This window comes from Elephas maximus, chromosome 7 (assembly GCF_024166365.1).
Source record: "Elephas maximus indicus isolate mEleMax1 chromosome 7, mEleMax1 primary haplotype, whole genome shotgun sequence".
Taxonomy (NCBI): domain Eukaryota; kingdom Metazoa; phylum Chordata; class Mammalia; order Proboscidea; family Elephantidae; genus Elephas; species Elephas maximus.
The window spans coordinates 136,634,450-136,765,813 of NC_064825.1; the positions used below are offsets into that span (position 1 = coordinate 136,634,450).

General features: G+C 55.4%; 2 protein-coding genes across 2 annotated transcripts; one reads left to right on the top strand and one right to left on the bottom strand.

Moving 5' to 3' along the window:
- The first annotated feature begins 5,091 nt into the window (after positions 1-5,091).
- TOLLIP (toll interacting protein) lies at positions 5,092-31,124 on the top strand. Its single transcript, XM_049892915.1, has 6 exons — positions 5,092-5,262; positions 20,594-20,743; positions 22,931-23,113; positions 25,028-25,180; positions 25,870-25,960; positions 28,015-31,124. Exons 1-6 carry the CDS (start codon positions 5,230-5,232, stop codon positions 28,227-28,229), a joined length of 825 nt encoding a protein of 274 aa, XP_049748872.1. The 5' UTR covers positions 5,092-5,229; the 3' UTR covers positions 28,230-31,124.
- A 26,348-nt stretch (positions 31,125-57,472) lies between these two features.
- Positions 57,473-119,149, bottom strand: MUC5B (mucin 5B, oligomeric mucus/gel-forming). Its single transcript, XM_049891885.1, has 66 exons — positions 119,055-119,149; positions 116,506-116,577; positions 115,417-115,488; positions 114,805-115,066; positions 114,557-114,671; positions 114,292-114,382; positions 113,920-114,029; positions 113,091-113,292; positions 112,575-112,700; positions 111,892-112,009; positions 111,638-111,776; positions 111,240-111,350; positions 110,825-110,894; positions 110,188-110,325; positions 109,668-109,832; positions 109,191-109,285; positions 108,329-108,455; positions 107,533-107,788; positions 106,500-106,555; positions 106,127-106,227; positions 105,677-105,828; positions 105,031-105,169; positions 104,829-104,942; positions 102,845-103,024; positions 102,010-102,249; positions 99,719-99,875; positions 99,125-99,253; positions 98,669-98,813; positions 98,387-98,430; positions 98,070-98,303; positions 93,349-97,081; positions 93,077-93,280; positions 90,727-92,388; positions 90,455-90,658; positions 88,105-89,766; positions 87,716-88,036; positions 87,064-87,390; positions 86,792-86,995; positions 84,442-86,103; positions 84,170-84,373; positions 81,820-83,481; positions 81,548-81,751; positions 79,198-80,859; positions 78,809-79,129; positions 78,157-78,483; positions 77,885-78,088; positions 75,023-77,196; positions 72,146-72,354; positions 71,633-71,804; positions 70,050-70,306; positions 68,668-68,857; positions 68,172-68,359; positions 63,733-63,785; positions 63,459-63,637; positions 63,313-63,382; positions 62,546-62,646; positions 61,957-61,988; positions 61,462-61,642; positions 61,126-61,230; positions 60,980-61,017; positions 60,335-60,451; positions 59,727-59,813; positions 59,497-59,619; positions 59,057-59,102; positions 58,685-58,793; positions 57,473-58,087 (listed from the first exon to the last, which is right to left on the bottom strand). Exons 1-66 carry the CDS (start codon positions 119,122-119,124, stop codon positions 57,883-57,885), a joined length of 23,229 nt encoding a protein of 7,742 aa, XP_049747842.1. The 5' UTR covers positions 119,125-119,149; the 3' UTR covers positions 57,473-57,882.
- Positions 119,150-131,364: the final 12,215 nt, after the last annotated feature.

Sequence of the window (131,364 nt, forward strand, 5' to 3'; positions counted from 1 at the left end):
TCTCAGATTGTTTGCTCAGCATACAGATTGTATGGTGAAAGGACACAACCCTGATGCACACCTTTCCTGACTTTAAACCAATCCGTATCCCCTTGTTCTGTCCAAACAACTGCCTCTTGATCTATGTAAAGGTTCCTCATGAGCACAATTAAGTGTTCTGAAATTCCCATTCTTCACAATGATATCCATAATTTGTTATGATCCACACAGTCGAATGCCTTTGCATAGTCAATAAAACACAGGTAAACATCCTTCTGGTATTCTCTGCTTTCAGCCAGGATCCATCTGACATCAGCAATGATATCCCTGGTTCCACGTCCTCTTCTGAAAGCGGCCTGAATTTCTGGCAGTTTCCTGTCCGTATACTGCTGCAGCCGTTTTTGAATGATCTTCAGCAAAACTTTGCTTGTGTGTAATATTAATGATATTGTTCTATAATTTCCTCATTCGGTTGGATCACCTTTTTTGGGAATGGGCATAAATATGGATCTCTTCCAGTCAGTTGGTCAGGAAGCTGTCTTCCATATTTCTTGGCATAGACGAGTGAGCACCTCCAGCGCTGCATCTGTTTGTTGAGACATCTCAATTGATATTCCATCAGTTCCTGGAGCCTTGTTTTTCGCCAATGCCTTCAGAGCAGTTTGGACTTCTTCCTTCAGTACTATCGGTTCCCGATCATATGCTATCTCTTGAAATGGTTGAACATTGACTAATTCTTTTTGGTACAATGACTCTGTGTGTTCCTCCCATCTTCTTTTGATGCTTCCTGGGTCGTTTAATATTTTCCCCATAGAATCCTTCACTATTGCAACTTTAGGCTTGAATTTTTTCTTCAGTTCTTTCAGCCTGTGAATTCCAGGTGTGTTCTTCCCTTTTGGTTTTCCATTTCCAGCTCTTCGCACATGTCATTATAATACTTTACTTTGTCTTCTCGAGCTGCCCTTTGAAATCTTCAGTTCTTTTACTTCATCAATTCTTCCTTTTGCTGTTTTCCTTGCTGCCAGCATTTTTATAGTTGAGATTTTGTCAAATTTGCTGGTGTTTTAGCTATAATATTGTGGTAATTTTAGTATTTGTGAGCCTGTATCAATAACTTTTTTGACAATGAAGTACTAATTTAAAAAAAAAAGGAGTGATACATGGTCTTATGGATTGAATTGTGCTCACCCCAAATGTGTATCAATTTGGCTAGGCGGTGATTCCCAGTATTGTTCGATTGTCCACCATTTTGTCATCTGATGTGATTTTCCTGTGTGTTATAAATCCTACCTCTGTTATGTTACCCAGTGCCGTCGAGTCAGTTATGAGGTAGAATTAGTGGCAGTTATGTTAATGAGGCAGAACTCAGTCTACAAGATGAGGCTGTGTCTTAAACCAATCTCTTTAGAGATATAAAAGAGAGAAGGGAGCAGAGAGACATGGGGACCTCATACCACCAAGAAACAAGAGCCAGGAGAATAGCGTGTCCTCTCAACCCGGCGTCTCTGCACTGAGAAGCTCCTTGACTGGGGAAGATTCATGACAAGGACCTTCCCCCAGAGCCAACAGAGAGAGAAAGCCTTCCCCTGGCACCCTGATTTTGAACTTCTAACCTCCTAAACTGTGAGAATAAATTTCTCTTTGTTAAAGCCATCCACTTGTGGTATTTCTGTTATAGCTGCACCAGATAACAAAGACGTAGGGGAATTACAATTTACAAGTAACATTAGTATAAAAAACATTACCAAGGATTCTGTATGGTCTGGTCCATGTGGGGGGTGGGGTGATATCAACCCTAGTGACACCACTGCTCTATGTGGACCTTAAAGGAATTCCTTATGTCCAGTAGCTTCAGGATCGATACGGCTGAGGTGTTTGGCAGAGAATAAGGGGAACGTGAAATGAATGGTAGCAGAAGGAAGCTTTGGTTATCATCTTGGACCTCATTAACAGGTACAGCAATAGAGAATGTTGCAGCTATATTTTCTGTTTATAATTTTCAATAACAAAACACTCTTGATAACTAATGCTTCAATTTTTACTCCAAGTAGTAATGTGACTTAATTGACATCATCCACAAAAATGTGGTAAAGGATGAGACTGCATTTTTGCTGTGTTGGGAACACCAGATTTTTTCACCAGAAAAAAAAAAAAAAGTGGATGTCCAGGTGCAAAAGAGGTGGACTGTTTTTTTTCCAGTTGCCCCTCCAAATACATTCTCCTGCATGGTATATTGCAAAATTGTATCAATCTTCCCCTCCTATAGAGAGTGAGATGTGCTTTCCCACCCAAGGCCCCAGCTCTCCTCAGGTGGCTCATCACTCTCACTAGACTGATTGTACTAACAACTTCCTTACATCAGCTCTTCAGCCCAAGGGATGGTGCTGTCCACTAGCTGGTTCCTCTGTCTTTTTGTGGCTTGACAGAGCATTTCTTTTTATTGCTGAATTTGTTCCCCTGTTTTTTTATGGATGTATCACAGTTTGTTTATCCATTCACCTACTAAAGGACATCTTGGTTGCTTCCAATTTTTGGCAATTATGAATAAAGCCGCTACAACATTCATGTTCAGGTTTTAATATGGACATACGTTTTCATCTCACTTGGGTAAATACCTAGGAGTGTGATTACTGAATTGAATGGTAAGCCTATGTTTAGCTTTATAAGATACTACCAGACTGTCTTCCAAAGTGGCTGTACCATTTTACATTCCCACTAGCAATGAGATACCTTGTTGGTTGCTTTACCACTATCTGTACTTTTGTACGGAGCCCTGGTGGTGCAGTGGTTAAGAGTTTGGCTGCTAACCAAAAGGTCAGCAGTTCGAATCCACCAGCCGCTCCTTGAAAACCCTATGGGCAGTTCCACTCTGTCCTATAGGGTCCCTATGAGTTGGAATCGACTCAATAGCAATGAGTTTAGTACGTTTGTAAAAAATCTTCATTATTGTGTGCTGTCAATTGAAGCCTTTGAATTATGGCGTTGGCAAAGAATATTGACTATACCATGGAATGCCAGAAGAACGAACAAACCTGGAGTGGGAGAAGTACAACTAGAGTGCTCATTAGAAGCAAGGATGGTGAGACTTTGTCTCATATCCTTTGGACATGTTATCAGGAGGCACCACTCCCTGAGAAGGACATCATGCTTGGTAAAATAGAGGGTCAGTGCAAAAGTGGAAGACCTTCAACGAGATGGGCTGACACAGTTATTGCAACAATGGACTCAAACATAGCGATGACTGAGAGGATGCTGCAGGACCGGGCACTGTTTTCTGTAGTACATAGCGTTGTTATGAATCGGAATCAACTCGATGGCACCTACCAACAACAATCTTTATGGGAGCAGATCATCATGCCTTTTCTCCCATGGAGTGGCTGGTGGGTTAGAACCAAGGACCTTTCAGTTAGCAGCCAAGCACTTAAGCTTCGTGCCACCACGGCTCCAAAATAATCATTAAATGCCTCTAATTATCCTTTTAAGTGTGACATTTGATAGCCTAACCCAGTGTTAATGTGCTGCTGGGCAGCCATTTATACCAGGAGGGCATAGAAAGCATTTCTAGGAGGAAGTGACTGTGTCAATTCTGCTGTAGCTCAAGAAAGATGAGTACTGGCAATTGACCACTAACAACATGGAGATCACTGAACACCTTGACAAGGGTCAAGGGGCTGGGGGCAAAAGCCTGGCTGGAATGGGCTTCAGAGAGAATGTAGGAAGAGAAATTGGAGTCAGAGTATATATATATATATATTTTTTTTTTTTTTTTTCAGAGTATATTTTGAGCCATTTAGCTGTGAAGTGATGGAGAGAAATAGAAGAGCAGTCTCAGGCTCCTTCTCTTGGGAACACCTTCTATCTTGTCCATTTATTTAAGTGGCCCACCCACTTTCCAAAGCCGGCTGAAGTATGTCAGCCCCCATTCCTCTCTCCTTTAGCTTGGCTCCTACAGCTCTTTTTTTTGGGGGGGGGGGTTAAATATTAATACTCCTCCACCCAGACACAGCAGCCTCAAAGTAAATGGAGTGCTTGAGATGATGTCTTTCTGAATCGCCATCTGTTTTGTTCTCAGCCCACTAAGCACCACAGTTCTCCCTTCTCCAAGAAGGATCACACGCCTGCTGGTGGTGGTTCTAGCCACATGTGAGGACCCTCCGCTGCTGTCTTTCGCTTTGGGCTCCTGCCCAAGTGGGAGAATTTTCCCCGTAATGACTGGCACTTCTGACCACCTCCGGCTGGCTTGCTGTTCCTGCGACTCAGCGATTCCTCAATGGGAGCAGTCCCCTCTGGAGGCCTTTGGGCCCCTCAGCCCTGCAGTCCTGCTGACCCCCACCGCCCCTGCCGCCAGGTTCCCGGCTGACAGGACTCCCCGTGTGGGCCACCCCTCGTCACTCCATCGTGTTTCCTGTCCGCCCTCCAGGTCAGGGCCGGTTCGCCCTCAGGGCCGGGCCACCCTCAGGACCGGTTCACCCTCCGGGTCAGGGCCGGTTCGCCCTCCGGGTCAGGGCCGGTTCGCCCTCAGGGCCGGGCCACCCTCAGGAAGGGTTCACTCTCCGGGTCAGGGCCGGTTCGCCCTCAGGGCCGGGCCACCCTCAGGACCGGTTCACCCTCCGGGTCAGGGCCGGTTCGCCCTCAGGGCCGGGCCACCCTCAGGACCGATTCACCCTCCGGGTCAGGGCCGGTTCGCCCTCAGGGCCGGTCCACAGGGGTCGCCTCGAGGGGTACGCTGCCGCTCGGCGGCTCTTGGCGCCTGCAGGGCCACGCGGGACGACGGCAGGCCCCTCGGCTGTTCAGTCCTGTCAGCAGACGGGAGAGGCCCCGCCCGGGTAGGGTCAGGCGGAGCGGGTCCTTTGCCCGCCGCGGGAGAGCCTGTGAGACGCCACTGGCGCGGGTGGCGCGCCCAGGCTTGGGCATGCGCGCACGGCCGCGACGGGAGCCATTTCGCGGAGCCGGCCGGCCGGAGGAGACGGCGACTGCGCAGGCGCCCGCCGAGGCCCGGCCCACGCGGAGCTGGGAGCGCGGGTCGGACAGGCGGCCGGAAGGGGCGAGGCGGGCGCGGCGCCTGCGCAGTGGGGGCGCGGCCGGGCGCGTGCGCGGTGCGGCGGCGGCGGCGGGGGCGGGCCGCCGTCAGCTGACTGGGGCTGCGGTCTCGCGGTGACAACCGTCGGCTTCGCAGGCTCCGGCGGGGGCGGCAGGGTCGCCGGCGGGTCCGCTCTGGGGTCGGCGAGGCGCGGAGCCGCCCGCAGCGCCATGGCGACCACCGTCAGCACGCAGCGCGGCCCGGTGAGGTCTCCCGGCGGGGGCGGCGGGGCGCGGGCCCCTCTCCTCAGCGGCGACGGGCGCTCCTCAGGCGCCCCTTCCCCCGCGCAGAGCGGCGGCCTCCGGTTGGCGGCCCCCCCCAAGAGCTCCGTTTCCTCCGTTGCAGATGGGAGGGTGGGAACCGAGCGCCGCGAAGGGGCGCCCTGCTCCTGAGGGGGGGCGTCTTCCCCGCCGCGGTGTTGGTGACGTCGCTGGAGGGCTGGCGCCGACCGACCGACCGACCGACCGACCGGGACGCCCTGGGGGTGAATGGCCGGCGGCGGCCGCCTCCCGCCGGGTTAGGCCGGTCCTCTGAGGCCCGGGTTGTGACGGCCACGCTGGCGAGCGCTGACGAGACAGCGGAGCAGAACTGCCGTGGGGGTCGCGTTTGGTCCTTGTAGGTCGTGGTTGTGCCGCTTCACTCGGAAGGTCCAGGGCTGGGCGGGGGCCGAGGAGCTTCGCGGGAGCCGGGGTTGTCCGGGCGCCCACCCTTGAAGCTGGACATTGGTTAAAGAACCCTTTTCGTGTAGCGTTTTTTCCCAGTTGGGAAGGAAGACGCAGGCGTGTTAGAAGCCCGTCTTGGGGCACAGGGCCTTTTTAAAGTGGGAAAGTAAGCTGCCTGGCGGACATCGTACCGAACCGGGCGTGGGGCGGTTCCAGAGGCAGCAGGGGCATCTGTGGCTTGCTTCTGATTGTCAGTGTTGCCATCTCTTTGTCTTCAGCCAGGACAGGGAATTCCAGGGGGATGGCCGGTTGCAGTTTTCTCATTTTTCGTAACTGCCTGGTAGAGAAGCAAGGGAACCATGACTTTTAAATTAAGGCTCCCATCTTTGTGTCCTCGAGAGCTGTGTGTGTAATGGTTGAGCAGGGCTTCTGGGGCTGCTCGGCCAGTTCCTTGCCCTGTCACTTTCTTGCTTGTCTCATACACCTGGGACGTGTTCTCAGCCTCCCGGGGACTCATTTCCCTTGTCTGGAGCAGTAGGACCTACCTCACGTGGTGGGGTGAGGGCTGACTCATTGTACCTGTTTACACTCCCGGGAACTTATCTCCCTTGTTTGGAACCTTACTGACCTCAGTCCCAAGGCCCCTTGCCACCGTCACCAGCCCGTCTTCCACCCAGGTTCTCGGGCTGACAGCACTTCTGGTCAGTCCTTAGAGCTCCTCTCATGGGTGTGGAGCTGGCCCCCTTCCCGCTGGGCTGAGCTTAAACAGGCACAATGCCTAGCTCAGTGCCTGGCATAAATTGAGCTGTTCCTGTCGCCGAGGTGATTGGAAACAGTCATTAAGCTCTGTGACTACATGAAACTGAGATAAGCTACGTTCTGTAATGAGTAATTGGGGGCTTCAGAGAAGATTCAGGTATGTAGGACATGTGACATCAAGGTAGTGACGCTTTTGTCTGATGTCTTTCCACAGTGCTTCTGGGGCTAGTGTCTGTGTGTAACACGGTTGTGTAGATTGATGTCCGTACACTGGTGCACAGGCTGGTGTCTTTGTGTGGCACAGTCCTGTAGATTGATGTCTGTACGTTGGTGCACAGGCTGGTGTCTGTGTGTGACAGTCGTGTAGATTGATGTCTGTACGTTGGTGCACAGGCTGGCGTCTGTGTGTGACACAGTCGTGTAGATTGATGTCCGTGTGTTGGTGCACAGGCTGGCGTCTGTGTGTGACACAGTCCTGTAGATTGATGTCCGTGCGTTGGCTCACAGGCTGGTGTCTGTGTGTGACACAGTCATGTAGATTGATGTCTGTGTGTTGGTGCACAGGCTGGTGTCTGTGTGTGACACAGTCATGTAGATTGATGTCTGTACGTTGGTGCACAGGCTGGTGTCTGTGTGTGATGCAGTCATGTAGATTGATGTCCGTGTGCTGGTGCACAGGCTGGTGTCTGTGTGTGACGCAGTCATGTAGATTGATGTCCGTGTGCTGGCGCACAGGCTGGTGTCTGCGTGTGACACAGTCCTGTAGATTGATGTCCGTGAGTTGGCGCACAGGCTGGTGTCTGTGTGTGACACAGTCCTGTAGATTGATGTCCGTGCGTTGGCGCACAGCCTGGTGTCTGTGTGTGACGCAGTCATGTAGATTGATATCTGTGTGTTGGTGCACAGGCTGGTGTCTGTGTGTGACACAGTCCTGTAGATTGATGTCCGTGTGCTGGTGCACAGGCTGGTGTCTGTGTGTGACGCAGTCATGTAGACTGATGTCTGTGTGTTGGTGCACAGGCTGGTGTCTGTGTTTGACGCAGTCATGTAGACTGATGTCCGTGCGTTGGCGCACAGGCTGGTTTCTGTGTGTGACGCAGTCATGTAGATTGATGTCCGTGTGTTGGTGCACAGGCTGGTGTCTGTGTGTGATGCAGTCATGTAGATTGATGTCCATGTGTTGGTGCACAGGCTGGTGTCTGTGTGATGCAGTCATATAGATTGATGTTGGTACACAGGCTGGTGTCTGTGTGTGACACAGTCCTGTAGATTGATGTCCATGTGTTGGCGCACAGGCTGTTGTCTTTGTGTGACACAGTCATGTAGATTGATGTCTGTACGTTGGTGCACAGGCTGGTGTCTGTGTGACGCAGTCATGTAGATTGATGTCTGTACGTTGGCGCACAGGCTGGTGTCTGTGTGACGCAGTCATGTAGATTGATGTCTGTACGTTGGTGCACAGGCTGGTGTCTGTGTATGGCACAGTTCTGTAGATTGATGTCCGTGAGTTGGCGCACAGGCTGGTGTCTGCGTGTGACACAGTCCTGTAGATTGATGTCCGTGTGTTGGTGCACAGGCTGGTGTCTGTGTGTGACACAGTTGCGTGGGTTGATGGTCATCCGTTGGTGCACAGCGCATGTAGATGTCCAGCTATCGTAGAAGAGCCCTCCTTGACCTGTGAACAGACGGTAATGTTAGGTCTGTGTTAGGGCCATTGTAGGGCCGTGTAAGGCATCCTCAAAACGAGTCTTGTAGCACCACTGGAAAAGGTATCCCTTACTCATTCAGCCAGTGTTGTTGATCGCGATGTTCAGGGCACTGGGCCCTCAGCTAGGCAGCTAGGATGCAGTGAACAAACAACCAAACATAGTTTCCTGCCGTTGGGGTCTTCCCTTGTAGCACAGGGACCAGTCGGCAGACCTGAAGGTCAGGGGGCAGCCGCCCAGTTACAGTTGCAATCGAGTCGGTGGGTCTTAACTCCAAGCCCAGAGTGAGAATGTGTAACCGAGCCTAACCTGGGCTGAGAATTGGGAAGAGGTCGTTCTTTTGAGGCAGTAACCTCTAACCTGTGACTTGAAGGAGGAACAGGAGTTACAGGGTGGATGGGAGAGGGGAGAGCCCCCTAACTAAGAGATGACTGCTCCTCCTCATGGGTCTGGGAGACCAAGAGGAATAAAGGAGGCCAGCAGGGAGGGAGCAGCAGACGGCTGGATGGGAGGGTGGGTGTGGTGGGCAGCAGGAAGCCTAGGAAGGGTCTGCATTGGTGTGGGTGCCTGTGCCTCTGCATGAGACAGACAGACAGGTGAGGCCAGCACAGACCATGGACAGCATGCCTGTTATAGATGGGAGGGACCTTTGGAGCTGCCAAACAGTGGAAGAGCTGGATTTGGCCCCTGGCAGTGGGTTTTACCTGGTCACCATAGTGTACTTTTTTTGTTGTTTTTTGACGATTTTGCGTGGCACAGCCCTTCCCAGTTTCTTACCCTTTCTACCTGGCCCTCTTCCCTTGGAGTTATCTGCCTGTGATCCCTATGGATGAACTGATACTTGTAAAGACCTCTTGGCCAGTTGTTCAGTCTAGTGGAAGAACGCTTACTTTTGGAAGGATTTATTGATCTGGTATTTATGTCCAATGCTGTTTGCTGCAGGCAGTGGGAAATAAACAGGGTCCTTGGCTGTCACACAGAAGGGGTCATAAGTAACAAGTTCGTGGGCACTGTAATAGGAGCTAGTACTAGGGAAAGGTAGCATTTGGAAAGTGGCTACACAGTGCTCAGTAAAAGGTAGCCCTGTGCGGTAGGTATTTGCAGTCCCTGCATGTACCTGAGGGAGCCACCTTTATAGGGGTTAAGCTGCCAGGGAGGGTTCAAGCCACTGCCCAGGGTCCCTCAGCCAGGGAGCCTGGAGTGTGATTCCAGTGTCTAACCATTGCCTCCCACTAGCGTACACCCAAAGTCCCATGGCAATGTAAGGAGGAAAGGAGAATTCTGATGAGGGATATGGGGAGCTTTCTTTTTTCCTCCAGCCAGTGAAGACTAAGAGCATTAGGGGAGGTAGGCCTGGTGAGGGTGATGGGTTATGAACTACGCCCCTGACTTTACTCTGGAAGAATCAGCCTGTGTTTCCTTCTGCGGGGCAGCTGCAGTTCTCGCTTTGCCTCAGCTGCAGGAGGTGCGGTGCTTCCGTCATCATTGTAGTTTGTTTCCCTGAGTAGCCACAGTCCCACGCTGGATTCGCCTCTTTAAAAACACTCATGGTTTTATGATTACAACCCTTTCTGTCCTCACTGTTTTGTCCAGTCCACAGATTATGCAGAAGCCCCGGTGAGTAACTGCGTGATCATCTGAAAGGGACCAAAGGTCTTTTACAGCATAACATTGCACGCTTCTCCGAGGACCTGCTTTTTGAATAATCAACAGACTCTTCCCCCAGGAGTGGGCACATCAGCCTGAGCGATGGGGTTTGGCAGGGGCACTTCTCTGGAACAAGTCACCCAGCCACAGGAGTGTTTTCAGACAACAGGCCGCCGCCCATGAGTGGGTTGTGAACTCTAGTGTGTTGTGATCCTATTTTTTTTTTTTCTTTGGCAGTTGCATCATTTGGCTCTTTTGAGCCCCAATTCTTTCTTTTTTTTTGGCCAATTATTTTTTAAATGAGATGGACTGGACTAGAAAATATCAGAGTGCTGCCTCGTATTTAGTGAAGATACCCGTTCACATTCTACGTATGGCATGCTTTTATACCTGTGTCTGTGTCTGGATTGCACTATCAAATGTATTTCTCATCTAGGTTGAAACATAACATTTTGAAGTCCTGTGGGGCAGGGCAGAGCTAGGTTTCGCATCCAAGGCCCGAGATCCCATGTCGCCCACACAACCATTTTTCCAGCTCTTTGGCACACCCAGCTCGTAGGAGTCCACTCGAGCATGTGGGGGGTGGCAGGGGAGGGGCCCTTTCTGAACCACAGCACTGCCTGTGACCTGGAAGGGAGAGCGATGGAGGCTTCATCAGGTTCAGGTTCAACATTTCTGGCAAGCCCCCTTCACAGATGTGTGGGTGCATCACACGGAACCTGGGCGATTGGGCCCAAAGGCCAGTGACGACTAGTTGTCGTACTTTTGGAGATGTTGGTTGATCAGCGAGTTCAGGTGGTGTCAGCAGGACCCCTCCTTTTCTTAACCCCACCTCCCCAGCCCCAGAGTAGCGGGTTCTCCGTTGGGTGGTCTTTGGGTGGTCCATGACCATCCAGGCCTCATCACCTGTGCATCGTTGATTATTGTTGCTCGGTCAGGGACTTCACTAGAACAGCAGAGGGCGATTTTTACCTGTGTTGATGGTTGTACACTTATTAGGATTATTCATAAAGAAGAGCTTTCCCCATCAACTGAGATAGTCTGGTTTCCCTGAGATATAATTTGTACAGGAAAGGTACGATCCATGCTTAATTCTTTCCCTTTAATTTCCCGTTTTCAGAGGCAGGAGTTTTAGGTTCATGATTGGCTTTCTCTTTTTCGAGCATCATCACGCACCTGTGGATTTTCATAGATTCCGTGTGGTCGAGTCAGTGACACCCGTTACTCTTTTTCTTGCTCAAGTGGACTGATCTTCGCCCTGTGGCAGCCGCTCAAGTGGGCCTTGGGGACCGAGGGAGGAGTGAACCTCCCACTGTGGGGGAAAGTCCTGTTTGTCTGGGTTTCTGTGAATGTTTGCCCTGGATTCTTGGAGGCTGTTATGTGGTGCATAGAGTTTAGAATTGCTGTCTCTCTCTGAAAGTCAGAGCTTCTGAGACTCGAAGGAGGAATAGGACTTACGGGGTGAACGGGAAAGGGGAGAGCCCGCCAAGCCAGGAGACGCCTGGGCAACCTGTTGGTCTCTAGGAAAGCCTTTGGCCTTTACTTGTTTTGTCTGATACTAGTGTCGGTACTCAAGGTTTCTTCTCGAGTGTTTGCCTGATGGAATTTTTCCATCCTTGACTTCCCAACATTCTGAACATTTATGTTTAAGATAGGCCTGTCATCAACAGCATATGCCTGGAATTAAAAAAAAATCAAATCACTGTCTTTTAGCTGGAGCATGTTAAATTTATCATAGTCATATATATGCATGTGTATGCACCCTGGTGGCGCAATGATTAAGTGCTACGGCTGCTAAACAGAAAGTTGGCAGTTCAGATCTACTAGGTGCTCCTTGGAAACTCTATGGGGCAGTTCTACTCTGTCCTTTGGGGTCGCCATGAGTCGGAATTGACTCCAGGGCATTGGGTTTTTTGTTACGTATATACACACATATTTAACATTTTGGTCTTCATTTTTGTCTTTTTATTGCTTCTTGTCTTTCCTTTTAGGTTAAAGGATTTTTTTTTTTTTTTAATTCAATTTTTTGTTCTCTACTGGTTTGGAAAATACATACTATATTTCTGTTCTTAGTGGGTGTCCTGGACGTTTCCCAGGGAGGCTTATCGGGGTCTTAAGTTAATGATTGTGTTTAGGCACCCTGCCCCTGGTCTGTACTGAGACTTGGCACGCCATCTCAGGTAGCCTCTTCTCAACTCAGAGGCTATTTTTGTCATGGATTGTAGTTCCTGCTTTTTATTTGTGGCCCTACAAGTCGTTATGATTATTTTTCATATGGCCGACACTTGCTAAGATTTGCTCATTCATTTGCTACTTTCTTGTTCCTTCTTGTATCTCAAATTACTTTGCTTTTGCTTCAGGCTCCTCCTTTGGAATTTCCTTTGGTGGCAAAGTCTCTCAGTTTTTGTTTATAAATGGCTTTTCTCTCGTTCCTGAAAGGTATGTTGCTGCCCGTGGAATTCTAGATGGATGGTTATTTTTTCGCAGTAGACAGATTGTATCCTGCCCTCTCTCTTTGGGCTTCCGCTGTTGAGGGTTAGTTCATCTGTGCTCCTCCTCTGTCTCTCACGTGCTCCTCCTCTGTCTCTCACGTGCTCCTCCTCTGTCTCTCACGTGCTCCTCCTCTGTCTCTCACGTGCTCCTCCTCTGTCTCTCACGTGCTCCTCCTCTGCCTCTCACGTGCTCCTCCTCTGCCTCTCACGTGCTTCTCCTCTCTCACGTGCTCCTCCTGTGTCTCTCACGTGCTCCTCCTCTGTCTCTCACGTGCTCCTCCTCTGCCTCTCACGTGCTCCTCCTCGGTCTCTCACCGTCCTCCTCCTCGGTCTCTCACCGTGCTCCTCCTCTGTCTCTCATGTGCTCCTCTCTCACGTGCTCCTCCTCTGTCTCTCATGTGCTCCTCTCTCACGTGCTCCTCCTCTGTCTCTTACGTGCTCCTCCTCTGTCTCTCACTTGCTCCTCCTCTGCCTCTCACGTGCTCCTCCTCTGTCTCTCACGTGCTCCTCCTCTGTCTCTCACGTGCTCCTCCTCTGTCTCCCACGTGCTCCTTCTCTGTCTCTCACGTGCTCCTGCTCTGTCTCTCACGTGCTCCTGCTCTGTCTCTCACGTGCTCCTGCTCTGCCTCTCACGTGCTCCTCCTCTGCCTCTCACGTGCTTCTCCTCTCTCACGTGCTCCTCCTGTGTCTCTCACGTGCTCCTCCTGTGTCTCTCACGTGCTCCTCCTCTGTCTCTCACGTGCTCCTCCTCTGTCTCCCACGTGCTCCTCCTCTGTCTCTCACGTGCTCCTGCTCTGCCTCTCACATGCTCCTCCTCTGCCTCTCACGTGCTCCTCCTCTGCCTCTCACGTGCTCCTCCTCTGCCTCTCACGTGCTCCTCCTGTGTCTCTCACGTGCTCCTCCTGTGTCTCTCACGTGCTCCTCCTCTGTCTCTCACGTGCTCCTCCTCTGTCTCTCACGTGCTCCTCCTCTGTCTCCCACGTGCTCCTCCTCTGTCTCTCACGTGCTCCTGCTCTGCCTCTCACGTGCTCCTCCTCTGCCTCTCACGTGCTCCTCCTCTGCCTCTCACGTGCTCCTCCTCTGTCTCTCACGTGCTCCTCCTCTGCCTCTCACGTGCTCCTCCTCGGTCTCTCACCGTCCTCCTCCTCGGTCTCTCACCGTGCTCCTCCTCTGTCTCTCATGTGCTCCTCTCTCACGTGCTCCTCCTCTGTCTCTCACTTGCTCCTCCTCTGCCTCTCACATGCTCCTCCTCTGTCTCTCACGTGCTCCTCCTCTGTCACGTGCTCCTCCTCTGTCTCCCACGTGCTCCTCCTCTGTCTCTCACCGTGCTCCTCCTCTGTCTCTCACGTGCTCCTCTTTCACGTGCTCCTCCTCTGTCTCTCATGTGCTCCTCCTCTCTCACGTGCTTCTCCTCTGTCTCTCATGCGCTCCTTCTCTCTCTCAGGTTTTTCTTCTCTGTCTCTAGCTGCATTCTGGACACTCTTTTCTGATCTGTCTTCCAATTTACTATGTCTCTCTGTTACTTTTAAATTCATCCATTGAGTTTTTAGTGTAAATTATTTGAGACTTTAATTTTAATGACAGCTCTCTAACCTTGGACCAGTTGCTCAGCCTCTGTGCCTCCACATCCTCATTTGTAAAATGGAGATGATACCTTTCTCCTGGGGTTGGTGCTCATACCTGGGCGTGGCGTACAGAAGTACTGTGAACATGCAAGCTGCTAGCGCCTTACGAGTTATTTTTCGTTTCTCTCAAAACAAAACTTTGCTATTATTCCTCATGGCCATTTATCATTTTTGAATACCTATCTTTTTTTTTAATTTTTTTCCCTTCCACACCAGCTGAGTGATGGAAGCTGTGGGAGGGCTGATTGTGCCCTCAGCCCGAGGGTGAGGCTGGCCCCTGGGCGGGACAGCAGGAGGCTGTAGTTATGCAGATGGGCAGGAAGGGTGCTCCAGGCCTAGGGCGGAGGCAGGGCAGCTGCTAGTTTGACATGTTCAGGAGCTCGCCACAGTGAGTCCTGGGCCCTCTGAGAACCCTGACCATCCCGCAGTGGACTGAGTGGCCCCACCCTGCTGCTCGGAGCCTCTGCCTCCATGTGACTTTTGGACACTGCACCCCAGTCACACCCTTTCTGCTCATGGACCCTGCCTCCATGTGACTTCTGGGATCCTGTGCCCCGGCCATGCCTCTCTGTCTCCTGGGCTGGTTTCTCCTCTTCTCTGTCATCACTCCCTTTCCTGGGACCCCTGCCAGGTCCTGGCTTTAAACGCCCCAGGGACAATGGGCGGTGGCTCTGGAATCTGCTCCAGCTTCTCTCCTGAGCTCCAGTTCATTCGTCAGCTGCTACCTGCCATCTCCCCTGGAACGTACCAGACATCTCAGACATAGCAATACAGAATGGCCCCCAGTCCTTCCCCCACACCTGGCTCCCCTTGTCTAGAGTTGGAGTTTTCTCATCTCATGTGATGGCAGCGCCATCCTCTGTGCTGCTCAGACCGCAGCCTGGGGTGACCTTGTCTCTCCTATCACACCCAGCACTTGGTCTGCCAGGAAATCCTCTTGACTAAAACAGGTCAAAGCCTGAGTGTTTCTCAACCTCTGCAGCGCCCAGACTGCTACACACTTGCCTGGTAGGTCCTCCTGCTGTGCTGAACGAGGGGCCACGTGTGAGTCAGACCACCGCCCACGCCAGCCCCTTGCCAACCCCGGCTGCTCACCAACCCCGGCTCTGCATTTCTCTAAGAGCCAAAGCCAGATGCCCTCCAGTAGCTCTCGAAGCCCCCACTTCTGGCTGCCGCCTCACCTCTCTGGCCTCTCTCCTGCTCCCCTGACTCACTTTGTTCTAGCCACGCTGCCTCCCCCCTGCCCCTGGACCTGCCAGGTAGCTCCTAGTTAGGCTCTTGACACAGGTGTTCCCTCCTCCCAACAAGCTCTTCCTTCTCCTAGGTTCTGTGCCTCACACCTACATGTCCTTCAGGTCTCTGCTTCTTAGTGAGGCCCACCTCACTGAAAATGGCAGCTGTCCACATGCCTCCCTCTGCCTTACTTTTCTGCTTTTCACATACCTTGTAATTTACTGATATTCATTACTTGTCTCCTTTTGTTAAAATCTGCACACCACGAGAACAAGGGTTTCCCACACACAGCTGAGTGGAGAGGTGTTCCAGAACAGCCCATGCACCCCCGGGACTGCACATCAGCACTCTCCGGTACCTGCTTTACCTCATGTCTCCGTCTCCCCACCCCTCTGTCCATCAGGGACCCACTGTTGGCTTGGGTTTTGTTCTGTTTTCACAGGGGCACGGATTTTTGTGTCTCTGCCCCAGGAGTGAGTGGCTAAGGGGCCATGTGCCATGAAGTCCTGGGAGACCCAGCAGAGTCGTCATTCCTCTGTCACGTCTTAGGTTCTGCCATTTGCTTGGGAACAGTGGTTATTGTCATTTTGACTCATTTTCCTCTCCTTCAGGTCTCCTCTGCATACAGGCAACTAGGTTTAATACTGTAACCTGTCAGCTTCCCTTATTCAGGATTCCCACGTCACCTATGCGCCTCAGTAGCCTTGGGGCATCCACACATTTCGGCCTTAGGTGCCTGTCCTGTTGTGAATAATTAGAGGAAGAGCGCAGGGTGGGCTGTGCCAACAGGGAAGATGGCTGACAGTCAGAGAAAGAGCCTCGATTCTTGCAGTGAGGCCTTGGAAGAGGTTAGGAAAAGGGGAGGAGCGGCAAAGCGGGTCCTCTGGTGAGCAGGCCTGGGCCCCTGAGTCACAGAAGCGGGGGTGGCAGACTTGGGTGAAGGGCCAGAGAGAAGGCGTTCCTCTTGGGCTCACCCCATCACAGACAGAGCGTTTGAGGCCACCAGCCCTCATGGATGATGGTAGCTGCTCAGGGCGATGGGTGAATAGTGTGGATGCTGTCGCTGACTTTTTAGATGCAGGAGACACCGCTTATTTATTCAGCGAATATCATTGAACAGGGCCAGGTGCCGGAGGCCAGCCAGGGTGGTGAGGGCTAGGGGGATGGCAGGAGGGCGGCGGCAGTCAGGGCTGCATCCAGCCTTCAGTGTCTTTGCTGTCAAGGGAGGGAGATAGGCCACTGAGTCCTATCCCATGGCAGTGTGGGACCAGAGGAGCTTGGTTTTTGGTTTTCGTTTTGCTTCTGAGTGCAAGATCTCCCTCAGAGAGAGGAAGTGACAACGCAGAGAGAGAGGTAAGGGGCATGAGGCGCTTGCCCCAGTTGGCAGCACAGCCCTGCTGGTGGTGGTGGGCAGAGAGAAGCCCGGCTGGGAGCCTGGCTGTGCCCGTAGTTGAGGGAGGAGAGAAGGCGGCTGGCTGGGAGCTCAGCTGGTGCCTGTGGTTGTGGGAGGGAGAGCAAGTGGCCAGCAGCCCAAGCTCAGTGGGTGGCCAGGCGTGCTGGGCCTTCTTCCTAGCTGCTTCTGGGTTCTTTGTTTTTTTGCTTTTTCCCATTGCAAGAAACAAGGTCATCACTGAGAGTGTGAAGGGGGTGCGAGGTATGGTGATGTGAGGAAAGAGCATGTGGGAGGAGAGACTGGTTTGATCTCTGGGCTCCCTAGGGGCCACGTGGAGCTCCTGGCCATTGGAAGAGGGATCACTCACTCACGAGTCAGGCTCCATGGTGTCTCCAGCCACTCAGGTGTGAGTACAGGCCAGGTTAAGTGGCGCAATGACTTTTCCTCCCCCTTTATTTTGAAAGATGGAGCCCTGGTGGTGCAGTGGTTAACCATCTGGCTGCGAGCCACGTGACTTATTCCTGGTGATGTTGACCTTGATCACCTGCCAGGGTAGCGTTTGCCAGGTTTCCTCAAAGTGTTACCCCCTTTCCATATTCAATTTGCGCTGTTTAATTTGCTTAAAAATCCATGCTTCATATTAATAATTTTATATTTAAACTCTTGTTGAAAAAATTAGATCATTTGATCTTTTGATGTAATTTTCCCCGTTAAAAAGCAGTTGCAGTCTCTTGAATGAAAATCTACCAGTACCAGTTGCTGTCGCGTTGACTCAATCCTGGTAACCCCATGTGTGTCACAGTAGAACTGTACTCTGTAGGGCTTTCAGCGGCTGATTTTTTAGAAGTAGATTGCCAGGCCTTTTGGACAGTTACTTCCCAGAATAACTAAATTAGGATCTGGGCCATGCACGTTAATCCCCATGAACTTGGCTAACGTGGTCTGTTCTACAAGATATAACCCACTCCTGGTGGCTGAGCAACAAAATCAGTGACAGGCCCGACGCCTGGGCTGTGTCTAGACCAGGAGGATGCATGAGGCAGCACGTCCCATGGGTGTGGGCGGCACATGGCCTGGCGTCCCTGGGAGGAGAGTCCTATGGTGGGAACCTGTTCAGCGGGTGGGTGGGCCAGCAGCTTCTCCACACCGGCCGGCCCAGCATCTGCATTAGCGCCGGGGAAGTTCCGACTCTCAGAGGGTGGCAGCCTGCAGTGCTGGGCCAAGGCCCTGTTTTGTTTTTCTTATAAACAGGTGGAGAACGTTCATGTTGCCATAAAGCCAATTTTATGGTAAATCCTCACCCAAGTAATACATATAATTAATTAAATTTTTGTTTTCAAGAATTTTATTGTGGGAAGATACAAATCACAGAATAATGGTCGTTTCAACCATTTTTATGTGTATACTTGAGGGACTTTAGTTACGGTCGTCCTGTTGTGCAGCCGTCAGTACTGTTTGATGTTGTCTTTTTCATCACCCTTCCCAGGAACTCAGTACCTCTTCAGCCACGGTGCCCATCCGCCTCCCACCCACCCCTGGTAACCACAGATGTGTTGGTCTCGGTGCAGGTGCCTGTTCTAGATATTTCATGTGAGTGGGGTCCTGTGGTATTTGTTCCTTCGTGTCTGATGTTTTCAAGGTCCACCCATATCGTAGCGTGTCAGGATGTCATCGTTCTTTGTGGCTGAGTGGTATTCCGTTGTATGGGCGGACCACATTGTGTGTTGCTGTGCACTTGGGCTCTCTCCACCTTTGGGCTCTTGTGAGTAGAGCTGCAGTGGACGGTGGTGTGCACACACCAGTCTCAGTCCCTGCTCTCAGGTCTTCTGGGTGTGGCCCAGGAGTGGAGTTGCTGAGTCAGGTGGCGACTCCATGTTGAGCTGCGTCAGGAACTGGAGCCCTGTTTTCAAGGCCTTTCCTGGGCCCCGTGGTACCCTGTGGAACATGCCCCGGCAGATGCCACCCCAAGACAAAGCCGTCCTGCAAGGCCTCTCAAGAGGGAGCCGCAGCACTCCTCCTGGCAACCTCGGGCCTCGCGGGCAGCCTGCACCTCCAGCAGAAGCTACGCTGCTGGCCAGCCTGCTGGTGGGTAGACACACGTACCAGGACGCCTGGCTCTCCTGTGCTGCATCTGCACGGGCCCGGATGGCGTCAGGTGGCCTCCACTCGGGGCTTCCCACCCAGTGGGGCAGAGATCATGCACAGACATGGCAATGTGGGGTGCCTGGCGGATGTGCACCAGCCTGCCAGGAAACTCTGTCCCAGTGTCCCAGCTGGGACCACACAGACCAGCTCTGAGAGCCCGTGGGTTCCTCTTTGACTGTCTCCAGCTAGCTCTCAGTGGTTTGGGTGTTTTCCAGGCCGAGATGGGGAGACAGGCAGGAAACAACCTTTCCAAAGGATGTTTGAAGGGCAGGCCAGGGAGTTCTCACGGGAGGATGCTTGTAGACACAAACGGGTTTGCTGACAGGGTGGTTGGAACTAGAGTTTAAAGAATCTACACAGCACCTCTGGTGCTGGCCTGGCGTATCGTCATGCAGGAGCCCATGACACGGGCTGTTGTCGGGGTGGTCTGCACAGACAGAGGCCAGCACACTGGATATTCCACCCTCTCCCCACCAGCCCAGGGCATCAGACTTGCCCTCGCTGGTGACGGTGCTCGGAAGTTGCAATTTGCCAAAACGCACACTGGTCACACACACAGTCCACACTGAAAACCCTCAGTCCTTCACGCCTGGGCAGAGCAGGGTCTGACAGACGTCCTCTCACCGTCTGGGAGCTCTGCTGCCACCATGGTATGCGTTTCTCCAGCTCCAGGGCACCCTTTCCCTTTCTCGTTCCTGCAGCTCTTCACCTTCACATGCTTCCCTAGCCCAGAGGGTAGACAGCACCTCTTAGCAGTGATGGGCCTGCACTGAGGTGTCCAGGCAGAGCAGAGTCAGCGTGACATCGACTGGCTTCAGTTCACCTGCAAGCGGCCCTTGTGGCTGGCGTGTGGTTTCACTGCCAGGGCGGCCTTGCCTGCACTCTCTGGGCCTGCCCGGCTTGGACTCCAGGGCTGTGGGCTGGTTGGGGTTGGCACTGCCTTGCTGCAAGGCTGCTTGGCACCCTGGCTCTGGAAGTGCTCCCGGTGTCCCCCTAGATGTATCCCTGGATGGCCGCCTTCGCTCATTGCCAAGCGGAACCTGCTCTAGGGGCTACGCCCAGGAGTCCCTGCGAGCTCTTCCTGGTCCTTCCAGTTCTGTGAGGACTGTCCCTGTCAAGCACACACGGCCTCGGCTTTCTGGTCCACCCCGGCACCAGGCATGCCTCCAGGCTCTGAGGGTCCTTCTCTTCTTGTTTTCAAGGCAGCAGTGTAGTAACAGAGGGTCAGATGAGAAGCAGAATGGCGTTTTTGTCTTGAATCTGTTTACTTCTTTTCTTCCAGGGCACTTTTGAATTTGAAGTGTTTCGGATGGAAATATCCCAAGTGTATCAGTGCAGAGAGTTTCCCAAATGCCTGTAGATCCAAGGCTCAGATTTCACTTCATTCATTTGTTTGAGTAGGTGACTATAGCTCATAGGGCCTGCATTCATTTGTAGCGGTGTAGGGACAGACTGACCACAGACACAGATGCGGAGCACGGTAACCCTTAAAACCACCTGCAGACATCCCATGGCTTTCTGAGTGTGCAAAGCCCTTGTAGGGGAAGCGTGTGAGGGCCAGCAGCGAGCTCTGGTTACGTGTGGCATCTGCTGAGGGAGACGCGTGTGAGCATCAGAGTGCTAGAGCCTCTGGGAGGTCAGGTTGGAAACCCTGGACCTTATTGACCCCTTGTTTTACAGGTGATGAAACTGAGATCCAGCAGGGTCCAGGGACTTGGTCAAGGTCCTGAGTGGGGGGCAGGTGTGGGCCAAGACTCAGGGTCTCTTGACCACTCTGTGGATGGGTGGGTTCCAGGAATACCAAGAAAGTTACTGTGTTGCGGGTCACCGGCCTGGCTAATGGCCCCACCGTCTCCTATCTCGGTGTCACAGGTGTACATCGGCGAGCTCCCACAGGACTTCCTCCGCATCACACCCACACAGCAGCAGCAGCAGATCCAGCTGGACGCCCAGGCCGCACAGCAGCTGCAGTATGGGGGCACCGTGGGCACCCTGGGCCGCCTCAGCATTACTGTGGTGCAGGTGGGCACGACCCTCTGGTGTGGGGTGGATGGGAGGGCATCCCAGCATCACTGTGGTGCAGGTGGGCCTGGCCATCTGGTGTGGGGTCGGGGGGAGGGTGCCCCAGCATCACCATGGTGCAGGTGGGCTTGGCCATCTGGGGTGGGGGGGGCACCCCAGCATCACCGTGGTGCAGGTGGGCCTGGCCGTCTGATTTCAGTGGGGGGCAGGCAGATGCAGCGTCCATGAAATCAAGATGCAGTTGTGAACTTCCAGTTTTATACTACATTTTCCATGTGGATAAATGTGAATTTATTTCTGGTCTGATTTTTCCTGAAACCTGTATCTAATGTTGAAAAATGATGCACGTGAAAAATACCATTACCCAGGTTCTGTAAGACATAATCAAGATACTTAATGGTGAGCATTTCTTGGCATCTGCTCCACGCCTGCCCCAGCCCACACGTGTGAGCCCGATCCTCACAGCTGCTGGTGAGGTGTTGGGACTACGGAGGGAAGTGGCCTTCCCCAGGACAGTGGGGCAGCAAGAGGTATCCCCTCCATGGAGGGTGACACTGAGTCAGGGCCCAGTTGTCACACATTGGAGGAACAGTATGGTGTAGTCAGCTAGGATGTTGTTAGCTGCTGTCCATGGCGACCCCATGTGTTAATAGAGTAGAACTGCTGCATGTTCCTAAATAGACTTTAGAATGAAAACCAGAACAGACTGTTAGTGTGTAAAAATGGTTTGATCGCACCAAACTTTGTGTAAAACCGTGAGCCACCCAATTTCATAGAAACAGATATATCCACGCACAGTAGACTAAAAAACCACTGTGTCCGACCTCGTCGTGAGCGGAAATCAATGTTAAGAGGCTTAACAGCATTCCAAGCACTTGGCAGTACTGTTCAGTGTTAATGGGTTTACAGTCAAACCCACTTCTCATCATAATGAGTTTCAGATATTTGTTCATCCAAGTGTTCCTAAGATAACACACTCACTTCCTCTACTTGCTTATCGAATGAATCCCTTTACACGAGTAGGTTTTTTCTCCTCAGTAGAGAGTGCCGGCGAATGGAAACCGGGTTGTCTTTCCACGTAGACCACTATTTCCTGGTGGGGTGGGGCACTGCGGGGTGCCCGGCCAGGGCTCGCTGCTCCACCTGGCCTTCTCCACATTGCCAGCCCTTGAGCCCCTGCAGGCGAGCTTGCCCTGCACCTTTGCCCCAGCCAGTCCAGGGGACGGGAGAATTCTTGGCTCCCGTCACGTGACTGCTGGCTGCAGTTTCCCACTAACTTTCCGATAAAACTTTCTCCCCTTGGCTTCCCGGGGTCGTGCCCTGGGCCTTCTGCCCTTTTCCCTTTGCTCCCCCAGGGCACAACAACGGGCCATGTACACATGGTCTGAACACCATGTATGCTGGGATGCTGTCCTCCTAGCCCAGGCTGGGCTGCTCCCCTTCCCTCCAAACTCGGCACAGCACACCACCTCGGGGCCGCACCACAGGCCCAGTAGGTGTTGCAGATGTGAAGTGTCCAAAGCGGGGCTCTTGCTGAGACCAGCCCCCCACAATCTGCTTCTCAATCTTCATCCTTTTAGAAGCTCAGGCCTGAGACCCTAGACCCTCCTTTGACTCCTTTCTCTCACACACATACTCAGCCCCTCAGCAAGGGCCACAGTGCCACCTTCAGAGTGGATCCAGGTGCAGAGCCAACCCCTAGTCCGGCTCCTGCTGTCCTTCACCTGGGTGGCTACGGATTTATTGTAACCTGCTAGGTAATAGGCAGAACAGTCCCACTCCAGGAGGGCAGAAGGGGGAGCCACGTGCAGTCCCTGGGCCGGGGCATCAAAGTGCTGCAGAGCGAACATCAGTAGGCTCTGTCGGCATGGGCATGTGCCTCAGTGGGCCCCACTTCTCCCCAGAGTGGCTCCAGGGCTCTCTGCTGTGTCCCGGGACAGTTTTTCAGCCGAGAGACTGCGGTCTTGGTCACATACTGTCAGACTGTGGCCTCAGTGTTTCATCTTAGACTCACGCAGTTCATCCGGTGGCGCCTCCTCCTTACAAATTGTAACCGTGTTCAGGCGCATTTGATGGTTGTAATACACACCCGGGAAGACACCTCCGTGATGAGTTCAAGGGTGCAGCTTCAGCGAGCACTTGCTTCCCATAGTCCCGGCTCGTTTTCTGACACTGGCTTTCTTTCAGGCCAAGTTGGCGAAGAATTATGGAATGACCCGTATGGACCCATACTGCCGGATACGCCTGGGCTATGCTGTGTACGAGACCCCGACGGCACACAACGGTGCCAAGAACCCACGCTGGAATAAGGTCATCCAGTGCACAGTGCCCCCGGGCGTGGACTCGTTCTACCTCGAAATCTTTGATGAGGTGAGGGGCCATCCCACCTTGGTTGACCACGTGAAGCTCTCTTGCAGGGTCAGGCTGTGCATAGCTGTATGCATCAGAGACACGACATCGTGAAGGTTATTTCAGGCTCTTGGGGACTATAGACGTGCCCTTCCACTTGTCATTTTATTCGTTGGGTGTCTTAGTCATCTCTTGCTGCTGTAACAGAAATACCACAAGCAGATGGCTTTAACAGAGAAGTTTATTTTCACACAGTAAAGTAGGCTAAAATCCAAATTTAGGGTGTCAGCCCCAGGGGTGCATTTTCTCTCTCTTTTGGCCTTCTCATCAGTCTTCCCCCAGACTAGGAGCTTCTTTGTGCAGGAACTCCGGGTCCAAAGGATGTGCTCTGGTCTTGGTGCTGCTTTCTTGGTGGTATGAGATCCCCAACTCTCTGCTTGATTCCCTTTCCTTTGTGCAGGCCACACCCCAGGGAAACTCTCTTTACATTGGATCAGGGATATGACCTGGTAAGGGTGTTCCAATCCTACCATAATTCTCTTTAGTATAAAATTACAATCACAAAATGGAGGACAACCACAGAATACTGAGAATCATGGCCTAACCAAGTTGATACACACATTTTTGGGGAGACATAATTCAATCCATGACATTGGCTTATAGGGGTACGGTTCCCCAACTGTTTTGAACAAGACATGTCCTTTTCAGGTTCTTAAGCAACCCTACACTTGGAAATGTTATTACCAACAACAGCAACACGGAATCTTCTGTGGGATATCATGTTTATATACCCTCCCTGCCCCTACCAGGTATACACATGTCATTTCCAACAGCAGCAATGTGGAACATTCTCTGGGACGTGGTGTCTATATGTCCACCACCCAGGTATACGTGTTAGCAACACGGAACATTCTGTGAGACGTGATATCTACATGTCCACCCCCCCCAGGTACATGCATGTTGTTAGCAACATGGAACATTTTGTGGGACGTGATGTCCACCCCCCAGTGTGTCTGAGGAGCTGGCAATCACGAGTAGGTGAATTTAAAGTGAGCTCGCACTATACTGGTGGGAACGTAGCTCTGGGGAGTCGGGAGCGAGCTCGCTTGGAGCACCTGAGGAGTGTGGCCTCGCTGACGTGTCAGCAGTGCTGTGTGTCAGCTCCAGAGAGACGGTCCTGAGGTTTGGACAGACCAGAAAGGTCTCCTTGAGCATGCCTGTCCTCCTGGAGGGGCTGTGCTCCTCCCCACATGGAACACTGGGGCTATGGGTGCCAGAGCCAGGATTTGGACTTAATGGAGCACATGGGGGGCTGTGGTCTCCAGAGCGACAGCTTGTAGGGGGCAAGGGGAGGGCAGTGGGGTGTGGACAGCAAGGCAGGAGAACAGGACACGTCTCTCCCCTCCCCTCCGTGGTTTCTTTCTTCGTGGTCCTCAGAACAGTTACGGGCCTGCACAGGGGGACATGGACGGGTGAGGCTAGGCAGGGGAGGGCTTCTCCTTTCCTCCCTTGTTCTTGCCCCCACATCTGCTTTGGGCTGAGATGACAGCACTGGAGTCAACCAGAGAGCAGGGCCGTGGGGGCATCCACAGGGCGGGGTAGGGTGAGGACGGGAGCTCCCCCATGGTGCTCATGGGTAGCCAATGGAGCCAAGGGAATGCTTATCTCACGTGGACTGCAGGGAGGTAGAGGGACGACAGATGTGCAGGGGGATGTATTCACAGACACATGGGGCAGCACAGGGCTGCGGTCTAACAGGGAGAGGGTGTGAAGGCCTGACAGATGGGGAGAGGGCTTGAAGGTGGCTGGGCTGGAGTCACAGAGCGGGAGCAGGAGAGGCCTCCTGCAGACGGGGGCGGGCTCAGGAGGCCGCCAAGAGCCAGGAAGGTGGGGCTCCCTGAGGACACACAGCCAAGCACTGCACCCCTCCTCCAGCGAGCCTTCTCCATGGATGACCGCATCGCCTGGACACACGTCACCATCCCCGAGTCCCTCAAGCAGGGCCATGTGGAGGACGAGTGGTACAGCCTCAGCGGACGGCAGGGCGATGACAAGGAGGGCATGATCAACCTGGTCCTGTCCTACACGGTGAGGCCCTGGGGGCGAGGGGAGCCAGGGAGAGGGTGTGCAGTGGCTGTTGGGGGCCGCACCCAGAGCCTGGTGGTGGCTCTGCTGCTCCCAGTGTGGGAAAGGTCTGCCGCCGGGTCACCCACGAGGAGCAGGCTCTTCGCACGTCTGGGGCTTGTCCCAGCCGTCACGTGACAGTTCTTAATTCCCAGTGAGAAGGGACCCGTGTTACGTAATGTCACACCACATCAGCGTTTTCCAAACTGCAGCTCACACACAGCTGCTTCTAAAGAATGAAATTGATTCATTAAAGAGAAATTAATTCAGATTTAACATTTTCCTTTATTGAGTGGTTTTCACATGTTAACAACACATGCCACCTTTAAAGGAAGCGTCGACCCAGACTTCATTGGTGACTTGTGTTGTTTTTAGTCACGTAGACATACGTAGAGTAGGTGTAGGCCCCAAGTCGGAGCAGAGCTGACAGTCTCCCAGTGATCAGGGGGTGGGGTCTCGGGTGGAAGCTTAGCGACCAGCTCTGTTCCCTCCCTGGCTCCTCAGCAGGTGTCTCTAGAGCAGGTGGACAGAGAACGGAAGAGCCTCGGAGCCCACGACCCCTGTCCCCTCGTGGACATTTGGGAGGGACAAGGAGGGGTGAGGTTTGGGCATGTGGTGGGTTCTCATGTGACTAGGGGCCATCTGTGTTTCAGTCGCTGCCGGCCGCCATGATGATGCCACCACAGCCCGTGGTCCTGATGCCCACTGTGTACCAGCAGGGAGTTGGCTACGTCCCCATCACAGGTGGGTGGCCACCCCCTGCGGACGTCTCGAACGAGGTGACCCCCGAGGTTGTGGAGTGGGAGGAGAGGAGTGGGACAGAGGCTGAGCCACTTTCAAAACCATGTGACGTGCTGGCTTTTCACCCAGGCCCCCCAGCAGCAAGAGTCTGGTGCCGGGTCTGAGCGCTGTGCACGTATGTAGGAGTCGGAATTGTCAGCACAAAGTTGATGAGCTGAAGTTTTTGGAGACACAGGAATTTAGTGTCTGAATGTGTAAGAAAAGGTCACAACCTGTTTGGGGAAGCAGACGGGGGCTTGAATGTGGTCGTTTCTGCTGCCTTTGTCTGCCTTTATCAGTGAGGGACCTTCATGAATTAGTCCGCGGCAGCACAGCAAAATCAATGGGAGTGTGGCATTTGTGCCTTTGAGTTTTGGGGTCTTAATGCTCACCCCACCCTCCCTCCACCATAAACATCCATAAACCCGGGCAGATGTCCACAGCAGCACTTCCCAGCAGTGGGGAAAGCAGGTGCAGGGCGAGTCCTGGTCACTGTGCTCAAGGCGGTGGGGTCCCAGAGAGCCCAGTGTTGCCACTGCAGCGAGACCTGGTGGCTTTTCTGTGGAATCTTGGTGAGGAGAAAGTGCAGGCGCCTCAGAGGGCTGCATGGCCCTTGACTCCAGAGGTGTCTGTGCGTGCGGCTATGCCGGCCCTCAGCGGCATTTCAGCATCTTTGGGGCCTTCGTGATAGTTTGCATTTAGCCCAGTGTGAGAGACGGGGCACAGCTGCTTTTGGGATCTTCTGAACATAAAAGGAAAAAAATCATACCGTAAAATGATTTCTTGATCTAACGATCCCTCGGGCCTACTCAGTAGGATCGTTTGTGCTTTCGAAGTTCAGAGAATTGATGGGTTTTCGATCCTGTCCCTCTTTTTGAAGAGAGATTTAAGTGGGGATTCTTCTGTCTTGCCCACTGTGTCTTGCTGGCCCTTTCTGTGCTCTTCTCTCTTTTTGGGGCCTCACCCGTGCAGTGCCATGAGGATGAGCTGGACCTCTGACTTGGGAGCCGGCTACGCCAGAGACATAGAGATAGGTGGTGTTTCTCACAGTCAGAGCTGTAAGGCTCCTCTTGGTAGTCTTCTGACCTCCACCTCTCAGTCTTGGCTTGTCATCCACTTCTCGCAGAGTGGGAAGGAGGGGGCTTGAGTGGTGCTAGCAGGCCCAGAGTGGTGCTAGCAGGCCCAGACGGAGTGTGGCGTTTGTGCCTTTGAGTTTTGGGGTCTTAATGCTCACCCCACCCTCCCTCCACCATAAACATCCATAAACCCGGGCAGATGTCCACAGCAGCACTTCCCAGCAGTGGGGAAAGCAGGTGCAGGGCGAGTCATGGTCACTGTGCTCAAGGCGGGGTCCCAGGGAGCCCAGGGTTCCCGTGCCAACACTTTCTTGTTTGGGGTTTTTAAAAATATGTGTTTTGTGTTCACTACAAACAGTGTGCAGCCTTGTTGAGGTATCTAGTGGTTTTCTATGGTTTTTCTTTCCTTGTCAAATAAGATGATAGTGACACGTTTGCCATGCTGCAGATGTATGTTCCAGGATGTAGGATGAGGGCGAGATGGAGAGTCTCAGATCTGGATGACAGCATGGCGTTGTATTCGCTGTTTCTTTCTGAGGCAGAGAGAACGGTTCTGTGGCCTTGGGTTAATAATGATTAACCTTTGTGACGTAAATGATATAAATTGTGAGTTCTTAGGGACAGAGAATGCGACCACTTTTGTTTATGTCCCCTCCATGGTGACTCCCAAATAGGCTCTTGAGCTTTGAAAGATAGAACTTGGGTCTGGGCACAGAAGGAGGGTGGTTGGATAGAGCAGGAGCTTCAGGAAGGAAGGGACTGCATCCCCCCACCCACACGTCTGTTCGATGGCCGCCCCTGTAGGATCAGGGGTCGTGCAAGACCTGAGTTGCTCCCTGTCCCTCAGGGCGCCCGCAGGTGCACTGTCTTCTTCCTCAGCCAGACCAGTGCTGCGCCTTCGCACCATCTGATGTCCTTACCGCGCCGTTCTTCTCCTTGCAGGGATGCCCGCTGTCTGCAGCCCCGGCATGGTGCCCATGGCCATGCCATCGCCCGCCATGCCTGTGCAGCCCCGCTGTAACGAGGAGGACCTGAAAGCAATCCAGGATATGTTCCCCAATATGGACAAGGAGGTGATTCGCTCTGTGCTGGAGGCCCAGCGGGGGAGCAAGGATGCAGCCATCAACTCCCTGCTGCAGATGGGCGAGGAGTCCTAGGGCCACCGCTGCTCAGTGGCCCCCACACCCCCGCCATCCTGCAGTCCCCCACTCCGGACTTGCCAACCCAGAGCCCCCAGAAACTGTCCCACAAGATCAGTGACGAGCACCATGTGAACCCTTCTGGGGTCATTCCGCCACCAGCCCTGGTCTGCCGGATGCATGTGGGGTCTCAGCTTCTGGTAGCCAGGCCCTGCCGTCAGTCTAGGGGTGGGGGGTATGGGGGGGGGCTTTCCTTTCCTTTCCTTCTCTTGCTGGGTGAGTGGCTGCGCGGCATGGCATTGTGCTATGCGCAGACTCGTGTTTCTGCTCCCCTCCTGGCACCCTGTGGTAGCTCCTGTCCCTGAGGATGCCGGGACATGTGTACATCCTTCTGACTTGGTGAATGGCATTTAGGTGTCTGACCTACTGGAACAGACCTGTTACCTGAGGCATACAGAATCCTTTAGCAGCTGGCTTGGGGTCGCTTGTAGAACTTTCAAACTGGAACTCACGTTCTTCCTTTATTTTCCCTGTTCATGGATCTGGGCTCCACCCGTGTCTTCTTGTCCTTGGCAAGCTGAGCAGTCTCAGGCTTTGTGGCGAAGCCGCCACACTTCCTTGGCAATCAACATCGGGCCCTTGCCTGGCGTCCTCTCATGTCAGGCCTACCCCAGCACAGGGCCCAGCAAGTGCAGGTGGGTCCACATCTGAGCATGCGTGCAGCGGGCGGACAGAGCGCTGACTCAGCCCCTGCAAGTAAGCATCTGCCAGAGGAGCCCCATCCGCGGTGAGCTGCTGCGTGCCGTGGCGCTGTGTTCCCTGTGAGCCCTGAAACCTTACCCAAGGGGCCTCCCTGGTATTGGTAGAACCTAAACACAACCCGGAGGTAGGGTAGGAAGTAATGGAGTGTCTAGCATTTGTCTCTTAAAGGGTTTAGGCCCTGGTGGCTCACTACTGACGTTCCCTGAGTGACTACTGTGCACTGCACCGGGTGACTGGTGCGGAAACCTGGTGAATAGTAACCTTCTAAACACCCCACCGAGAGGCTAGAGGTGGCACGATCTCTCACCACCTGGTGAGTGCGTGTAGCATTCCAGATCACCAACTGTCAGCCTGTGTTCTGGCTACTGCAGGTGGTTTAGGGCCAGGCTGGGTTCCACCTACTTGTGAAAATCGGGAGAGTGAGCAGCTTCTCAGTGAGGCACTGTAGAGAATAGGCACACCACTGAAAGACCAGCATGTCTTTACGGGCTTGCAGCGTGTTTGCTTTGCGTTAAATTGCAGCAACTATTTTCCTCCAAGTGCTCACACCCAGCCTTTCCACGTAGAATCTTCCGTGTGGACGTACAGATAAACCCCAGCAGTTTGGGCTTCTGTGAGTGATTTAGAATGAGGGAGCTAATGCTTAAATTTCCGTCTTTTTCCCTCTAAAAATATAGGGTAAGCTTTAGTGTCAGCCAGAAGATAACTTCTTTCTGCTACCTTTTGGGGGTGTCTTTTTGGCTTTTGGTTTTTTTGGTCAGCTATGTTGTTGATAAATATTTATTTTTGTAAGCCTGAAGAAGTGTGTGATGGGCATAGGGTGGGATGGTGACACCGTCTCAGTGTTGCACCAAGTGCTGTTTCGTAGTTGTGGATTTTAGAGGTCTAACTTCGTGGTGAAGCAGATGACGACACATACTGAGTAGGCAGACTACGGATGCTTGACAGAGTGAGCTTGCCTCTCGTCTCCCGCTGGCCTTCTCCTTCCCACACTGTTGCTTGGTGGTGTGCATGTGTAACAGACTTATAGGTGGTTAGCAGAAGTATAACTTTTGGAACTGTTTGGTTAATGACGGGAAAGCAGATAGGAGCTCACAGCTTCCAGGCCCCGTGTGGTGGCGTTGGTTCCCCGGGTGTTAGGTGTGGCCTGGTTTCTGCCTCAGCGTTGGCGGGGGCTGGGGCGGGCCCTCTGCTCACGTGGTGTGACCTGTGGGGCATCGGAAGGACAGCCAGTCCTGGGAGCAGCCCCCATGCGGGCCACAGCCCAGCAAGCCTTCGTGAGCAGTCAGGAAGAAGGTGCCCTGGTTGGCTTGGCGCTGTTTTGATGAAGAGGGCTTAGTTCAGGACACCTCTAAACTTAACTGTGATCTCTTATTTTTCTCCTTCATGAACACTTTATTTTTTTAAAAAAAGCAAAGATAGATCACGTTTTATAAGGCCTTTAGTTAGATAAGCTGCTTCCTCCCTTCGTGTTATGCCGTCTCTTCCTGTTTAAGAGCTTCTCCAGTGAAGCAATTCATCATCACATTTGAAAGTTACAGCTCGTCTTCAGCACCTGCTCACTGTCTCGTGCACAATCCAAGTTCCTTCTGCACGGCCCTCCATCCTACCTGTGGCCCAGTTTGTCTTGTGTCATTTCCACCTTAGAGGTTGTCACACAAAGCTTGTCTTGTCATGCAGCTTTGAAAGTGGGGGCCACCATGGACTCGGAGCCCCGTCAGGTCAGACCCACCACCCCCCCTTGCCCTGTGCCTGTGTTTCCACACCTGAGGACGAAGATCAGGTTGTTGACGAGTGTGGGAGGTAAGATGGCGAGGGCTGGGCTGTGCTTCCTCCCAGTCAGCAGGCCCCCAACTTCAGGCTCACCGGGCCCTGTGTGCACACCAAGCAGAGTGTTCTGTGTCCTCAGTCCTTCCTGCGTTCTCTGTGGCGTTCCCTCTACAGAGGCTATTTCGGTGCCGGCTGAAGTGCGCTGCGGCAGGGTCGGCGGCAGTGGTTCTTAGAACTTCGTGTTCCTGATGATTTTACTGGGGTCCAGTGTCCAGATTTTTTTTTTTCATTTTAAAGTATATTTTTACTTTTCAGCCTCTAATTTAATAAATGACCATATAAAACTAGAGAATTGAAGTCTTCTGAGGGAGCGTTTACCATTGTTGTCCCGAGTGTTTTTTAACTTCGCGCATAATACCCATACCAAACCCACTGCTGTCGCATCCATTCCAACTCATAGTGACCCTGTACGGCAGAGTAGAACTGCCCCACAGGGTTTCCAAGTCAGTGATCTTTACAGAAGCAGACTGCCACATCTCTCTCCCACAGAGCAGCTAGTGGGTTTGAACTGCCGACTTTTTGCTTCACAGCCAAGCGCTTTAACCACTATGCCACCAGAGCTCCTTAACACAAGTATAAAAAACCCAAACCAAACCTACTGCTGTCATGTTGATTCCGACTCATAGCAACCCTCTGGGACAGAGTAGAACTGCCCCATAGGGTTTCCAAGGCTGTGACCTGTACAGAAGCAGACTGCCACATCTTTCTCCTGTGGAGTGGCTGGTGGGTTCGAACTGCCGACCTTTCAGTTAGCAACTGAGCACCTAACCACTGCATGCCAGTGCTCGTTTAGTGCATAATATACAGAATGGATTAACCCGCCACAGTAAGCTCGTCACTTACTGATAAGCCAGCTGCAGGGTCACATACATAAAAAACCCAAACAGGGAAAGGGGGGGTAGAATCTAAGGGGTAGAAACATGTCTATACTAAGTGTGAGTTTCTTCCAGTTAAAATCATGGAAGAAACTTCGCAGGTGCTCCACTTCTTTGGTAATGGATGTGGATTTTAGGTGTGTGAATGTGGTTCAGATCAGAAGAAGTGCAACCAGGATCCTCCTCATAAGTGAGCATGGCAAGACTTCAACTCGCTTACTTTGGACATGTCATCAGAAAAGACCAATTGCTGGAAAGGGACCTCCTGTTTGGTAAAGGGGCGGGTCAACAAAAACAAGGGAAACCCTCCATGATATGGATGGACAGCTTAGCTGCAGCAATGCACTCAAACGTCAAAGATGATGAAGATGGCGCAGGACTGGGCAGTGTCCGCTCTGTGGTGCAGAAGGTCACCAGGAGCCGGCTCAACTCCACAGCAACTAACAAGAGCGAGTGTGGTTCGTGAGTCACAAAGTGTCCGTCTTCTTTCTCAATTCCTTGTAATTGTGTTTGTAATTTTTCTTTTCGAGGCCATTTCCACCTGAGAGTAAGTGTTAGAACATGGGCTACAAAGTAGAGTTTCTAAGAAAGGAGAGCCACCTTGGAAACCATTACATCACCGCTCCAGACTAGGTCCATCGTGGTCTTTTTCTTCCATCGAGCACCCCGTGGAACCACAGGTTCATGCTTGCAGAGCCCACAAGATGAAAACTGATCCTTCCTGTGAGGACGGTAGCTGTCACTGCATCCTCTTCCTGTGAGGAGGGTAGCCGACACCGCTTCCTCTTCCCGTGAGGACGTAGCCGACACCGCCTCCTCTTCCCGTGAGGACGTAGCCGACACGGCTTCCTCTTCCTCTGAGGAGGGTAGCCGACACCGCTTCCTCTTCCCGTGAGGACGTAGCCGACACTGCCTCCTCTTCTCGTGAGGATGGTAGCCGACACTGCCTCCTGTGAGGACATAGCCAACACTGCCTCCTGTGAGGACGGTAGCTGACACTGCCTCCTCTTCCTGGGAGGACGGTAGCCGACACTGCTTCCTCTTCCTGTGAGGAGGGTAGCTGACACTGCTTCCTCTTCCTGTGAGGACGGTAGCGGAAACTGCCAGCTGTGAGGACGGTAGCCGACACTGCTTCCTCTTCCTGTGACGACATAGCCAACACTGCCTCCTGTGAGGACGGTAGCTGACACTGCCTCCTCTTCCTGTGAGGACGGTAGCCGACACTGCTTCCTCTTCCTGTGAGGAGGGTAGCTGACACTGCTTCCTCTTCCTGTGAGGAGGGTAGCTGACACTGCTTCCTCTTCCTGTGAGGAGGGTAGCTGACACTGCTTCCTCTTCCTGTGAGGATAGTAGCTGACATTGCTTCCTCTTCCTGTGAGGACGGTAGCCGACACTGCTTCCTCTTCCTGTGAGGACATAGCCAACACTGCTTCCTGTGAGGACGGTAGCTGACACTGCCTCCTCTTCCTGTGAGGACGGTAGCCGACACTGCTTCCTCTTCCTGTGAGGACATAGCCAACACTGCTTCCTGTGAGGACGGTAGCTGACACTGCCTCCTCTTCCTGTGAGGACGGTAGCTGACATTGCTTCCTCTTCTTGTGAGGACGGTAGCCAACACTGCGTCCTCTTCCTGTGAGGAGGGTAGCTGACACTGCTTCCTCTTCCTGTGAGGATAGTAGCTGACATTGCTTCCTCTTCCTGTGAGGACGGTAGCCGGCACTGCTTCCTCTTCCTGTGAGGACATAGCCAACACTGCTTCCTGTGAGGACGGTAGCTGACACTGCCTCATCTTTCTGTGAGGACGGTAGCTGACACTGCTTCCTCTTCCTGTGAGGAGGGTAGCTGACACTGCTTCCTCTTCTGTGAGAACGGTAGCCGACATTGCTTCCTCTTCCTCTGAGGACGGTAGCCGACACTGCTTCCTCTTCCTGTGAGGAGGGTAGCTGACACTGCTTCCTCTTCTGTGAGAACGGTAGCCGACACTGCTTCCTCTTCCTCTGAGGACGGTAGCCGACACTGCTTCCTCTTCCTGTGAGGACGGTAGCCGACACTGCTTCCTCTTCCTGTGAGGACGGTAGTTGACACTGCCTCCTCTTCCTGTGAGGACGGTAGCCGACACTGCTTCCTCTTCCTGTGAGGACATAGCCGACACTGCCTCCTGTGAGGACGGTAGTTGACACTGCCTCCTCTTCCTGTGAGGACGGTAGCCGACACTGCTTCCTCTTCCTGTGAGGACATAGCCGACACTGCCTCCTGTGAGGACGGTAGTTGACACTGCCTCCTCTTCCTGTGAGGACGGTAGCCGACACTGCTTCCTCTTCCTGTGAGGAGGGTAGCTGACACTGCTTCCTCTTCCTGTGAGGACGGTAGCGGAAACTGCCAGCTGTGAGGACGGTAGCCGACACTGCTTCCTCTTCCTGTGAGGACATAGCCAACACTGCCTCCTGTGAGGACGGTAGCTGACACTGCCTCCTCTTCCTGTGAGGACGGTAGCCGACACTGCTTCCTCTTCCTGTGAGGAGGGTAGCTGACACTGCTTCCTCTTCCTGTGAGGAGGGTAGCTGACACTGCTTCCTCTTCCTGTGAGGATAGTAGCTGACATTGCTTCCTCTTCCTGTGAGGACGGTAGCCGACACTGCTTCCTCTTCCTGTGAGGACATAGCCAACACTGCTTCCTGTGAGGACGGTAGCTGACACTGCCTCATCTTTCTGTGAGGACGGTAGCTGACACTGCTTCCTCTTCCTGTGAGGAGGGTAGCTGACACTGCTTCCTCTTCTGTGAGAACGGTAGCCGACATTGCTTCCTCTTCCTCTGAGGACGGTAGCCGACACTGCTTCCTCTTCCTGTGAGGAGGGTAGCTGACACTGCTTCCTCTTCTGTGAGAACAGTAGCCGACACTGCTTCCTCTTCCTCTGAGGACGGTAGCCGACACTGCTTCCTCTTCCTGTGAGGAGGGTAGCTGACACTGCTTCCTCTTCCTGTGAGAGGACGGTAGCCAACACTGCCTCTTGTGAGGATGGTAGCCGACACTGCTTTCCTGTACAGCTCGAATCTGGTTGAAAACATACGACAACCCAGAAACAGGTGGGCTCACGTGGGCCAGTGAGTATCGCTGTCCTGTAACAGCTCTTGGCCAGTGACTCTCCACGCCTTACCCTGCATTCGTAGTTCTGCATGGTGTGCTTACTCCACAGTGACCTTTCTGTCGTTGATGCTGTGTTACAGTGAGTGGTTTTTGTCCAAGGCAGCTGAGAAAAGTCGGGCATGTGAGTGTGCTGGACGTGATGCAAAGAAAACAGGCATTTCTTCTCCTGAAAAACTCTGGTGTGACAAAATACAAAAGTGCTGGGGAAACCACAGATACACTTTTACATGCAGAGCTGAGCTCATGAGGGGAAAATCCCCAAGGTAGTCAGGGGAGGAGGTGGTAATTACATCATGGGTCAGCTCGGTGGGTGGAATAGATTTGTACCTGTTCGCTTCCTGCTGGGCCAGGCACGTGGTAGGTGCTCAGTCAGTGTTACAAGAACACAGAGGTGCTAAAGCCCCACACATCTGCTGATGGCAGAAACCTTTGAATTACCGTGGAGGGGAAATCCCTCCATTGAAAGCATGAGCTAGAAAAAATTCACCTACTGCTGAAAAGTGCTGACAAGGAAATTGTGAAAACAGAATTTATACCAGTAGCCCTTCCCTACACAGGTTTGGAGTTTGAATTTACACTCTGTGTATGTTCCGGGAAACATCAGGTGAGAAGTCCGTGTTCCAGTGTGGTAGAAGCAAGCGCACATTCTTTCTGAAGGAATATATTGTCAGCTTGGGCCTCTCAGGATTCCAACATACCCAAATATGTAATTAAAAAAATTTAAAACGTTATATGCCAATGAATTAGATAATGTAGATGAAATCAATTCCTAGAAACACAAAAATTACCTAAACAGACTCCAGAAGAACCAGAAAATCTCAACAGACCAATAGCAAGTAGAGACTGGTGGTCCACTGCATTGAAGATGTTACGCTGATTGGATCTGATGACCTAGTAGTCTAACTCCAAAACTCTAGATGGCTTAATTCAGTGGTTCTCAACTAGGGCTGATTTTTCCCACTAGGGAACATTTGGCAATGTCTGGAGACATCTTTAGTTGTTACAATCGGGGGCGAGGTTAGGGTGCTAGTAGCATCTACTGAGTAGAACCCAGGGATGCTGTTAAACACCCTACGATGCACAGAACAGCCCCCGCAACAAAGAATTACTGAGCCCAAGATGTCAGTAGTGCTGTTGTTGAGAAACCCTGCCTTAGTAAGACGTGGAAATATGAGGGTGGGAGCTGAACCTCACAAAAACTCAGTGGCCGACCATCTCCGTAGAGTTTCTGTGGGTTCAGTGATATGGAGCATGTTGAGATACCCTTTCCAAGTTAAAAGAGCTACATTTCACTCCACCTAGCATGAAAAAAGAGCCACAAGGTTTAGTAGACACCCTACTGCCTGTATCCGAGAGGAAACTTAAATTGCTTCAAGGAAAGTGCCAATGGGTGCACGAGGTGGGTGGGGGCTCCCAGAATACACATCCTCCCAGCAGTTTGGATACAGACCCCAGCCCTCCTGAGCAAGTCTTCTGGTTGGTCCTGTCGGCTTGGCTCACGAGCCACGTGGTGCAAGCGCCCTGGACTCTCTCGGGTGATTCTCACCAGGGCCAGGGAGGATCCAATTTATTATTATTGTCTTTGAAGAAATGACTGAAACGCCTCAATTTTCATTATTGAAAGGTTCCCAAAGCATTTTCTTTAATCGTAGATCTCTGCAACAATATGTTGTCGTGGGTGTGAAAAAAGTTTCAGTTACCTAGTGCTGTTGCAGCAGAAATACCACAAGTGGGTGGCTTTAAAGTACAGAAATTTATTTTCTCACAGTTCCGGAGGCTAAAAGTCCAAATCAGGATCTCAGTATGTCAAATCTTGCCTTGCTGGTAGTCCTGGGCACTCCTTGGTTCCCTGGTTTGTAGACCATCCTCACGGGGCGTCTGTCTTCCCCCGTGTGTGACTGTCTAATCTGCTCTTGTTGTAACTCACAAGTGATGAGACTTAGAAAATGCCCTCCTTGGGTATGAGCTCATTAACATAAAAAAACCTATTTCCAAATGAGATTACATCCATAGGTACAGGGGTCAGGTTTCCAACATCTACTTTGGGGGACACAATTGAACCCATAACAAGCTGCAACTAAGTTTATATTCAAAATTTAAAGCACTCAAATTGGGAAACAAGTAATACCCCTAGGAAAGTAACTTTTCCCCAGTGCTTTGCAAAGTGCCTCCCGCTGCCTTCGAGTCAATTCCAACTCATAGCAACCCCATTGGGTTTCCAAGGCTGTAAGTCTCTACAGACCGGAGAGTGCCACGTCTTTCTCCCAACCAAGAGCGATTGATTTCTTTAGCCACTGCGTCACCAGTACCTGAAAACCCATTGCTGTCGAGTCTATTCTGACTCACAGCAACCCTATAGGACAGAGTAGAACTGTCCCATAAGGTTTCCAAGGAGTGGCTGGTGGATCCAAACTGCCGACCTTTTAGTTAGCAGCCAAGGTCTTAACCACTGTGCCACCAGGGCTCCAGGGCTCCTTAGTTTCCTTAATTTTTAGCACAAGAAGGACAATGCCAGTACCACATTTCAGTGATGGGGGAGATGTCAGCTGGGTTATTAGTAGATGTGAAAATAAAGCAGTAAAATGAATTAAAGTGAGCTTGATTTACTTGTGATAAGTGTATTGATGAGGACTTTTTTCATCGAACTTTTCCTAGGTTGATAACATAAAAAACAACCAATTCATTAGTGCCTCAAAAACTTGCTTCAAATCAGCTCCCAGCCAGCAGGCACTTTTGTGGAAAACATTAAATTTAACAGAAGACAAAACGTCCTCCTTTTACTAATTTGTAATAATGTCATTAAGAGAAAATTACCTTCTACACCTATTAGCTAAGATATTGCTCAAAGTAAAGCACTAAACCTCATTTAGGAGAAAATGGAAAAGTATAAAATTAATGCAGAAGTCATTAACTCGGCGTGGAAATAGTGTAAAGGTGGGTGGTGATTATTCCTGTAGTCATTTGGGTTAAATGTTCGATTAGGTGCCACGGTGCAGGATGACCCAAGCGTGCCAGGTTTACACCAGTGAATGTGGGATGCGATTCGAATACCGATACCAGGAATGTTCTGGAAGCGGATCAGGTGTGAGGATGAGACCCTGGGGCGGGGCTTTGCCAAGCTGAGGACAAACTTCTCTCCTACAGGGCCCTCCTTGTCCCTTGCAGCAGGGTAGGCAGAGTGGTGGGGATGGGAACTCTGCCCTCAATGCTGCTTCACCACAGACATTCCCATAAGGCACATGTCCTGGGTCTGCCATGTGAGAGACTTAAACCAACAGAAATTCACTGTCTTGAGTTCTGGAGGCCTGAAGTCTGAATTCAAGGTGTTGGCGGGGCCACACTCTCACCAAAGGCTCTAGGGGAAAATCCTCTTTTGCCTCTCCCAGCTTCTGGTATCCCCAGGTGTTCTTGGCTTGTGGCGCATTACTTCCTCTGTGCCTCTTTTTTCTCTCATAAGGACACCAGTCATGTTGGATTGGGGCCCACCCTTCTCCAGTATGACCTCACGTTAACTGACCTCTCCTTCCAAGTCGTGTTCACAGGCACCAGGGCTTAGGACTCCAGCATAATTTTGGGGAGGAAATTCAGTTAGTGATAGTGTGCCTTCTGGTCCCCCCAAATTTATGTCCTTCTGACATGCAAAATATTCATCCCGCCCAGGCTTCCCCAAAAGCTTAACTCATTCCACATCAACTCTAAGTCCAAAAATTTCATTTTCTAAACTATCTGAATCAGGTATGGATGAGATTCTGGGGCAAAATTCTCCATCTGTGCACCTGAGGAACCTAGAATATGAGTTATCTCTTCCAAAATAGAATGGTGCTACAGGCATAAGGTAGACAATCCCACTCCCAAAGGGAGAAATTGGAGAGAAAGAAGGGGTCACGGGCACCAAGTAAGCCCTAAAAACCAGCACAGCAAATTCCATTGTATCTCAAGATTTGAAGATAACCTCTTTGGCTGAATGTCCTCTCCTCTGACCCCCCCAAGGTGGTGGTCTCAACCCTTCAGATGCTGGGTGGCAGCCCTGCCTCCTGGAGCTTTCCAAATCTGGTTCCTTTCTGCACAGTTCATTACTTAATTTATCTCTTTCCTCCCTAGAAATTGCCTCCGCTAAATATCCAAGTTCACTACTTACAAGTTTCCACAACTTTCCACAAAGCATTTTAACGTAATTGAGACAAGTTCTTTGCCACTTTATAACAAGGATCATTTTTCCTCCAGTGTGCAATAATATGTTCATAATTTCCTTTGAAGCCCTCCCTAGAAGCACGTTTAACATCCATAGCTCTAACATTATGGGGAAGAAATAGAATGAGTGGGTATGTGCTCGTCCAGGCAGAGAGAACAAGCATGCAGAGAGGGCTTCTATAAGCTTGGCCCCAGAGTGAGCATGAGGAACAAGTGTTGTCCCTCTGCTCTTGCTGAGCTTCTAGTTCAGTAGGGAAGACCTGGGCTGGGAGCATCTGGTTATGTCCACTGGTGCAGGTAAAGTCTCCAGGCCTCTCCTGAGAAGAGCCCATGCAGAGGCCAGCTGTGAGCCGAAGAGTGTCCTGAGGGTAGGACACCCTCCAAGGGTTGAGTTCTGGAGACTCACGGGCTCTTAGATGAGACTTCAGAGCCCCTTGACACAACCACACCATATGTCGTAGTCATTTAGTGCGGCTGTAACAGAAATACCACAAGTGGATGGCTTTAACAAAGAGAAGTTTAGTAGGCAGGGCGAAGATGGAGGAGCAGTTAGATGCTTCTGGTGAACCCTCTTACAACAAAGACCTGAAAAAACAAGTGAAATCTTTACATTTCTGACAAGCTTGAAGCCCTGAATATCAAAGGCAAAGTTAGAAAGTGAACTGAGTGGCAGGGGGAGGGAGGGATGGTTCAGAAGTGGAAAGGAGTTGCCAGGCCTGAAATGCTGGGAACCGTCAGGCTGTGGCAGCATGGTGGTAACGTTTGGCCACAGTTTCCTCAGGGAGAAACAGCCAGCTGCACAGCCTACTCACACCTCTGGAACCAGAGGAGAACGGTGCTCTCAGCAAAAGCTAAGTACTTGCGTGTATTTTACCATGCCCCCAACTGCCAAGTCAGCTTCAGGGGCTGTTAATTTTCCTGGGCCTGAGATAGGTCCTGTTGCGCGTCCTGAGCAATTCTCCTGGCCTTGAAGAAGGAATAAATTCACCACTGGGGAAAAGTAAATCTGCCAGCTCCACTAACCTGGGGAGCTCAGGACAGAAGCGACTCCTGTACAGGCATAAATGGTCCATGGACTTTGAATACCTTTCCCTCTCGCATGGAACTGTGAGGGCCTATTTCAGGAGAATAGGCCCTTGCTGGCAGACTGCAACTGTTTTAGCTGTGTGGTGGAGAGGTGGATGTTTAATGTTTAACACCACTTTGCTTTTTGCCTTTGAAACAGGGTCCTCACCTACCTATATCAGGGGCCTAAGGACTGGTGGCTCCACTCAGGTCACCCAGCCACCCATGACAGGGGTCCAAGAAAAACTGGTACCTCCCAGTCCTTACAACCAAGAGCACTGGGTATCAAAGGTCTGTCTGCAGAACCCACCCACCAGTGCGCTTTGGGAAACAGGGACACCCTTTCCACAGAGACACTCAAGGGATGGTCGTCAGCCCCCTGCCTTGTTCAGAGCGTGACCCCCTGCTGCAACCAGATGCTGGTCCCTACACCAATCACCCCTGCTCCTATAAGACTATAGGACAGAGCCTGTACCACACACTTGGTGCGCAACTACCTGGACACCTGAGCTGAATCCATACAAGAAAAGTGAATGGACTCCTAGGCTCATATACCTGATAACAGCTCTAGCCATCTGGTGACAGGACATTAGAGCTTCAAAGGTGAAAATAATCAAGGTAGCTCACCCGACCAACCTATTTGGACATATCAAAACAAAGCAAAGCAAGAAGCTAGGATATAGTAACCAAACATAAAATAAACTAATATAATAAATTATAGATGGCCTGGAGACAACAGTCAATATCAAATTACGTAAAGAAGCAGACCATGATCACTTCAACAAGCTCTCAAAACAAAGAATCAAGGGATCTTCTCGATGAAGGTGCCTTCCTGGAATTACTGAATGCAGAATACAAAAGGTTAATATACAGAGCTCTTCAAGACATCAGTAACAAGATCAGGAATGAGATTAGGCAATATGTAGAACAAGCCAAAGAACTCACAGATAAAGAAGTTGAAGAAGTAAAATGTTATTCAAGAACATAATGAAAAATTTAATAAGCTGCAAGAATCCATAGAGAGACACCAATCAGAAATTCAGAAGATTAACAATACAATTACAGAATTAGACAACTCAATAGAAAGTCAGAGGAGCAGAATTGAGAAAGTGGAAGGCAGAACTGGTGACATTGAAGAGATAAAGCACTTGGCACCAATATATTTGAAGAAAAATCAGATAAAAGAATTTTAAAAAGTGAAGAAACCCCAAGAATCAAGTGGAACTCCATCAAGAGAAATAACCTACAAGTGACTGGACTACTAGAACAGGGAGGGATAACAGAAAATGCAGAGAGAATTGTTGAAGATCTGTTGGCAGAAAACTTCCCTGATATTGTGAAAGATGAGAAGATATATATCCATGGTACTCAATGAACTCCACATAAGGTAGATCTTAAAGTCGCCAAGATGTATTATACTCAAACTTGCCACAACCAAAGACAGAAAATTTTAAGAGCATCTAGGGATAAATGAAAAGTCACCTACAAAGGAGATTCAACAAGAATAAGCTCGGACTACTCGGCAGAAACCATGCAGGCAAGAAGGCAGGGGGATGACTTACATAAAGCATTGAAGGGAAAAAAATTGCCAGCCAAGAATTATATATCCAGCAAAACTGTCACTCAAATATGAAGGCAAAATTAGGACATTTCCAGAAAAACAGAAGTTTAGGGAATTCATAAAAACCAAACCAAAACTACAAGAAATACTAAAGGGAGTTCTCTGGTTAGAAAATCAATAATATCAGATATCAACCCAAGACTAGTACACTGGACAGAGTAATCAGATGTCAACTCAGATAAGGAAATCACAAAATGAATCAAGATTAAAAAAAAAAAAAAGCTCAAAACAGGGAAACAGTGATGTCATTATATAAAAGAAGACAACATTAAAACAATAAAGAGGGACTAAGAAATGTAGTAATAGATCTTTCATATGGAGAGGAAGACAAGGTGATATAAAGAAGAGTTAGGTTTAAACTTAGAAAAATAGGGGTAAATATTAAGGTAACCACAAAGGAGACAAACTATCCTACACATCAAAATAAAATACAAGAAAAAAATAGAGACTCAGCAGAAACAAAATCATCAACAACAAATATCAGGAAAAGACAATATATAACTACTCAGCACAAAAAAATGAGTAGGAAAAAGAAACTGTCAACAACACACACAAAAAGACATCAAAATAACAGCACTAAATTCATACCTATTCATAATTACCCTGAATGTAAATGGACTAAATGCACCAATAAAGAGACAGAGAGTGGTAGAATGGATAAATGAAACATGATCCGTCTATATGCTGCCTACAAGAGACACAGCTTAGACTTAGAGACACAAACTAAAACTCAAAGGATGGAAAAAATATATATCAAGCAAACAACAATCGAAAAACAGCAGGAGTAGCAATATTAATTTCTGACAAAATAGACTTTAAAGTTAAATCCACCACAAAGGTTAGGATACTATATAATGATTAAAGGGACAATATACAGGAGGCTATAACCATATTAAATACTTATGCACCCAATCACAGGGCTGCAAGATACATAATGAACTCTAACAGCCTTGAAAAGTGAGATAGACAGCTCCACAATTATAGTAGGAGGGTCCAACACACCACTTTTGGTGAAGGACAGGACATCCAGAAAGAAGCTCAATAAAGACACAGATCTAAATGCCACAATCAACCAACTTGACCTTATAGACATATACAGAACACTCCATCCAACAGCAGCCAAGTATACGCTCTTTTCTAGTGCACATGGAACATTCTCTAGAATACCACATATTAGGTCATAAAGCAAGCCTTAGCAGAATCCAAAACACTGAAATACTACAAAGCATCTTCTCTGACCATAAGGCCATAAAAGTAGAAATCAATAACAGAAAAAGCAGGGAAAAGAAATCAAACAGTTGGAAACTGGACAATACCCTGCTGAAAAAAGACTGGGTTACAGAAGACATTAAGGATGGAATGAAGAAAGAAATTCATAGAATCCAGTGAGAATGAAAACACTTCCTATCAGAACCTATGGGACACAGTGAAAGCAGTGCTCGGAGGTCAATTTATATCAATAAATGCACACATACAAAAAGAAGAAAGGGCCAAAATCAAAGAATTATCCCTACAACTTGAACAAATAGAAAGAGAGCAACAAAAGAAACACCCAGGTGCCAGAAGAAAGCAAATGATAAAAATTAGAGCAGAATTAAAAGACATGGAGAACAGAGAAACAATTGAAAGAGTTAACAAGAATGAAAACTGGTTCTTTGAAAAACGTAACAAAATTGATAAACCATTGGCCAAAGGGACAAAAGAAAAACAGGAGAGAAAGGAAATAACCCAAATAAAAAATGAGATGGGCAATATGAGAACAGACCCACCTGAAATTAAAAGAATCATACCAGATTACTACAAAAAATTGCACTCTAAAAAATTTGAAAACGAAAAAAAAATGGATGAATTTCTAGAAAAACACTACCTACCTAAACTAACAAACAGTGGTAGAACAACTTAATAAACCCATACCAAAAGAAGAGATTGAACAACAAAAAAAAGAAGAAGAAGAAGAGATTGAACAGGTAATTTAAAAACTCCCGATAACACCAACAATAAAAGCCCTGTCCCTGACGGCTTCACTACAGAGTTCTACCGAACTTTCAGAGACGAGTTAACACCACCACTACTAAAGGTATTTCAGAGCATAGAAAAGGACAGAATACTCCCAAATTCATTCTATGAAACCAGCATATCCCTGATATCAAAACCAGGTAAAGACACCACAAAAAAAATTACAGACCTATATCCCTCAAGAACTTAGATGCAAAAATCCTCAAAAAAATTCTAGCCAATAGAACTCGACAACATATAAAAAAAAAAAAATTCACCATGACCAAGTGGGATTTATAGCAGGTATGCAGGGATGGTTCAACATTAGAAAAGCAACTAATGTAATCCATCATATAAATAAAACAAAAGACAAGAATCACATGATCTTATCAATTGATGCAGAAAAGGCATTTGACAAAGTTCAACACCCATTCATGAATAAAAACTCTCAGCAAAATAGGAATAGAAGGAAAATTCCTCAACATAATAAAGGGCATTTATACAAAGCCAACAGCCAACATCACCCTAAATGGAGAGAGCCTGAAAGCATTCCCCTCGAGATTGGGAAGCAGACAAGGATGCTCTTTATTACCACTCTAGTTCAACAATGTGCTGGAGGTCCTAGCCACAGCAATTGGTCTAGATAAAGAAATAAAAGGCATCCAGATTTGTAAGGAAGAAAAAGTATTTCTATTTGCAGATGACATGATCTCATACACAGAAAACCCTAAAGAATCCTCAAGAAAACCACTGAAACTAATAGAAGAGTTCAGCAGAGTGTCAGGATACAAGATAAACATACAAAAATCAGTTGGATTCCTCTACACCAACAAAAAGAACATCGAAGAGGAAATCACCAAATCAATACCATTTACAGTAGCCCCCAAGAAGATAAAATACTCGGGAATAAATCTTACCAGAGACCTAAAAGACCTATACGAAAAAAACTACAAGACACTACTGGAAGAAACCAAAAGAGACCTATGGAAGTGTAGAAACATACCTTGCTCGTGGATAGGAAGACTTGACATCATAAAAATATCTATCTACGACGTTTTTTTAAGGACATGGAGAAACAAATCGCCAACTTCATATGGAGGGGAAAGAGGCCCCAGATAAGTAAGCATTACTGAAAAAGAAGAACAAAGTGCGAGGCCTCACTCTACCTGATTTTAGAGCCTATTATACCACCACAGTAGTCAATACAGGCTGGTACTGGTACAACAACAGATACATAGACCAATGGAACAGAATTGAGAATCCAGACATAAATCCATCCACATATGAGCAGCTGATGTTTGACAAAGGCCCAGAGTCAGTTATATGGGGAAAAGACAGTCTCTTTAACAAATGGTGCCGGCATAACTGGATATCTATCTGCAAAAAAATGAAACAATACCCATACCTCACACTATGTAGAAAAACTAACTCAAAATGGATCAAAGACCTAAATATAAAATCTAAAACAATAAAGATCATGGAAGAAAAAATAGAGACAATGCTAGGAACCCTAATACATGGCATAAACAGTGTACAAAACATTACTAATGATGCAGAAGAGAAACTAGATAACTGGGAGCTCCTAAAAATCAAACACCTATGCTCATCCAAAGACTTCACCAAAAGAGTAAAAAGATTACCTACAGACTGGGAAAAAGTTTTTAGCTATGACATTGCTGATCAGCGGCTGATCTCTAAAATCTACATGGTGCTGCAAAAACTCAACTATGAAAGGACAAATAACCCAATTAAAAACTGGGCAAAGGATATGAACAGACAGTTCACTGAAGAAGACATTCAGGTAACTAACAGATACATGAGGAAATGCTCACAATCATTAGCCATTTAGAGAGATGAAAATAGAAACTACAATGAGATTCCATCTCACCCCAACAAGGCTGGCATTAATCCAAAAAACACAAAATAGTAAATCTTGGAGAGAGTGTGGAGAGACTGGAACACTGGTGAGAATGTAAAATGGTACAACCACTTTGGAAATCAAGTTGGCACTTCCTTAAAAAGCTAGAAATAGAACCAGCATAGGATCCAGCAATCCTCCTCACTGGAATATATCCTAAAGAAACAAGAGCCTTTACACGAACAGATATATGCACACCCCTGTTCATTGCAGCACTGTTTACAAAAACCAAAAATGGAAGCAACCAAGGTGCCCATCAACGGATGAATGGATAAATAAATTATGGTATATTCACACATTGGAATACTACCCATGGATAAAGAACAATGATGAATCAGTGAAACATAACATGGAGGAATCTGGAAGGCATTATGCTGAGTGAAATTAGTCAGTTTCAGAAGGACAAATATTGTATGACACCGCTATTATAAGAACTCAAGAAATAGTTTAAACAGAGAAGAAAATATTCTTTGATGGTTACGAGAGCGGGAAAGGAGGGAGGGAGAGGGGTTTTCACAAATTAGATAGTAGATAAGAACTATTTTAGGTGAAGGGAAAGATAACACACAAGCAAGGTCAGGACAACTAGACTAAACCAAAAGCTAAGAAGTTTCCTGAATAAACTGAACGCTTTGAAGGCCAGGGTAGCAGGGGTGGGGGTTTGGGGACCGTGCTTTCAGGGGACATCTAAGTAAATTGGCATAATAAAATCTATTAAGAAAACATTCTGCATCCCACTTTGGAGAGTGGCTTCTGGAGTCTTAAACACTAGGAAGCAGCCATCTAAGATGCATCAGTTGGTCTCTACCCACCTGGAGCAAAGGAGAGTGAAGAACACCAAAGACACAAGGTAATTATGAGCCCAAGAGACAGAAAGGACCACATAACCAGAGGCTATAGCAGCCTGAGACCAGAAGAACGAGATGGTGCCTGGCTACAACCTATGACTGCCTGGGCAGGGAACGCAACAGAGAACCCCTGATGGAGCAGGAGAGCAGTGGGATGCAGACCTCAAATGCTCATAAAAAGACCAGACTTAATGGTCTGACTGAGAAAGACCCTGGTGGTCATGGGCCCCAGACCTTCGGTTAGCCCAAGACAGGAACCATTCCCAAAGCCAATGCTTCAGACAGGGACTATGGGATAGAAAATGATACTAGTGAGGAGTGAGCTTCTTGGGTCAAGTAGACACGTGAGACTATGTGGGCAGCTCCTGTCTGGAGGGGAGATGAGAGGGCAGAGGGGGTCAGAAGTTGGCCGAATGGACACCAAAACAGATATTGGAGGGAAAGAATGTGCTGTCTCATTAGAGAGAGAGCAACTAGGAGTATATAGCAAGGTGTATATAAGTTTTCATATGAGAGGCTGCAAAATGATAGAATTTTGCAAGACCAACGACTTCTTCATTGCAAATACCTTCTTTCAACAACATAAACGGCGACTATACACATGGACCTCACCACGTGGAACACACAGAAATCAAATTGACTACATCTGTGGAAAGAGACGATGGACAAGTTCAATATCATCAGTCAGAACAAGGCCAGGGGCCGACTGTGGAACAGACCATCAATTGCTCATATGCAGGTTCAAGCTGAAACTGAAGAAAATCAGAGCAAGTCCACAAGAGCCAAAATAGGACCTTGAGTATATCCTACCTGAATTTAGAGACCATCTAAAGAATAGATTTGATGCATTGAACGCTAGTGACCGAAGACCAGACGAGTTGTGGAATGACATCAAGGACATCATCCATGAAGAAAGCAAGAGGTCACCGAAAAGGCAGGAAAGAAAGAAAAGACCAAGATGGATGTCAGAGGAGACTCTGAAACTTGCTCTTGAGGGTCGAGCAGCTAAAGCGAAAGGAAGAATTGATGAAGTAAAAGAACTGAACAGAAGATTTCAAAGGGCCTGTCGAGAAGACAAAGTAAAGTATTATAATGACATGTGCAAAAAGCTGGAGATGGAAAACCAAAAGGGAAGAACACACTCGGCGTTTCTCAAGCTGAAAGAACTGAAGAAAGAATTCAAGCCTCGAGTTGCAATAGTGAAGGATTCCATGGGGAAAATATTAAATGATGCAGGAAACATCAAAAGAAGATGGAAGGGTGGGAATGTAAAGTGGTACGACCACTTTGGAAATTGATGGTGCTTCCTTAAAAAGCTAGAAATAGAACTACCATATGATCCAGCAATCCCACTCCTTGGAATATATCCTAGAGAAAGAAGAGCCTTTACACGAACAGATATATGCACACCCATGTTTATTGCAGCACTGTTTACAATAGCAAAAACATGGAAGCAACCAAGGTGCCCATCAACAGATGAATGGATAAATAAATTACGGTATATTCATACAATGGAATACTAAAATACTCATCGGTAAAGAACAGTGATGACTCTGTGAAACATTTCATAACATGGAGGAACCTGGAAGGCATTATGCTGAGTGAAATTAGTCAGTTGCAAAAGGACAAATATTGTATAAGACCACTATTATAAGAACTTGAGAAATAGTTTAAACTGAGAAGAAAACATTCTTTTGTGGTTACGGGAGGGGGAAGGGAGGGAGGGTGGGAGAGGGGCATTCACTAATTAGATAGTAGATAAGAACTACTTTAGGTGAAGGGAAAGACAGCCCACAATACAGGGGAGGTCAGCACAACTGGACTAAACCAAAAGCAAAGAAGTTTCCTGAATAAACTGAATGCTTCGAAGGCCAGCGTGGCGGGGGCAGGGGTCTGGGGACCATGGTTTCAGGGGACATCTAAGTCAATTGGCAAAATAAAATCTATTAAGAAAACATTCTGCATCCCACTTTGAAGAGTGGCATCTGGGGTCTTAAGCACTAGCAAGCAGCCATCTAAGATACATCAATTGCTTTCAACCCACCTGGATCAAAGGAGAATGAAGAACACCAAGGACACAAGGTGATTACGAGCCCAAGAGACAGAAAGGGCCACGTGAACCGGAGACTATATCATCCTGAGACCAGAAGAGCTAGATGGTGCCCAGCTACAACCGATGACTGCCCTGACAGGGAACACAACAGAGAACCCCTGAGGGAGCAGGTGAGCGGTGGGATGCAGACACCAAATTCTCATAAGACCAGACTTGTTGATCTGACTGAGACTGGAAGGACCCCGGTGGTCATGGCCCCGAGACCTTCTGTTGCCCCAGGACAGGAAACACTCCTGAAGCCAACTCTTCAGATATGGATTGGACTGGACAATGGGTTGGAGAGGGATGGTGGTGAGGAGTGAGCTTCTTGAATCAGGTGGACACTCGAGACTATGTTGGCATCTGCTGCCCGGACGGGAGATGAAGAGTGTGGAGGGGGTTAGAAGCTGCTGAAATGGACACGAAAAGAGAGACTGGAGGGAAAGAGCGGGCTGTCTCATTAGGGGGAGAGTATTGGGAGTGTGTACCAGGGTGTATATGGGTTTTTGTGTGAGAGGCTGACTTGATGTGTAAACTTTAAGCACAATAAAAATAATTAAAAAAAAATAAAAGAAGATGGAAGGAATATACAGAGTTATTATACCAAAAAGAATTAGTTGATGTTCAACCATTTCAAGAGGTGGCATATAATCAGGAACCGATGGTACTGAAGGAAGAAGTCCAAGCTGCTCTGAAGGCATTGGCGAAAAACAAGGCTCCAGGAATTGATGGAATATCAATTGAGATGTTTCAACAAACCGATGCAGCGCTGGAGGTGCTCACTCGTCTATGCCAAGAAATATGGAAGACAGCTTCCTGGACAACTGACTGGAAGAGATCCATATTTATGCCTATTCCCAAGAAAGGTGATCTAACCGAATGTGCAAATTATAGAACAATATCATTAATGTCACACACAAGCAAAATTTTGCTGAAGATCATTCAAAAACGGCTGCAGCAGTATATCAACAAAGAACTGCCAGAAACTCAGGCCGGTTTCAGAAGAGGACTTGGAACCAGGGATATCATCACTGATTTCAGATGGATCCTGGCTGAAAGCAGAGAATACCAGAAGGATGTTTGCCTGTTTCTTATTGACTACACAAAGGCATTCGACTGTGTGGATCATAACAAATTATGGATAACATTGCGAAGAACAGGAATTCCAGAACACTTAATTGTGCTCACGAGGAACCTTCACATAGATCAAGAGGCAGTTGTTTGGACAGAACAAGGGGATACTGATTGGTTTAAAATCAGAAAGGTGTGCATCAGGGTTGTATTCTTTCACCATACCTATTCAATCTGTATGCTGAGCAAATAATATGAGAAGCTGGACTATATGAAGAATGGGGCATCAACATTGGAGGAAGACTCATTAACAACCTGCATTATGCAGATGACACAACCTTGTTTGCTGAAAGTGAAGAGGACTTGAAGCATTTACTAATGAAGATCAAAGACCACAGCCTTCAGTATGGACTGCACCTCAACATAAAGAAAACAAAAATCCTCACAACTGGACCAATGAGCAACATCATGATAAGTGGAGAAAAGATTAAAGTTGTCTAGGATTTCATTTTACTTGGATCCACAATCAACAGCCATGGAAGCAGTAGTCAAGAAATTAAAAGACATATTGCATTGGGCAAATCTGCTGCAAAGGGCCTCTTCAAAGTGTTGAAAAGCAAAGATGTCACCCTGAAGACTAAGGCGCGCCTGACCCAAGCCATGGTATTTTCAATCACATCATATGCATGTGAAAGCTGGACAATGAACAAGGAAGACCGAAGAAGAGTTGACGGCTTTGAATTGTGTTGGCGAAGGATATTGAGTACACCATGGACTGCCAAAAGAATGAACAAATCTGTGTTAGAAGAAGTGTGGCCAGAATGCTCCTTAGAAGCAAGGATGGTGAGACTGCGTCTTACATACTTTGGACATGTTGTCAGGAGGGATCAGCCCCTGGAGAAGGACATCATGCTTGGCAGAGTATAGGGTCAGCGGAAAAGAGGAAGACCCTCAGTGAGGTGGATTGATACAATGGCTGCAACAATGAGCTCAAGCATAACAACGATTGTAAGGATGGCGCAGGACCGGGCAGTGTTTCGTTCTGTTGTGAATAGGGTCGCTGTGAGTCAGAACCGACTCAACAGCACCTAACAACAGCAACAACATGAGAGGCTGACTTGGTTTGTAAACTTTCGCTTAAAACACAACAAAAATTAAAACACACGCACACAAATGTTGGTGAAAACTCAAAATGGCCTCCAAGTTGTGTATGGCCTTATCTATTTAGTCTTTATTACAGATATTAAAATGATCATGGTTAATATCAATATAAGCATTGACGGAATACCATTTAGGCCCAACATTAGCAACTAAATGAAAGTATCAGAGAAACAGGTGTTATGGCATCAGGTTATAAAGAAGTTTTATTCAAAACCATCTTTGTCAAAAGTTTTAATACTGGAAAAAAATGAAGAGAGAAGTTTATTCTCTCCCAGTCCAATAGGCTAGCAGTCCAAATTCGGGGTGCCGGCTCCAGGAGAAGTTTTCCTGTGTCTGTAAGCCCTGGGGAAAGGTCCTTGTCATCAGTCTTCCCTTGGTCTGGGAGCATGTCCGTGCAGGAACCTCAGGTCCGAAGGATGTGCTCTGCCCCCTGCAGTGCTTTCTCGGTGGCATGAGGTCCTCATGTCTCTGTGCTCATTTCTCTCTTTTATAGCTCAGAAGAGATTGGCTTAAGACACTGTGTAATCTTGTAGACCTCTTCAGTATAACTGCCACTAGTCCATTTTATTACATCTTGGTGATAGGATTTACAACACACAGGGACATCACATCAGAAGATAAAATGGTAGACAACTGTACAATCCAAGTTGACAGATACTTTGGGGGGATACAATTCAATCCACAACACTCCACCCTTTCGCCCTCAAAATTCATGTCCTCGCCACATGTAAAACATGTTCAGCCCATCATATCATACCAAAAGTATTAAATCAAGTCCAAGTCCAAAAATTCCTCTTCATCTCTGAAATCCAGAATACAAGTTATCTGCTTCCAAAGTACAATGGCAGAACAAGCACAAGCTAGATATTTTCCTTACGAATGGGACAAATTGGAAAGAAAGAAGGAATAACAGGCACGAAGCAAGTTAGCAGGACACATTACATTAGCCCTCAAGGCTTGAAAAGAATCCTCTGTTCTCTGAGACCATTTACACAATAGCCCTGCCCTCCAGACTCTAAGCATTGGCCACGTTCTCCAGATGATGAGTGGAGGCCCCTTGGCCCTGGGCTTCAGCTCCATCTTCCAGGCCCACTGGGATGGCAACTCTACTCCCTCAGCTTTAGGTGCACCATTCTTCCAGTCCATCTGAATGGCAACTCCACTTAGAAACACCAGAGGCCATGGCTCCACCCTTTGAAACCCCAGAGGTCCTGGCTATACCTTTTGAAACTGAGGCAGCTCAGCTTCTTGTGTTCTTTGTCTCTTCAGCTTCTGCTTCCTGGTTTCTCGGCCTCTTGGCTCTTCAGGCCTCACGTGCACATCTGCCCTGCTGGAGCAAGTGTTCCAAAACTCTGTAACTCCACCGATAAGTGCCTGGAGACACCACACTCTGCCAGTAAACTTTGACTGGAAGGCACTCAGCTGTCTCACTCTGTGGGTCGGCAAGCCTAGCTTCACCGATAAGTGCCCAGAGGCACCCCACTCTGCCAGGAAGACTGTGCACAAGCACTCAGCTCTCTAGCTCTATGGGTCAGCTCCAGTGCTGTCTGATGCTGGTCTCCTGGGTCTTCTGTTTTCAGTCCTCTGCTGTTGCCAGTCCTCTATCTGTTCACAGTTTCAAAACTGCCCCCACATTTTAGGTATCTGTTAGAGCAACACTGCACTCTCGGCACCAAATTCTGTCTTAGTCATTTAGTGCTGCTACAACAGAAATACCACAAGCGGATGGCTTTGACAAAGAGAACTTTATTATCTCATAGTTCACTAGGCTAGAAGTCTGAATTCAGGGTGCCAGCTCCAGGGGAAGGCTTTCTCTGTCTGTCAACTCTGTGGGAAGGTCCTTATCATCAGTCTTCCCTTGGTCTGGGAGCATCTCAGTGCAGGAACCTCAGGTCCAAAGACACGCTCTGCTCCCAGTGCTGCTTTCTTGGTGGCATGAGGTCCCTGTATCTCTCTGCTCACTTCCTTCTTTCATATCTCAAAAGAGATTGACTTAAGACACTATCTAATCTTATAGATCTCATCAGTATAACTGCCACTAATCCACTTTATTACATCATAGTGATAGGATTTACAATGCATAGGGAAATTACATCAGAAGATAAAGTGGTGGGCAATCATACAAGTGAATCATGACCTAGCCAAGTTATTTTTGGGGGACACAATTCAATCCATGACACCAGGTTTTCCCCTTTCAAGGAGTGGACAAGATGATAGGTTATGACCAGCACCTCTGAGGCCGGTGGTCCCTCTTGAAGGGGGACACTTATTTCCATGCATATGGTGAGTTAGGTTTATTGAGACCCTCCCACTGAAAACAGCCAAGAATTTTGGATAGCATATGTATAAAAATTCTTCCTGAAATTTTTAAAAAGATGACAAGGGTATGGGGGAGCCCAGAAAGGTGATTCCAACAAACTTGAGCTTCAGTTCAGATAGCCCAGTGAAGGGATAGAGAGTAGAAAATGTCAAAGTAAATGGAGAGATGTACAATGTTCGTGGATCAAAATAATATGTAAATATGCAATTACCCTATAATTAATTTACAGACTCAATGCAATCCCGAGCAAAATCCCAAGTTCTGTTTTTGTTGTGCTTGTTATTTGTAAAACTTGATAAGTTGATTCCAAAGATTATATGGAAGTCCAAAAGAACTTCTTTAAAAGAGTCAAAACATTCTTGTAAAAGAAGTGCAAAGTGTGAAGACTTGCTCAAATAGATATCAAGACTATAAAAACTATCGTCAATATAATATGATAGGTAAAGAGTCCAGTGGAACAGAATAGAGACCAGAAACAAACCCAAACAGATATGAGCACTGCAGTGGTGACAAGCTGGACTTTTTAGTACGTGGTGCTGTTGACCAGGCATACGAAATAAAATGGAATCACACCTCTGCCTCACACCACAGTCAAACATTGATTCTGGGTAGGAGGCAAAACTATAGAGCTTTTAGAAAACAATCTAGAAGATAATCTTCCTGATCTCCGGGCAGAGATTTCTCAAAGAAGACAAAAATCACTAATCTTAAAGGAAAATATTAATAAATTTGGCACATTAAAATTATATACTTTTTTCATCACCTCACTCTTCCCACCGGAGATTTCTGCTTTGATCTGTCAGTTTCTGAGAGGTGTCTTTCTTACGTGGATATAACACTGCGTTTTGTCTTCTACTTGCTTGTCACTGTCGTTTGCGTTCTCTGTGTTCTCTACGTCGCTGGAGCTCATACTCCTTCAGTAGCTATTTCTCTGAAATCTGTTGGAGGTAAACTTTCTGAATCCTTGTATGTTGAAAATGTCCTTTCTTCATTGCTACTCTTAAATGATAATTCGGTTGGGTATAGAATTCTATCTCAAAGTTACTGTCCATCAGCCCTTGCATTCAGTGTTGTTGACGAGAAGCCTTGTATCAATCTGACTCTTATTCCTTTGTAGGTAAACTTTTCTTTCTTTCTTTTCTTTCTGGTAGCTTTGAGGTTTTTTCTTTTTCTTTGATATTCCAAAAATCTCTCTACCAAGTATCTGGGAATGGATTTTTCTTTATCTTTCTTGGCACTCATTGGGTTCTGTCAGTCTAAGAACTCATATATTCGGTTCTGGAAAATTATTGTTACTATCTATTCAAATATTGTCTCTCTCTCTCTTTTTTTTTTTTTTTTTTGGAACTTGTACAGGTAGTAACCAACTTATAACAAGGTTCCATTCCGACGGCTCCGTCATAATTCAGTTCTGATGTCAGTCAAATACCTCAGTTTTTTGTTTTTCATTATTATTGCCTTTTATTATCAGTATCTTTATAAACACAATCTTTGTCTTTGAGGTTGGAAACATTACATATAAACTTACAGATATGATGACATCTGCATAGTATGTGCTGCAGCACTGTATGTAGTACATGTTGGTAACGATAAGATGTACAAAAAAAGGGCTGTTGTAAGTGCTGTTCATTGTAACTGGAATGTGTCGTAAGTCAGTGACTGTCTGTGTTAGAAAGATGCTGACACTTCTGGATCTGTCCTGCATACCTTTAAATCTTTTTTTTTGTTTTTAATTTAACAAAGCTGGTAGCTTTGGGTTTTTTTTTTTTTTTTTCTTTTGGTCCTTGTTTTTATTGTACTTTATGTGAAAATTTACGGAGCAAATTAGTTTCTCATTCAACAGTTTATACACAGATGGTTAGGTGACTTTGATTGCAACCCCCACAATGTGTTGTCACTCTCCCCTTCCCCACCCCAGGTTCCCTGTTTCCATTAATTCGGTTTACCTGTAACTTCCTGCCTTCTCGCCTTTGCTTTCGGGCAGACTTTGCCCATTTGGTTTCATTTACATGATTGAGCTAAGAAGCACGTTCCTTGCGTGTGTTATTGTTATTGTTATCGACCTGTGTAATCTTTGGCTAAAGGTGAAATTTGGGAGTGACTTCAGGTCTGAGTTAAAGGGATGTCTGGGGGGCCATAGTCTCGGGGTTCCTCCAGTATCTGTCATACCAGCAGGCCTGGTCTTTTTCTTTTCTTTTTTGTGAATTTGAATTTGGTTCTACATTTTTCTCTCACTTTGTCCAGGACCCTCTATTGTGATCCCTGTTAGAGCAGTCAGTGGTGGTAGCCAGTCACCATGTAGTTTTTCTGGGCTCAGGCTGGTGGAGGCTGTGGTATTGTGGTCCATTAGTCTTTTGGACTAACATTTCCAGTGTATCTTTGATTTTCTTCATTCTCCTTTGCTCTGAACCAGATGGGACCAGTAGATGTATCTTAGATGGCCACTCACAAGCCTTCAAGACCCCAGACATTACTGACCAAAGTTGGATGTAAAACATTTTCTTTATGGACTATGTTATACCAGTTGACCTAGATGTCCCCTGAGACCATGGTCCACAGCCCTCAGCCCAGTAACTCGGTCCCTCAGGGTGTTTGGATGTGTCTATAAAGTTTCTATAACTTTGCTTTTGTCACGTTGTGCTGACTTCCTCTATAATGTGTACTGACTTTCCCTTCACCAAAGTTACCACTTATCTATTATCTAGTTAGCGTTTTTCCTTTCCCGCCCTTCCCCTCCCCTCCCTCATAACCATGAAAGATTGTTTCTGTCTGTGTGTAAAACTTTTCTTGAGTTTTTATGATAGTGGTCTCATACAGTATTTGTCCTTCCGCGATTAATTTATTTCACTCAGCGTAAGGTCCTACGGATTCATCCATGTTGTGAGATGTTTCACAGATTCGTCATTGTTCTTTACTGTTGCATAGTATTCCAATGTGTGTAGGTATCATAATTTGCTTATCCATTCATCTGTTGATGGGCACTTCGGCTGTTTCCATGTTTTTGCTACTGTAAATTATGCTTTTTTTGGTCACTCTATTATCCCTGTCTGCTGGAAGGCACGCTCTTCTATTTATTGAGCTTTACTGTCTTTAATGATGTTGGCTATCTTCCCTCGCTTGGTTATTTTGGGCTGCACGTTCATTTTCTGTGAAGAAAGGCTCCGGGGGCCTCCTGGTGGGGCAGCCCTGTGGCCATGGTTCCTCTCACACTGGGGCTTCCCAAATATTGCCTTCTTTCTAGAATGTCAAGTTTACAGAGAATTTACTTTCTTGTTGTCAGTTGCTGCTATTTAAAAATTCTATCATTGTCATGTTTTTTGTGTCTGGGGGGGAAAATACGTACCAGGAAACCAAACTCTCTTTTAAAAATATTTAAAGCTTAAGTAATGTCGTTGTTTTCATTCATTGTGTGTAATTTCGTAGTTACCACCTTCGGGGCAGCAGGGGAGTACTGTGGTTCAGAGTGTGGACTCTGAGGCAGGCTAGCTTGGGTCCCAGCTTTGCCGCTGACTAAGTGCGTGGCCTTGAGCAAGTTTCTTTGTGCCTCAGTGTTACCTTTTGTAAACTGGAAGGAGCCTTGGTGGCACAGCTGTCAAAGCGGCCGACTGCTAACCCTTCCCCTCCCCCTCACCACCGGACCCTTCCTGGGCTGTGGCAGCATTGCCTTTGCCTCCCCAGGTCGTAGCCCCACCGGCGACCCACCGCTCAGGCGCCCTCTGCTCCAGGAGCAGTGGGACATCCCGCTGCCAGGCCACCGTCCTTCATCAAGCCCCATACATCCACCAGCTCCGTGGATGCCCTCCATGCCCCCCCACCACCACATGCAGGCCTGCTGGGTGGAAGTAGGAACTGGAGGAGACGCAAAATCTCCTGCCTCTCCAGGGCAGAGAAAGGAGCAGAATAAGCCTCGTGTTGGCTTGTGAGAGGTGCCCAGAAGAAAATACCCCACAAGGAAGGGTGACAGGAAGTAGGGGACCTGACCCTTGGGGTCTGTGCAACACCGGGGCACCCTCTTCCTGCTGCCACCCCCACCCAGTCCCAGGGGACTCCTGCTTCCTGCACTGACTCATGTGGGGATAGGTCTTTCTCCGTTCGTGAACTCATTTCCTTATCTAATCCCCTGTTTGAAATAACTGCCCTTGCTCAAGACGCCCATAGCCCAAGACTCGCACAGGAGGGTAAATGAAGTCTCCTTGCCTCCCACCCATCTGTTCCGCTCTCCTTGGTCCCTGCTGGGTCCAACACAAGCCCCACTGAGGGGGGATCATACAGCCTGTGGGGTCCAGGTAGCCGGGCGGGGAGTGGGGAGCAGGGGGAGACATAGCTGGAAAAGACAGCAGGACCAGGAGGCATCAGAGATGCTGAGCTTTATTTGGAAAATAAGGGCTGGTAAAGACGGGGGGTGCTGTCTGGGTGCCGGCCCCTCCACCGCCTGGTCCTCTCAGCCCCCTCAGCCATCTGGCCTCACCCACAGGAGCGGGCGGCCCCCTGCCTGGGCAGGCGTTCGGTCTGCTCTGTGGTGGCCGTGGCTGGCAGGGAAGCCATGGGCACTTGCTGCCTGCACTGGGGGTGCCTGTGGAGGATGCTCAGCTTTGCTTCCAGGTGTCCCTCTGTCACCAGGAAAGAGTAAGTCCAGGTCGGGACATGGGGGAGGGGCTCTGAAGAAGGGCAGTGGGAGCCCAGCAGGTTAGGTGGGCTCTAGGAGCAGCCCCTGAGGTGTCCGTGGTAAACATGTTCTGGCTCCAGGGGGCACTCTGTTGTCAGGCAGTGGGGCCTCTATGAGAGGGTAGAGCTGTCCATGGGAGCCTGGGGCACAGTTGTGGGAACGCAGGACAGGCTGCAGCTGCACTCGTCCACGTGGATGTAGGTATGCCAGATTCGCGTCCCGTCAGGACACCACATGGTCACTGCCTCCTCGTGCGTCCTGGTCTCCTGGCAGCAGGCACAGTGGCGCTCCATGGCCTGCGCCTCTGCCGAGTACCTGGGTGCAGAGGGCCCCTCAGCATGGCCCCCAGCCTGCAGCTCATGCCCTCATGGTTCCAGGGTGGTCCTGCGCTGTCCTCCGACCTCGGAGCGGGAGGAGCACGCATGCTTCATCCTCTGGGCGCTATGGATTCCCTGAACGGGTCCGACCTTCCTGGCCGGTCACCCTTCCCGCTCCCCGCCGACCCGCCTCTGGGCACCTTCCCTGGGCCCTTCCTCCTGCTCAATCCTGGCGCTCAAATGCTCCTGCTCATAGCTCGGGCCGTCTGGGGTAGGTGTGCTCTGCCTGCAATTCTGCCCCTGAGTCCGATTCTGCCTGCGCCTCCTTCCCAGCGGACATGCCCCTCAGGCCCATCATGGGAGGTTCATGGCCCAGTCTGGCTCCAGGCTGGCAGGGAGAGGCCATGGAGCATGCCGGCAGCCCCTGTTCCTTCCCACTGCCTTAGAGGGAGGGGGCCCTACTGGACTCACCTTCCTGCCCTTCGGGGAGCAAAGGTGGCCAGTGGGGAAGGGCTGGGGCAGGGCCAGGTGGGGCATGGGGTGGGGGTGACCGGGAGGTGGTGGCTATTGGGTGGGGGTGCAGAGTCGGACTCACTTGGACACCCCAGGGCAGGAACCCTCGCAGAAGGTGAGGCTGACAGCGGCCTCGGTCTCACAGTCGCGGTGCCTCAGGACTGTCCTGTTGACTCTCACTTGGCACTTGTCTGGGAGGGAAATGGCAATGTAGGGACCCCCCACTGCAATCGCGGGCTCTGGGGGTGGGACCTCCTGCTCCTCGTCCGCACTTCCCCGCCGATTGCGTCTTCCAGCTTCACCCTCCCCGCCAGCCGCCGGAACCCCGGGTCTCACTGCGACCCAAGACTCTGGGGAAGGCGCCCAGGGGGAAGTCGGGGTCCTCCGCCTAGTGTCGATGGAGGCAGCGCTTGCAGAAGGAGGTGGCTCAGGAGGGAAAGCGGCCTCGACTCACCTACTTCCTCACAGGAGTAGCAGCACCCACTTTTCCGGAGAACCCCCTGGAGGGCGGAGGACAGAGGATGGGCGGGGTGAGGCAGGGGTGGCTGTGGGCGGGGCCAGGAGAGGGTCCTTCAGGGGCAGGGGTTAGGGGCGGGGCAGGGGCGGGGCAGGGGCGAGGCCTCCCTGGGTAAGGTGTGACCGGGCGGGGAAAGGTGGGGTGGGGTGGTCCAGGGGTGCGGTGAGGGGCGGGACCTCCCAGAGTGGGAATGCTGGGTAAGGTGGGCCGGTCGTGGGAGGAAGATGGGGCCTCCCGGGTGGGTGAGGGGTAAGGTGGGTGGGGACGGGGCAGAGGGCGTGGTCGTGGGAGGGGCCCAGACGGGGGAGGGTCTTCCCCGGGCAGGGGTGAGGGGTAAGGAGGGGCGGCGCTGGGACAGGAGCGGGGGGTGCACCCACCCTGCAGGTCGACACCTCCGGGCATGGTGCTGGCTGCGGCACCAACACAAGGCGCCCATCTACGGCCTCGCAGCGGTACTCCGTGCAGTTGTCCACGCTGCGATTGACCCACGTGTCGTTGGGCTGAAATGCGGGTAGGAAAGCCGAGGCCGAGTGGGTCGGGATTATCTCATGGGCCCAAGAGGGCCGGGGTGACGGTCTCCACCAGGCCTACCGCCCCACGACGTTACCTGCACCGGCTGCCTGTCGGGCGTGAGGCAGGCAATGGGCGCACAGTCTCCGCAGCAGTGCCCGGTCGCCTTCCTGTACTGGAAGCCCTGCGCAGGGACAGGGGACGGGGGTCAGGTCGCTGTGGACACACGCACACCCAGCCTAGCCCCCCCAGCTCCAGCCTCCTGCCCTTCCTGTGAAGCTCGCTGCAGGCCACGTCCTGCCTAGATCTATCCTGCTCTGCTGTCCCCACGGGGCCTCACCACCCCCCTTTTTCTGTCTACTTCTGCCTTCCAGAGCCTGTCCCAGTCCCTGCTCCTCCAGGGCCTGTGGCACTCAGAGTTGGGGGTGGCCTCAGCCCTTTCAGATCCCTGGGTGATCAGGGCCAGGAGTCTTGTCCCCTGTCTGGCACCCCTGTCTGGCCTTTGCTGTCCCTTGGCCCCATACACTCCCATCCCATTTTACTGACACTCATACCACGGCCCACCAGGCACTGTGCTGAGCTCAGGACAAGGCCCATGGCAGGCACAGCAGGGCTGGAGGGCTTGTCAGCAACACGTGTGGGCTTGGCACCCACTCCCGGGGCAGCAAATGGGCAGTGGGGGGGGGGCTGGATTTGGGGACCCACCTGGGGACAGGTGGTATTGCAGGCATCCTCCTCGCACAGCACATCTGGGGCCTCAGTGCCCCTTGACAGGCAGGTGCATGTGTGGCAGGACTTGACCCCTGGGAAGGTTGCTCCAACCTGCCAGAGGGGGGAGGTGGTGGCACGGGGGGGCAGCCATGGCCAGGTGGCCCAAGGTACACTAGGGCTGTGCCCCCCAGCTGGGTACTTCCCCCAGTGCCACCACAGGCAGGACCCTGGGCAGGTAGAGGGGCCGCTGGAGGAAGCTGCTGGGCTCACCTGATGCCCCAACCTTCTGCAGCAGTAGGTGTCGGGGACGCAGCCCCACACAACTGTCACTCAAAGGTGCAGCTCCATGTCCCCCATGTGCCCCCCTGTGTCCCCCACATCCCAGCATGGCGTTGTGGGTCTGGGGCCCCTCTGCTTCTCTGCCCACATGGCAGGAAGGGGTAGCCTGGGCTGGGCATGTCCAAATGAGGATAAGGGGTCCAGAGGGACATGGAGAGCTCCCAGTGATGTGACAGGGAGGGTCCCATCCACCCAGGGCATGACTGCATCACCACCCACACCTGCCCCTCGGACCACACTCTGGGCCCCAGTGGGTCAGATGCCCTTCTCTGTAGGAGGAGTTGGTGAGCTCTGGCTTACCCCATAGAAGGTCCCATTGTAGGTGCAGAACTGAGGCCCTGAAAGAAGAGGTGGGCTGAGTGCCGCCTGGAGACCTGAGTGCCGGACACCCCCAGCCCCACCCAGCGAACTCCCAGACTGCGAGGCCAGGCCTAGGCCCCACTCACAGCAGTGGAAAATAGGGCAGCAGCCACCCTGCTCCTGGGTTCGAATCAGCTCAAAGCCTGGCTCACACTTGGGCGGGTCCTGGGGGCAGGCTGTCGTGTTGCAGACTGCAGGCAGAGCCAGACCGTCAGGGGGCTATGGGGAGCCACCGGGGGCCCACCCCCCCCCGCTGCCAGCCCAATGACCCCCCAGCTTCCCTTCTGACATGTTAGCTCCCTGTGCGAGTGCTGTGGTCCCACATTTTAGCCCCAAAGATGCACTTTCTTCTAAGAGGCAGAACCCACCCCCTGACTGGCCCCCATGCATTCCCTTCCCTCCACCTGCCCCAAAGGGCTCACCGCACAGGGTCTCGGGGCAGCATGGGTTGTTGGCCCGGGGCCTGATCACATTCACAAAGCCAGCTCGGCTGCACTCCCTGGGCTCTTCCTGGGCCTCACACTGCACTGGCCTGCACTGCACAGTCACCGTGCTCTTCTCACACTCACAGGCCTGACAATTACTGAACCACTGATCTCCTGGCTGCAACAGACCATATCAGAATCCCCTGGTGTGCCAGGTGGCTCCCAACCCTGGGATGAGGCTCCTCAGGGTGCCCAGCTGTTTCTTCGGCCACCACCCTCCAAGAACCAGGCCAGCTCCTTCTTCAGCCTGGCCACCATCCCTCAGGCCGCCCTTCCAGGAGCAGACAGGGAAATGGGGGAGGTAGGACATGCTGCCACAAGGCCCCACACCAGCCCCGCTCCACGTGACATGGGGCACGTTCCCTCCCTTCCAGAACTCTCAGGGCCCTGACACCAGTGGGGAATGGGCCAGTAGAAGACAGAGCCACTTACGAATTTGGGGTACCCGTCTGGCCCCACGCAGGCTGCAGGGAAGGAGAACAGGGTCACTGAAGGTGCTGTGTTGTGCGGCAGTGATGGAGCCACGGGGCCTGACCTGGGAAGCTGCTCAGGCCATGCCGCCCTCCCCGCAGCCAAGGCCTCTGACTTCCTGCACTGTTGGAAGCCTCTGGAGGCCTTGGGGAGGGAAGGTCCCTGCTTCTGGCATGGCGGGCTTGGTGCCCAGGATCAGGACCATGCTGCAGACACTCAAGATGGACCCGTACTCCCAAGTGACTCGGGCCCCTCAGACCATCACTCCCTTGGCCTTTTGGATGTGCCAGATGGACAGGGTCCAGGCAACGGGCTGAGGGAGCGGGCACGCTTGCTTGGGACATCTGTGCAGATTCATAGTCTGACTGTGGAGGCCCCAAGGGCTGAGCCCGGAGCCTTCCCACCGTCTCACCTCCCCCCCGCCCCCCGCCCTGCCCCGCAGGTGCTGGGATTGGGAACAAGAGGTGGGGGACAAGGGCTACCTTCATGGTGGGAATGCAGCCACAGCCCCAGGGGTGTCCTGGCCATGGGGGGTACATGGGGTACTCACTGCACTTAGGCACACAGACGCCGGTGTATGCATTGAAGAGGGTCTCACCGTCGGGACAGAAGCAGCCCTCCGCCAGCCCTGAGCTCAGGGGGCTTTGGTTCCTGTGAGGACAGTGGACAGTGCTGGGCCCATGGTCCCAGGAGAGCCCAGTGACTGGGTCCCATGTTGGACCATCAGGCAGCAAGTAGCTTGGGCTGCCAAAGGAGGCCAGGAGGAGGGCGTGTGTGTGTGTGTGTGTGTGTGTGTGTGTGTAGTGGGGAGGGCTGTTCCTGGAGTCAGGCATGAGGGTGCCCTCCGTGGTCTCCACTGCAAAGGGACCAGGAGTCTGGGGGGTCTCCTAAGAGCTGTTCCTGTGGAGGCATGCAGGGAATCCTTCAGGGATTCTGGGGAAAGGGCACCCCAGAGATCTTGGGAACCTCAGTCTGCTGGCTCTGGGACACAGCCCTCCTTAGGTCTCCAGGTTTCTTTCCAAACCTTCAGGCCTGGGAGGCCTGAGAGCTGTCCCCCCAGGAATGAGACAGTCTCCCCAGGAATGAGGCAGTCCCCCCAGTCTCATTCTTTGCCATTTGTTCCTGCCATCCCTACCTTCTGTCCCTGTATCCCTTCTGTCCCCACATCCCCACTGTCCCCCAGTCCCCACTGTCCCCCATCTGTCCCCACATCCCCACTGTCCCCCAGTCCCCACTGTCCCCCATCTGTCCCCACATCCCCACTGTCCCCCAGTCCCCACTGTCTCTCCTTCTGTCCCCAGCCTGATCAGCACACACCTGGAGTTACAGGTCTCAGGATGCACAGGGCCACATGGCTTGTATACCTTGGTGGGTGGACAGGTGAGGTCTGCAGGCACAGAGGATGGGGTTAGATGGGTTAAGGTGGGCAGAGCCCCCCAAGCCCCAGCTGCTGCCCGACTCACCGCACAACCCTCTGGTGGCATTACGCCAGTCACTGCACACGCCCCGGGTGCGGCAGAGTGCAGCATAAGCCTCCAGGCTCTCACAGTACAACTTTGGGTGGTCCCCCAGGCAGCCATCGCTGACACAAGCGCTAAAGAACTTGCTGGGTGGGACAAGGCTATGGCACTCAGCGAAGACCCTGCCAGCACAGCAGTGGGGGGTGGTTAGGGGCTGCTGTCCTGGGCTCAGGCATGAGGGTCCCCCCAACTACTGATCCCACAGACAGGGACTTACGGGCTCAGGATCAGCTCGCAGAGGGGGGCCGGGGGGCATGAGGTGGAGGTGGGCTTAGTGGATGAAGTGGACATCACGGGTGGGGTGGATGTGGTGGCTGGGGTGGACGCAGTAGGTGGGGTGGACACAGTAGGTGGGGTGGACGCAGTAGGTGAGGTGGACGCAGTAGGTGGGGTGGACATGGTAGGTGGGGTGGATGCCATGGGTGGGGTGGATGTGGTGGATAGAGTGGACACGGTAGGTGAAGTGGATGCAGTAGGTGAGATGGACGCAGTGGATAGAGAGGGCACACTAGGTGGGGTGGACACATTAGGTGGGGTGGACACAGTAGATAGAGTGGACGCAGTAGGTGTGGTGGACGCAGTGGCTAGAGTGGACGCAGTAGGTGGGGTGGACGTAGTGGATAGAGAGGGCACACTAGGTGGGGTGGACACAGTAGATAGAGTGGACGCAGTAGGTGGGGTGGACGCAGTAGGTGAGGTGGATGCAGTGGCTAGAGTGGACGCAGTAGGTGGGGTGGATGCAGTAGATAGAGTGGACGCAGTAGGTGGGGTGGACGCAGTGGATAGAGAGGGCACACTAGGTGGGGTGGACACAGTAGATAGAGTGGACGCAGTAGGTGTGGTGGACGCAGTGGCTAGAGTGGACGCAGTAGGTGGGGTGGACGCAGTAGATAGAGTGGACGCAGTAGGTGGGGTGGACGCAGTGGATAGAGAGGGCACACTAGGTGGGGTGGACACAGTAGATAGAGTGGATGCAGTAGGTGTGGTGGACGCAGTGGCTAGAGTGGACGCAGTAGGTGGGGTGGACGCAGTGGATAGAGAGGGCACACTAGGTGGGGTGGACACAGTAGATAGAGTGGACGCAGTAGGTGGGGTGGACGCAGTGGCTAGAGTGGACGCAGTAGGTGGGGTGGACGCAGTAGGTGGGGTGGACGCAGTAGATAGAGTGGACGCAGTAGGTGGGGTGGACGCAGTGGATAGAGAGGGCACACTAGGTGGGGTGGACACAGTAGATAGAGTGGACGCAGTAGGTGGGGTGGACGCAGTGGATAGAGAGGGCACACTAGGTGGGGTGGACACAGTAGATATAGTGGACGCAGTAGGTGGGGTGGACGCAGTGGATAGAGAGGGCACACTAGGTGGGGTGGACACAGTAGATAGAGTGGATGCAGTAGGTGTGGTGGACGCAGTGGCTAGAGTGGACGCAGTAGGTGGGGTGGACGCAGTAGGCGGGGTGGACGCAGTGGATAGAGAGGGCACACTAGGTGGGGTGGACACAGTAGATAGAGTGGACGCAGTATGTGTGGTGGACGCAGTGGCTAGAGTGGACGCAGTAGGTGGGGTGGACGCAGTAGGTGGGGTGGACGCAGTAGGTGGGGTGGACGCAGTGGATAGAGAGGGCACACTAGGTGGGGTGGACACAGTAGATAGAGTGGACGCAGTAGGTGGGGTGGACGCAGTAGGTGAGGTGGATGCAGTGGATAGAGAGGGCACACTAGGTGGGGTGGACACAGTAGATAGAGTGGACGCAGTAGGTGTGGTGGACGCAGTAGGTGAGGTGGATGCAGTGGCTAGAGTGGACGCAGTAGGTGGGGTGGACGCAGTAGGTGGGGTGGACGCAGTAGATAGAGTGGACGCAGTAGGTGGGGTGGACGCAGTGGATAGAGAGGGCACACTAGGTGGGGTGGACACAGTAGATAGAGTGGACGCAGTAGGTGGGGTGGACGCAGTGGATAGAGAGGGCACACTAGGTGGGGTGGACACAGTAGATAGAGTGGACGCAGTAGGTGGGGTGGACGCAGTGGATAGAGAGGGCACACTAGGTGGGGTGGACACAGTAGATAGAGTGGACGCAGTAGGTGGGGTGGACGCAGTGGATAGAGAGGGCACACTAGGTGGGGTGGACACAGTAGATAGAGTGGATGCAGTAGGTGTGGTGGACGCAGTGGCTAGAGTGGACGCAGTAGGTGGGGTGGACGCAGTAGGTGGGGTGGACGCAGTGGATAGAGAGGGCACACTAGGTGGGGTGGACACAGTAGATAGAGTGGACGCAGTATGTGTGGTGGACGCAGTGGCTAGAGTGGACGCAGTAGGTGGGGTGGACGCAGTAGGTGGGGTGGACGCAGTAGGTGGGGTGGATGCAGTGGATAGAGAGGGCACACTAGGTGGGGTGGACACAGTAGATAGAGTGGACGCAGTAGGTGGGGTGGACGCAGTAGGTGAGGTGGATGCAGTGGATAGAGAGGGCACACTAGGTGGGGTGGACACAGTAGATAGAGTGGACGCAGTAGGTGTGGTGGACGCAGTAGGTGAGGTGGATGCAGTGGATAGAGTGGACGCAGTAGGTGAGGTGGACGCAGTAGGTGAGGTGGACGCAGTAGGTGAGGTGGACACAGTGGATAGAGTGGACGCAGTAGGTGTGGTGGACGCAGTGGCTAGAGTGGACGCAGTAGGTGGGGTGGATGCAGTAGGTGAGGTGGATGCAGTGGTTAGAGTGGACGCAGTAGGTGGGGTGGATGCAGTAGGTGAGGTGGACGCAGAGGTTAGAGTGGACACAGTAGGTGGGGTGGATGCAGTGGCTAGAGTGGACGCAGTAGGTGGGGTGGATGCAGTAGGTGAGGTGGACGCAGTGGTTAGAGTGGACACAGTAGGTGGGGTGGACGCAGTGGCTGGAGTGGACGCAGTAGGTGGGGTGGACGCAGTAGGTGAGGTGGACGCAGTGGCTAGAGTGGACGCAGTAGGTGGGGTGGACGCAGTAGGTGAGGTGGACGCAGTGGTTAGAGTGGACACAGTAGGTGGGGTGGACGCAGTAGGTGAGGTGGACGCAGTGGTTAGAGTGGACACAGTAGGTGGGGTGGACACAGTAGATAGAGTGGACACAGTAGGTGGGGTGGATGCAGTGGCTAGAGTGGACGCAGTAGGTGGGGTGGATGCAGTAGGTGAGGTGGACGCAGTGGTTAGAGTGGACACAGTAGGTGTGGTGGACACAGTGGCTAGAGTGGACGCAGTAGGTGTGGTGGACGCAGTAGGTGTGGTGGACGCAGTAGGTGGGGTGGACGCAGTAGGTGGGGTGGACGCAGTAGGTGTGGTGGACGCAGTAGGTGTGGTGGACGCAGTAGGTGTGGTGGACGCAGTAGGTGGGGTGGACGCAGTAGGTGAGGTGGACGCAGTAGGTGAGGTGGACGCAGTGGCTGGAGTGGACGCAGTAGGTGAGGTGGACACAGTAGGTGGGGTGGACGCAGTAGGTGAGGTGGACACAGTAGGTGGGGTGGACGCAGTAGGTGAGGTGGACACAGTAGGTGAGGTGGACGCAGTGGCTGGAGTGGACACAGTAGGTGAGGTGGACGCAGTAGTTGGGGTGGACGCAGTAGTTGGGGTGGACGCAGTGGATAGAGAGGGCACACTAGGTGGGGTGGACACACTAGGTGGGGTGGACACAGTAGATAGAGTGGACACAGTAGGTGAGGTGGACACAGTGGCTGGAGTGGATGCAGTAGGTGGGGTGGACGCAGTAGGTGAGGTGGACACAGTAGGTGGGGTGGACACACTAGGTGGGGTGGACACAGTAGATAGAGTGGACACAGTAGGTGAGGTGGACACAGTAGGTGAGGTGGATGCAGTGGCTGGAGTGGACACAGTAGGTGGGGTGGACGCAGTAGGTGAGGTGGATGCAGTGGCTGGAGTGGACACAGTAGGTGGGGTGGACGCAGTAGGTGAGGTGGACGCAGTAGGTGAGGTGGATGCAGTGGCTGGAGTGGACACAGTAGGTGAGGTGGACGCAGTAGTTGGGGTGGACGCAGTAGTTGGGGTGGACGCAGTGGATAGAGAGGGCACACTAGGTGGGGTGGACACACTAGGTGGGGTGGACACAGTAGATAGAGTGGACACAGTAGGTGAGGTGGACACAGTGGCTGGAGTGGATGCAGTAGGTGGGGTGGACGCAGTAGGTGAGGTGGACACAGTAGGTGGGGTGGACACACTAGGTGGGGTGGACACAGTAGATAGAGTGGACACAGTAGGTGAGGTGGACACAGTAGGTGAGGTGGATGCAGTGGCTGGAGTGGACACAGTAGGTGGGGTGGACGCAGTAGGTGAGGTGGATGCAGTGGCTGGAGTGGACACAGTAGGTGGGGTGGACGCAGTAGGTGAGGTGGACGCAGTAGGTGAGGTGGATGCAGTGGCTGGAGTGGACACAGTAGGTGGGGTGGACGCAGTGGCTGGAGTGGACGCAGTAGGTGAGGTGGACGCAGTAGGTGGGGTGGATGCAGGAGGTAGGGTGGACACAGTGGATAGAGTGGACACAGTAGGTGGGGTGGACACAGTGGATAGAGTGGATGTGGTAGGTGGGGTGGACGCAGTGGGCACAGTAGACACGGTGAATGGGGTGGGTGGGGTTGATGCAGTTGGTTGGGTGGATATGGTCAGTGGGGTGGACACAGCGAGTGTGGTGGAAGGAGTGGACATGGTATGCTGCGGGCTGGTGCTTGAAGGCAGGCTGGTTGGTTCCAGGCAGCCCTCCTTGCTGCCATCGGGGACCAGCCAGTGGTGGGCCATGTCCTTGCAGGTGGGTGCCATGGTGCCATCTGGCCGGCGGCAGTCATCCACCTGTCTGTTGGTGCAGGTGCCTAGGGCAGGAATGGAGGGTCACTGCAGGCCAGGTCAAGAACCCAGGATTCTGCTGTCACTCACCTGTCATCCCCTCCCAATCCAGACTCTCCCCTTGTGGCCTTTCGGCTATAAGAACTCCCACTGACTGAGGCCAAGCAGCAGTTCCAGCCTGGGGCGGGGGGAGGGGGGCGGCCTAAGCTGAGGCTGTGGTCTGCTTCTGCGGCCACATGGAACAGATGAGATCTGTGATGGGTGTGGGTGGGTGGGGCTGGGGAAGGCTTCAGGCCTCAGGCAGGCACGCGTTTGCGGTGTCAGGGCCCCTCACCGCACTGGCCCTCTGTGTTGTGGCTGAATTGGCTGTAAGACAGTCGGGTCTGGAAGAAGTTCCCGTTGAAGGAGATGTAGGCGCCGATGGCAGGGATGTCCACCACCCCCATGGTGCCAGCCACGGTCTCGGAGATGCTCACGCCGTTCTTGCTGAAGCCCTGGCTGACGCGTTCACCTTCAAACAGGATCTGGGGGCGAGTCCGGGAAGAGCCCGTCACTGGCAACCACAGAGCCGCCTCCTCCCAGGCAGCCTGCAGAGCTGCTCCTGAAATGCGGGCCCCCCCAGCACCCCCCTCCCAGGCGCAGTTTCACTAGGCTTGCCCAAGCGCTGTCGACTATGTCAGGATCCACAGAGGTGCCCTCTGCTGTAGGAAGCCCCCTTGGCCTTCCCTGCTCCCACACATCTCCCCACAGGTGGGTGCCATTCTCTCTGCCACACGTGTGACCCCAGACCTGGGGTGCAGCCATGGAGCATAAGTGCAACCTGTGCCCAGGACAGACCCACCTTAAATGGCCTGAGACATTTGTCCCTGAGCCTGCTGAGCTGGGGTGCTGCGGGGGGTGGGGGGTGCTGTGTTGTCGCTGAGCTCCTGGGAGGTGATGTTAGGAACCGTTTGCCAGGTCCCTAACCCCTCACTCTGGGGCAGCCCTGACCGACTGACACAAGGCCCTACACAGCAACCTTAACGAACTTGGGGGTGTTGGGGGAGTCAGTCAGCATGGGTCCCAAGAGCCCCCAGTTGCAATTGGGTTTCCCAGCTGGCTTGTGATGCAGCGGGAGGCCAGGCCTTGCCCTCTCCCTCCCCTCTCTGTAATCTCTCTGCTGCCTGAGCCCATGCTCGGGGGGCTCCACCTCTGTTGCCCCTGGGTCCCCTCCCCAGAGTCTGCCCATTGGTCTGGCCCTTCCTGTCCAGTCTCCTCTGCCCCTTGGCCTCTACTGCCTTCATGCCCCTCCCATTCTGGGCCTCCCCCTGCACCTCCTCAAAGGGTTCTGGCCACCCGGAACTCCTCCCTGCCCTGTCTCCACCTCTGCTCTCTGCAGCCCGGCACCACGCTCTCTGCCTGGTCTCCTTCTGGGCCTCTGCCCTCCAGCCCTCCAGCCCTGGTCCTCCAGCCAGCTGGCTAACCCACGGCCTGATCCAGCCATTCTCTTCCAAGACCCTACGGGAAAGCCCAGCTCTTCCAGCACTTTCCAGCTGGCATCCCACCTCCTCTGCTGCCTGTGAGGCAGCTGGGCCTCCTGCTGCTCACCCTCCCCTTGCCTCCCTGTTCTTTCCCTTTGAAGGTGCACATGCCTGTGTCCTCTCAGTGTCCACACCAGGGACCGCAGGGCCTGCAGGTTGCTGAGGCCAAGGACGGGGCAGGGAGAATGGGACCCACCAGGCTGTGCATCTCCCCGCCACGTTCGGTGACGGTGAGGACGATCTCCATGGACAGGTAGTAGATGAGGAGGGCACGGGTGCAGCGGGTAGCGCCCAAGGCAGCGGCCGCACAATACTGGTAGTCAATCAGGATGCTTAGGTTCCCGTGGTGGGGGCGGATCTCCCGCAGGAGCACGTAGGTGCAGTTGCCCAGGAAAGAAAAGGTGGTGCCATCAAAGGTGGAGTAGTGGGAGCCACCCCAGCCAGTGCAGATGCCTGCGGGACAGAGCACAGCGAGGCTCTTAGAGGCATCGTCCTCACCACCTTCCTGGCTCCTGTCACCCAGCACCACCGCTGAAAGTTGGCACCTCAGAAAGCCCCTCGACTTCATGGGCCTCATCAACAAAAGGGGTGAATGGTGCCCCCAAAAGACATGTCCACCCAGAACTTGTGGATGGGACCTTATTTGGGAATGGGGTCTTTGCAGGCATCATTAAGGTGAGGTGTGTAATTACGGTGAGGTGTAATTCTTGAAATGAAGGGGAAACAATATATCTTGAACTGAGTTTTAAGATTGGTGTCACTAATCTAAATTTTTATCAGATATCTAGTTCTGATTTCTAAAAGTTAAAGATTCACTAATAATCCTAGTAACAGGTAATTTATTAACTTATTAAATACACATTAAGTATTTTAGTGGGCTGAATGATAGCCCCCAAAGATGTCAGTTCCTAATTCTTGGAAACTGTGAATGTGACCTGATCAGCAAGACCATTCCCACTGTGAAGGTTGCACCAGGACTCCTGGAAATTCCCCCTCCCCCACCCCAGGGCTCCCTGCCTCCACCTCCAACACCACCTGCTCTCAGATATTCCTGGTTGTCACAGGGCATTTTTAGGGCAGAGAACTACTGTACATGACACTGTTGTGGTAGACACATGGTTTTATGCTTTGTCAAAGCCCACAGGACTTTAGTTTGTGACAACGTCTCCACATTGGTTCATCAGCTGTAACAAATGTATGACACCGATGCAAGATGTCAATAATAGGAGACACTGTGCCCAGGACAGAGATAGTGGGAACTCTCTATCTTTCTGCACTGTTTTTCTATAAACCTGAAACTGCTTTAAAAACTGAAGCCTATTGAGAAAAAAATACCTGGTTGTCCTTTCAAACAAGTCTGCCAGGCAGAGGGGTCAGCCAGGCGGGCCTTGTCCCTTCTTGAGGTCATCTATTTCTAGCCCTGGTCACAGTTCCTCAGGTATTAGGACTTGTGTACCCAGTTGCCTGCAGCCCTGGGCACCCTAGGGTGCTACTTCCTGTAGTGCTCTGCCAGCCCCAAGCCTGACCTGCGCCACCACAGCCCAGCCTAAGGTCAGAGGTTCTAAGGAGCCCTTGGTGCCAGCCCCGCCCAGGCCCTGCCCAGGCCCTGCCCAGGCCCTGCCCAGGCCCCACCCATACCCGGCTCTGGCCCTGCCTCATCCCAGGCCCCACCCCAGCTGGTCCCTATGGATTTAGCCCCGTCCCTATTTTTTCTATGCCAGCCCCGCCCCATCCAGGCCCCGCCCATCCATGACTCCGCCCCTGGACCCTGCCACTCACATTCGCACTCATAGTGGTAGTCGCAGGGGTAGCTCTGGTTCACCACTTTGACTGGCTGGTGCTGGTTTGCACAGGTGATGTTGGCCACGGGCTTCGGCTCCAGCAGGATGATGTGGTTGTCACCCTCGCACCTGGCCACGGTGCAGTCTGGCAGGGTCCAGGTCTCGTTCACCTGGTGACAGAGAATGGCTCACGTGACCCACCCCGCCGAGGCCTGCCTATCCTTCATCTCCCACTGCCCAGCACCTGCCTGCAGACGCAGGTCCACAATGGAGACTTGGCACCAGGGGAGGGACCAGCTTTTAGCCATCCAACTCCTGGACCCTGAGTGCCTTCCCCTCAAGACAGAGGGCCAGCCGGGGTGGATGGTGATGTGTCATGACCTTGCCCCACCGGGGCCCTCAGCAGGCCCAGGCAAGGGCTGTGCCCCGGACAACCATCCCAGCGGCTCAGACCCAGGCCCAGACCCAGTGCACCACAGGAGGAGGCAGAGGGAGAGCACAGGGGCAGCACCTGTCGCGGAGGGGTGGTGTGGTTGCACCCTGGAGCAGGGGAGGGTTGGGGTGTGGTGACGGGGGTAGAGGATGGTGCCATGGAGGAGGAGGAGGCAGGTGGAGAGGTAGTGGAACAGGAGCCCTGGAAGCGGTTGATGTCACACTGCTGATTGCAGATGGCATAGAAGTGGCAGCCAGCCCCATCAGTTTTATTGTACACAATGTCCCCTGGGGAGGAGAAAAGCCACAGGAAGATTTAACAAATGGTGCTGAAACAATTGGATATCCACCTGCCAAAACGTGCACATAGACACAAACCTCACACCTCTCATAAAAATTAACTCAGAATGGATCTGAGATCTAAATGTAAGACATGGAACTATACAACTTCTAGAAGCTGACACAGGAGAAAATCCAGGTGATCCAGGGTTTGGACATGACTTCTTAGACACACACCAAAACCTAGATCCATAAAAGAAAAAAGTTGTGATGTGGCCTTCCTTAAAATAAAAAAAAAACTTCTCTGCAAAAAGCATCATTAAGACAATAAAAAGACAAGCCGAAGACTAGGAGAAACTATTTGCAAAACACGTCTCTGATAAAGAATTTTTATGCAAGATATAAGAAGAACTTCTAAAACTAAAGAATAAGAAAACAAACAACACAATTTGAAAATGGGCAGAAGACCTGAACAGACACCTAACCAAAGAAGACATACGGTGGCAAATATGCACACGAAAAGATGATGAACACTGTATGTCATTAGGGAATTGCAAATTAAAACAACAATGATATACTACTACAACCTATTTGTTATTGTTGTTCTTGTTGTTAGGTGCTGTGATGTCAATTTTTGACTCAGTCACTCCAAGTGACAGAGTAGAACTGCCCCAGAGGGTTTCCTAGGTTGTAATTTTTATGGGAGCAGATCACCAGGCTTTCTCCTGGGAAGCCACTGTGTGGGCTCAAACTGCCGATCTTTTGGTTAGCAGCCGAGTGCTTAACCACTGTGCCACCAGGGCTCCTTACACACCTATCAGAAAGGCTAAAATTCAAAACACTGAGCACACCAGCTGCTGGGGAAGATGTGGAGCTGCAGGAGCTCTCAGTCATTGCTGGTGGGAGTGCAGAATGGCAGAGCCACTTTGGAAGGCAGTCTGGGAGACTCTTACAAAAGCTAAACACGGTCTTACCATTTGATGCAGCAATCGTGCTCCTAGGTATTTACGCAAACGAGGTGGAAACTCATGTCCACATAAAAACCTGCTCACAAATGTTTGTAGCAGCCTTATTCATAATCCTCAAAAATTGGAAGCAACCAAGAGGTCCTTCGACAGTTAACAGATAAACAAACTGTGGTACATCCATTTTTCAGTGATGAAAAAAAAAGAGCACTCAACCCAGGGAAAGATAGGGAGGAACCCTAAAAGCATACTGCTAAGTGAAAGAAGCCAGTCTGAAAAAAGCTACATGCTGAATGATTTCAACTATATGACATTCTGGAAAAGGCAAAATTTAGGAGTCTTGGCGATGTGGATGGTTAAGCACTCGGCTGCTAACCTAAAGGTTAGCCGTTTGAACCCACCAGTGGCTCTTCGGGAGAAAGATGTGTCAATCTGCTTCTGTAAAGATTCCAGAAAAAAAAAAAATGCTGTCAAGTCGATTCTGACTCATAGTAACCCTATAGGACGAGTAGAACTGCCCCCATAGGATTTCCAAGGGTGTCCTCTTAAATGAAACAGACTGCCACATTTTTCTCTCATGGAGCGGCTGGTGGATTAGAACCGCTGACCTTTCGGTTAGCAGCCATACATCCTTGAAAACCCTATGGGGCAGTTCTACTCTACCCTATAGGATCTCTGTGAGTTGGAATTGACTAGACGGCATCGAACTAAATGGGTTTATAGAGATAGTGAATAGATCAGTGATTGTGAGAGGGAGGGAGAAAGGAGAGAGGAATGGGTAGGTGGAGCCCAGAGCATTTTTAGGGCAGTGAAACTACTCTGTAAGAGCCTGTAATGGTGGACACATGACATCATGCATTTGTCAAGACTCACAGGACTGTGCAACACAGAGTGAACCTCATGTAAACCATGGACTTTAGGCAGTAACAGTGTATCAACAGCGGCTCATCAATTGTAACAAATGTATCATGCCAGTGCAAGCTGTCAATAATAGAGAAAATTGTGCAGGCGGAAGGGGATATATAGGAATTCTGTACTTTCTGCACAATTATTCTGTAAACTTACCACTGCTCAGGAGTCCTTGTGGTGTAGTGGTGAAGAGCTCAGCTGCTAACCAAAAGGTCAGCAGTTTGAATCCACCATCTGCTCCTTAGAAACCCTATGGAGCAGTTATACTCTGTCCTGTAGGGTCACTGAGTCAGAATCAACTCAACAGCAATTTTTTTTTTTTTTTTTTTTTTTTTATCATTACTCTAAGCTCTGCTGCTGTAAGCTCTGAAAAGTCAGCGATTAGAACCCACCAGCCACTCTGTGGGAGAAAGACGTGGCAGTTGGCTTCCATAAAGATTTACAGCCTTGGAAACTCTAAGGGGCAGTTGTACTCTGTCCTGTAGGGTCACTGTAAGAGTTGGCTTGATGGCAATCAGTTTGCTTTTCTCTAAAAAAAATTTTTAATCAGATGCGGACAAGGAAACCACACCCAGACTGACAGAGAGGTCAGAGGTCCAGGGCCAGTGCCAGGGAGGAGTCAGGACCAGGGAGCAGCGAGGAGACAACAGGAAGCAATGGAGGACCGCAGGGTGCCCACAGTCCTGGGACTGCAGTGAGGCCAATGGAGGGGAGCCCCAGACTCAGGGAACAGCCGTTTCCCACATGCGCAGATCCAGGTGGAGCTCCTGCCTGGGAAGGTGAGGGGGGCTTCCAGTACTCACCTGGGGAAAAGAGAGTGCCGAACGCATGGCAATAACAGCGAATGGTGGAGGTCAAGCTGGGCGAGGAAGTGGGCCTGAATGTGGTGAGGACAGGACTAGATGAAGTGGACACGCTGAATGTGGGCAGGCTGCCGGGGAGGCCCGAAGGTGTTTGAGAGCTCTGAGTGCCCGGCAGTGATGTTGGTGGTGCCACAGTGCTGGTGGCCACTGGTGTGGGTGGTGATGCAGCTGACCTGGTGTTGGCAGTCCCAGATGTCAGGGGTGGCGGGGTGGTCCTGGTGCTGGTGGTCCCAGATGCTCGGGGTGGTGGTCTGGTCCTGGTGCTGGTGGTCCCAGATGTTGGGGTTGGCGAGGGGGTCCTGGTGCTGGTGGTCCCAGATGTTGAGGGTGGCGGGGTGGTCCTGCTGGTTCCCACTATAGATGTGCGGGTTGTCCCTGTGGTTGCTGGTGTGGAGAGGCAGTGACCACGGTCCTCACAGCACAGCATGCGAATGTGGTAGTTGTGGCAGTACCTGGGGGTCATGTGCTGCTCCCTGTTCCTGCAGACCAGCCCAAAGGTGACATTGCACTGCACGACCTGGTCCAGGGCCCCCAGGGGTCTGTCTGGCTGCAGCTCGGAGCGGCACTGGATGTCCACGGGTCTCTCACAGAAGGTGATGCCAGCTGCACGCAGGTTGTTGTAGGTCTCGAAGTCCCCCCCGGAGGGCCCGGGTATGGGGTAGCTCTCATCGAACCAGTCTGTCCAAGTACAGCTGGGCTCACAGCCTGTGACGGGTGGTGTGGCTGAGGTGCTGGTGAAGGTGCCTGGTGTCGGGGGGCTAGAGATGATGGTGGTCTCCAAAGTGGGCATAGATCCCTGGGTCGTGCCAATTGGTGTGGTGGTCAGGGCAGGTGTGGCGGGCACACTGGGTGAGGGTAACCTGGTGGCAGTTGTGGGGGTCTCAGCCATGGCCGTGGTGGTCTCAGGGGTGGGCTTATATGTGGTCAGGGCAGTGATCCACTCAGTGGTGCCAGGCGAGATGGGTCGAGTCTGTGTGGTGGCTGAAGTTGAGGGTCCTATGCTTAGGGTGGTGGTCGATGTGGTTGTGGGGGTGGCGACCTCCGTTGTAGCTGTCGAGGTTGGGATGGGGGCTGCTGTGGTGGAGGTGCGGGTGTGGACAGGGGTCTCTGTGGTGGCGGGGGAGGCCGTGATAGGGGTGGGTGTGGTGGTGGACCTGGGGCCTGCTGTGGTGACGGTGGACGTGTGGCCCACTGTGGTGATGGTGGACATGGGGCCTGTTGTGGTGGACGTGGGGCCTGCTGTGGGGATGGTGGACCTGGGGCCCACTGTGGTGGGAGTGGTGGTGGGGCCCGCTGTGGTCCCACAGTGGCTGTAGTCATTGCAACATTGCACACGCACGTGGTAGTTGAGGCAGGTCTGGCCCTCTGTCTGCCTGTGGTTCCGGCAAATGAGCCCAAATTCCACGTTGCACAGCACCGACTGACCCAGCACCTCCATCGGCACGCCTGGGTACAGCACGGCCTCACACTCAATGGCCACAGGCTCCTCACACAGCTGCCCTCCTGTGTCCTTGATGTGGTAGTAGGTCTCGATGTCGCCCCCGTAGCGGCCTGGCTGGGGCTGGTCACTGTCCAGCCAGTCTGTCCAGTAGCAAGTGCGCTGGCACCTGGTGGGGGCCGAGGTGGGGCCGGTGCTGGGGGTCAAGGGGCTGGTGGAGGGCAAGGGCAGGGCCGTAGTGCTGGGGGGTGACGAGGACCCAGGAACTCGGCTGGTCACTGTGGGAGACATGGTGGTGGTATGCGGGGTGGTCTGGCAGTGACTGTCACAGCAGAGGACACGGACATGGTAATTGTGGCAGATTTGGAACCTGCTGCTCTGGTCTCGGTTAAGGCACACCAGCCCGACGGTCAGGTCACACTGCACCACCTGCCCCAATTTGGACAGTGGAACTTGAGGCTGGGACTCAGAGCGGCACTGGATGTCCACGGGTCTCTCACAGAAGGTGATGCCAGCTGCACGCAGGTTGTCGTAGGTCTCAAAGTCCCCCCCGGAGGGCCCGGGTATGGGGTAGCTCTCATCGAACCAGTCTGTCCAGGTGCAGCGAGGCTCACACTTAGTGGTTGTTCGTCCTGGGGTCAATGTAGTTAGCGTGGGGGTGATGGTCTGAGTCATACTGGGAGTTGACGTGGCTATGGAAGTGGCAGTGGTGGGTCCCTGGGTTGTACTCAGAAGAGTGCTGGTGGTCTCTGGGGTGCGGGGTTGTGGGGTGGTTCCAGTGCTGGTGACCCTGGTTGTGGGAGTTGGCAGGGTGGTTCCAGTGCTGGTGACTCCAGGCATGGAGGATGAAGGTGTGCTCCTTTTGCTGGTGACCCTAGTTGTAATGGGTGATGTGCTGATCCCAGTGCTGGTGACCCTAGTTGTAGGGCGTTGCGAGGTGGTCGCAGGGCTGGTAACCCTAGCTGTGAGGGGTGACGTGCTGATTCCAGTGCTGGCGACCCTAGTTGTAGGGGGTTGTGAGGTGGTCGCAGGGCTGGTGACCCTAGTTGTGGAGAGTTGTGAGGTGGTCCCAGTGCTGGTGACCCTAGCTGTGAGGGGTGACGTGCTGATTCCAGTGCTGGTGACCCTAGTTGTAGGGGGTTGTGAGGTGGTCGCAGGGCTGGTGACCCTAGTTGTGGAGAGTTGTGAGATGGTCCCAGTGCTGGTGACTCTAGCTGTGAGGGGTGACGTGCTGATCCCAGTGCTGGTGGCCAGTGGTGTGGGAGATGAAGGTGTGCTCCTGGTTCTGGTGGTGCTAGGAACGGAGAGTAGTGTGGTGGCCATGGTTGTCCTAGATGTTGGGGTTGGCGAGGTGGTCCTGGTGCTGGTGGTCCCAGATGTTGGGGGTGGCGGTGTGGTCCTGGTGCTGGTGGTCCCAGATGTTGGGGGTGGTGGTCTGGTCCTGGTGCTGGTGGTCCCAGATGTTGAGGGTGGTGGAGTGGTCCTGGTGCTGGTGGTCCCAGATGTTGAGGGTGGCGGGGTGGTCCTGCTGGTTCCCACTATAGATGTGCGGGTTGTCCCTGTGGTTGCTGGTGTGGAGAGGCAGTGACCACGGTCCTCACAGCACAGCATGCGAATGTGGTAGTTGTGGCAGTACCTGGGGGTCATGTGCTGCTCCCTGTTCCTGCAGACCAGCCCAAAGGTGACATTGCACTGCACGACCTGGTCCAGGGCCCCCAGGGGTCTGTCTGGCTGCAGCTCGGAGCGGCACTGGATGTCCACGGGTCTCTCACAGAAGGTGATGCCAGCTGCACGCAGGTTGTTGTAGGTCTCGAAGTCCCCCCCGGAGGGCCCGGGTATGGGGTAGCTCTCATCGAACCAGTCTGTCCAGGTGCAGCGAGGCTCACACTTAGTGGTCATTCCTCCTGGGGTCGATGAAGTCAGCGTGGGGATGATGGTCACCAGGGTCGAGGTCAGAGTCACACTGGGAGTTGGCGTGGCTATGGATGTGGCAGTGGTGGGTCCCTGGCTTGTGCTCAGAAGAGTGCTGGTGGTCTCAGGTATGGGGGGTTGTGATGTGGTCCCAGTGCTGGTGACCCCAGGCGTGGGGGATGAAGGTGTGCTCCTTTTGCTGGTGACCCTAGTTGTGAGGGGTGACGTGCTGATCCCAGTGCTGGTGACTCTAGTTTTGGGGGGTTGTGGGGTGGTCCCAGTGCTGGTGACTCCAGGTGTGGAGGATGAAGGTGTGGTCCTGGTGCTGGTGACCCTAGTTGTGAGGGGTGATGTGTTGATTCCAGTGCTGGTGGCACCAGAAGTCGGGGGTCGTGGGGCAGTCCTGGTATTGGTGGTCCCAGAGGTGGGGGGTAGCGGGGTGGTCCTGGTGCTGGTGGTCCCAGAGGTGGGGGGTAGCGGGGTGGTCCTGGTGCTGGTGGTCCCAGATGTTGAGGGTGGTGGAGTGGTCCTGGTGCTGGTGGTCCCAGATGTTGAGGGTGGTGGAGTGGTCCTGGTGCTGGTGGTCCCAGATGTTGGGGGTGGTGGTCTGGTCCTGGTGCTGGTGGTCCCAGATGTTGAGGGTGGCGGGGTGGTCCTGCTGGTTCCCACTATAGATGTGCGGGTTGTCCCTGTGGTTGCTGGTGTGGAGAGGCAGTGACCACGGTCCTCACAGCACAGCATGCGAATGTGGTAGTTGTGGCAGTACCTGGGGGTCATGTGCTGCTCCCTGTTCCTGCAGACCAGCCCAAAGGTGACATTGCACTGCACGACCTGGTCCAGGGCCCCCAGGGGTCTGTCTGGCTGCAGCTCGGAGCGGCACTGGATGTCCACGGGTCTCTCACAGAAGGTGATGCCAGCTGCACGCAGGTTGTTGTAGGTCTCGAAGTCCCCCCCGGAGGGCCCGGGTATGGGGTAGCTCTCATCGAACCAGTCTGTCCAAGTACAGCTGGGCTCACAGCCTGTGACGGGTGGTGTGGCTGAGGTGCTGGTGAAGGTGCCTGGTGTCGGGGGGCTAGAGATGATGGTGGTCTCCAAAGTGGGCATAGATCCCTGGGTCGTGCCAATTGGTGTGGTGGTCAGGGCAGGTGTGGCGGGCACACTGGGTGAGGGTAACCTGGTGGCAGTTGTGGGGGTCTCAGCCATGGCCGTGGTGGTCTCAGGGGTGGGCTTATATGTGGTCAGGGCAGTGATCCACTCAGTGGTGCCAGGCGAGATGGGTCGAGTCTGTGTGGTGGCTGAAGTTGAGGGTCCTATGCTTAGGGTGGTGGTCGATGTGGTTGTGGGGGTGGCGACCTCCGTTGTAGCTGTCGAGGTTGGGATGGGGGCTGCTGTGGTGGAGGTGCGGGTGTGGACAGGGGTCTCTGTGGTGGCGGGGGAGGCCGTGATAGGGGTGGGTGTGGTGGTGGACCTGGGGCCTGCTGTGGTGACGGTGGACGTGTGGCCCACTGTGGTGATGGTGGACATGGGGCCTGTTGTGGTGGACGTGGGGCCTGCTGTGGGGATGGTGGACCTGGGGCCCACTGTGGTGGGAGTGGTGGTGGGGCCCGCTGTGGTCCCACAGTGGCTGTAGTCATTGCAACATTGCACACGCACGTGGTAGTTGAGGCAGGTCTGGCCCTCTGTCTGCCTGTGGTTCCGGCAAATGAGCCCAAATTCCACGTTGCACAGCACCGACTGACCCAGCACCTCCATCGGCACGCCTGGGTACAGCACGGCCTCACACTCAATGGCCACAGGCTCCTCACACAGCTGCCCTCCTGTGTCCTTGATGTGGTAGTAGGTCTCGATGTCGCCCCCGTAGCGGCCTGGCTGGGGCTGGTCACTGTCCAGCCAGTCTGTCCAGTAGCAAGTGCGCTGGCACCTGGTGGGGGCCGAGGTGGGGCCGGTGCTGGGGGTCAAGGGGCTGGTGGAGGGCAAGGGCAGGGCCGTAGTGCTGGGGGGTGACGAGGACCCAGGAACTCGGCTGGTCACTGTGGGAGACATGGTGGTGGTATGCGGGGTGGTCTGGCAGTGACTGTCACAGCAGAGGACACGGACATGGTAATTGTGGCAGATTTGGAACCTGCTGCTCTGGTCTCGGTTAAGGCACACCAGCCCGACGGTCAGGTCACACTGCACCACCTGCCCCAATTTGGACAGTGGAACTTGAGGCTGGGACTCAGAGCGGCACTGGATGTCCACGGGTCTCTCACAGAAGGTGATGCCAGCTGCACGCAGGTTGTCGTAGGTCTCAAAGTCCCCCCCGGAGGGCCCGGGTATGGGGTAGCTCTCATCGAACCAGTCTGTCCAGGTGCAGCGAGGCTCACACTTAGTGGTTGTTCGTCCTGGGGTCAATGTAGTTAGCGTGGGGGTGATGGTCTGAGTCATACTGGGAGTTGACGTGGCTATGGAAGTGGCAGTGGTGGGTCCCTGGGTTGTACTCAGAAGAGTGCTGGTGGTCTCTGGGGTGCGGGGTTGTGGGGTGGTTCCAGTGCTGGTGACCCTGGTTGTGGGAGTTGGCAGGGTGGTTCCAGTGCTGGTGACTCCAGGCATGGAGGATGAAGGTGTGCTCCTTTTGCTGGTGACCCTAGTTGTAATGGGTGATGTGCTGATCCCAGTGCTGGTGACCCTAGTTGTAGGGCGTTGCGAGGTGGTCGCAGGGCTGGTAACCCTAGCTGTGAGGGGTGACGTGCTGATTCCAGTGCTGGCGACCCTAGTTGTAGGGGGTTGTGAGGTGGTCGCAGGGCTGGTGACCCTAGTTGTGGAGAGTTGTGAGGTGGTCCCAGTGCTGGTGACCCTAGCTGTGAGGGGTGACGTGCTGATTCCAGTGCTGGTGACCCTAGTTGTAGGGGGTTGTGAGGTGGTCGCAGGGCTGGTGACCCTAGTTGTGGAGAGTTGTGAGATGGTCCCAGTGCTGGTGACTCTAGCTGTGAGGGGTGACGTGCTGATCCCAGTGCTGGTGGCCAGTGGTGTGGGAGATGAAGGTGTGCTCCTGGTTCTGGTGGTGCTAGGAACGGAGAGTAGTGTGGTGGCCATGGTTGTCCTAGATGTTGGGGTTGGCGAGGTGGTCCTGGTGCTGGTGGTCCCAGATGTTGGGGGTGGCGGTGTGGTCCTGGTGCTGGTGGTCCCAGATGTTGGGGGTGGTGGTCTGGTCCTGGTGCTGGTGGTCCCAGATGTTGAGGGTGGTGGAGTGGTCCTGGTGCTGGTGGTCCCAGATGTTGAGGGTGGCGGGGTGGTCCTGCTGGTTCCCACTATAGATGTGCGGGTTGTCCCTGTGGTTGCTGGTGTGGAGAGGCAGTGACCACGGTCCTCACAGCACAGCATGCGAATGTGGTAGTTGTGGCAGTACCTGGGGGTCATGTGCTGCTCCCTGTTCCTGCAGACCAGCCCAAAGGTGACATTGCACTGCACGACCTGGTCCAGGGCCCCCAGGGGTCTGTCTGGCTGCAGCTCGGAGCGGCACTGGATGTCCACGGGTCTCTCACAGAAGGTGATGCCAGCTGCACGCAGGTTGTCGTAGGTCTCGAAGTCCCCCCCGGAGGGCCCGGGTATGGGGTAGCTCTCATCGAACCAGTCTGTCCAAGTACAGCTGGGCTCACAGCCTGTGACGGGTGGTGTGGCTGAGGTGCTGGTGAAGGTGCCTGGTGTCGGGGGGCTAGAGATGATGGTGGTCTCCAAAGTGGGCATAGATCCCTGGGTCGTGCCAATTGGTGTGGTGGTCAGGGCAGGTGTGGCGGGCACACTGGGTGAGGGTAACCTGGTGGCAGTTGTGGGGGTCTCAGCCATGGCCGTGGTGGTCTCAGGGGTGGGCTTATATGTGGTCAGGACAGTGATCCACTCAGTGGTGCCAGGCGAGATGGGTCGAGTCTGTGTGGTGGCTGAAGTTGAGGGTCCTATGCTTAGGGTGGTGGTCGATGTGGTTGTGGGGGTGGCGACCTCCGTTGTAGCTGTCGAGGTTGGGATGGGGGCTGCTGTGGTGGAGGTGCGGGTGTGGACAGGGGTCTCTGTGGTGGCGGGGGAGGCCGTGATAGGGGTGGGTGTGGTGGTGGACCTGGGGCCTGCTGTGGTGACGGTGGACGTGTGGCCCACTGTGGTGATGGTGGACATGGGGCCTGTTGTGGTGGACGTGGGGCCTGCTGTGGGGATGGTGGACCTGGGGCCCACTGTGGTGGGAGTGGTGGTGGGGCCCGCTGTGGTCCCACAGTGGCTGTAGTCATTGCAACATTGCACACGCACGTGGTAGTTGAGGCAGGTCTGGCCCTCTGTCTGCCTGTGGTTCCGGCAAATGAGCCCAAATTCCACGTTGCACAGCACCGACTGACCCAGCACCTCCATCGGCACGCCTGGGTACAGCACGGCCTCACACTCAATGGCCACAGGCTCCTCACACAGCTGCCCTCCTGTGTCCTTGATGTGGTAGTAGGTCTCGATGTCGCCCCCGTAGCGGCCTGGCTGGGGCTGGTCACTGTCCAGCCAGTCTGTCCAGTAGCAAGTGCGCTGGCACCTGGTGGGGGCCGAGGTGGGGCCGGTGCTGGGGGTCAAGGGGCTGGTGGAGGGCAAGGGCAGGGCCGTAGTGCTGGGGGGTGACGAGGACCCAGGAACTCGGCTGGTCACTGTGGGAGACATGGTGGTGGTATGCGGGGTGGTCTGGCAGTGACTGTCACAGCAGAGGACACGGACATGGTAATTGTGGCAGATTTGGAACCTGCTGCTCTGGTCTCGGTTAAGGCACACCAGCCCGACGGTCAGGTCACACTGCACCACCTGCCCCAATTTGGACAGTGGAACTTGAGGCTGGGACTCAGAGCGGCACTGGATGTCCACGGGTCTCTCACAGAAGGTGATGCCAGCTGCACGCAGGTTGTCGTAGGTCTCAAAGTCCCCCCCGGAGGGCCCGGGTATGGGGTAGCTCTCATCGAACCAGTCTGTCCAGGTGCAGCGAGGCTCACACTTAGTGGTTGTTCGTCCTGGGGTCAATGTAGTTAGCGTGGGGGTGATGGTCTGAGTCATACTGGGAGTTGACGTGGCTATGGAAGTGGCAGTGGTGGGTCCCTGGGTTGTACTCAGAAGAGTGCTGGTGGTCTCTGGGGTGCGGGGTTGTGGGGTGGTTCCAGTGCTGGTGACCCTGGTTGTGGGAGTTGGCAGGGTGGTTCCAGTGCTGGTGACTCCAGGCATGGAGGATGAAGGTGTGCTCCTTTTGCTGGTGACCCTAGTTGTAATGGGTGATGTGCTGATCCCAGTGCTGGTGACCCTAGTTGTAGGGCGTTGCGAGGTGGTCGCAGGGCTGGTAACCCTAGCTGTGAGGGGTGACGTGCTGATTCCAGTGCTGGCGACCCTAGTTGTAGGGGGTTGTGAGGTGGTCGCAGGGCTGGTGACCCTAGTTGTGGAGAGTTGTGAGGTGGTCCCAGTGCTGGTGACCCTAGCTGTGAGGGGTGACGTGCTGATTCCAGTGCTGGTGACCCTAGTTGTAGGGGGTTGTGAGGTGGTCGCAGGGCTGGTGACCCTAGTTGTGGAGAGTTGTGAGATGGTCCCAGTGCTGGTGACTCTAGCTGTGAGGGGTGACGTGCTGATCCCAGTGCTGGTGGCCAGTGGTGTGGGAGATGAAGGTGTGCTCCTGGTTCTGGTGGTGCTAGGAACGGAGAGTAGTGTGGTGGCCATGGTTGTCCTAGATGTTGGGGTTGGCGAGGTGGTCCTGGTGCTGGTGGTCCCAGATGTTGGGGGTGGCGGTGTGGTCCTGGTGCTGGTGGTCCCAGATGTTGGGGGTGGTGGTCTGGTCCTGGTGCTGGTGGTCCCAGATGTTGAGGGTGGTGGAGTGGTCCTGGTGCTGGTGGTCCCAGATGTTGAGGGTGGCGGGGTGGTCCTGCTGGTTCCCACTATAGATGTGCGGGTTGTCCCTGTGGTTGCTGGTGTGGAGAGGCAGTGACCACGGTCCTCACAGCACAGCATGCGAATGTGGTAGTTGTGGCAGTACCTGGGGGTCATGTGCTGCTCCCTGTTCCTGCAGACCAGCCCAAAGGTGACATTGCACTGCACGACCTGGTCCAGGGCCCCCAGGGGTCTGTCTGGCTGCAGCTCGGAGCGGCACTGGATGTCCACGGGTCTCTCACAGAAGGTGATGCCAGCTGCACGCAGGTTGTCGTAGGTCTCGAAGTCCCCCCCGGAGGGCCCGGGTATGGGGTAGCTCTCATCGAACCAGTCTGTCCAAGTACAGCTGGGCTCACAGCCTGTGACGGGTGGTGTGGCTGAGGTGCTGGTGAAGGTGCCTGGTGTCGGGGGGCTAGAGATGATGGTGGTCTCCAAAGTGGGCATAGATCCCTGGGTCGTGCCAATTGGTGTGGTGGTCAGGGCAGGTGTGGCGGGCACACTGGGTGAGGGTAACCTGGTGGCAGTTGTGGGGGTCTCAGCCATGGCCGTGGTGGTCTCAGGGGTGGGCTTATATGTGGTCAGGACAGTGATCCACTCAGTGGTGCCAGGCGAGATGGGTCGAGTCTGTGTGGTGGCTGAAGTTGAGGGTCCTATGCTTAGGGTGGTGGTCGATGTGGTTGTGGGGGTGGCGACCTCCGTTGTAGCTGTCGAGGTTGGGATGGGGGCTGCTGTGGTGGAGGTGCGGGTGTGGACAGGGGTCTCTGTGGTGGCGGGGGAGGCCGTGATAGGGGTGGGTGTGGTGGTGGACCTGGGGCCTGCTGTGGTGACGGTGGACGTGTGGCCCACTGTGGTGATGGTGGACATGGGGCCTGTTGTGGTGGACGTGGGGCCTGCTGTGGGGATGGTGGACCTGGGGCCCACTGTGGTGGGAGTGGTGGTGGGGCCCGCTGTGGTCCCACAGTGGCTGTAGTCATTGCAACATTGCACACGCACGTGGTAGTTGAGGCAGGTCTGGCCCTCTGTCTGCCTGTGGTTCCGGCAAATGAGCCCAAATTCCACGTTGCACAGCACCGACTGACCCAGCACCTCCATCGGCACGCCTGGGTACAGCACGGCCTCACACTCAATGGCCACAGGCTCCTCACACAGCTGCCCTCCTGTGTCCTTGATGTGGTAGTAGGTCTCGATGTCGCCCCCGTAGCGGCCTGGCTGGGGCTGGTCACTGTCCAGCCAGTCTGTCCAGTAGCAAGTGCGCTGGCACCTGGTGGGGGCCGAGGTGGGGCCGGTGCTGGGGGTCAAGGGGCTGGTGGAGGGCAAGGGCAGGGCCGTAGTGCTGGGGGGTGACGAGGACCCAGGAACTCGGCTGGTCACTGTGGGAGACATGGTGGTGGTATGCGGGGTGGTCTGGCAGTGACTGTCACAGCAGAGGACACGGACATGGTAATTGTGGCAGATTTGGAACCTGCTGCTCTGGTCTCGGTTAAGGCACACCAGCCCGACGGTCAGGTCACACTGCACCACCTGCCCCAATTTGGACAGTGGAACTTGAGGCTGGGACTCAGAGCGGCACTGGATGTCCACGGGTCTCTCACAGAAGGTGATGCCAGCTGCACGCAGGTTGTCGTAGGTCTCAAAGTCCCCCCCGGAGGGCCCGGGTATGGGGTAGCTCTCATCGAACCAGTCTGTCCAGGTGCAGCGAGGCTCACACTTAGTGGTTGTTCGTCCTGGGGTCAATGTAGTTAGCGTGGGGGTGATGGTCTGAGTCATACTGGGAGTTGACGTGGCTATGGAAGTGGCAGTGGTGGGTCCCTGGGTTGTACTCAGAAGAGTGCTGGTGGTCTCTGGGGTGCGGGGTTGTGGGGTGGTTCCAGTGCTGGTGACCCTGGTTGTGGGAGTTGGCAGGGTGGTTCCAGTGCTGGTGACTCCAGGCATGGAGGATGAAGGTGTGCTCCTTTTGCTGGTGACCCTAGTTGTAATGGGTGATGTGCTGATCCCAGTGCTGGTGACCCTAGTTGTAGGGCGTTGCGAGGTGGTCGCAGGGCTGGTAACCCTAGCTGTGAGGGGTGACGTGCTGATTCCAGTGCTGGCGACCCTAGTTGTAGGGGGTTGTGAGGTGGTCGCAGGGCTGGTGACCCTAGTTGTGGAGAGTTGTGAGGTGGTCCCAGTGCTGGTGACCCTAGCTGTGAGGGGTGACGTGCTGATTCCAGTGCTGGTGACCCTAGTTGTAGGGGGTTGTGAGGTGGTCGCAGGGCTGGTGACCCTAGTTGTGGAGAGTTGTGAGATGGTCCCAGTGCTGGTGACTCTAGCTGTGAGGGGTGACGTGCTGATCCCAGTGCTGGTGGCCAGTGGTGTGGGAGATGAAGGTGTGCTCCTGGTTCTGGTGGTGCTAGGAACGGAGAGTAGTGTGGTGGCCATGGTTGTCCTAGATGTTGGGGTTGGCGAGGTGGTCCTGGTGCTGGTGGTCCCAGATGTTGGGGGTGGCGGTGTGGTCCTGGTGCTGGTGGTCCCAGATGTTGGGGGTGGTGGTCTGGTCCTGGTGCTGGTGGTCCCAGATGTTGAGGGTGGTGGAGTGGTCCTGGTGCTGGTGGTCCCAGATGTTGAGGGTGGCGGGGTGGTCCTGCTGGTTCCCACTATAGATGTGCGGGTTGTCCCTGTGGTTGCTGGTGTGGAGAGGCAGTGACCACGGTCCTCACAGCACAGCATGCGAATGTGGTAGTTGTGGCAGTACCTGGGGGTCATGTGCTGCTCCCTGTTCCTGCAGACCAGCCCAAAGGTGACATTGCACTGCACGACCTGGTCCAGGGCCCCCAGGGGTCTGTCTGGCTGCAGCTCGGAGCGGCACTGGATGTCCACGGGTCTCTCACAGAAGGTGATGCCAGCTGCACGCAGGTTGTTGTAGGTCTCGAAGTCCCCCCCGGAGGGCCCGGGTATGGGGTAGCTCTCATCGAACCAGTCTGTCCAGGTGCAGCGAGGCTCACACTTAGTGGTCATTCCTCCTGGGGTCGATGAAGTCAGCGTGGGGATGATGGTCACCAGGGTCGAGGTCAGAGTCACACTGGGAGTTGGCGTGGCTATGGATGTGGCAGTGGTGGGTCCCTGGCTTGTGCTCAGAAGAGTGCTGGTGGTCTCAGGTATGGGGGGTTGTGATGTGGTCCCAGTGCTGGTGACCCCAGGCGTGGGGGATGAAGGTGTGCTCCTTTTGCTGGTGACCCTAGTTGTGAGGGGTGACGTGCTGATCCCAGTGCTGGTGACTCTAGTTTTGGGGGGTTGTGGGGTGGTCCCAGTGCTGGTGACTCCAGGTGTGGAGGATGAAGGTGTGGTCCTGGTGCTGGTGACCCTAGTTGTGAGGGGTGATGTGTTGATTCCAGTGCTGGTGGCACCAGAAGTCGGGGGTCGTGGGGCAGTCCTGGTATTGGTGGTCCCAGAGGTGGGGGGTAGCGGGGTGGTCCTGGTGCTGGTGGTCCCAGAGGTGGGGGGTAGCGGGGTGGTCCTGGTGCTGGTGGTCCCAGATGTTGAGGGTGGTGGAGTGGTCCTGGTGCTGGTGGTCCCAGATGTTGAGGGTGGTGGAGTGGTCCTGGTGCTGGTGGTCCCAGATGTTGGGGGTGGTGGTCTGGTCCTGGTGCTGGTGGTCCCAGATGTTGAGGGTGGCGGGGTGGTCCTGCTGGTTCCCACTATAGATGTGCGGGTTGTCCCTGTGGTTGCTGGTGTGGAGAGGCAGTGACCACGGTCCTCACAGCACAGCATGCGAATGTGGTAGTTGTGGCAGTACCTGGGGGTCATGTGCTGCTCCCTGTTCCTGCAGACCAGCCCAAAGGTGACATTGCACTGCACGACCTGGTCCAGGGCCCCCAGGGGTCTGTCTGGCTGCAGCTCGGAGCGGCACTGGATGTCCACGGGTCTCTCACAGAAGGTGATGCCAGCTGCACGCAGGTTGTTGTAGGTCTCGAAGTCCCCCCCGGAGGGCCCGGGTATGGGGTAGCTCTCATCGAACCAGTCTGTCCAAGTACAGCTGGGCTCACAGCCTGTGACGGGTGGTGTGGCTGAGGTGCTGGTGAAGGTGCCTGGTGTCGGGGGGCTAGAGATGATGGTGGTCTCCAAAGTGGGCATAGATCCCTGGGTCGTGCCAATTGGTGTGGTGGTCAGGGCAGGTGTGGCGGGCACACTGGGTGAGGGTAACCTGGTGGCAGTTGTGGGGGTCTCAGCCATGGCCGTGGTGGTCTCAGGGGTGGGCTTATATGTGGTCAGGGCAGTGATCCACTCAGTGGTGCCAGGCGAGATGGGTCGAGTCTGTGTGGTGGCTGAAGTTGAGGGTCCTATGCTTAGGGTGGTGGTCGATGTGGTTGTGGGGGTGGCGACCTCCGTTGTAGCTGTCGAGGTTGGGATGGGGGCTGCTGTGGTGGAGGTGCGGGTGTGGACAGGGGTCTCTGTGGTGGCGGGGGAGGCCGTGATAGGGGTGGGTGTGGTGGTGGACCTGGGGCCTGCTGTGGTGACGGTGGACGTGTGGCCCACTGTGGTGATGGTGGACATGGGGCCTGTTGTGGTGGACGTGGGGCCTGCTGTGGGGATGGTGGACCTGGGGCCCACTGTGGTGGGAGTGGTGGTGGGGCCCGCTGTGGTCCCACAGTGGCTGTAGTCATTGCAACATTGCACACGCACGTGGTAGTTGAGGCAGGTCTGGCCCTCTGTCTGCCTGTGGTTCCGGCAAATGAGCCCAAATTCCACGTTGCACAGCACCGACTGACCCAGCACCTCCATCGGCACGCCTGGGTACAGCACGGCCTCACACTCAATGGCCACAGGCTCCTCACACAGCTGCCCTCCTGTGTCCTTGATGTGGTAGTAGGTCTCGATGTCGCCCCCGTAGCGGCCTGGCTGGGGCTGGTCACTGTCCAGCCAGTCTGTCCAGTAGCAAGTGCGCTGGCACCTGGTGGGGGCCGAGGTGGGGCCGGTGCTGGGGGTCAAGGGGCTGGTGGAGGGCAAGGGCAGGGCCGTAGTGCTGGGGGGTGACGAGGACCCAGGAACTCGGCTGGTCACTGTGGGAGACATGGTGGTGGTATGCGGGGTGGTCTGGCAGTGACTGTCACAGCAGAGGACACGGACATGGTAATTGTGGCAGATTTGGAACCTGCTGCTCTGGTCTCGGTTAAGGCACACCAGCCCGACGGTCAGGTCACACTGCACCACCTGCCCCAATTTGGACAGTGGAACTTGAGGCTGGGACTCAGAGCGGCACTGGATGTCCACGGGTCTCTCACAGAAGGTGATGCCAGCTGCACGCAGGTTGTCGTAGGTCTCAAAGTCCCCCCCGGAGGGCCCGGGTATGGGGTAGCTCTCATCGAACCAGTCTGTCCAGGTGCAGCGAGGCTCACACTTAGTGGTTGTTCGTCCTGGGGTCAATGTAGTTAGCGTGGGGGTGATGGTCTGAGTCATACTGGGAGTTGACGTGGCTATGGAAGTGGCAGTGGTGGGTCCCTGGGTTGTACTCAGAAGAGTGCTGGTGGTCTCTGGGGTGCGGGGTTGTGGGGTGGTTCCAGTGCTGGTGACCCTGGTTGTGGGAGTTGGCAGGGTGGTTCCAGTGCTGGTGACTCCAGGCATGGAGGATGAAGGTGTGCTCCTTTTGCTGGTGACCCTAGTTGTAATGGGTGATGTGCTGATCCCAGTGCTGGTGACCCTAGTTGTAGGGCGTTGCGAGGTGGTCGCAGGGCTGGTAACCCTAGCTGTGAGGGGTGACGTGCTGATTCCAGTGCTGGCGACCCTAGTTGTAGGGGGTTGTGAGGTGGTCGCAGGGCTGGTGACCCTAGTTGTGGAGAGTTGTGAGGTGGTCCCAGTGCTGGTGACCCTAGCTGTGAGGGGTGACGTGCTGATTCCAGTGCTGGTGACCCTAGTTGTAGGGGGTTGTGAGGTGGTCGCAGGGCTGGTGACCCTAGTTGTGGAGAGTTGTGAGATGGTCCCAGTGCTGGTGACTCTAGCTGTGAGGGGTGACGTGCTGATCCCAGTGCTGGTGGCCAGTGGTGTGGGAGATGAAGGTGTGCTCCTGGTTCTGGTGGTGCTAGGAACGGAGAGTAGTGTGGTGGCCATGGTTGTCCTAGATGTTGGGGTTGGCGAGGTGGTCCTGGTGCTGGTGGTCCCAGATGTTGGGGGTGGCGGTGTGGTCCTGGTGCTGGTGGTCCCAGATGTTGGGGGTGGTGGTCTGGTCCTGGTGCTGGTGGTCCCAGATGTTGAGGGTGGTGGAGTGGTCCTGGTGCTGGTGGTCCCAGATGTTGAGGGTGGCGGGGTGGTCCTGCTGGTTCCCACTATAGATGTGCGGGTTGTCCCTGTGGTTGCTGGTGTGGAGAGGCAGTGACCACGGTCCTCACAGCACAGCATGCGAATGTGGTAGTTGTGGCAGTACCTGGGGGTCATGTGCTGCTCCCTGTTCCTGCAGACCAGCCCAAAGGTGACATTGCACTGCACGACCTGGTCCAGGGCCCCCAGGGGTCTGTCTGGCTGCAGCTCGGAGCGGCACTGGATGTCCACGGGTCTCTCACAGAAGGTGATGCCAGCTGCACGCAGGTTGTCGTAGGTCTCGAAGTCCCCCCCGGAGGGCCCGGGTATGGGGTAGCTCTCATCGAACCAGTCTGTCCAAGTACAGCTGGGCTCACAGCCTGTGACGGGTGGTGTGGCTGAGGTGCTGGTGAAGGTGCCTGGTGTCGGGGGGCTAGAGATGATGGTGGTCTCCAAAGTGGGCATAGATCCCTGGGTCGTGCCAATTGGTGTGGTGGTCAGGGCAGGTGTGGCGGGCACACTGGGTGAGGGTAACCTGGTGGCAGTTGTGGGGGTCTCAGCCATGGCCGTGGTGGTCTCAGGGGTGGGCTTATATGTGGTCAGGACAGTGATCCACTCAGTGGTGCCAGGCGAGATGGGTCGAGTCTGTGTGGTGGCTGAAGTTGAGGGTCCTATGCTTAGGGTGGTGGTCGATGTGGTTGTGGGGGTGGCGACCTCCGTTGTAGCTGTCGAGGTTGGGATGGGGGCTGCTGTGGTGGAGGTGCGGGTGTGGACAGGGGTCTCTGTGGTGGCGGGGGAGGCCGTGATAGGGGTGGGTGTGGTGGTGGACCTGGGGCCTGCTGTGGTGACGGTGGACGTGTGGCCCACTGTGGTGATGGTGGACATGGGGCCTGTTGTGGTGGACGTGGGGCCTGCTGTGGGGATGGTGGACCTGGGGCCCACTGTGGTGGGAGTGGTGGTGGGGCCCGCTGTGGTCCCACAGTGGCTGTAGTCATTGCAACATTGCACACGCACGTGGTAGTTGAGGCAGGTCTGGCCCTCTGTCTGCCTGTGGTTCCGGCAAATGAGCCCAAATTCCACGTTGCACAGCACCGACTGACCCAGCACCTCCATCGGCACGCCTGGGTACAGCACGGCCTCACACTCAATGGCCACAGGCTCCTCACACAGCTGCCCTCCTGTGTCCTTGATGTGGTAGTAGGTCTCGATGTCGCCCCCGTAGCGGCCTGGCTGGGGCTGGTCACTGTCCAGCCAGTCTGTCCAGTAGCAAGTGCGCTGGCACCTGGTGGGGGCCGAGGTGGGGCCGGTGCTGGGGGTCAAGGGGCTGGTGGAGGGCAAGGGCAGGGCCGTAGTGCTGGGGGGTGACGAGGACCCAGGAACTCGGCTGGTCACTGTGGGAGACATGGTGGTGGTATGCGGGGTGGTCTGGCAGTGACTGTCACAGCAGAGGACACGGACATGGTAATTGTGGCAGATTTGGAACCTGCTGCTCTGGTCTCGGTTAAGGCACACCAGCCCGACGGTCAGGTCACACTGCACCACCTGCCCCAATTTGGACAGTGGAACTTGAGGCTGGGACTCAGAGCGGCACTGGATGTCCACGGGTCTCTCACAGAAGGTGATGCCAGCTGCACGCAGGTTGTCGTAGGTCTCAAAGTCCCCCCCGGAGGGCCCGGGTATGGGGTAGCTCTCATCGAACCAGTCTGTCCAGGTGCAGCGAGGCTCACACTTAGTGGTTGTTCGTCCTGGGGTCAATGTAGTTAGCGTGGGGGTGATGGTCTGAGTCATACTGGGAGTTGACGTGGCTATGGAAGTGGCAGTGGTGGGTCCCTGGGTTGTACTCAGAAGAGTGCTGGTGGTCTCTGGGGTGCGGGGTTGTGGGGTGGTTCCAGTGCTGGTGACCCTGGTTGTGGGAGTTGGCAGGGTGGTTCCAGTGCTGGTGACTCCAGGCATGGAGGATGAAGGTGTGCTCCTTTTGCTGGTGACCCTAGTTGTAATGGGTGATGTGCTGATCCCAGTGCTGGTGACCCTAGTTGTAGGGCGTTGCGAGGTGGTCGCAGGGCTGGTAACCCTAGCTGTGAGGGGTGACGTGCTGATTCCAGTGCTGGCGACCCTAGTTGTAGGGGGTTGTGAGGTGGTCGCAGGGCTGGTGACCCTAGTTGTGGAGAGTTGTGAGGTGGTCCCAGTGCTGGTGACCCTAGCTGTGAGGGGTGACGTGCTGATTCCAGTGCTGGTGACCCTAGTTGTAGGGGGTTGTGAGGTGGTCGCAGGGCTGGTGACCCTAGTTGTGGAGAGTTGTGAGATGGTCCCAGTGCTGGTGACTCTAGCTGTGAGGGGTGACGTGCTGATCCCAGTGCTGGTGGCCAGTGGTGTGGGAGATGAAGGTGTGCTCCTGGTTCTGGTGGTGCTAGGAACGGAGAGTAGTGTGGTGGCCATGGTTGTCCTAGATGTTGGGGTTGGCGAGGTGGTCCTGGTGCTGGTGGTCCCAGATGTTGGGGGTGGCGGTGTGGTCCTGGTGCTGGTGGTCCCAGATGTTGGGGGTGGTGGTCTGGTCCTGGTGCTGGTGGTCCCAGATGTTGAGGGTGGTGGAGTGGTCCTGGTGCTGGTGGTCCCAGATGTTGAGGGTGGCGGGGTGGTCCTGCTGGTTCCCACTATAGATGTGCGGGTTGTCCCTGTGGTTGCTGGTGTGGAGAGGCAGTGACCACGGTCCTCACAGCACAGCATGCGAATGTGGTAGTTGTGGCAGTACCTGGGGGTCATGTGCTGCTCCCTGTTCCTGCAGACCAGCCCAAAGGTGACATTGCACTGCACGACCTGGTCCAGGGCCCCCAGGGGTCTGTCTGGCTGCAGCTCGGAGCGGCACTGGATGTCCACGGGTCTCTCACAGAAGGTGATGCCAGCTGCACGCAGGTTGTTGTAGGTCTCGAAGTCCCCCCCGGAGGGCCCGGGTATGGGGTAGCTCTCATCGAACCAGTCTGTCCAAGTACAGCTGGGCTCACAGCCTGTGACGGGTGGTGTGGCTGAGGTGCTGGTGAAGGTGCCTGGTGTCGGGGGGCTAGAGATGATGGTGGTCTCCAAAGTGGGCATAGATCCCTGGGTCGTGCCAATTGGTGTGGTGGTCAGGGCAGGTGTGGCGGGCACACTGGGTGAGGGTAACCTGGTGGCAGTTGTGGGGGTCTCAGCCATGGCCGTGGTGGTCTCAGGGGTGGGCTTATATGTGGTCAGGACAGTGATCCACTCAGTGGTGCCAGGCGAGATGGGTCGAGTCTGTGTGGTGGCTGAAGTTGAGGGTCCTATGCTTAGGGTGGTGGTCGATGTGGTTGTGGGGGTGGCGACCTCCGTTGTAGCTGTCGAGGTTGGGATGGGGGCTGCTGTGGTGGAGGTGCGGGTGTGGACAGGGGTCTCTGTGGTGGCGGGGGAGGCCGTGATAGGGGTGGGTGTGGTGGTGGACCTGGGGCCTGCTGTGGTGACGGTGGACGTGTGGCCCACTGTGGTGATGGTGGACATGGGGCCTGTTGTGGTGGACGTGGGGCCTGCTGTGGGGATGGTGGACCTGGGGCCCACTGTGGTGGGAGTGGTGGTGGGGCCCGCTGTGGTCCCACAGTGGCTGTAGTCATTGCAACATTGCACACGCACGTGGTAGTTGAGGCAGGTCTGGCCCTCTGTCTGCCTGTGGTTCCGGCAAATGAGCCCAAATTCCACGTTGCACAGCACCGACTGACCCAGCACCTCCATCGGCACGCCTGGGTACAGCACGGCCTCACACTCAATGGCCACAGGCTCCTCACACAGCTGCCCTCCTGTGTCCTTGATGTGGTAGTAGGTCTCGATGTCGCCCCCGTAGCGGCCTGGCTGGGGCTGGTCACTGTCCAGCCAGTCTGTCCAGTAGCAAGTGCGCTGGCACCTGGTGGGGGCCGAGGTGGGGCCGGTGCTGGGGGTCAAGGGGCTGGTGGAGGGCAAGGGCAGGGCCGTAGTGCTGGGGGGTGACGAGGACCCAGGAACTCGGCTGGTCACTGTGGGAGACATGGTGGTGGTATGCGGGGTGGTCTGGCAGTGACTGTCACAGCAGAGGACACGGACATGGTAATTGTGGCAGATTTGGAACCTGCTGCTCTGGTCTCGGTTAAGGCACACCAGCCCGACGGTCAGGTCACACTGCACCACCTGCCCCAATTTGGACAGTGGAACTTGAGGCTGGGACTCAGAGCGGCACTGGATGTCCACGGGTCTCTCACAGAAGGTGATGCCAGCTGCACGCAGGTTGTCGTAGGTCTCAAAGTCCCCCCCGGAGGGCCCGGGTATGGGGTAGCTCTCATCGAACCAGTCTGTCCAGGTACAGCTGGGCTCACAGCCTGTGACGGGTGGTGTGGCTGAGGTGCTGGTGAAGGTGCCTGGTGTTGGGGGGCTAGAGACGATGGTGGTCTCCAAAGTGGGCATAGATCCCTGGGTCGTGCCAATTGGTGTGGTGGTCAGGGCAGACGTGGAGGGTGCACTGGGTGAGGCTGACCTGGCAGTGGTTGTGGTGGTCTCAGCAGTGGTTGTGAGGGTCTCAGTGGTGGGTTGAGAAGTTGTCAGGACTGTGACCCACTCAGTGGTGCCAGGTGAGGTCAGATGAGTGTTTGTGGTGGCTGAGGTTGAAGGTTCTGGGACCTTTGATGAGCTAAAGGGCTTGGTGGTGGTGGTGCTGGATGTGGGGATGGGGGTGGTCTCAGGGGCTGCCGTCGTGGAGGAGGATGTGGGGGTGAAAGCGGGAGTGGACATGGGCCCTGCCGTTTTTGAGGTGGATGTGGGCCTCTCGGTCATGGAGGTGGATGTAATGGTAAGTGCGGGGGTGGACGTGGGCCCCTCCGTGCCCCTGCAGTGCTGGTAGTCATCACAGCAGAGCACACGCACGTTGTAGTTGAAGCACATGTTGAAGGGGCCCTGCTGGTCCTTGTTCCTGCAGACCAGCCCCTCCTGCAGGCTGCAGCGCAGTACTTGCCCGATCTGGTCCAGGCTCACCTCAGGGTAGTTCTCCGCGCGGCACTCAATCTGCTCAGGCGCGTTGCACATCTTTCCCCCAGCCGCCCGGATATTGTCGAATGTCTCCATGTCGCCCCCAGAAACCCCCGAGGTGGGGAAGTCCACATCAAACCACTCGGTCCACTCGCACCTGGGCTGGCAGCGGGTGGGCCCCTGGCCCGTGGTGGCTGTGGTCGTGGTTAGTTGTGATGCCTTCGAGCTGGTGCTTTGGGCCCCTGGCGATGTTCCTGCTGATGGGAGCTCAGTGAGGCTTGTTCTTGCTGTCGATACTGGCGTGGACACCTGGGATGTCCCCCAAGTGCTGATGCTCCCTGTGGTAGCATGCAGGGTGGTATGAGTTGGAGGGACCAACGTGGAGCCTTTTGGACTGGTAAGTGTAGGGGACCCTGGGGGAGACGTGGGAGCCTCTGTGCCTGTGCCTCCGGTGGTGGATGTGGTGAGCGTGTTGGTGGAGCTGGGCTGAAAAGTTGGCCCCGTTGAGGGGAATGGTGCTGTGGTGGTGCCGGCTAGGGGGGTCTGGGTGGGTGGTATGGTGGTGTGTCCCCCACAGTGGCTGCAGCACAGAACACGGATCCTGTAGTTGTAGCACATCTGGAAAGGTCCTTTCTGCTCATTGTTTCTGCAGACCAGGCCAAAGCTGGCATCGCAGTGGACCCTCTGGCCCACCTGCTGGAGAGTACTGTTAGGGAGGTTCTCAGCCTGGCACTCTATGTCCTGTGGTTGCTCACATATGTCCCCTCCTGCTCTGCGGATCTTATCGTAGGACTCGATGTCACCCCCAGCCTCCTCTGACTTGGGGTAGTCCACATCAAACCACTCTGTCCACTGGCACCTGAGCTGACAGGTGGTGGCACCTGGAGACTTGGAGCTTGTGAGCGATTGGGTTAAGGTTATCATGGCTGAGGTCGATTGAGTTTGCAAGGTCAGTGTTCTGGTGGGATTGGAGTTTGGGGTCGATTGCAGGGTGGTTTCTCTTGTGGAGATGATCTGGGTCGGGGTGGGCAAGGACATGGGGGAAAATGTCTCTGTCCTGGGGGTGGGCACAGGGGTTTCTGTGGTGGCTCCAGGCTGGGTGGTGACACTGGGGAACGGCCGGGGGCTGGTGCGCAGGGTTGTGGAGGGGCTGCAGGGCTCAAGTGCACAGCACAGGACCCGCAGCTGGTAGTTGTGGCAGAGAGGGGGGCTCTGCTCCTGGTTGAGACACGTCAGTCCCCTGGCGCGATCACAGTCCACCCTCTGGCCCAGTTTCTCCAGGGGCATGTCAGGGAAGGGCTCTGCCCTGCACTGGATGTCCGCCGGTCCTTCACACACCTGGTACCCCCTCTGCCTCAGGTTCACAAATGTCTCAAAGTCGCCTCCTCCCATCCCAGGCTCCGGACGGCTGCCATCGTACCAGTTGGACCAGCTGCAAACCTCCAGCACACACACGGTGGGAGCCACTGAGGGCGTGGGCACTGAACCTGGGGGGAGCATCAGGGAGAGGGGGCATCAGGGAAAGACCGTCAGAGGGAGGGAGGGTCAGGAGGAAAACCGGTGTCAGGTGGAGGGAGTGTCAGGGGGAGGACTAGTGTCAGGGGGAGGGGGTATTAGGGGGAGGTGGCATCAGGGAAAGGACAGGCATCAGAGGGAGGGAGTCAGGTGGAGGGGGGCATTAGGGAGATGGGAAAGTCAGGGGAAGGGGGGCGTCAGGGGAAGAGGGGTCAGGAGGAAGGGGGAATTAGGGGGAGGGGCGTCAGAGGAGGAGGAGTCAGGAAGAGGGGGACATCAGGGGAAGGAGTGTTCAGGTGGAAAGGAATGTCAGGGGAAGGCGGTGTCAGGAGGAAAGGGACATCAGGGAGAGGACCAGGGTCAGGCAGAGGGGTCAGCGCGGGGGGGCATTGGGGGGCGTCAGGCGGAGAAGGCGTTGGGGGAGGAGGGGTCAGGGGGAGGGAGTATTAGGGTAGAAGCGGGCATGGAGGAGGGGCCAGAGGAAGAGAGGGGCCTTCTTCACCCCTGATGGTGAGCCTGGCCCTGGTCGGGGTGACAGAATGCCCTCTGGCACCAGGGTTGGCTCCTGTACCTCGGGGATCCAGAGGGGATCCCTATGCCAGGCCCCAGGCTGGGTGAGGGCCATTCCTGGTCGGAGGGATGGCCCTGTGGCTGGAGCTCAAGGCAGGCCCTCCTACGGATGGGGCGAGGTCTGGGAGGGCTCATTGTCTCTCTTTGGGGGCGGCCGCTGTCAATCACCCGGAGATGCAGCGGGAACAGTTGGGGCTGTAGACACCCGGCAGGGGCCGCGGCGCAGATGGTCTGGACAGACCCGGGCTGCCCTGGCAGCCGGCACAGATAGCCGAGTGCTCAGCTGAGTTTCTCCCGGTCACCCAGACGCGGCGGGAGATGACGAGGGGACCACCCCGCTCTGAGCCTGGGTTGGGGCGTCAGAATCACCCGTGGCCACCCGGGACTCACCTGCTGTGGACTCCGGCGCCGCCGTGGTGAAGGGGAACGGCTTGGTGGGAGGCCCCGCCGTGGTGGTGAAGGCGAACGGCGTGGTGGGAGGGGTTCCGGGACATTCCACTACCTTGCGGTGTATGGTCCCGTTGTCCCCGCAGATGGCGACCAGGCAGGCGCCCAGCCCGTCGGTGGTGTTGTAGATCACGTCCTGGTAGCCGTACGTCCTGCCCTCGTAGGTGCACGTGCAGGCTGCGGGCAGGCAGGTGATGGCTCACCCCAGTCCTCTAGGCCCCCTACACCTCCAGCCCCCAGAGAAGCCTGGCCCTCCTTACCCTCGAGGCTGTGGTCGCACTGGATGCCGTGGGTGGTGCAGGTACTGGGGGGGAGGGAGGAGAGCTGTGGGGCCGGTGCGCAGCCCCGCCCTCACCCCTTCCCGTCTTGCAGCCCCGCCCCTGTCGACAGCCCCGCCTCCTGTCCTGAAGCCCCGCCCCACCCATGCTGTAGCCCCACCCCGTCCTGCAGCCCCGCCCCTGTCCACAGCCCAGCCTCCTGCCCTGGAGCCCCGCCCCGCCCCGCCCCATCCCGTGCGTCGCCCGGTCCCGCAGTCCCCTCACCAGCTCTGGCAGTTCTGAGCGGTGGCCACCTTCGAGCTGACCTCGTAGTAGTTTCCTTCCTCGTCGTAGCAGCCACACTGGGCCACGCACTTCATCTGGTCCTCACTGAAGAACGGCTTGCTGGGCGGACACTTGGGATAGCAGCCTGGAGCCATCGCGGAAGGGAGGCTCACTCAGGACCCTTTAGCCCTTGCAGGTCAGGGGTGGGTGCTGCCCCCACCAGCCTGCAGGCTCTGTTCTCCCCTGTCCTGGGGTGGAGGACAGGAGCAGCAAGGACTCTTTCGGGCACTGCCCTGAGCAGATAGAACGGGGCAGCTGAGAGGATGTTTGGATAGACCCGGGCCGCGGGGCCCCAGTGGTAGGAGCCCCAAGCTGCACCACTGGACACATACCCCGGCGCCTGTGGACTGTCCCCAGCCACCTCTCCTCCGCCCATGGGAGCCATCTGCCCCTCACCTTCCAGGCCAGGCAGGTCAAGGAGGCAGCGCCCACTAGGGTTCCGGCAGGTCCGCATGCAGGGGGCCCCGCACGGCTGGTAATGCCACTCACACTCCCCGCGGGGGTTGTAGTAGTCACAGAACAAGGCTGAACACAGGAACGCAGGCTCAGAGCGTGCCCCATGCCCTTGGTGGGCTGCGCAGCGCCTGGCCACTCCGGAAAACCTGCTTGGTGTGGGTCTGTGCCCCAGGAGCGGGATCTGGGCTTTTCCCAGAAGGGTAGCGAGTCTGGGGAGTTGGACAGCTTCTTTTCTTAGGCCTGCCCTTGGAGTTCCTGTCTCTTGCTGAGCCATCTCATTTTGGACTGACCTGCCTGGTTTTATGCAGATCTACATCTCTGCTGGTGGATGTGCGCACACCCGTGTATGTGTGCACTCTTGAGCGGAGCCCTGAATGTCTTGAGGGGAGCCATGTGTGGGGCTCTGTGTGTGCACGTGTGTGGGCCAGGCTCGGGGCTGGGGCTCAGGGGCAGGGGCCGCTCCTGGCGTGGAGCTGCAGCCCCGCTTCCACCCTCACTCCGCCCCTTCAGCACCGCGGACAGAGCCCCACTCACGGCAGACTTCAGGACTGCGCCAGGACACGCACACGCCCGCGTCGTGGCAGGCCTGGGCGTAGGCGGCCACGGCCGTACAGAAGCACTCGCAGTCGCCGCCCGAGTCGCAGGCGCACGCGTCGCTCACACAGGCCTCGTAGTACTTGGTGGAGTCGACCTGTGAGCGGAGGCAGCCGCGGTGGCGTCAGCCAAGGAGAGCCCAGACCCACCCCAGGCCAGGGGACTGGGCCCCTGAACATGTCCCCTAGCCTTTGCATCTCAAAGCCCCACCACCGATTGGAGGTCCGTGGTCCTGAGGCCAGGACTACCTTCTCTGGCTCCACCTGAACCACTCACCTCTTCCCTGAGAATCTTCCTCTCCAGGAGGCTCCAGCGTCCGCTCTCCCCCTCAGTTCCCCGCATCCCTTGAACCTGATCCTGCCTGGCTTCCAGCCCACTGCCCTGCCCACCTCAGCCTGTGTTGACCATTTCTTCCCTGGAATGCTTCTCCCCTATAGCCACATGGCTCCCCGCATGACGTTCAGGGCTCCACTCAAGAGCCACCTTCTGGGAGCTCCCTGCCCCTCCATCCCAGTGCCCTGCTGTTAGAGCCCCAGCACACATATACTGCGATCCCCTCCCAAATGCGAGCTCTGTAGGGCATGTGTGCCCCTCACCAGGGCCATGAGCCAGCACAAGCCTGCCCCCACGGGTCCCCTGATAGACAGGCTCCAAGAGGCTACGTGTCCACCATGTCTGCAGTGAGTGCATTAACCTTCTCCTGCTCAGTGGGGAACTATTCCTTCATAACCCCCCCTCCTATTGTCACCACTGAAAGTCAGGGATTATGAAACTGTGTCTGTAAGTGGCCACTTATATTCTTGTTAAAATGTAGTGTTTACCAGAGGCTGGGAAAGAGGGAGTGGGGAGTTACTGTTGAGTGGGTACAAAGTTTCTGTTTGGGGTAATAGAGAAGTTTTAAATGGATCGTAGTGATGGTAGCACAAGTAAGACTGCCTCGTAGTGTTGCCAAGGAGTAGCTGGTGGATTCGAACTGCCAAACTTTTGGTTAGCAGCTCATCCATTAACTTCTGTGCCGCCACAGCTCCCAGTGTACTTACCCAAAACCGAGAAACCCAGTACCATCGAGTCGATTCTGACTCATACCGACCCTATAGGACAGAGTAGAACTGCCCCATAGAGTTTCCAAGGAGTGCCTGGTGGATTCGAACTGCCCACCCTTTGGTTAGCAGCCGTAGCACTTAACCACTACATCACCAGGGTTTACCCCAGTGTACTTAGTGCCACTGAATTTTACCCTTAAAAATGGTTAAAATGGTAAGTTTATGTTATGTGTATTTTACCACAAGAACAAATAAATAAAATGAGATGATTTTTTAAAACGAGTCTCTCCCTAAGGATTTTATGTGGTGGAGCTGAAAAGGGTACCCCAACCTCCTTGTTAGCTCTGGGGTGCAGGTATCTCAGGGCATGGGGGACAGTGGCGAGATTAGCCTGTGCAGCCCCCGCTCAGGGGTCCTCTTGTCTGCAGTCACCTATACCAGGAGACTGTGGGTGGGGACCCATGGCCCATTTCCAGAGGGAGGGAGACTGAGGCTGTAGTCTGTGCTGGGCCTGGGAACTGCCTGGTGGAAGGTTCAGACCCATGACCTGGGTTATGGGCTGAACTGTGTCCCCCAAAATCTTATGTGGAAGTCTTAACCCTGTACCTGTGAATATGACCCTATTTGGGAATAGAGTTTCTTTTGTTATGGTAGTGAGGACACTGAGGTATCATGGTTCCTAAACCTCATCTGTCCTAAGTGTTGCTAGTCGCAATTGCGTTGGCTCCGATCCATGGAAACCCCACCACAACAGAACGAAGCGTTGCCGTGCCCTGCGGCATCTTCACGATCATTGGTGTGTTTGAGTGGTATCTCATAAAAAGAGCTGAATAGACACAGAGACATGCTCGAGGGTAAGACACGCCATGTAAGGACTGTCTACAGGCAAAGGAATGCCAAAGATCACTGCAGACACCAGAAACTGGGAGAGAGACCCACAGGAGGAACCCACATGGCTGAGACCCTGATTTGGATTTCTAGCCTCCAGACTGTGAGACACTAAAGCCACCCTTCAGTGGTGTTCTTGGGTGTGGCAGCCCCAGGAGACTGAGGCATCCCTTGAACCCAGGCCTGTGCATGGGCTCTGGTCAGTCAAGGCCACCTTCGAAGGCCTGCCATATGCCTAGCCCTGCCCAGCCCTTTTCCCCAAGCTCCTGCCTGCCAAGCCCCAGCTGTCCTGATCCCCACCTGAGACTGGCAGGCGGCGAAGGTGGCCCCATGGAGGATGCTGCACTGCTTCTGGGCCCAGGACTTGCGGTATGGGTTGGCAGTGCACGGGTCCCTGGGGGCGCGGGCGTCCGGACAGGACGGCGAGAACTTCCAGCTGTTGCCGAACTCCAGCACGTCACCCACTACCGACTGGCTCCGCGTGGTGAAGTCGTTGATGGCGTTGCCGTCGAAGTTGCCGCACAGCCCACACACCTTCCCCTATGGACAGGTGTGGACAGACAGAGCGTGTGGAGCTGGGACCACACACAGGTGGTCACCCATGGGAAGCAGCATGGAGCCTTGCTTGGGGTGACTGCAGGGCACCTGGTGCCTCCAGGCAGCTCCATGGGGAATTGCAGGAGGACGAGGTGCACAATAAATTAGCTGAGCAGCTGGACAGGTAGGCAGGTGGGCAGGTAGGCGGTTGGACAGGTAGGCTGGTGGGCAGGTAGGCAGGTGGGCAGATGGGTAGCCAGGCAGGTGAGTAGGTGAGCAGCTGGGCAGCTGGGCAGGTGGGCAGGTGGGCAAGTAGGCAGGTACCTGCTCCTCTGTTGAAGCCCTCAGCCCAGCAGCTGTGGCTGTGCTAGGCTGGGCATCTGCTTTACCAATAGGACGGTTCCCCAAGCCACCTGTAGATTGGTTGGGTCTCTGCCCTGCTGTCTGTGAGCCCTGTGCTGTGCCTGGCCTCACCTCAGCCCCAGGCCTTGCCAGGTAAGGACCAGCCCCTTGACGTTTGCCAGGTGCAGGGCTCTGTAACCTCCTCTCGGATGGCTCCCAGGACAGCTGTGGTTGTGCCCAGCTGGCCCGCACTCACCTTGTAGCCCGGGTGCAACCTGATGAATATGCTGGTCTTCCGGTCCCACGACACGACCAGCCCACTTCGGATCTCAATGACCAGGTAGATGCCCATGTAGCGGATCTTGTAGGGGAGGTCTCCACCAGGCCCCCTCTCTACCACCTTCAGGTGCCCCTCCATGAGGATCAGCTCATAGCTCTGCAGAGGGAGGAGAGGGCTGCTGGGAGCTGAGGGGCAGCTTTGGGGGCAGGAGCTGACCCACAGACCCTGGAGAGGACCTGAGGCCCAGTCACAGCCAAGCGGACCCAGCTTTAAGGGTGAGCTGGGCTCCTGAGACCCTCCTAGGAACGTGAGGTGAGGGGCTGGCAGTAAGGGATAACTCAGCAGGCCAGGGTTGTCCAAACCCCACTCCTTCCAAAGAGAGGCCTGCTATGAATGGGCACCTGGGAGGGGACCTCTAAGTTTGGACTGTCCCAACTGATGAGAGTTTTTTCGTTTACCTGAGCCGTGGGCCACGGTACACAGCCTATGCTAACAGTGTGGTTTATGGTGGGGGCCATGGGCCACATCAGACAGTCTATGCTAACAGTGCCATGATGGTGGGGCCTTGGGCCACGTAGGGTGGCCTATGCTAACAGTGCCATGACAGTGGGGGCCGTGGACCACATCGGGTGGTCTGTGCTAACAGTGCCATGACGGTGGGGGCTGTGGGCCACACAGCATCAGCTTGACCTCTGGGGGTGCTGGAGACTGAGTAGCTGAGGTCAGCCTTGTGAGTGGTCAGCAATGCCCGTGTGACTGTCGCCCAGTATAAACCCTGGGCACAGCTCAGGGGCACATCCCTGTCTGGCAACATTTCACATGTCACATATCACTGCTGGAAGCGTGAAGAGCTGATTATACTGGGAGGGGACCTCTGGGTGCTTGTGCCTGGTCTTTCCTGGGTCCTCCCCGCCATGTGCCTCTTCCCTCTGCTGGCTAAAATCTGTGTCCTCTGGCTGACTATTTACTCTGTAACGACTGCACAGCGATGGTGCACGTGAGTTCTGTTAGCCCCTCCAGAGAATCATGAGCCTCAGGGTGGTCTTGGGGGCCCAACACAGAAGCTACCTTGAAACGGCGGGTGGACGCAGGCCTGAGGGGGCCGTGCAAGCAAAGAGGGCATGGCCACACACAGCAAGGTGGGGGGACCGTGGTGGGCTTGCCCCTCTGTGCCCCACTTCTCACCCCAGCACTTCACCCCCACCCTGCGCCCACCCAGACCTGTCTCCAGCCTCGCCTCTTCCAACACCTGATGCAGCGTGGGCATCACACCCACCACCCTGGGTGGTGGGGACACTCTCTGGCCACAGGCCTGATTCTACCCTGTGGATTCTGACCCTGTCTGCTGGAAATGGTGGTTCCTTGGTGTGGTGGCTTGAATGGTAGCCCCTAAAAGATATGTCCACATCCTAACCCCAGGAACCTCTCACCGTGACCTTGTTTAGAAAAAGAGTCTTTGCGGATGCGGTGACATGAAGGCTCTCAAGATGAGACTGTCCTGGACTGGGTTTGGCCCTCAATACAAAATGCAGGCTTCCTCCTAAGAGACCCCAGAGGAGAGACAGAGAGAGGAGGGGAGAAGGCTCTGGGACAACAGAAGCAGGGCTCAGAGTGACACAGCCACAAGCCAAGGTGCACCCGAAGCCACCAGACGCTGGAAATGACAGGAAGGGATCCTTCCCTAGAGCCTCTGGAGGGAGTATGGCCTTGCTGATGCCCTGAATTCATACTTCCAGCCTCCAGGGCTGTGAGAGAGGAGGTGTAGGTTGTTTTCTGCCACCTGTTTGTGGTAGTGTGTTTCAGGAGGGCCAGAAGCTAGAACACCCAGAGAGCTAGTGCGGCGATGAAGCTGATTCAGAAGACCTCGCCTGGGGACTGGAACACAAAGGCTGGGATGCTCCCACAGGGTGGGCTTCAGGCCACAGAGGGATGGGAGAGGCCATCTGACAGCCACCCTCACCTCCAGGAAGAGTTTGATGGCCTTGGAGCAGGTGACGCCGGTGGTGCCACAGGGGATGTTCTCGGTGACTATCCGGAAGGTTCCGTTGGTGGTAGCGGTGCCCCCGCAGTAGTCCTGGATCAGGAAGAAGTGAGCATGAGCAGTCAGTGTCAGGGGCTTGGGCACGGACAGCCCTGGGGAGTGGGGCGGGGGGGTGGCGCACCTGGGCCAGCATGTACTCGCAGCTGCCTTCAAAGCTGTAGCGCTCACCGTCGAAGGTGATAAAGTGCCCGTCACCGTAGGCCACACAGGTGCCCAGGCAGGGCTGGCTGCTGCACTCCCACCTCCGGTTCCTGCATGTGCTGTGGGGTGGGGGGGACCCCCTGCTCAGCAGGAGGGCCCAGGGCAGGAGACCCCGGCCACCCCGGCCACACCCTGGCTGGTCACTCACTCCCCAGTTATGGGGCCTCAGCCAGTCACTTCATCTCCTGAAACTTTGCTCCAAATCCCATAAGATGGGATCAAGGTGATGCTCCCCTCCCTGGCTTGTTAAGATGATAAGAGAGTGGTGGGCAGTGGCCCTGGTGTCAGTTATAACCTTGAGGTGCCCCCAGCTTCTGAGCTAGAAGGGCCTATGGCCCTGGGTGTCAGTTTTGACTGGCCCCATGACTGGCTGGCCCTGGGGCACATTCCAGAGGACAAGCAGGACACTGCCTCTGGGGGCATTCCGAGGCCACAGCCCCTCTGCCTTCTGCAGATGCCCCATTTCACTGGGCTGGCCACCTCTCTGCCTGCTCTCCTTCCCTGTGTCTGCTCCAGCAAAGGGACCTTCCCACCCGCCCCTAACTCCTCCGGGACCCTGGACCCACCAGGTGTTGCAGTCAACCCTGATGGTGTCCCCAGGCTGGTAGGTGGCCTCATTGTGCACACAGGGGCAGTCCTCCTGGGCAACACACCCCCCGCTGCCGTCTGACACCAGCCCCGTGGGGCAGACACAACCGGAGACACAGTGGGTACTGTACTGTAGGGACAGACGGGCATAGTCAGGGGCAAGGGGGAAACCTGCAAGGGCTTCAGCCTGCTCACCTGTCCCCTTCCTCATGCTGGGGACACCATGATGAGGGGTCGCGGTACAATCCTGGGGCCCAGGCCGAGGGACAGGCCCTCTGGTCAGCCCCAAGCCATGTGTTGTGGGCAGGGGGAGAGGGCAGGGCATGAAGGGGTGGGGCACCCCGGTGTCAGCAAGCCCAGGGGCCAGGGATGAGTTGAGGACAACAGGGGTGGCAGTGTGGCTGTCCCCACCCCCGTAGGCTGCTCACACAGTCCACGTCAAGGGTGTGGCAGCTCCGCAGGCACTCAGCCCCTAGGCTTCCTGCCGAGGCGTTGGTGCAGTCCATGTAAACCATGGGGGCCACGCACCCTAGGTGGGGAGAGCAGGCTGGTAGGGATCTGGAGAGGGCGACCCCAGGCACCCCAAGACTGCTGACCTCAAGTCTGGCTGGTCAGCTCCATGACATCTCTGATTCTGCCTGACCATCTAGTGCCCTGCTGCCCTGAGACATGCCCCAGCCTCAAGGGGAAGGCCCCTCTCTTCTTTCTGGGAGCACCAGTGGCAGGGTCCAGGGTGGGGGACCAGCCAGGGGCCAGTGCAGGTCTCGGGTGGGGTGAAAACCTAAGGGTGTCAGGCATTACCTGTGCTCCTCTGCTCCAGGGCTCCCAGGCAGCTCAGCTTCCCACTAGTGCAGGAGCTACAGGAGACGGAAGGATAGACGGACGATGGGAATCCACTTTCTCTGCCCCTCCACAGACACTGAACCCCACTGGGCCAACTGGACCCCTCTCCCTGGACCATGCTGGGGCTCTGCAGTGACCTGAGGATGGTGCCCTCCACCTAGCACCTAGCAGGGACGTGAGGAGAGTACCCTCGACTCTAGAAGGAATGGCCTTCTGCAGCCAGAGCCGGGGCAGAGTGGGCACCCCCCTGGCTGCGGTTTGGCCTGTGGGTCAGGGAGGTCCTGTCAAGGGACCCACCGTGCCCCGCACCTGCTTCACCTCTGCCCCTGTGGACCCTAGACCCTCAGAGCACCCCCGAGTGAGAAAAGGGCACCCCCTCTCTGCAGATGGGTTCGTGGTGGGGCAAGGGGTCCTCCTGTGCTCCTGTCCCCTCCCTGGGGTGGCCCCAGGATGTTTAGAAACCCTCAGGGTATGGAGCAGGTACGCAGCAGCTCCCTGCCACCTGGGAGGGGTATGCTGCTGGGGAGGCGGGGACTGGGAAGGGGCTGTGGTGGGGCCCAGCCGAGGCCACTGGCACTTGGTGGTTGGGGGGTGCGCCTGGCTCTGCGCCCAGAGCTGTCTGCAGCACAGACAGAGATTCTGCTTCTGCTGTACCCCCTCTGCCCTGTGGTGGCTCTGAGCACACCAGGCAGGATCCCCCACAGCCCTGCACGCCCTAAGTGAACACAGACCTACTGGAAACGCAGCGAGGGCATTCGAGCATCCCCGCCGGGACCCCCAGCCTCTTGTGTCTCCACTCGGCCCCAAACCTTGGACTGCCTCAGGGCAGAGCAGGGACTGATGGAGAGCCAGCTCCCTAACCCCCACCACCTCCTGTTCCCCTACCCCTTCCCTCAGCGTGGGGCTGGTGATGTGGGCTGGGTCTCCAGAGCTTAGACGAGGGGGCTGCTCCATGCCCCCCCACCCCCAGCTCCCTGGCAGCGCCCCTTACCACACCACACTGTTATCATGTAAGACTTCACCCGGGGCCACCATGGTGCCGCGCAGGTAGCAGGGGCACTCCTCAGCATGCACACACATGCCGGCATCATCCAGGTAGGTGCCCACAGGGCAGGTGCAGCCATCCACCGGCACGAAGGAGACACCACAAGTGACGTCTGCCTCACTGAGGGCGTGACAGGTGGGCTGGCAGGTGTCCACCACGTACTCATAGCTCTGTGACTTGGGGCAGCTGTTCATGTACTTGGCTGGGGGTGGGGGGGGCAGAGCGGTCAGAGCAAGCAGCCTGGCTCCAGCCTGTGCTTCCCCTCTCCCCAGCTGTTATTAAGCTCCCCAAGCCTCAGTTTCTCCCTCTGTGAAACTGGAGTTGTAAGATTACAAGGATCTTGTGAGGCCAGCAAGAAGGCTGAAGAGTCAGCTGGGGTTTGTGACAGTTGCTCCCTCGCCCCAAAGGGGCGTGGCCTGGGGTGTCCTCACTTGCCCTCCCCAGCTGACATGGCTGAGGTAGGTCAGCAACTTGGGGCAGGTGATCATGGGCTTTGCTGTGGAGACCCCAGGAAGAGAGGACTCAGGACTCTCGTGGACAGAGTTGGGCGGTCCTCACCAGGATCCTCACTGGAAACCCCAGCCTCTGGCTTCTCTTTGCCCCCACTGCCTGTGTGCACCCCTGGACCTTGGCCTTCCCCTCCTCGTCTGCATGGTCTGGAGCTGCGTAGCTGGGGCGGGACAGGAGGAGCGTGTGCCCGAGCCCCTTGGGGACGCCAGTGGCTGGGCAGCCGCGTACTCACTGCAGACACCGTCCCTCCAGCCTTGCAGCAGCACACCCTTGGCAGCGCAGGTGTGCACGTAGGCCGACAGGGCGGCGCACAGGCAGTCCTCGCTCTTCTCGCAGTTGCACGTGTCGAACATGCAGTTCTGGGGGGAAGGGGGCCGTCAGGGCACTGCCTGTGACCCCAGCCCACGCGACCCCCTTCCCTAGCCCCCACCAGGCGTTTGCCCCCCCCCCAGGGTCAGGCAGGAGCAGGGAAGTCCTGGGAGGGAGGTGGGCAGGGATTCAAGGCAGGAAGGCTGTCCCTCCTGAGCTCTGAATTAAAGACCACCAGGTGGAAAGAATACTGGACCATAAGTAAGCAATGTGGTGCAGGGCGGGGCATTGGGAAGGGGGCAGGAAGGTTGTAGGGTCAGGACAGGTGGGGGTGGTGCACAAAGGGGGGGCACAGCTTGCATTTTGGAGGCATCACTCTGGTTGTACTGCCCCTAGGGGGCGGGGTGGGGGCAGACCGGGGGCAGGAAACCAGTGGGGAAGGGGTAGACTGGACATGGGTGGTGAAGGGGAGGGATGGGGGATGCCCAGACCCTGGGTGAGTGCCCAGGAGGGTAGAGGTGTCCCCCAAGGCAGACATGAAGGGCAGAGGCCTGCTCAGGGTTTGCACCTGGAGATCCTTCCCCGTTCCTGTCAGGGATTTAGGCTTCCAGGAAGAGAGCTGCCCAATGGGTGAGCAGGGCTGGGAGTCCCACCAACTGGGGATGGAGGGGGTCCGTGGGAGAAGGCCCCAAAGGTAAGTTGCCAGGTAGGAGGATTGAGAGGGACAGTTCAGGACCCGTAAGTCCCTCCCTCGCCCCCTACCCTGTGCTGGGGGTGGAGCTCACCAAGTGGAAGGGCGCAGGGTTGACGATGGAGTGGCAGGGGGCGAAAGCGCCAGTGGGGTGGGTCAGCAAGGCACACCAGTGCTGGGCGTATTTCTCTGGGATGGGGATGTGGGGGCTGCAGTCACACTTCCTGTAGCTTGGCTGCGGCTTTCTTTCCCACAACCTTGCTACCCTGAACCTGCCAAACCCCCGCAGCCCCCACTCCTCAAATACAGGCTGGTGGGGCCGTCTCCCCTGGCCATGTGGATTGGAATGTGGGGCTCAAAGAAGAGAGGGGTCGCCACCTACTATTCCATGTGATGCTGCTTCTGGGGGTGGGGGAGGTGCTTTTCCGCCCTGTCCCAGCCCTGCACCCCTCCGCCCCCTGCCATTCTGGCCCCTACACCCTCCTGTCTGCCTGCCTGCACACCTGCCCAAGGGATACCCCCACCCCTGTCCTTAGGGGCACCCATGGCTCCACCCGCTTGGTTGGGGTACCGTTCTCCACGCTGAGGGAGCAGGGATCCTCAAAGCTGTTCTTGGCATTGGGGCAGGCAGCCTGGGTCTTCCAGGTGTTGGCGAAGGCGGCACCTGTGGCCTCCACCACCCCACTGAGGGCTGTGAAGTCGTCCACCTGGTTCTGGTTGAAGTTCCCACACAGGCCTGGTGGCCAGGTGGGTGGGGGAGGGCGTCAGCAGATGTCCAACCTGGCCCAGTCCCTCCAGCCTGCCAGGAGCCAAAGCCGACTGGCCGGAAAACTCCTTCTGGGGATTTCGCTTTCAGACTGTCTGAAGACGAGCCCTGGTGGGGGTCAGCCCTTCCCAACACTTCCGGAGCTGGTCCTCCCTCTTGTCCACCAGGCTGCCTCCCTGGCGCTGGTCTGATGTTGGTGAGCTCTGGCTGGGTTGTGTCCATCCATCCCCTGAGGGCCCGGGCCTCCCAAATCCAGCCCCGGCCGCACCTCCTACAAGCAGCAGAACTGATCCCGGCTCCCCCCTGAGCTGCCATGGGGCCTCACCACACATCTGGCCATGGTGGGCCGGGTCTAGCCGGACGTAGACCTGCATGAGGGGCACCAGCTGCACCTGCAGCTGCAGGCCGAGCCCCGTCTGCACGAGAACGAAGAAGGATGAGGGTCTGAAGACCTTGATGTTGGCTGCGGGGAGGGGAGGGGAGGAGGAAGGATGGGGTGGGGTGTCAGAGGCCACATGGAGGCCTGCCTCCCCAACGGCTGGACAGGCACATTCACCCCTGTGCTCCTGGGGGGCTCTGCAGGTGGGGCAGGCCCCATGGCTGAAGGGGTAGTAGTGCTAGGGTGAAACTCAGACACCTGGCTGACTCGGTGATCCCATCACAGAGCAGCCCACAGCTGCCATCTTTGTGGGCTGCCCAAGCGAGTGCCTGTCGTGAGTGAGGACGATATTCCCTCAGAGGGCAGGGACCTGACCCAAGTACCTGCAGCCATGGGGGAACCATTGCCACCCCAACTCTGCAGATGGGAAATTGGTCCGTGAGACATTCTGGAGCTGCCTGAAGCCACAAAGAACCCTCTATGGATGGAGTTGGGCACTGGCCCAGGTGCTGTGGAGGTGCCACCCCCAGGCAGGGGTGCTCAGCCAGGTGGGGCGTGGTCTGGCTGTGCAGGGAGCGAGTACCTGCTGACACTGGCAGCTGGGTATAGATGGAGTTCATGAACACTGCACCATTGGCCTGGATCCGGATGACCTAGCGAGAGGCGGCAGGGACCTTGGTGAGTGCCGGGGGTGGAGGGACACAGTGCCTGTCCATCGGCCACCCTAGCCCCACTCCACAGATGGGGGAGTGGCCACCCCACTGGTGGCAGAGCCGGAGGAGCGCTCAGGCCTCTGAGCCTTGGTCCAGCTCTAGAACTGCCCAGGAGGGGCGGCTGCCACTTGGGGCCATGCAAGCTTCAGTTTCCTCTCCATCTGTCTCTCCATCTCTCCACCTGTCTGTCTCTCCATCTCCCCACCTGTCTCTCCATCTCTGTCCCTTTCTGCCTGTTCCCTTCTCTCTGTCTCTGCCATCTCCGTGGCTGTGGCCGGCTCTCACCGTGTCCCCACCCTGCAGGCTGAGCGTCACTGACTTGAGGCAGCTCTCAGTGTCTGTCAGGCCACACCTCCTCAGCTCGGCCAGCACAGTGAAGGCGCTGTCAGCGCATCTCTGAGGATGACAAAGCCACAGATGCATTGGGAACGGCCAGTCCCTGAGGGGGCGGGCAGGGCTGTGTGCAGGCATGTGGGAGCCCCGGCATGCCCACCTAGGGGAAGAAGACAGCGGCCCCCAGGGGAAGTGGCCTCTGCCACCTGCGGGGATCTCCAGGTTCTGGGCCACCAGGTAAGCATGAGCCCACAGTCCTCCCTCTCAGGACACAGCCACCATGTGGACACCCCCCCCATGAGGTCCTTCCTGGGGTAGGAGCTGAGGGGCACAGACCCCACCCAGTGCACCTTGGACAGGACATAGCTGCAGTCCCCGTGTAGATCATACAGCTTCTCGTCATATGTGGTGATGTGGGCGCCCCCCTGCACGGAGCAGGTGCCCGGGCATGGGAGGTCCTTGCATTGCCACCGTCCCCCCGAACAGGTGCTGAGGGCAGGGGAGGCTGTGAGTGAGGAGAGCGATGGGGGGAGGAGTACACCCCAGGCCTCATATACCCCCACCACCCAGGAAGAGGGCCAGCTGGGGCAGGTGGGGGGCATACCAGGAGCTGCAGCTGGTGGCGAAGGCAGCCCCCGGGGCGTAGGTGCGGCCACCATGGGTGCAGGGGCACTGAGGCAGGGGCACACAGCCTGAGTGGGTAACATCATCCAGCACCGTGCCTGGGGGGCAGAGAGGAGCAGTGAGAAACTGGGAGGATGAGCCATGTCTGCCCAGCAGACAGGGGCTTCTCCTATCCCACTGCACAGGTGAGGGACTGAGCCCAGGTCTGGCTCGCCTGTCTGAGGCCACAGAGTAGCCAGAGGAAGCTTGAGTCACTGCCTGTGACCACCTGCCTCTAAGAAGGGGAGCCCGAGGGGACAAGCCACCTCCCTGCTGGGGGGCTCCTTGAGGACAGAGCACTGGACCTGGTGTCTGCACTGGACCTGGTGTCTGATCCATGCCTGGTTTGGACAAGCTCCGAGCATCTCTGTGCCTCAGTTTCCCTGCCTTTTCCAAGGGCCCGTGGTGCCTGCTCCACTTCCCCCATCAGATCAGCATATCTCCTGGGTTTCCTAACGTTCAATTCCCACCATGGCCGAGGACCCTGGCCACAGGCGAATCGTTGGGGAAGGGTGACTTCTGGACCAATCAGCTGTGGCCAGCATCAGGCATTGGGAACACAGTGACACTGGAGGCAGGACAGATGCACAGGGGCAGTCCCAGGAGATGGGCCAATGGACCTGCCTGGGGGACAGAAGCAGCCGTCCTCACAGTGGTCCTCACAGAGCTGGGTGCGCTCAGGGTTGGAGCAGGTGTCGGCGCAGGGCGAGCCACACTCTTGGTGCTGCATGCCAGCTGGGCATGTCTGGGCTGCAGCCAGAGGGAGGGAGGCACTGGGTTGAATAGCTGCATGGGGGGGTGGGCTGCCTGATAGCCCACCAGGGCCCCACTGGAAGTGCTTCCTGAACCAACCAGGCTTCCACCCCACCTTCTGTAGGCCACCAAGAGATCACCCGAAAGCCACGGCTAGGGCCCAAGGAGCAGGCAGACATCTGTTCTCAGGTAGCTGCAGCCCCACCTGTCTGCTTGCTTAGCCGCCTCCTGGGTCAGGTAGGAGGTGTGGAGAGCCCAGGACCCAGCACCTCCTGGGTCAGCCCTCCCTGTGCCCACCTGAGAGACCAGCTGCCCGCTCACCCACCTCCCCACGCCCCTCCTCCCTTCCCTGCCCTCTTGCTCTTGGACTCCTCATGGGACACTCACAGCAGAGGTTGGGGCCCCTCCAGTTCTGTGGCTGGCCCCCTGCATGGGCACATTGGCGGGAATACTCGGCAAAGGTGGCACATGGGCAGCTGGGGCAGCGACACTGGTCCTGGGCACAGGAGGCCACGTACGGGTCGGGGTTCACCAGCTTGTTGCACTGGGCGAAGGCAGAGCCAAGCAAGGTGCGGCGGCAGGCATCCTCCTAGAGACCACAGTGGAGATGGGCACTACAGCGAGGCCCCTCGGCCCCTCTCCCCACCTCCAGAGATGATGGTCATGGCAATGTGTCCCAGATTCCTGCCACTCTACAGCCTTTACCCAGACTGAGGAGTCCTCTCCCTTCCCCTGAGACTCCTCCCTCCCTCTTTCCTTCCTTCCCTCCCTCTCCTCCTCCCCCCATCCTTCCATCCATCCTTCCATTCACCCACCCCTCCATCCATCATCCATTCTTCCAACCGCCCATGCATCCATCCATCCATGCATCCATCCGTCCGTCCGTCTATCCACCCATCCATCATCCATCCATCCACCATACGTCCATCCATCCATCCATCCTTCCCTCCCTTAGTCCCTCCCTCCATCTTTCCTTCTACTTTTCCACCCGCCCCCTCACCCATACACTGTTAAGTTGCCTCCATTGGGTGCAGAGCTTGGCTCGGCTCTGGGGGCATTAGCTACAGGGAGTGCCGGCCATGTCCTCGGGTGCCCCAGGTAGGCAGACGCTGAGCCTCTTCATCTGGACACCAGGGACCCCAGCCCAGCTCCCCCAGCCACGCCCCCAGTCATCCAGCTGTTTCCAAGCCCCGAGGGCTCTGGAGAAGCCATTTACCCCAGCGTTCGTGCAATTTTCAGCCAGGGTGGGCAGTGGGTCCTGGCACTGCTCTGTGGGCCCGTCCAGCTTCTGCAGGTTCCCAAACTGGAGCGCTGTCAGCCTGACATCTGTTGGGAGATGGGTGTGCTTGGTGAGCCAGGGCAGGGGCACTGAGAGGCCAGGGACAGTGTGTGTGGTGGGGGGGGCCTGCTCCTTGGGCTGGCTTCCAGGGCTCCCACCCCTGCCCAGGACCCAGGGGCCCCTCTGGGGCCTCACCCCCTCCCAGTGTCAGTCCCTGCCCCACTGGCCTGTGGTCCCGGCAGACCTGGCCCCCACTGGGGTTCCCTGGGACTTTTGGGAAGGCGTTGGCCCTGGGAGGGCAGCACTCACTGTGGGCGTAGAACTCATTGGCGACAGGGAGGCCGTTGAAGTCCCCACACAGGCCACACGTCTGATTGGCATACTTGGGGTCCAGCTCTAACTGAGGGGGCGGGGGGCAGCTTCAGCACAGTCTCTGGCCCATGGCACCCCTCCCTCCACCTGGCAGCCCCCGGCCCACTGCCTGACCCCAGGAAATCCCTGGCTCTGCCCTCTCTCCCACAGCAGGCCTGAAGGTTCAGTGCATCTGGGTGGGGAGGGGTAAGGGGGTGCTCACCAGGGCGCTGTCCTCTCCATTCCAGAGGAAGGTCAGGACCATCCGGACACTGATCTTAACGTAGCTGCTGCTGCGCTCCACCAGGAGCCCAGCACGGCTGTAGGGCAGCTCCTCCCTGGGTCAGTAGAGCTTGGTCCCCCACAGCCGTCGCTGGGGACCCCAACCCCACCAACCACTCCCCATTAACTGCCCGCCACTCAGGGTGTGACCCTGGGACCAACTGTCCTGCCCAGCCTGCCACCACTCACCCCTGCCCGTCGATGAGCACTGAGCCGTTGGCGACCTCCAGCACCAGCCCCTCCACCTTGAGGACGATGCGGCTGATGGTAGGCCTGGCGCCCAAGAGCTCTCGGCGCACCTGGATGTTGAAGTCCTCATAGGCGGCGCGGCAGTGCGAGGACAGGACATAGTTGCAGAGGCCGGGGAAGCGGAAGATGTCACCGTCGAAGGTCTTGTAGTGAAAGTCACCCCACGTGCTGCAGACCCGCCCGTTGTGTGCAGGGTTCAGGGCTGGGGAGAGTGGGCATGAGGAGGCTGCCTGCTGACACCACCTCCCCCACCCCGCTACTCATGGCAGCCTTCCTGGGGACAGGCCTCATCCTTGGAGCAAGGTGACCAGGTGACCACTACTCTCTGCACTGGCTACACCTGGTCTTGCCTCTGCATAGCTGCCCCTGGATCTCTGCCAAGACCCCTACTCTGGCCTGGCCCCCATTCCAATGCCCGCTGGCACCCTGGCACTTGGCGCCCATAGGACTGTCTGGGGGGTACCCTCAGGGCCTGCCCAAGCTATACATCTGCTGACCATCCTACACTGTGGGCTGCACCCCAGACCCGTGACCCCCTCCCCATCCACTTACGGCTCATGCTGGGAGACATGGTGATGGGTGGGATGAAGGTCAAGCGCCGGGTAGGTGAGGGTGTGGTCTGGACTGCAGGGTGAGAGTCAGGTCACCTAAGGGTGTGGCCCAGCCAGGGGCCAGCTGGGAGCACCCTCCTGGACCCCAACCTCCTCAGTGGCCACTTGGGGTCGGGTGCTGTTCTGATCCTCCTTCGCCCCCTCCAGGAGCCTCCCTGCTGCCCCAGACACTCTCTTGCCTGGGATTTTTGGTTGGCGTTAAGCCTGGAGTGTGTGTGCATCTGTGCACGCATTTGTCAGTGTGTGATTGCATGTATATCTTTGTGAGTACATATGTGTGTGAGCGCAGGGATGTGTGTGAGTGCATGGATGTGTGTGAGCGCATGGATGTGTGTGAGCGCAGGGATGTGTGTGAGTGCATGGATGTGTGTGAGCGCAGGGATGTGTGTGAGCGCAGAGATGCGTGTGAGCGCATGGATGTGTGTGAGTGCAGGGGTGTGTATGAGCGCATGTATGTGTGTGAGCTCACATGTGTCTGAGCGCATGGATGTGTGTGCACATATGTGTGAATGCATGTATGTGTGTGAGCACATGGATGTGTGTGCACATATGTGTGAATGCATGCATGTGTGTGAGTGCATGTGAGTATGAGTGCATGTGTGTGTAATTACATGTGTGAGTGCATGTATATCTTTGTAAGTATATATGCAAGTACATGTGTGTGAACATATGTGTGAATGTATGTATGTGTGTGAACATACACTTAAGTGCATGTATATGAGTTTGGGTGCATTGTGTGAGTATATGTGTGAGTGCGTGTATGTGTGTGAGCATATGTGTGAGTGGTTGCATGTATGTGAGTGCATGCATATGTATGGACATATGTGTGAGTGACTCTGGTCTGTGGAGATCATGTCTTGGTCTTTTTGCACGTCTCCATCACCCCCTCCCCTGTCCCAGGAAGGGGCCCAGGAAGGGACTTGGTGTGACCTGTAGCTCTGTGGAAATGGGTCCTTCCCTCCCACATGCCTGCCACAGGTACACTGTCCCCCAGATGCCTGGAAGCCCCACACTGCAAGTGGCCACGTACCGCCATTCATCCTCTGACCATCTGTGACAGCCTCCCTGCTCATCCTGCTGGGCTCCTCACTGCCCTGGGTCTCTGAGGGAGAGGGTGGGGTGTGTGAGGAGCCACATAGGGACCACCAGGAGGTGCACCTGGAGGTGGCCTGTAGGCATGTGGGGTCATCCCGAGGCCGTGTCTCCTCCTGTCCCATGAATGCAGACACTTCCCATCCAACATGACAGCAAGCAAGGCCCCCCAGGGTGGGAAGTTCCAGCAGAGAGCCCATCCAGGCTGCATGGCCAATTGCTGACCCCCACCCTCCCCAGCTGTGAGTCATGGAAGAAGACAGAATCAGGAAAGGGCATTGGCCTGAGAGCCCCAGCTCTTCAAGGAGGGTCGGCCCCCTCCCATGCACCCCTTGGGGGAAGACAAAGGCCACTTTGTTGGGGAGAAGAACACAGACAGGGAGGCCCACAGGTATGACTTAGCAGAAACCCAAGACCAGGGCCAGCCCCTCATTACAGCCGTCCATCTTGGCCAAGGGAGGCTGGCCCTGGCCCTGGCCCAGCATGTGGCCACTGGGGGCCATCCCCAGGCCACCAGACCTGTCCATCACCTCCATGCAAGGCCTGTGGCTTGGGGGGTACGGGTCTCTGGAGATGGGCTGCTTCATCACTTGCCCAGCCCCAGTGGCCAGGCTGTCATCTCCAGACCTCTCTGCCCAGCTCCGGGTGGTGGTGCTCCCCTCCACACACGTAGCCATGCCACCCAGAATGCCCTCCTCACACCCAACCCGAGTCCCCGTACCCTACCCACACCTATGCTTTGGGGGGGTACTGATGTCCCCGTGGCATGGGCAGGGCTGGTTCCCCCTGAGTGAGCCTGCACTTCTCACCTGCCAGGCCTGGGGGAATAGACCTCCCTGGACCCAACCCCCCTCCTAGAGGCCTAGCCTCAGATCATGCCCCTCCACCCCCCTCCCCAGCCCTCCACCCCACCGCCCTGCAGGCTCTCACTTTCTGTTGGACTTTCCCAGCTGTGACCTGGGGCCTGTGGAACCACAGGACTGGCCTGTGCACACGCCCCCTGCCCCACGGACCCCACTCCTCTCGCTGCCCCCCACTCCTCAGTGGGTGGGCAGGGGCGGTTTGCATGGCTGCAGGTGCACATCACCCCTCCCTCTCCCAGGGCTACTGTTCTTGGTCCAGCTCCTCCCACGCACAAGCTCCATGCGGACCCTTGTTCAATGCCTCCCAAACCCTCCCTTCCCCGGTTTGGGGTCATCTTCCCCCTCACCTCCATGCACCTGGCAAAGACTAAAGACCCAGGACACCTCCCAGGTGGAGATGCCCTCTGCGCGGCACCCAGCCTCACAGGCCCCTAATGCGGGCTGCGTTTATCCTGTACCCAGAGGGCAGTGAGTTGAGGACCCAGTGGGACTGGGTCTCCTGGGCCAGCCAACCCAGCACAGGTGACTGGAGCCTAGACCACACGTAGCCAGCGAGGACCTGGATGTGTCTTGGGGCCCCATGACCTGGAGGCTTCCCTGGAGCTCCGTGCTGAGAGCTGACTCAGGAACCTACCCCACTCAGCCCTGCTCACCCCCAAGAAAGTGATTGACTGGGCTTGGGCCGGGGTTTCTGAGGAGACCAGCTACATCTCTTTACAGGCCCCTTTCCTGGGGCTTGTGCCTCCGCCTGCCAAGACCCCCTAGCTGGGCTGAGACTACTGGGAAGGCTGGCAGGAGCAGAGCTGGGCCCAGAGACACCACAGCTCCAAGGCCACAGGCCAGGTGTTGTCAGGGTGCTGCTCAGCAGCCCTGGGGCTGTGTCTTTCTCTGTTGACAGTAGGTATTAGTGGCTCATCCCTGAGCTGCTAAGTGCCTCAGGGCCCCTGAGATGACAGAAGGGGACAGAAGGAAACTGCAGGGATTGGGGGCCAGGCTGCCGGGCGAGGTACAGGGCCTTGGAACAGGGTGGCACTGCTGGACCCTCCTGCCTATAGCCATGTGACCGTGGGCAGTCACCTCACCTGTCTGGCCCTGATCCCAGCCCATGGACTGGAGGTGGTGTCCACCCAGCAGGAAGGCCTGTGCTGGCCCAAAGGGATCAGCCCAAAGGCAGGGACCTACTTGGTGTTACTCTGGCTTGCTGTCCAGGGAGGGCAGACCCTGTCCACTCTGAGAGGGGGCCTCACGGGGCCCCCAGCCTCACCCCCTCCCCTGGCTTTTCCTTCTGCTTCCCCTGAGGCTGAGATTCCCTGGGCAGCACCCCGGGGCCTGTCCCTGGGTCTGGGAACCCAGCTTCTTCAGACACCATCAAGCAAGCCTCTGCCATCCATCCCTCCACCAGCCCTGGGGGACAGGTAGGGGCCCTGGCTCAGAGGATTTGAGTGTCCAGGCTGAGACCCAGGGTTCTTGTGGGTAGCAGGGCCCATGGTGTCCTGGGATATCTGGGGGTGCATTGAGGAGGGGGGCTCTGCCTGTCCATTCCAGGCCAAGCACCCCTGCCGCCAAGCTGAAGTTCTGAGGGCAGGAGAGATCAGGAGGGAGCAGGGGTGGGTGATGACCTTACCTGCCTGCTGTGCCGAGAGCAGGACCATGAGGGCCCAGGCCAGTGCTGGGCACTGGCTCCTTGTGCCCATCCTGGGGCTGGCACGGTAGCGGGCAGAGAGGAGGAAGTGGGGCCAGATGCCCACTGCCTTGGGGCCCGGGGCTTATGTAGCAGGAAGCCTTGGCCCTGTGCCCAGCGCCTAGGCCACACAGGGTGCTGCCCCCCCCAGCCACGTGTGTTTGCTCTCAGGGAGGGACCATGGGCGGGCAGCAGGAGGATTTGCAGCTCTGTGCCCAGGAGATGGGCTGCCCCGGGACCCCCGCCCACCCCACCTGAGAACAGGGGCAGGACATTCGGCCTGGTGCCTGAGGTGGTACGGGTGCCCCACTCTAGATGGCAAAGCCCTGGGTCTTGCTCTGCTGCAGCCCCTGACCTTGTCCCGCAGATGGTCAGTGGTCAGCAAGGCTTGGCTGAGGGGTGGGGCTGAAGGGAGTCCAGTCTTGGGGGAGGGCTACGAGAGGCACATACCACAGGCTACCCAGGAGATGGGTGGGTCTGTGAGCTGGAAGTGGGGGGCTGTGAGCTCCTGCCTGTGGGGGTCCTGGGAGGAGGTTCTATCCAGAGACCCAGCCGTGCTGGCCAGAGCCCCCCCAAAGACCCAGGAGGTCCCCTCTCTGCCTTGAAGTTCTAGCACATGGGGAAACTGAGGCTTAGAGAGTGATGCCCTGGTCACCACTCCTAGAGGTGGCTGGCTTGTGTCCAACCTGCTCTCCGAGCCACAGAGGTTCAGAGCTCCCACTCGGCCACTGCCCTCCACCACCTGGCTGGTGCAAAGGTGGCTGCTGCTCCCATGGTTCTCGCTGCCGTGGTCTTCGGATGCTGCACGCCAGTGGGGTCCCGGTACCGCCCCTCACCCTGTGCTCTGCTGCAGCAGTGGTGATGGAGAGCACGTGACGGGGGGCAGGAAGGAGCCAGGAGCCCAGGTCCCCAGTGCCTGCACTGAGGGGATCCCCCAAGGCCCATATCCCGACAACTGGTGCTGGTGGGCCCCCAGCAGGTGTAATCTTGTAGTTTGCTAGTTCAGGCAGGATCACCATCTCCCTCCTCAACTAATAACCTCCACAAATGTTTCTCTCCATGGCAGCATCTGAAGGCAGCATCCCAGGCCAGTTCTTCCCTCTCCAACCTCACTCGAACTGCTTTCCTTCTCTTGCTGTTACAGCAGAATGTATTGGTACATGTAACCACATAAACTCTCAGCCCCATGGCTGCTCTATGGGGGGCACCCTGGGCGGGGTGGGGTGCAGGGGCACAGTGGACGGCTTTAGCCAGCCCGAATGGGCTTTGGGGCAGCTATCAGTTTTGTTAGTTACTTGGCCCAGGACCCTCCTGCTCATTTGCTGGGGGTGAACTAATTCCTGGATGTGGGATTGCTGGGGCAAACAGAAAGTCCATCTTTAAACTCCTTTTGCCCAACTGTCTCCCCTCAGCATGGTTGATGCCCCGGAAACTTCCAGAAGCTGCTTCTCAGACACACCATAGTTGTGACAGAGGCTGGGAGGGTAAGCTGCTTTTTATTTTGTCCACGGTTCCTCTAAAGTGGGGTGTGCCTGCTGAAGCGGGCCTGTACGGTACCCGCTATGCCTGTGGCCCACAGATCTGGGCTCTGGACTGGGCCCGAGGTGGCACAGGTTTCAGCATGGGCTGGACACCTGCTCCCCGTGCGCATCCGGCCCTGGGATGGGGTGCTCAGGCTGCCTGCCTCCTCCTCCTCCCCGCCCTAACTGCCATGTCTAGGCCTGAAGGTACCGGGGCAGAGGCGTGGGGACTGTGAAGTCCTCTTTCACATACAGCCCCCTTGTCCCCACCCCCGGAGGGGCTTTTGGGGAAGCCAGTAGCCCTCGGGCAAACAGCAGGTGCTCAATGATGCTGGGGATCTCATCCCTCCTGGGGACAACGTGGCATGCTGCCACACGGGAGGAAGGAAGCAAGGACCTTCTGAAACAGGACCCAACTCCTTCACCTAAACCCCTGAGGCCACCTTGTCCTCACTGACGCCTCGCCAGTGCCCTGCCCCACTCTCCAGCTCACAAGTCTATGCCCTCCTCAAGGCTGGGGCCTTGTCTGTCTGTCCATCCTGACCACAGCCGTCGCTTCCCAGCCTTCAGGTCCCCACTCAGAGGGCGTCCCCTGCCTTTTCAGTGGTGGCACCTGGCCCCCCACCCACCCCACCCACACCGCAGCATGATCTGTCCAAGGCTCCACGGTCTGTTGTCTGCCCTTCCCCTCCCCCACCCCAGGATGTGGGCAGGGGACTCCCGAGGGGTTCCCACCTGGCACACAGTAGGTGCTCAGTAATTGCGTTGAATGAATGAGGGGGAGACCTGGCTGCAGCCCTCAGCCTTCCTGCTTTGGGCAGAGGGCTTAGGGGCGATGGTGCTCAGTAATTGCGTTGAATGAATGAGGGGGAGACCTGGCTGCAGCCCTCAGCCTTCCTGCTTTGGGCAGAGGGCTTAGGGGCGATGGAGCGGTCCCAGGCTGGGGCTGGCGGCGGGGGAGGGCACCGAGCCTGCCCGCCCTGCTTGGCTGGCAGGGTCGCGCTGTTGTGACATCCCGGACGCAGTTACAGCACACCTGTCCTGTTTGCTCAGCCAGTTTACCTCTTCACAGTTGAAGGAGCTGAGAACAGAAGATAAAGGACAGGGAGAGGGGAAGCGGGCTGTTCCTGCTGGGAAGGAGGGCCCCCACCACGGCCATCAGCCACTATGCCAGGAACCTGCCCTGCGGCTTTGCCGAGTCCTACCTGGCCAGTGGGGGCTGGTCGATGGAGGCCAGGAGTGGCTGGGCCCAAAGGAGCTGATGGGGCCAAAGAGCCTCATGGGGGCCCATCCCATCTGAGTAAGGACTCACCTGGGCCACACAGGACCCAGAGGTGGGCCTGGTCCTTCCCTCAGTGAGGACCCCCTCGCCACACAGAACCCGCTTCGCCAGGTCCAGAGGCCACTGTCACCAGCTGCCTCAGGCCCAGCTCCCAGCCCTGGTAGAAGTCAGGAGGCATTGGGAGTGAACACTGACCAGGGCTGGCTGTGTGGAGAGTCTGGCAGAACAGGGCACACAGGCTCTCCAGGCGCACAGAGCCCCAAACCTGGGCTGTCCTGGGGTGGGGAATGGTGACCGTAAGCTGCCTAGTGTCCATGGTAGGTCGGCACTCCACTTCTCTGATGGGGGTCCCAGCAGACCTGATCCATGCCCCCCGGGGGATCACGAACCCCAGTGGGCAGAGAGGCCCATTGCCGAGGGCAACATGGGCTGTGGGGTAGCCAGGTCCGGTCCCCTCACTGACGTGCTTGGGCAGGCTTCAGTGATACTTGGTGGGACAGGCCTGGTAGTGGACCCCTGGGGCCGTTGTAGCCCCAGACCCTGGTGTGTCCCTCTTCTGCCTTTTTTCCCTTCACTCCTTCTCTCCCTCCCTCCCTCCCCCTTCCCTCCCTTCTCCCTTCCTCCCTTTCCCTCCCGCCTTCCTCCCTCCCTCCTCTTCCTCACAGGTTCTGATGCCCAGCTGTGTCAGGATATGGGTTCAGCATGGACAAAGCCTGGCCTCTTCAGGAGGGTCAAGTGAAGAGATCCTGCCCCTTCTCAGCCTGTGACAAACATGATCATTTTGGCAGCAGTAAAAGCTTAGAAAGAGCCAAGAGATAAGTCAGCTCCGTATGTGTTGAGGGGCCTTCTGCAAACCGGGGGAACAGCTCTGCCTAAGACGGACCTGCAGGTGCAAGCCCTCCAGTGGTCTCCCATGTGGCCCAGTGGACAGTCCAGGGGCCCCTGGCAAGGCTGGGACTGGGCTGGGCGGGGGGACGGAGATGGGGGCAGCTCAGATGATGGGAGAAGCTTGGCTTTCCTCTGAGTTGGGGGGTGGGGCAGTGGGGCATTTAAGGTCGGAAAACCACAGAAATTGGTTTTGCTTTAAAAAGACCCATTCTGAACACTGGAGTCTGTGAGCCCTACTGAGACCAATGAACTAGTGAGAGATAAACCAGCAGGACAGGGAGCCCTTCCCACAGCGGAATGACACAAACAAAGGCCGCCTGGACACGGACTCCAGTGGGCTGTGGGGGTGGGGTACCCTGGTCCCCGAGCAGCTCTCCGAGAAAAAGCCCGAAAAAAGCCCAAAGACCCTGAATACGGGTTTTCACGCGCTGGTGCCTGGTGCCTCTGGGTCTGCAGCACCGAGGAGGACGCAGCTTAGCTTCCAGGGTGTTGCTGCCCAAAGTGTGTGCCCCAAATATAAGCGTGAGGAGCCAGCAGACAGGCCTGGGTTTGGGGGCACCCTGCAGCATGACCTTCTGCTCTCCCGGGAAGAGTCAAGGGCAAGACACAAGGAGAAGGACAGAGGACAAGTGCCAATGGGGGTTGTGGACATGGCTGAGCCACGCAGAGCGAGTCCGCTGTGGGCAGGGAGATGGGCTATGTCATCTCATTGCCTGAGGTCGTGCCTCCCCATTCCTGGGACACACAGGGCCACAAGTTAGGGGGAAGGGGATGCTGTCTGTAACGTCAACTCAAAAGGTTGAGAAAAGCCATGTAGATGTTACGAAGACAGATGGTGGGAGCGTGAGGTAGAGAGGTGGGGCAAGTGAGGTTCAGATACCGGAGAATCAGGGCAGGTGGTGGGAGGGCCCCTGGTGCTGGTTTTTGCAGCTTGCCTGCACATTTGAGAGCTCTAGAGCTGGCTGTGAGCTGGAGAATGGGCAGTGGGGGAGACTTGGGGCGGGGGGAGAAGTGGGGGAGGAAAAGGGAGGGTGGGTGGGGGAAGATCAAGGAGAAAAAGGGGACACTCAGAGGAGCACTATGTGGGGAAAGGGAAGTGGGGGAGGGGGAGGAGAAGAGGAAAATGGAGAATGGAGAAATCTGAATTGGAGGAGAGAAGTCGGGCGGGGGGGGAGAAGTGAGGGACGAGTAAGGGGGGCAAAGCAGAAGGGGGCCGAGCTGAAGAGGGTAGATGACAGCGGCTCTTATTCTCTGCGCACACCTGTGACCCGTCCAGGTCCTTGGCAGGCACTAGGGGATCTAGGCCTGTCCCCTCCTCCTCTAGCCCCTCTCCCTCCCTCAGCCTTGAGCAACTGCCTGGGAAGCACCCACAGGGCCAGGGGCAGGGATGGCTAAAGGGGGCCACCCCTGGGGTGAGGAGTTGGGGGCTGGCTAGGCCCAACAGGGGTGCGGTGGGTGAGGATGCACCCAGCACCCCTGCTGCGTTTGCTCAGGATTAGCGGGGTGACAAGCGATGCCCACACCTCCAGCAAACATGCGCGGCAAGGTGGGCGCTGGCCGGAGATGACAGAGTTCGTGGGCAAACATGGGCCCTCCTTTCCTCCAGGAACCCCGTGTTGACTCAGAGCCCGCGGGGTTGGCAGGGCCTGGGGGGGGCCTGGGAGCCCACAGGCCCACAGGGTGAGAGAGTGGTGCCAGTGTCCAACAAGGCGGGGGGCAGGGCAGGCAGGGGAAAGGTCACGTCTGCACCATCCTACCACCTGAGTCCTGGGTGTGGTCACCCTGTGGGACAAAAAGCCAGCCGAGGGGTTAGAGCTGCCTCAGGTCAGTGCTTGGGGGCTAGGGGGTGCATTGCAGGATGCATGGTGGGGTACATGGCAGGGCCGGGGCAGTCAGGGAAACCCTGGCGGGAAGCAAGAGCCCAGGTGTCTGTGGGGGTGAGGCAGTGGACAAACCTCAAGCCTTGTGATCTGGCCTTGGCTGCCTGGGTCCTCCCACCCCCACCCCTACCCTCCCGTTTGGCTAAGAGCTGGCTTGGAGGGCTATAGGACCAAACTCAACCGAGCCCGTTGGCCAGAGGCCGGCTGTCAGGGGAGCCCTTCTTTGCCCAGCAGAGCAGACCCCGCCCTCGGCCCCATGGGAAGGGGCAGACCTGGGGAGCTGAAGGGGACAAAACTGTGAATGTCCATTTTTTTCAGGGAACTGTCAAGGTGGGGGCGGCAGGGGGAGCAGGCCGCTGAGGGCAGAGCCAGCCTGGAACCTATCGTCAGAGTGAAACCGTCTGGAGATGGAGCCCCACCCCAAAGACAAAGTCCTGGCTTCTTTCCGCTAAGATGGGTTGGAAGCTATGGCCTGGGGCTTCGGGGAGGCAGCCTGGGCCATCGGATGGTGCAAAGGCTCCGGAAACTTCCCATGTACCCTGGGCTTGAATGGGGGTAAGAGAGGCCCTTGGGCCTGCCTGCTCTGTGCTCAGCTGAGCTGGGCTGGCCCCTCCGGGGATGGGTGCAGGAGGCTGAGGGGGGCCAGAGAAGGGACTGGGGAAGAGAAAGGGCTGGGCAGGCCGGAGGGATCCACCACCTCACACTCAGGGCGGAGGGCTCCCTCCCAGGTGGCCGGGGGTGGGACCCAAGGTTGCTAATGCTCTCAGAGGCTGCCTGTTGATAGTCTGGGTCCCCCAGCGAGTGAAGGTGTTGCAGGACTCTCCAGAGCTGCCAGGAGCACACCAGCCCCATTGGGGCTCACCCATCAGTCTCACCTCCCAAAAGCAAGGTGGCGCTGCCCAGGGGAAAGGGGGTGGGAAGTGCCCACCAGACAAGACCCCACAGAACGTGACCCTTCCCTCCTCCCTGGGCTCCCATGTCACAGAACTGAGGGGGCCGGGGTGCTCACTGACTACTGATGGGGTGGCCCTAAGCTAGGCAGATGCAGGTGACCCCCATCTGGGCCTTGGGGAAGGGGCTTGGCTACCCTTCATTGCTGGCACCAAGGGAGTGGGCCTGGTTGGCCAGCTGTCCTGGGGATGTCCAGAAGCCCAGAGCTGTTTGCTTTGGAGGAGGGGCCATTACGCTTCTGTGCCTCCTCTGACTCACATGGGACCCTCCCCTGGAGCCCTCATCCAGCCCCCACCCAGGCAGCCCTGCTTGACTCAGGCCCCAGGGGTAGGAACTGGGGGAGGTGCGTCCTGAGCTCTGCCTGTGGATGGACAGATGAGGTGAGGATGAGATGGAGGCTGGGTACCTGGGGCAGATGGGACCAGCTGGAAAGGGCCGGCTAGAGAGAGGGAGGGAGGAAGGGAGGGCTGCAGGATCCTTGGCCTCATTCTCCAGGTTTGGGGTGAGGTACCTTCCAAGGTTTCCATTTCTTGTTTGATAAGCTCTGACTGGCCCCTCAGTGCTGGCGGCAGCAGTGGGGGGGGGGGGGGACGGGGGAGAGGGGGTCTTGAGTTGGGGCGTTCCAGGAGGGGTCCAGAAGCTAGGCCCGGCCTTCCGTCAGTCTGAGCACAGGGGTGGGGAGGGTCCACCTGCCCCGTCGCTCCCTCCCCCCATCGGCTCCCCCAGGCCCCCAGAGCAGGAGGACCAGACCTTGTCTACCTGTGTTTTGGGGAGGGCAGACCCGGGTGGGGTCCAGAGGGCCTCACTCCTCCCTCAGCTGGTTCCAATCACCAACTGTCACAGCTGAGGCAGGGCCCCCGGGGTGAGGCTTTGAAGGTGGGGAGTCCCAGCTTAGTGAAGGTGGGTGGTGAGGTCACAGGCATATCTAAGGTGTGGCGCCTTCCCTGGGGGCCGCTTGTGGGTTGGGGCAAGCCGCCGAGCAGTTTGCATTAGCCCGTTACAGCCCAATGTCCTTCCTCAGGTATGGTGGACAGAGATGTAGCGAGCAGGGCAGAGGGGGTGCTGGCCCCTGGGGTGCAAGTCCAAGAGGGCGCCAGACAAGGCAAGCGATGATATTCGAGGCACCACAGATATGAAAGGCGCCTGGCTGAAGCAGCCGGACAAGAGGGGGGAAGGTGTTTCTGCTGACGCACCCTCGCTATCAGCATCTCCTCATCTTGAAGTTGGGGGGCACAACTTAGCGGTTGCCCCGGGTGCTGTTACCCCCACATGTGCTCCTGCATGGGAACAATTTCAGTGCTTGCCATCAGCACTATTTTTTGTAGATACACCTCTGGTCGTTGTTGTGCCAAGTGGGAATGCACACGGGAGGAAGTCAATAAACCAAGTCACCCCAACAGTGACCGAGATGAGAGGGGACTGTGAGGGGAGTGGCAGTTCCCCCACCCCGTCCTGTGCAGGAGTTGCTTGGATTCCTTGCTACACCTCCACTCCTTGTTCCAGCGTTGTGGCCCCACCTGACTGTCCCCAAATTCATTCGCCCCTTCCCTGCTACCCACACCCAGGTTCCGGAAATCCCAGTTGCCACAGGCAATGCCACCGTGGGATCCTGGGGCCTCTCCAGCATTTGGATATGCATTTTCTGGTCACTGATCAATCGCAGCTTCTCCTCACGATCTCATCAGCCTCCAGGACCCCGTCAGAAACTCGTCTGACCACACCCTTCGACGGGTTTTGGATGGGCTTGCTGTCTTTCTATTTTCGATTTGTAGTTCTGTGCATATTTCAGGCCACGGTGTCCACATGTCTCTCTTTTAAAAACTCCTTTGTTGAGATATAATCCATACACCATACAATCACCTCAGAGAGCACAATTAATACAGATGTCTGCAGCCATCTCCACAGTCAATTTCAGAACATTTTCATCACCCCAAAACAAAGTGCACCCCTTAACTATGAGCTGCCTTCCCCCAGCCTCCTAGCCCCTGGCAACCACCTATCTGCCGTCTCCACAGATTTGCCTATTCTGGACATTTCATACAAGCGGGATCATATAATATTTGTCCTTTTGTGTCTGACTTGTTTCACTCAGCATCAGGCTTCCAAGGTTCAGCCACGTGGTGGCATACATAAGGACTTCGTTTCTCTTTACGACAGACTAATACTCCATTGTACGGATGGACCAGGTTTTGTGTATCCATTCCATCTCTGATGGACACTTGGTTGTTTCCATCTTTTGCTGTTTGGGAATTGTGCTTCTGTGAGCATTGGTGTACAACTGTTTGTTTGAACACCTGTTTTCGGTTCTTTGGGGTATGTACCCAGGAGTGGAGTTGCTGGGCCACATGGTTCTCAGGTGGTACAAATGGCTAAGCGCTCGACTACTAACTGGGAGGTTGGAGGTTGGACTCCACCCAGCAGAGCCTCGGAAGAAAGTCTTCATGATCTACTTCCGGGCAGTCAGCCACTGAGAACCCTTTGGGGCTCAGCTCTGCTCTGATACACACGGGGTCGCCTCAACGACAACTGCCTTTTTTTGGTAATTGTATTTTTAACCTTTTGCCGAACCACCAAATTATTCCACACCATTCTGTTCCCACCAGCAATGGGTGTGGTTTCCGGTTTCTCCACATCCTCCGCAGCACTTGTTGTCTGTGGTTGTGGGTGTCTCCTAGATTGTAGCCATCCTCGTGGGTGTCGAGTCGTGTCTTGTTCTGATTCGATTTGCATCTCCCTGATGGCCAATGTCAGTAATAAACATATTTTTCTCCAGGACCCAGGCTCCACGAGCTTTACTTCGGAAGCAACAGGTTTGGGCAACGGTGTGCTTTCCACGTGTGACACGCTCTGATGTTCTATTTTTATTCTATTCTGTTTAAAAAAATCAGTAAAAGGGCTGGGAGTGAGCTACTGGGGGATTTTACGAGCCTCTAGTGGTTTCCTTGAAAACCCTCTAGACGGAAGTTCTACTCTGCAACACATGAGTTGCCACGAGTTAGAATCATCTTGCCAGCAAGTGGTTAGGTTTAGAAATTCCTGGGTGGTGCAAACCATTAAGTGCTGGGCTACTGACCAAAAGGTTGGTGGTTCAGCCCCCCAGAGGGGCCTCAGGAGGAAGGCCTGGTGATGTGCTTCCGAGAGGCCGCAGCCGTGAAAACCCTACGAGACAGTTGTCCTCGGCATATGTGAGGTGGCGATGAGTCAGAATCCATAGGAACTGATTTGGTTTTTAGTGGTCTCCCTGTAGTTTGGTGGAAAGCTCCGGGGCTGGCAGGGCAGACCTGCTTTGCTCTCCTTTTTCAAAATTGACCTGGTCTTTGTGGACCTTTGTCCTGCTGTATGAATTTTACAAAGTGTTGGCCAAGCCCCCCAGAATTCCTCCCCACCTGCAAGTCCGCTTGGGGCTGCATCGAGTCATGGACGCCTTGGGGAGTTGCCTCTGTGTGTTACAGCTTCCTGTCCCCTACTCAGGTCTGGTCCATTTCCTGTACTGGGATCCCGCGTGCCCCTCTCCAAGATGTGGGCACCCCTGCTTAGTCAAGGACTTTGCTGCTGGGGAGAGGTTGCCAAATTTTTTGTTGCGTTTTTCAGGCGCGTTGGAGGGTATCCAGTTACTTCAGAGTTTCCGGGGCCGCCCAGGTTCCTGTGGTTTGTCTGTTTGATTCTTTTGGGTTTTTTTCTTAGTCTCCTGGGACTGCTGTAACAAAAGATACCACAAGTGGGTGGCTTTAAAGAACACAAATTTTATTTCTCACAGTCCTGGAGGCTAAATGTCCAAATCAGGGTCTCAGCCATGTTGATTCCTTCTGTAAGCTTCCCTTCTAGTTTCTGGGGTCTGCCAGCGATCCTTGGCGTTCCTTTGCTTGTATATAGGTCCTCGCATGGCACCTGCCTCCACCCCAAATGTGTCTGGGTCTACCTGCTCTTTTTATAAGACACCACTCAGAAGTGATTAGGTTTAGGGCCCACCCTACACTCATTAACAAAAAATAACGGCTGTTTCCAAACACGGTGTCACACTCACAGGTACGGGGTTAGGACTTCAACATAACTTTGGGGGGACACTGTTCACTCCTGTTTTCCATGTAGGTGGTCGTTTCCTGGGTAGTCTTTCTTCCTCCACAAGGTGTACCTGAAGGGTCACCAGGTGATGTGTCCAGGGTCTTGAGTAGGGACCAGACCGCTGTGAACTCTCGGTCAGTGTCCACCATCACCTCGCCTGCCTGGGAAGCCAGCCTTGGCCAATGGGCACTGAGGGCAGGGGTGAGGCTCCAATGCCCAGCAGTAGCTGTGCCCAGCGTGAGTGGTCAGTACCTGCCTGCCCTGAGCCCTGTCCTTAAGTCTCTAAAACCTTCCTGTTTCGTCTCCACTCTCAGGCTGAGCCTGCCTCTCGGCCAGGCAGGTGCCCAAGCTCCCTGTGCCCCAAGGACTCAGCTTGCCACCAGGGCCCAGGCCTGTGGCCCAAGAGCTGAGCCAAGGTCAGGGTGGGAGTCTGCAGAGTTCCAAGTAGCCCAGGTGGGGTGGCAATTCTAGGGTGAGAGTCAGGAGGAGCTGTGACTCCAACCTGCCCACCCTGGCCACAGCCCCCAGGCCTCCCAGAAGCTGTCCCCCCATCTGGACCCATAAGCATGAGGCCAGGCACCACTCCCCCTAGACTGGGGTGGTGTGCGGCTCCCAATGGCAGTACCCAGACGCCCACAGACATATGTGAGCCTCGCCTGAGAAACACTCATGTCAGGCTCAAGAAGTGATGTCTTGCCCGAGGCAGACTCCTGGGGGGACCACAGATGCAGCAGGAGGGGGCTGCGAGACGTCCAGGCCAGCCCTGGCCCTTGGGGTCCCTTCCCAGTGCATTTCCTCACTCTAGGGGTGGCAAGACATCCCCCTGTCTCCCCAACCCCCTCACCCCTAAGTGCATGGTGGACCCCAGCTTGTCTGCCTCTGCTGAGAGGCCCGTGAGCTGTGCCCAGTTTCAGAGCTCTTTCCGGAAACTGTCTTGCATAACCTGGCCTAGGTTGCTGTGGCCCCCACTTCTATTAGGTTACTCCCTGTGCCCAGACCTTGGTTCCAGGCAGGGGGTGACGCAGGTCAGCCTGTCCACACCACAGGGGGTGGGGATTAGTCATCGAGTCCACCCCACCCTGAGAGGAAGAGACGGCTGGTTCAGACACAGGATCCACTGGGGCCGGGGCGGGGGGGGTGGCAGCAGCCCACAGGCCGGGAACTGGGCCAGCAGCACTGATTAGTGTCGCCCGCTGGCCACGGGGTCACTGGGTCACTGTAGAGGGCTCCAAAGCAGGGGTCTTCCAGCATCAGGGACTTCCTTCTCCCAGGGAAATGCGATGGCGTCCCAGGGTGGGTGATGAGTGACTGCCCACCTCGGCTGACTCCATTCACCTCACTGTAGAGGGGCCGGCCTGGCCTTTTCTATCTGATTGGAGTACCGAGCCTGGGCTTCCCCACTAGGCAGTGCTGAAGGATCACAGGGCTGTGCCCGCTGGTGCTGGAGTGCCCAGCTTCTGCTCACTGCCCTCAGGGAGCCCTCTGGGCCCCCCACCCCATCACTAACAGGAGGCGCCAGGCTCCCTCCTCCAGCTCCCACTGGCCACAGACAGGCCAGAGCCAATGGCAGAGCCAGCCAGGCAGCAGGGGCTGAACTGCTTGGAGACTGGGGAGTTTTGGGCATGACACCCAGCAGCCGGGGGCCCCGCAACTGTGCTGGCAGCACCCCC

What these genes read in the sequence shown, in the direction of transcription:
- TOLLIP (XM_049892915.1), top strand. Translation starts at nt 5,230, where the DNA reads ATGGCGACCACCGTCAGCACGCAGCGCGGCCCG. An exon ending in ACCTCGAAATCTTTGATGAG is followed by an intron (nt 23,114 to 25,027) that starts GTGAGGGGCCAT and finishes CCCCTCCTCCAG; the next exon opens with CGAGCCTTCTCCATGGATGA. An exon ending in ACCTGGTCCTGTCCTACACG is followed by an intron (nt 25,181 to 25,869) that starts GTGAGGCCCTGG and finishes TCTGTGTTTCAG; the next exon opens with TCGCTGCCGGCCGCCATGAT.
- MUC5B (XM_049891885.1), bottom strand. Translation starts at nt 119,124, where the DNA reads ATGGGCACAAGGAGCCAGTGCCCAGCACTGGCCTGGGCCCTCATGGTC. An exon ending in GCCACCAGCTGCAGCTCCTG is followed by an intron (nt 111,777 to 111,891) that starts GTATGCCCCCCA and finishes CCCTGCCCTCAG; the next exon opens with CACCTGTTCGGGGGGACGGT. An exon ending in CCCAACATCTGGGACCACCA is followed by an intron (nt 89,767 to 90,454) that starts GCACCAGGACCA and finishes GTCAACTCCCAG; the next exon opens with TATGACTCAGACCATCACCC.